The sequence below is a fragment of the Diadema setosum genome, chromosome 17, assembly GCF_964275005.1.
Source record: "Diadema setosum chromosome 17, eeDiaSeto1, whole genome shotgun sequence".
Taxonomy (NCBI): Eukaryota; Metazoa; Echinodermata; class Echinoidea; order Diadematoida; family Diadematidae; genus Diadema; species Diadema setosum.
Window position 1 is genome coordinate 3,682,532 of NC_092701.1, and position 144,179 is coordinate 3,826,710.

General features: G+C 38.0%; 2 protein-coding genes across 2 annotated transcripts; both read left to right on the forward strand.

The window, feature by feature from the left end:
- Positions 1-9,917: 9,917 nt before the first annotated feature.
- LOC140241068 (uncharacterized) lies at positions 9,918-117,470 on the forward strand. The gene is made up of 7 exons (XM_072320837.1): positions 9,918-10,240; positions 10,544-10,884; positions 12,130-12,471; positions 113,850-114,155; positions 115,455-115,796; positions 116,251-116,420; positions 117,405-117,470. The coding sequence occupies exons 1-7, from the start codon at positions 9,918-9,920 to the stop codon at positions 117,468-117,470; spliced, it is 1,890 nt and encodes a 629-aa protein (XP_072176938.1).
- LOC140241069 (uncharacterized) lies at positions 16,035-46,415 on the forward strand. The gene is made up of 3 exons (XM_072320838.1): positions 16,035-16,793; positions 28,836-28,997; positions 45,972-46,415. Exons 1-3 carry the CDS (start codon positions 16,035-16,037, stop codon positions 46,413-46,415), a joined length of 1,365 nt encoding a protein of 454 aa, XP_072176939.1.
- Positions 117,471-144,179: the final 26,709 nt, after the last annotated feature.

A 144,179-nucleotide genomic window follows, 5' to 3' on the forward strand; every position in this document is an offset into this window, starting at 1 on the left:
GTCCATTCCTCGCATTACATCGTTTGGAATTTTATGTTGTGTATAGTCCACTAAAGAATTCTATGTTTTACCTAATATGAAGGTATACGCCCCAAATATTCTATGTTTCTCATAGTTTCCGCATAATTTGAATGCCCGAATACCTTTGTAAGTTTAAAGAAATACATTGAGCATAGAGGTATAAATATCGATTGATCTGTCTAAGCAAGAGACTTAACTTTTGGGGACTTCTGGAACTTCACTTCTTAAGAGGAGCGACTTCTTGAATCTAAGGACTTTAGCGAAAGTCGTTGTGTCATGCAGTTAGAGCAATTAGACAAGTCCTGTCATAACTCATATTGATCATGTACGTTTGTCAACATGAAGTATATCTGCCAATAAAATAGCAGTTTTTGCCCGGAACATACGCTCTTCCGATTGAACTATGTTGCAGCCCTCTCATCGTGATGGTGAATGAATTGTGTGAATGTACCTGATGCACCTTATATCTTACTAATTAACTCTCTTCCACTGCGGAAAATGTGCCTTTCTATTGGGGGTATCATTCCCGCTCGGTAAACATCCTGCCACCCCCAGTAGTCAGTGCAACAACACCCATTTTCCCGCAACAGTATTCTAACAAAGGAGAGTTGATAAGTCTTGAGTCTTGAAAAATGAGGGGAAAAAAGCTAGAAGATGACGACAAAACTGTCACACAAGGACCACCGTTATAGTCCACACACTCACCTGGTCATAATCTACAGGCGGCGTAAAACACTTCCCTTCGATAAGGCCTTCATGTGATAATCCCATGCATTGATGAAGGAGGGTTAACAACACAGCAGCTCGCATGAGCCCAAGGTCACACGAGTACGCTGACGTTTCCACCTGCCCGCGATTTTTGTGTTTGTACCCAGTACCCATTGTATCGAGAGCCACGCTCATCTGAATTGTTTCTGGATCAGTGTGATCTACAAAAGTTTTCCTTTGCCTCCCGATTTAATAATGATCATCCACTACTTCAGTCCTACGTTCGTAAAGCGCGATTGAAAAGCGTGTAAATAAAGCATCTGTACTGTACGAATGGTTCTCGAATCAGCTTGTCCGTGGTTGGCGCCACTGTTTACTTCTTGGGGTCATCGCCACTGGACGCCGCAAGATCCACCCCTATTTCGATTATAACAGCAACTGCAAGTTTCACCCCGGCTATAGACCCATGACAAGAGGGAGCTGCCGACTCAATGTTGTTGTACATTCATTATTCCGATGCACTTATTTAAGTGCGTTTCTATACAGTCTACCCCAAAATGGTTGCGTGAGCCATGCCCAGTAGTTCGTTCCGGATCAATTGCTCGATATCCTTCAGTTCAATGATTTGGCCAATGAAATCCCTATGTTGGATTCACCTTTAAAGACGCCCTATTGATAGCCCTGCCTGACACTCTCCACGGTCTGTTGGACCTTTATTGGTCTCACTCTCAAGGGCCCCTTTTGAGTCTTCTTTTTCCGTCGTACCAAAATAATCAAAGTAATACGGGGGAAAAGATCATTCGCATAAACAGATTAGCACTGATTAAGGAATGTCAGCATGGTAGGAAATGATTACTTGTGGTTGCCTACGAGGAATGCCTCCTTTATATCAACCCCATCTAAGGAGGTAACTCGTGTACACATTCATTTTTTAAGACACTACATTACTATTCAAAACAAGGCAAACTTCTAACAAACACCGATTATAACGAATTATCGGGTGTCATGAAGACGTTACTGCTAATCTGGCTTTTCAAAAGTAAAAAAAAAAAAAATCAAGCTACTCTTAAACAACGAAATCGGCTGTAAGGGAATAACTCTCACAAACAACTTAATCTCATATACATGAACAACGAAGAAAGAAGAAAGATTAGTAATTTTTTGAATATGATACAGTGAGAAATAGATTTTATTAAAATCAATTTTATTAATAATAATAATAATAATAATAATAATAATAATGATAGTGGCTACTTGTATAGCGCACAGGTCCACTTTTCAGTGCTCATGGCGCTTCAAAAATGAAAAAATATCATATATTTACATGCATATGTACATATTCAAACATTTCAACAAAGAAGAAAATGGTAAACAAAAGCAAATATATACCAAATAAAGAATACAACATATATCAATTAAAAATACAATATTGATCCAATATTAATGCCATACAGCAGTTACAGTCCTCAGTATGAAAGGAACAGATACGTTTTAAGTTTGGATTTGAATGACTCTGTAGATGACAGTTCCCTTAACGGAAAAAGCACGATCACCATACCCATGTTTTACTCTGGGTGTTTGGAGTAAGAATGCATCTGATGATGAACGTAGCCTTCGTGTCGGATTGTATTTTTGAACAGAATTACTTATGTATATTGGGAAAAAAGAATGAACTGAATGATGTACTAATAACAGAATCTTGAAAATAATCCTTTTTTTCTACATGTAACCAATGTAAGGAACGGAGAACTGGTGACATGGAATCAAACTTATTAGTAAAAGTTAACAATCGGGCAGCAGAATTTTGCAACCGTTGAAGTTTTGTGACATCTTTTTTTGAAAGATTACATAACAATGAATTCGAAAAATCCAACCGAGAAGAAATCAAAGCATGAATAAGTATCTCAGCTGCAGATTTAGACAAATATTTCCTTATGAAACTTAAATTACGCAACTGATATCGAACATTCCGCTGAATATGAGTTACATGACGTCGAAATGACATTTCCTGATCAAATATGACACCTAAATTACGGGCTGTTTTCGACGGAGTAATGCAAGTGCTACCGATGTTGACATGACATGACTGATAATCAACTTTGCTTAACATTATGCTCTGATCCCAATAACAGAAACTCAGATTTATCATCAGTTAGTTTAAGGCCACTGGATGTAAGCCAAATTTTCAGGTCTTGCAAACATGCTTCGAGTTTTACAATGGCGGATGACAATGAAGACGGAGTGGGTTTAAAAGACAAATAAAGTTGTATATCATCCGCATAACAATGATAACTAATACAATGCTTGCGAAATACTTCACTAATTGGTTGCATATACAGAGAAAAAAGCAGCGGGCCTTCAACAGAACCTTGAAGTACACCAAACTTTAATCATAACAGCAGTAATAAGTATTGTGTAAAATCTGACTGGAAGTTCACAGAGAAATGCAAAGGCTTGAGACAGATATGATCCCCCTTGTAGAGTCCAATACAAACAAACATCGATTCAGAGTCGAATCCAGAATACCTAATGAAAGTAACAGATGGAATACACAAACAAGTGAAATCTATGAAACATATGCTACTGCATTAAAGAAACGAGTACAGCAGACAGAACAAAACTATAAAGAGATGGAGAGGTGCATTTGGTATAATCTACATTTATAGAATGAACTAATAGGGTGTCTTTTAAGATGATCTAGACTTGAAAACGATTTACACACCGGTAAAAAACAAAACAAAAAACAAACATACCAATCATACAAAAAAAAAGATGCTTTGCGCTGACCTATATGTTATGCTCTCAACACGTTCATATGAGCGATGTAATCCCCTACTAAACACTTACACAAAACAACATACGATGCCAGTCTTTGCAAATATGCGTCTGTTTACTATATTTCCTTTTTATAATTTTAATATAATACAATTATACGTTCACAATTTAAACTGCACATATATTACTTAAGATTGTGAAGAGTGTCATACATGAAATTGTGTTCTCATAATATGAGCACATGTGCGAATGTTAATAATATGTACGTGTTTCTTAAGTGTTCTCGTGTCAGTTTTTTTTTTGCTTCGTGCATGGCATCCGTACCTCAACTCTGCCCATTAATACTTTTCCTCTCATTCCTTTTAGAAAGTAGGGGGAATCAAATTATCCTAAACATAATATACCGGTAACAAGTCGAAGGCACGCACGCTTTTCATAAAAACATGGGAAGACAGGGCCACGTACCACCAAACCCATAAACATTATACCTCGTCATCGGTCTTTTTTTTTTTTTTAGAATTTTACACTCAACAGGGCTGGACTAAATCGTGAGTGCTCTGAAGTTCCATTTTTTTTAATGCAATATTATCATGATAGTGCAAACTAACTTAAAATGCTTTATTGAGAAATAGAGAATCAGTAAGAAATGCATTTCATGTTTCTTATACCTCATTGTGTGTGCTGTTCCAAAGTGATGCCTCACTCACGCACATAATGGATTGACATATAATTGCTAATTATGTCTATGATCAGTTAGACTGCAGTGAGTGGCCCAACTATGATCGGCAGCCGCGATCTTACAAAACTCATCTGTAGAGGGAGACAAATCGAAGAAAACTCGCACCTCATCCCCGTTGTTGTTTTTGTGGTTGTTATTGTAATTTTAATACAATCATGCAGTCATCGGTGACTTGTAGGGGATGAATTTGAAAGAGTTGGAAGGTCTTAGTTTACTGGTGGCTCCTCTGCTCTCAAGTTCGATTTCTGTATTAAGGGCCTCGTGACCAAAATCGTTTCTCTCTGACACAAGTTGAGTTAGGTGCCACGAATATAATTATATACGTCACGTCTTGGGAAAAGAGATATAACAGATGCATATTCAAAATGTACAGACTTGTTGACAAGTTTCGGAAGAGGGCGCCACCTCTTATCGTCACATGGGCGGCGGGGAGGCTCAGTAGGTAGAGTTTCTGCATGCATGCCTTTGAATCAAAAGACTGGAGTTTGGGCCCGAGTTCGAATTTATCCCAGTTTCACCGAACAATGTTGCGTGTTGTCATGCCGTCCTCTCTAGAAGTTGTTAAACAGTCAGTACCTGTGATAAATACAGGTCCCGTGTGTGGGATAGTCACAATGTATGTATTAAAAAAATATCGCTTCGTTCATTTATCGTAAAGAGCAGGGTGCATAACTCGTTAAAGAGGTCCACCCCAAGCACTCACAGGTAGACACATGAAGGACCAGCCAGAGCAGCTGAATATGGGCTATCCAGCCCTCTTATCAGATGGAAAAATGATTCCCCATCCCCCCCCCCCAAAAAAAAGAAGAAGAGAGAAATAAGCAACATAATACGGATACACGAAGTGATAGTTCTTGGAATTATATCGGTCTTCTGTTTCTATGCACTTACCACCTGTTAACACTGTGTTAAGGTATCCCTTGGCAGTTCAGTATAAACCTATTCGGTTATAAAGCACTATAAGTATTGTCGTCCGTAAGGGTTGGGGGGGGGGGGAGCTTCTAAAAAATACTGATCCAATAGGTTATTCAATGAGTCTGATTTATTGCTATGCCAGTTGATAAATCAAATACAGTTTGACATGAAAATATATTGAAACCCACCAGTCATGGCTGAAGTAAAGGTTAACAGTAAAGAAACAGCGTAGAAAAAAAGCGAGCACAGGTATACAAAACCACAACTTTTCATCATCATGCTTAGGAAGATTTCGCATTTTCTTTCTCACCAGGCTCCTGAGTTAATTTTCGTTTGATAATGTTTTATGAAACTTTGCCCATCCTTATTTTTCAAACTTATGATACCATCGTTAGACAGAACGTTAACAGGTTCATTCTGTAGAAACTGTTTTATTGTAACTGTTCAGTAAAGATAAGAAATGAAAATCTAATCGACATAACCTTTTGTATCTACGAGTACAAGTCAACATCATCATAAATTGAAGTTCGCCTGCTCCAGAAAACAAATTACATGCCCTGTGTTTGCGTGAAGCCAAATACAATTTTCAAATTTCTATTGAGAACATAGCTGTTAACAGTAGAGAACAAAGGTTCTGAAGTGCACTCTAATGAGACGTGACTGATTATGTCTCCTGAAACATTGTGCAAGTCACAAAGTACAGATTTTGGCATAATATAGCAATACATGTTATCACCAAATTTGAATTTCAAAGTCCGGTCTTTATTTATACATAACATACAACTGACAATCAAGCATTAATCATTAATCTTATAGACTTGCTGTAAACTCGTATAGCTTTCTTACAAAGTTATAAATGCAAGAACGTTAAGCATGACATATAAAAAATGAAGTAGATTTCAATAGGAATGATGATTACAATTTGTTTATTCGAAAGGGTCCTTTAATCGAAAATAAAATATAATTCGTTTTCGCAAGGTTTGTCAATCAGAATTATTACAATAATAAGGTTTGTTTTTGCGAAGGTTTGTTATTCCGATGATTCCTTAATCCGAAAATGGGGAAAAGGTTAGAGTTATGGAAATTACACAAAAAAGGCGCATACAACCAAGTCGTATTTTGTTTTCGATAACAAGCCTTCAACATAATGAAACTCACCAACATGAAATGAAATTGAACGCTTAAAAATCGAAAATGAACCATGTAAGTATAGAGTGTTGACAAAAATCATTTGAACGGAACGCCTTGTCTTGACTTCGAATGCAAACGAGATGGGAATGGGAGGGGACAGCCTATTATGATGATGATTAACTGTATAGCTAACAGGTCTACCTTTCGACGATCATGCCCATTTGATGCAGGACATTAACTGAAACAAAAACAAAAACATGGTACACAGAAACAGAGTAGCAATAAAACAACAAAAATACAAATACAAATGATTAAAGCAAGTTGAATAAATACATGTAACACATTATGTTGCAAAAATGTGACGAAAAATCTTGGGGCTGATTGTTCCAAAGTTTAGACCAATAATGAATTAAATGCTGACGACAACAGCACTGTTTGCGTTTAGGCACATGAAACACAGACCACATGCCTAACCTCGTTGATACCTGGTTGTTTAAACAATGTGAATGATTTACAAATATAACTATGGGAAACATAAGACGGCATGATAAATCAGGAAAAATGATTTTGTACGAGATTTTTGTGTTTGTGTTTGGTAGACTTTGGAACGTTTCGTTGGCGTTTTGGTATGCAAATGTATGCAAAAGCAAAGACGAAAACAAAAACAGACATAAAAAGCAAGAACAAAATCAACACACACACACACACACACACACACGCATGCACACACCATTACAAACAATTCTTTTCTTTATACTCCTGAAAGATTTTACCTCATCTCACTTGAATCATTTTTAAGATAGATTATGTATTCATTTCTTACTCACATGATAATTATGATTCAAACTATTGAAAAAACAGGCTAGAATCATAAAAGCTTTACTGTTTTCACTGATTGATTTGTTTTCCTTACCTTGATGAGTCTGTATCCCAAAGATAAAAGTATAGTAGATTGCAAGTGAGGACAAAGGACACAATATGATCATATAAAATGTCAGTAATTTTTTTTCTTTTATGAAAAACCGACATTACGTATTACACAATATCACACTGATATGGTATAACGGTACCATCTTGGCATTGAACGAATTCATAACGATGACATAAAGTTTGATGTTTATAGCGAATTGATGCTTATTATTTCATCAGGAAATGCTGTTCACTGAAATTATTGTTACGTTAATTGAGACTCTATAGAAGCTTCAATCACGTGCTAATACAAACATTTGATATCCTTTTATCCCCAAAAGGGTGTCAATTCAATATTCACTGACACAGGTGACATGGATGATGTTGTAAAGCGTCATTTAATTTCAGGTGGAACATGCATATACCAATAAGATGTACGTGTGTGAATCTGAGTTTGCATTAAATAGTGCGCGGAATTAGTGAAGGGTTTAAGTGTTATCACTTTATCGCAATAATAAAGTTATATTAGATACTTTATTACGTATTGTGTTAAACTGCACACATCATCTCCATAACGCAAGTTACATTTAGAATTGGCCTTTGGTCGAGAACAAGGTAAACAACATTGAAGCATTATCTACTTTGTCGTGCTGCGCATCACTTGAGATCATTATCAAACACTATCAATACACACGTAAACCTCATTAAAATGTGAACTATGTTTCCATCAATATCATACATATCAAGATGTTAACAGTACGTGCTATGCCACGTATTAAGTCATGTTCGAGACACAGAGACGTGAACAAACTAATAGCACACAAGCTGTAGAGCGGGTAATTTCCTTTCTTACACTATCCTTTCCGAAGGAATCCCTTTTTTCTCTGCATGGTTCCTGCATGGGATATGCTTGATTTTTCCCCCCTTTTTTGGAAATGTGAGCGTTGTGATTATTGGACAGGCTTGCAGGACGTTGGAATCAAAACTTGTACTCACTTTACGGTGTAAAATGTCTCTATTGTAGACTACGTATAATGGATAGAAGCTGGGATAGAATATACGATCTCGTTCTGCTCCTAACATTGACCGCTGCTGTGTTCTGTGATTTTGCTGGTAAGTGTTACTTCTGTGAACTTGTAATCGTGTCAGGTAAAGGTTACCTGAGGTGCATAAAAAAGAGGGAAAATAACCAAAATACGTTGGTCTGCATTCTGTATGGTACAGGAGAAGAGTAATTTGAATATTGCATGAAGTCCATTTTTATAGGGACGCATTGCGAAAATGAGCATTTGAAAAGGTGCATATCGCTTATGAGTACACACCCTTTTAGAAAGCTTCAACATGAATAGCCATATTGCATAAAATGTCATGATTTTCTACATCTTATGAACTCGGGTTTGTCTTTTAATTTGAACACTACATTTAGTATAGCATCCAACCATTCTGGGAAGCCGAAGCTCTCTCTCCCGTGTTTTAATAGCTTTTAGGGACCCATTCACTTCACTTTCGAAAAGCATAAGGCGCATCGCTTTAATTGGAATTAGTGAATTCCAAATGACGGGAACAAAACAGTGAATCTATTTTGAATCGATGTATGTTTTCCCTTTTCCTAAGGCGGCGGAATTTAGTTGTCTGACTTTGCATTTTTTTTTTTCAAACGAAATTAATTATTTCAGTAAGGACAACGTGAGGGAAGTTTCTCGGTAATACAATACATTAGGGAAGCAACATGCAAGACATCGCTGTACTGGTACTGGTATTCGTCCGCGGCGAATTTTTACCAAGAATAATAATTCATTTTCAGCGCCAGTAGCAGATGTTTTCTACAACAAAAATAACGAACAAAACAAGCACACACCCAACATCACAAAAACAGTATCAGGCGCATATACCTATATTTAAAAAGTTTTATCTTGTATATGAATTTGTGAAACAAATTGTTAAATTTATCATTCACACTCACTCATTGTGATATTTCATGAAACTATCGAAATTTGTTTTAGTAACATTAAGACTGGTTAGTGGGTAATTAGGAGACTTCTAAATGTGATTGCGGGTAATAACACCGTTTTTATAAGCCGCGTGTACTTTTCACTGGAAAAGATTTAAGATGATCAGTTGCATTTTATATTCTATACACAATATATATATATATATATATATATATATATATATATATATATATATATATATATATGTTGTGACCACCCTTGGTAAAAACAGGGGTAACTTTTAAGTCTCTTCACCCGTTTGCAGCTATCAGCTGGCTGTTGAACGTTTATATCATGACCTGTGAAAGTAGACAAGAGGAGAGAGAAAAGGTTTAAGATTAGCAGTCGATATCCTGTTCCTTATTACGGGGATGAAGCAGAATCTCCGCGTCAAGTGATTGCAATTACCTGCCATCGCCATTTCGCTCAGATTACAAGCTATTATACTGGCAACGGCAGAACTTTGGAGGAACTTACATTAATGGAGCGTTCATGTAAGACGTTGCTCATCGGTGTTCATAAATAACCCTTAAATGAAAAATTGTTCGTCATTTATGCAAATATTATACATGTAGCCTATTTATGATGTTATGAAATCTTATGATATATAATATTTTTTAATCAAATCTATCCGCTTCTCAAAGCGGCTTTATCGCACTTTGACGTCCATGTATCATGCCTTCAAAGAGTACTTTTTGTGTAATTTAGGTGTTAGCATAATATGTGTAATGACCTTGTGCTTCCTAGACACGGCCCCCTACGTTCACGGGCGGGAAGGGGAAGATATTCGACTACCATGTGAAATCCAGGATGAGCCTCTCTCTGTGGTCTGGGTTAAGGAGGACATCACAGATCAGCAAGAGTGGAAGACAAAGGCTACATTCTTCGATAGAAAGGCTCAGAGGAAGGATGACCGGTTCCACATCGACAAGAACTTTAGCCTTGTCATCACTGACTTGAAGGTGGCAGATACGGGTCTCTACCATTGTGATGTTACGCTGAGGAACTTTGAGAGTTTCTCGAATTCTACTCTCATGATGATAAGCTGTAAGCAAGCTTTTTTTTTATCATGCGACCGACGATAATGATATCGAAATGAAAAAGAAATGCAAGGTTGACGCCCTATAGTAGGTAAACGATTTACTAAAAGTGAGGAAAGACTGGCCTTTTAATAAACCATGCGACAAAGCTTTTCATATCAGATTCAGGATTGCTCATCTTTTATAAAGATATTCTTATATTCACCATTATGTGATTCTATTTGAATCTTTCATTCCGTACTTTTCCAGCATATTTGTGTATGATATACGTATTTATTCATCTGTTTATTGTCATTTATTTACGACAACACGAGTCTTCTTTACTCACATTTTAATCGTCCAGCCTCAGTGATAGGCACTGAGCCCAACGTTCGGGGATGGAAAGGGGAGGACATCCGACTGAGATGTGACATCCAGGAGGAGCCTCTCGCTGTGTTCTGGTCCAAGGAGAGTGACTCAGATCAGCAGCCGCCGACGGTCAAGGCTGCTTTCTTTGGTGGAAACTTTGAGAGCAGGGAGGAACGGTTCGACATCGACAAAAACTTCAGCCTCGTCATTACCACCTTAGAGGTTGCTGATGAGGGTCTTTATCATTGCGACGTGGTGCTGACGAATCGCGATGACTTTACGAATTCCACTTTCTTGATGGTTGATTGTAAGAAATGTATTGTTATTATAACACTCTTTGCAGAGGCGTGGATTTTTCAAAGAAAGGAGTTGAATGAAAGTTTCGAGCCAGAAATGAGAACCGTCATCCAATATAGTTGCCGATAAAATTGCAACAAAGATACCTCCCCCCCCCCCCCCCAAATCCATCTCACTCTTGCCTATCTGTACAACCATGACAATCACTTATGAGAATTCCGGTTAAACATATGAGACTTGAAATGATTTAAGTGTAAAACAATGATGCACGATTTACTGTGGTTCTCTAATCGTAATCAAAGTTGCTAAATTCGCTCTTATGGCATATTAAGATGCAAGGGAGCAGGTCAGAGAAAGAAGTAATTGGTGAGTAAATTTCATGAACCAATAATGGAACTTTCGTCTCATGCGAAGTAGGTGATGTTCTTTTTGGAAAACGCAAATGTGTTTTATGTTTACTGTCTTGTTTTTCTGTCCTCTCCACCAACGAAGGAGGGCATGAATGACTGATGCAGTCCTCAAAACAGAAACGAAATTCAGTACGCAAAAAATGATTCGAAACACATTGTTTTCTTATTCAAATTCATGAAATTCTTCCGTCGAGATGTTTTCATTGCAACTGATTGACAAATTGCCCCACATCGACGTAAATAAGCACTGAATTGATCAGTGTTTTAGTAGTAGCCATGATAAAAAATCATGGGCGTACATACTGGAGCAGGATTCGAACCTACGACCTCCTGATCACCGGACAGGCGTCATCTCCACTACTCTCGACGGAAGAATTTCATGAATTTGAATAACAAAGCAGTACCCGCTGCATGCTATAAGGATTAGAACCAACACTTGCTGTCGGGCGAAAGCTCGGTGGTCGATTTTTCATGAAATGAACTTCTTAATTCCTCTTGTAATTGTATGCCCTTTATTCTTTCACATTTCTAATCAAGATCTTAACCCCCATCTCAACGAAAACTGCACCACCCTTTTAACCTCAATACCATTCTCGCCTTTTGTAAGACTTGTAATTAAGTGCAGCAGAATATGATTATGAAGAGGAGACTGAAGGCAATTAAAGCTGGGCAGCTATGGCGATCGCTATACACTGTGCACATTGTTATATGTAAGCGTAGGTCTGTCATGCATATGCTTCATTTTTTTCTACGTTTGTTACATTTTGTATCTTCAATATTTGTTCTAGATTCCCACGTAAGATGACAAAATCATGCCGTTTTAATACTATTCATTCTTTTAAAAGCGATGGCCTCAAAACATGTTATCGAGGAATGCGTCGCTGAGAGCCAATCCAATAAAAGCCGGTGCACATACCAAACTTCCTCCAACACTCCTTCCGTTAACCTAACGTGTGTCGTCAGTGAATTCAAGCCTAACATTTCAATGTTATGGTCTAAGGAGACGGGGGAGATACTTAACTCGACAGTTGCGCACCAGACGACACTATCTGACGACACATACGAGAGGTTCGAGGCTATCACTGTGTTTGTGCATGACGGAACAGAAGAAACCTTTATATGCGTGGCTACCGGTGATCCTCTTCATGGAATTTCGACAGCTGAAGTCACCGTTCTGTCTCCATCAGGTTGGGTGAAAAGTTACCGATAGTTTGTGTTTCGTCATGAAATCATGATCATGAATATAGAGTTTGGTATTGATGAACAGTCATAGCATAAAATGACTTTAAAAGTACTCAAAATCTCTTGTAACAAACATTTGCATTATAAATTGTTTTTGGGAAGATCAATCTGATTGCATAATTTTGAGCAAACATTTGTTTAGGCCATCAATCATGGAAGTATCTTTTTTTTTTCAATATTGCAGACAAATACATAGAAATTGCTTTCACAAAGTTAGATAAAGAATGAGCTCACTCCTTTTTATAGTGATTTTTCTGAATAAAATGCCAAAATACGTATGACGGTTGGATCTGTACAATCAAGTACTTCTTTGGCAATATAAAAGACGTGAAATTTTAATGCCTTCAAATTCTAGTAATGGAAGAAAGGTGTTTCAAATAACATGTATACCTATTTCGAATTTCAGAAAAACATGGCAATATGGGTCTCGTCATTGGTCTAGCCATCGGTGTGCCTGTCGCTCTAGCCATCCTGTTTCTCCTTGTTGGAATCTTTCTGCAAAAATATCATCCTGAATACCTACCACGGAAAGGTGTGGAAATTGACAGACTTGGTAACCAATTTGACAAAATCAAAGTGAATAACACGTGATCTGCGTTAGGTTAAAGGGATGGTGTAGTATTGGTGGAGATGGAAATTGGAGTTTTAACTTTTTTTGCGAGGTACCCGCCCCCCTCCAAAAAAAAAAACCAAAAAAAAAAAACCAACAAAAAACACTAATGAAATTGATAACATAATACAGAGCACACCATTCTAAGAGGAACTGAAAGTTTATTAGAACAAGATAAGTTTTGGAATAACTGAGACGTCGAAAAACAAAGTACAACAAAGTACAACAAAGCGATCCTAATAAAAGGTTGGTCCACACTTTAGTTAGGCTTGCTCTGTTTGGGATATTCAGCCTTTTAAAAACCAGTTTTCATCAAATAAACGTTGAATCCCCCATAGAATTACATGCTTGTTCATATTTCTTTAAAGGTTTCTCATTATCTCATAAAATCTAAAAATAAATTATCTCATCTTCCTTTTGATATTGATAATCGCTCCTTTCCAGTACAAATAACGCTAGTCAATCAGTTCTGTATCATACACGTGTAGCATAATAGTAATGAAATAAATTTATAACTATAATTAGAAAACAAATTAAACAGAAATATACTGTAACTGTTCATGTTACGCTAACATTACGGTGGTGAATTTTGAAACGCTCGACAGACACTATCAAGTAAGTGACTACAACAATCGACTTGAATATTGTGATTTTGATTGAACGAAGGCATATAATTATTATCACACATATCGTCTGCCTCATCAGTGGAAGATCAAGGAAGGGGGGGGGGGGGCGTCCCCTTTGTAATTATATATAAATAAATATATATTTGTTTTTATCAAAGTGTACACCAGAGAGTTGAGCTCAAGCCGTTTTTGTTTGCTTGTCAGCGGATGAAATGGCACCTTGCTTTGCTCCCCCTCCCCCATACGGAATTTCTGGATTCCCCCCTGCCCATTCACATTGGGTTTTGATTTGTTGTTGATGCTCTCGTCGGTTTTTTTTTTGTGTGTGTGTGTGTGTGTGTGTGTGTGTGTTATTTCTCACAGGATGCAGCTGGAATTGCTGTAGGGGACAAGCCAGAACACAGCGATCAGACGTGGAAGGATTGATGATGGGTATGAGATACCTCAACACGCTTGTTCTTATTTTGTGATCTAATTTTTGGTTGAAATCAAAATCAAAAAAGAGAGAAGGGAGGAATTTGGCCTTAGAATTTCCGGTAACAACCACAATAAATTGCTATTCTTTTATTTGTTTATTCCATAATCATCTACAGAGTGTATAAAAAAAGTCAATCATTGAATGCACGAATCGACAACAATTGTACTACTTCTGCTTGTGTGTGTGTGTTTCTGTTTGTTTGATTTTTGGAAAGGGTGGTAGTGTATTCCATTTTATTCGATTCATTTTATCAAGCAAACAACATTAGATCGTCCTGAACTCAGTATACCTGGAGGAGGCCTTCTTATGCTTGAGTTCTACAGTTTATATCTAAAGGCTCTTTTCCTCCAAAGTATGGCAAATTATGTTCTGAAGCTTCTTGTGAAGCTGCATTACGATCTAGATGTATATTTCACAGTTCAAACCCACTTGAAAAGTGACAAAGTATCCCCAGTGCCACACAAAAGTGGTTACAATGAATCCTACTAATTATCACAGTCTGTAGGGACTTCATAATCTGGGAAAGAGTGGGTTGAAAATAACATTTTTTAAATATCCTCTCTGTTCTTTTGTGTCTTATAAAGTCATCAACGTTTTGTATGAAAATATCGGTATAACATATTTTCTTGGATTAAGTTTGACTTTGAAAAATGACCAGAAACTTGTCAACAACATATATATATTTTTTTTTCTAAGTGTCATAAAAAACAAAACATTCGTTTTCGTTATTTTCTTTTGATAAAAAGAATAGTGACTGTGCCTTCCAGTCAAATCAACTTTTGTGGTTTCGCAAAACGGTAACTGGTCTGAGATATTTGCAGAACATGTGATTTACAAATCAGTTACGCTTTATCAACATTTTTTTTTTTCGGTATTTCATATAAAGTCACGAAATTATTTTGTTTTTGGTCGTTATAAGTAATTGAGAGCATAGGGTGGATGAACCTTAACTAACTTACATGGTTGACTGCCTTACCTTTGTCTGTCCTTTCTGTTTGCGTTCAAGGATCAGTAAACCCGGCTATGACAAAGAAACAAGTGAAACGATGCAAAGAAGATCTGAAGGCGTATTACCGTAAGACGCGACGCAAGGTCACTGTTGATCCCCTTAACTTTATGGAACGTGTAAACTTGGATGATATCTATACCAATCTGAGTCTGATCGACTTAAGCAGTAATCAGAAAAGGACATTATCATACAAGGACCTTTTGACCAATGAGGGAAATGCAAATCTTTCAAAGCGCCTTCTAATTAAAGGCGACGGAGGTGCTGGCAAAACAACACTTTGTGCCAAGATTGCCTGGGACTGGTGCCAGGGAAAAATACTCAAGGATCTTGATATGGTGATTCTAGTTCCTCTTCGAGATGTTGTTGATGTCAACAAAAGTATTGGTAGTATTGTGGAAAGATATCTCTCTGATTCAAATGAAACAACACCAAACCTGATAGACGACTACATTTCAAAAAATCTACATAACGTTCTCCTGTTGTTTGATGGGTTTGACGAATTCAGCGGGAACCTAGAACACGGAAGCAGCAGTGACGTAATTCGCATTCTTGTATCGGAACAATATAAGTCTTGCAAAGTCATTGTGACCTCAAGGCCATGGCGTATACATGAATTCACACTGACCAAGTGTCTTGCTGATGATTACACCTTTATCAAAGTCGAAGGATTTAAGAAAGATAACTTATCGACATACATCAGGAAATACTTCTATAGTAGGAAGAAAGGAGCTGTTGCTGAAAACTTGATCAGCTTTATTGAGGAAAATGATGTCATCCGGTCAAACATGGCCCCGTTTCCAATTTACTGCGCAATGCTTTGCCTTATGTGGGAGGAACTCAGTGAAGAGAGGCGACGAGAAATGATGAAAATGCAAACTTTCTCGGAGATTTTTGGAGCAATGATTTCTTTTCTGAAAGACCACTACGCATCAAAATCGTGTGAAAGTTTGCAGAAACAGGACATATCTGAAAAAGTAAAGGAAGCTAGTAAGGCAATTCAAGACGTAAGTGAGATAGCACTAAACGGTTTATTGGACAGACATTTTTCATTTCCTGAAGAACAATTCAGAGAGTGTGGGGATGCCATGCAAACGTGCGTCATGGTCGGAGTTTTGACAACAGAAAAAAAAGTCATCGGTAGGGAGCGTCGGCAACATGCCAACACTTCATCTTTTGTTGAGTCAACTGTTTCGTTTCCACACAAATTGTTCCAGGAATATACTGCAGGGGTATATATAACAAATCTATTCTCCAAGGATCGTCCGAAGTATGACCATCTGAAGTACAAACTTCTTCCTCGATCTCAGGAGTTCCGTTACCTACTCTACTTCGCCTCAGCGTTAAAACAGGAACTTGGCCTTGATATCATTCATGGTTTGATAGAGGAAGGTAACCAGGATTTATGCATTGACGTTGCATTCGAATGTCATACTGAGGAGGCAACCAGTGCAGTGGAAAAACTATGGAAAGAATACAAATTATCGCCAAACTCGTCAGAGCATACGAACTTAGGAGTTGTGTTCATGATGCACTGGGACAAAGTGGTGAGTGATACAACTTGTTCCAATAGCGACAAATAGTTTAAGATGGTAATGCAAGGTTTTGTCTTGCTTTTTTTTTACATGTGAAAATGTTTACATTTCAAGAGGAGATAAGGAAAGAGTATGCTTTACACTCGACTAAAATCAGATCGATCCCCGGTATTCGTCAATAGTCATTCAAATTCGTTCATGTCTAACATCTCCGTTCCTTCTGTCACTCAAAGTCGTCAATGAGCAAGCATATTTGAAATAATTGCAATCAACTTCAAGAACATGGGGTTATCGGTTAGAGGGTCATGGTGAGCGGAATTTTAACTTTCTTGATGTTATGCTCATTTGGCAAGTGAAATGAAACATTCTTTTTTTCTACTACAATTTCTGGGAAATGTGAGAAATGTAAGCTCTTTTTTGGAAGTGGTGCTTCTTCTAACGGGGAGGGGTTCACCGTTATCGACCATTAATATTCTTAAAGTTCATTGAACAATAGATCTGTATGATATGTTTTTCGTCATCAGAAACAGGTTAATGGAATGCCTGTTGCTAGGTCCCTTTATGTACACTTGATATGAACTTGATTACATTAGTACAGCTTAATATTGCACAAACGCTTACGTCTTCATCGTGCCGTATTTTGTATTAATTCCATTATATTCTACAAGGTCGACACTGGCAGGCAAGGCAGTGTATACTGGCCTGACCCAGGGTGCCCCCTTCTCATGGTCATTGGTAAAGCTTGCACGTTTCCGATTTTCGGGAAAGTTGTATATTTTGGGTTCTCAGTTCTCGGGAAAAATCCCAGAAAATTTCTTGAACTAGGGGGTCTTTTACTCTCTTTTTTCCTGCAATAATTCTTAGACGGAGTAGTTTCCGAATCATTCCCAAACAATTCTGAAATAGGGTACAACAACAACAACAACAAAAAAAGAGACTAGTTTCAATAAAAAAAAAAATAAAAACTCTGAAATTAGGGCGCATATACTTTGCTGCAGGACATTTCGCAACACGTGATAGTGCACGATGCACGTCATCCTGCTTGTGTTATCCTTACGCCTATGGATACTTGCACTAAGAGACGACACGAGCGCTAGTTTGGGTGGTTGAAACCTTCCTTTTTGGTGTATGTACTGTACACAATGCACAACATGAGTTGCAAGTAATATGGGGCTCCAAAAAAAGGAGCACCCCCTTTTTTTTTTTTGAATGCCGTAAATGTCGATGTTGCGCGAACTTTGACGGGGATCCAGAATAGTGGCACGTTCAGGTCAGTAGTTTGCCAGAACCTCATTTTTTTTTATTTAAATGAAACACAGTCCTACACGTACAACGACAAGTAAGTTGAAATAAGCAACTACTGGATGACTGTAAATCACAGAAACCAGTAAACCCCAGCTCAAACCACCACACATCTCCAGAGACTCCAGTAATTAAAAAAAAAATACAAGAACATTTGCCTCTTGACTCCCAAAATTTGCTCGTTAAATTCACCTTGTTAGCAGGCATATGTGTTACCTGTAAGCCCAAGGTTTTTTTGTTTTTTTTTTTTTTGCTTATGAGGAAGACTTGTTTATGTCATTACATGCCCCCACTAATTTTGCCATTCCAACGTATACTACCATGCTCTCGTTAGCTTTACGCAGATCTGCACGGATATCACATTTAGCCCACCACTTACTTGTCAAATGTGCATGCATGCTTCCATCCGTGCGTCAACTAACACGGTAGTTCTCAAAATGAATTACAATGCATGGAAAACTGAAGTTTTGAAAAGAAGCCTAATTAGTATGAGGATTCACTTTTATGTTGGACAATTCACTGCCCGTCCCCATATATAACTCATGTTTTGGTGGGTACAGCAATAATTAACGCGTTCTTCTGTAGTTTACTGTATGTGATCAATTTATAAACTGCATACGTGGTAGGTGCGACTCACACCTCTATGACCAATGTTATTTTGAAAAAGAAATAGTAATAAAGTATAAAAAATATTTGATATTCTTTCTTTTATTTCTTTGCAGATTACTCTTTGCAGATGACTCAAATTTGTTTTTTTTTTTATTTCGCACAATAATCCTCTTAACCTTGTAAATACAATAAGCATAATAAATGCAATTAATTCAGAGTAAGAAAATGTCGCCTAGTGGATAAAAGCAAGAAAGCTATCTCTTGATCTTCAAATAACAAAATACATGCTTTTTAGCAATTCTACTGAGGCATTCTTGCTGACGTTGTTTCAGATGGTACTCCACTCGAAAATGTTTTCTATGTAAAATTTCAATTCAATTCAATTCAATTTATTCGGCACAAAATAAATCAAAAGTACATTATGTACACAGTAAAAACAAAAACAATGTGTAGAAACATACATGCACATATTTGGAAATTAATGCCGGGACCCTTTTGAAGCATCTGGTGCTTGTTGTTGGGGCCCAAAACAAAATTATACAAAATACAGTTGCTAAATAGCATATTGTGCAAAAATGAAAATGAAAAAAAAAAAATATATATATGCAAAAAAAAAATACTTATCAGCCCTATACTATGCACACACACGCACACACACACACACACACACACCACATTCTTATCACTCGCACCCATGCAGCGCACACCCAACACACTCATTCAGTAGCAATGTCAGGATCAAAGAAGTGAACAGTTGAAGACATTTGGTAGCAAGCAGTCTATTCAGACATGGATAACAGTTTCTTAAAAGTATGTTGTTTGAATAATGTTCTGAAGCGAGAAAGTGTAGTGCTGGATTTGAGATCTGGATTGATTGAATTCCATTCATTTACACCTGTAAAACGAATTGAATGGGTTCTAACTGTTAAACGGGCTAATAGCATTCTCAGGTTATATCTTTCCCGAGTAGAATAATCATGAAAACACAAATTAGATTCCAAATTTCTTGGAATTACAGTTGATAATAAGCTTTCATAGAAATTCCATATTGACGGTATATTATGTAAAAGTATTTCAGGTAATACTTGTCTGATTAATAAACTTAAATTTTATTTTCCTTTATCGTCCCTGATTACATTATATTCATCTTTAATACTTCCATATTTGAATTACGACATTCTCGCCTGGGGAAATTCATATAAAACACGTCTAGATCAATTACCTTTATTACAAAAGAAATCACACCGTATCATAAATTATGTGACCGTGCACCACAAATCGAAGAAAAAGTCGCACACATTGATTTTGTGTGGAGACTGAAAATAGGTGAAATGAGTCAACCTAACCCATCTTGACTTTTTCATATTTTCTGAAGGAGTAAGTCTTCTTCTACATCATGTTACAATTTGGGATTATAAAATGTGTGTTTTTCAGCAGTTTATCTTGAACTTGTTTGGTAGAATAGTGTGATTAGGTATGTGTCCCCTTTTAATTTCTTAAAAACCTTGAACACACTCTTCACTTTAAACTCAAATAAGTTTTGAAAGGATGATGTTACTGCTTTGAAATTTGGCATTAATTATGAACAGAAAGTGTTGATACAGCACACCTAATTTCACTTTTATTTGATAATCCCTTCATTCTTTTTTTACTCTGGTGACTAACATCCTGTTTTTTTTGTTTAATTTTACATCATGGAATCCAGCTTGCTTGCGTCCACAATGACACGTGCTGTACAAATGTTGTAGTTCTTTTTTTTTCTTTTTCCTTTCCATTTCCCTTCCCAATTATTTTGAGTTCATGTCAGTTGACATCGATTCGTTTTATTTTGTTTTGTATTGCTGCTTTGTGTATTTTCTGAGGATCCCATATCGTACAAGCTTTGGATGTTAGTGGGATCCTCTATTATCATCCCCTTCTTATAATAGTTAATTTGTATCATACGCTCTATCTATATGTAAGCAAAGACATAATTGCGGTTTTTTTATGCCTCCGCCACGAAGTGTCGCCGGAGGCATTATGTTTTCGGGTTGTCCGTCCGTCCGTCCGTCCGTCCTTCCGTCCGTCCGTCCGTCCTTCCGTCCGTCCGTCCGTCCGTCCGTAATCAATTTTGTGGACAGCGTATCTAAAAAACTGTGAGAGGTATCCTAATGAAACTTGGCATGTATATGTATGAGTGGGTGAAGTTGTGCCTATCAACTTTTGGGTGCACACGCTCGAGGTCAAAGGTCAAAAGGTCAAGGTCAAATGCTCAGAATTATACTATTTCCCCTATATCTCTGCAATGCCTGGAGGTATTTTCTTGAAACTTGGTGTATACATGAACTATCAAATAAAGATTCCCCAGAGAGAGTTTTGGGTCATGAGGTCAAAGGTCAAGGGTCAAAGGTCAAGTGAAAATGTTAAAATTTCACTTTTTTCTCCATATCTCACAGATATTTCAAGGTATCTTCATGGAACTTAGTATATATGCATGCACTGACTGGCAGTGATCAATTTAGGGGTCATGGGTCAAAGGTCATGGGTCAAAGGTCAAGGTCCACTCATCAAAATGCCATTATTTCCCTCTTATCTATGCAATGCCAGCAGGATTTTTTCTTGAAACTTAGTGTATGCATTTATTACCCAATACAGATTCTCTGGGAAGTTTCTTGTCAAAAGTCAAAGGCCAAAAGGTCAAAGGTCAAGTGAAAGTGTTAAATTTCACTTCTGCTTTAAACTTATAAAAGGGTCAAAAGTTGGGTACAAATCCCCAGATACCTGCACTCTTATTAGACAGTATAGCCATTAATCCAAATAAACCTAGTTCAAGGAAAGCGAACATTCAATGCATGTGTGACAAACCTGTCATTTTAATATTTTGCCAGTTATGTGAAACTGTCATCACACATTGTCAAGACATTGTGCTTTAGACCTATTTGGAAAACCATGCATTATGGCGGAGGCATACCAGTCGCCATAGCGACATTTCTAGTTTTTTCATCTGCTACTCATTTTCATAATGTACTTTGTTAAATCACATTCTGCAATTATTACAAATATCCTGTACATATGCATTGTATATTATTTCATTGTTTTTTTGATGGAAGTTAAAATGAATTTTAATCTTGAATCTTGAATCTTGAACGGCCAGTTTAACTGTTCCCAGTGGTTTCTCTATTATTTAGAAAAAAAATGTTTCCGAAAAAGACATATATTTTTAAATCGTTCTTTTAAATGGGCTTAGTTTCAGGTGTGATTTCGAGGTAAATATCATACTAGTCGTGCTATTCTGTAATATATAAAAAGGGTCACCACCTCATTAGATTTTTTTTTTTTCACATACAATTGCTATATTTCTGGATGTCTCCAAGGCCTTTATCACGATTAATCACGAAATCTTACTCGTAAAAGTCACAGCTATAAAGGTTTCCGTGGGAAGGCCTTGAAGTAATTCAGAAGTTCTGAAAGTCAATTGAAGGTGTTCAACGCAATAATTGAGTATATGAATATAAGAACGACCCAAGTCCAATTTTTGGCCAAATTCAGTTTGACATAGGAAATTGTCGCTTATGCATGGACTCATCTTGTGTGTAAATGATAAATCCTAATTACCCCCGGAAGTGCCTGAAATGAATGAGTTAAATCTTATATTAATGTAAGAATGAAGGACTTGGGTCATTCTTACATTCATATAATAGCGCCCTCTCTCATCCTTCTCCCATCTCTATAGCAGAATATCATGTATATGAATCAAAGATTGACCCAAGTCCATATGAATCAAAGAACGACCCAAGTCCACCACACAAAATGGCCTCTCCACAATTAATGTAAATGTTAATTGTCATAATAATATATGTTCTAATTTGTATTTACAATGTTGCCTTCCCATCACAGTTAAATAGAATATTATTGGACAAATAAAAAAAATATGAAGTTTTTTTTTAGTTTACTCGAAATGATCTTCCATGGACTTGGGTCATTCTTATATTCATATACTCAATTGATATATGTGACCGTGCACCGTCCTCAAAACGAACATAAAGTCGCACACACTGATTTTGAGTGAGGACTGACAATAAGTGAAATGGGTCAACCTAGCCGAACTTGACTTTTTCATATTTTCTGAAAGAGCGGGTCTTCTTTTACATTATGCTAAAATTTGGTATCATAAAACGGGCGGGAAAGTGTGGTTTTTTTAGCAGTTTATCTCGAACATTTTTGGTAGTATAGTGTGATTAGGTGTGTCTTTAGAATCCCTTTTTCATTTCTGAAAAACCTTGTCCACACTCTTCACTTTCAACTCTAACAACTTTTGAAAGAATAGTGATACTGCTTTGAAAGTTGGCATTAATTATGGACAGAATGTGGACATGAGGCATGCTTTATTTCATTTTAATCTAAATATCCCTTCATTGTTGTTACTCTGGTGGTTTACGTCCTGTTTTTGTCCCATTCATCGCACAGCCAGCACGGTTTGGTAAAGATTAAGCGCTTGAATAGACATTGTACTTCAGAGCCTCTTTTCTCCGTTCACACTTTTCCCTGAGTTTGTGCTTTCTTTCCAATATTTAGATAGGTTAGGAGAGTCCATTTGATTTGAGTTATACATCATTTTAAAGCTTAAAGTCTGCTCTTTCAGAATATGGTCTTAACTAAAAATTCATGTCTGGCGACTTTTTGTTTGTTTTGAGGTGCAGGGTCACATATGATCAATTAAGTATTTCTACCATTGAAATAAGACAAAAAACACAGAATGTTACATGCAATGCATAAAATTGCTCATGGAGTTTACCCCTAGAGTCTGTGTGAATTGTTTTCATTTAAATATACAATTTTTTTTTCAGAAGCAATATGTTAAAATTTGAGTTATGTAGATTTTCAACTAATTTTAAAAGTTTACAATACAGGGGATGTAAAGTGTGGAATGATCTCCAAGATGATATCAAGATTATGACGTTTTACGTTTCATTTGAAACATCAGCAGTTGTACTTTGATATCTATTTCATTGCATATCATGCTAAATATGATATACAATGAAATAGATATCAAACTACAACTGCTGATGTTATATTATAATAATAATGTAATATTACTACATCATATCAATTATCATAACGTTTCATTTTATGTTACGCGATGACTAATGACATTTGGTTTTTTTTGTCAATCTCTTGTCAACGTCTGTATTTTTCATGTGCTGATTATTTGAAGATATACTTTTCTCTTTCTTTGTGCTTTTTCTCTCTTTTTTGTTCTATTTCAATCATTGTTATATGCTGTTACTGAATCTCTGTCTTCATTCTCATTCTGTTATACTGTATACATGCACGAACTTGCAGAATAACAGCCGATGGCTGAGCAAGTTTCCTTTTTATCAACCTGTTGAAATAAAATGAAAATGAAAATGAAATGAAGTTACCTAACCGACAAGCAAAAATTTTCTAGGTGCACGTCACGAGACTGACACCCACAAGTCATACCAACCACGAGTCATACAGCTCACAAGTCATACAGCCCATGAGTTGTGTGTACACCTCACGAGTCATACAGCCCATCAGTTCGACACTAAGCCAGCAAGGCCCACGAGACTGACGCATTACGCGCCGTGTTGTATCTGTGGAACTCGTGGGCTGTTTTCACAATAGTGTCGGTCTCATGGGCTTTATTTTCCTATTGTCGAACTCATGGACTCTATGACTCGTGAGCGGTATGACTCATGGACCTATTTTTAATGTCGAACTCGTGAGCTGTATGACTCGTGGGTGTCGGTCTACTGGGATGACCCCGTTTTTTCTCTGTCGACAAGGATGCATGCCTCGAGATCGACATCCACGAGTCATACAACTCACTAGGTCATACAGCCCGCTAGTTATACAGCCCACGAGTTCAACACCTAGTATTAACATGAAGCCCACAAGTTCCACATCAAATAAAATAAGCCCACGAGTTGTAAAGCCCATGAGTTCGATCGACACTACGCTTAAAAGGCTCACGGAACCAACACTACGTAAATAAAGCTTACGAGACCGACGCAAGAAAAAAGAGGCTAAAGAGACCAACACTAGACAAAGAAGGCCAACGAGGCCGACAGGGTGAGCAGCGCCACTAATAGACCAATTAATTGTATAGCGCGTTCCATAATAATGGCGTAAGGAAGATATGAAATGGAAAAAAAAAGTTGCCAGGGTGTTACCCCCTCAGTTGCCCTAGCTCACCCCCTTGAACTGTTCAATATCTTTGATTGTGTTTGCTTGTGTGAGTGTTCATTAAAAGAATAAACACAATTTAGTACAAGTCTGCATAAGATCTTCCCGCATTAACGTAGAAAATGCACAAGCACCCTCATTTCCCACTCAACAAAACAGAAATCGACTACACCTACTTAAAAGAAATAAAATGTGGACATTCAGATCAACAACCTAGGAAAACACCCATCTTTGAAATGAAGTTCACAAGAAAATAATTCAGAAAATGGTCAATGTGCCAGTGCACGCCTGCTTTACATGGAGGGGGAGTAGTCATATAGCTGTTGAAATAGTATAAATTCACAGAAAATAATGAAATCGTCTATAACAACAAGATAGGATTTGGAAAAAGAAGATGCATCAACGAAAGCAGGTATTTTTAATGAAAAATGTACCGTTTTGAGTAGAATAATTTTACCAACAGAAGCCACAAGGTGAATTGCTGCGATATGAAGCGTTTTCATCCGTTGAATCTCACACATTGTAGTTACAGAGAAAATTGCAAATTGATCTGTAGGCGGGCGGGTATAGGCAGACGGATAACATATCTATATAAAGGCATACTTGGGCCAAACTAGTCAGATATATCAATGATTTTCATACATCTTCTGCTACGCTCTTTTTTATCCTATTTGGCGAAGACTCCAATCTTTTTTTTTTTTTTTTGTTATTCCAGGAGACCCCGACATTCTTTAACAAACTATCAAAGGAGAGGTGACGAATGGATACTGGCAAATTATCCCTCAATTTGAAAAAAAAAAAAGTTTATGCCTTTTAGTTATTCACTTGAAACGCTTCCCGGCAATATTAAATTAGATGGCATCCCTTCGGAGAGGTTTAGTCCACTGAATTCTTTGGTGATTATGTTGACAGTATATTTATCTTGAAAATATGTTAATTATTGTTGTATGATGGTATCCTCGAATATTATTATAATCTATAAGTTGAGGTTTTTCTTCCCCATTCATACTTTACTTAATTTATATCGCAGTCTTAAATTTCCTCGTCTGAACGAGATTCCTTTATAAACTATTAAAGGAGAGTTGACAAACGGAAACGAGCAAATTATTTCTCAATTTGCAATAGATTAAATTTATGTCTTTTAGTAATTTACATGAAACGCTTCCAGGCAATGTTATGTTAGATGGCACCCCCTAGAAGTAGTCCAATCCATTGAATTCTTTTGTGTCAATGTTGACAGTCAGTTATCTAGAAATGATCATGTGAATTATTGTTGTAGGATAATATCCTTCAATATTGGTATATCAATAAGTTGAAGTATTTTTTTCCCTACTCATACTTTACTCATTTTTTTTTTCACACTCATAAATTTCCTTATCTTGCTAGGGGAAATACTCATCAACATTTGATTGAAAAATCGTATTTGAAATATAAAAAAAAATAGGTTTTGAGAATTACATATCACTTCCAACCATGTGTCCACATCGGCGATTTTTTTTTTCTCGAATGGTTATATTTTGAAAGTTAAAGGTTTATATTTATATCCAAAACGACAGTTTATGTTTCAATTTAGAAATAAAACGCTTATATATTTGATGATGTGTTTTTCTTGAAAATGTCAATTATCATAATGTTTCCAAGAATTAACTCTTAATGTGCCATGGTGGAAACCCCCTGTGTGCCACGTTATTCTGAGACAGGAACGTAGTCATGCTTTGAGAAAGAATTCTATTTTTCCAATTTGTATAACTTCTACAAATTTCTGTTAAGATGGGCATAATAGTAGGCAAAGTTAAAGAGGAATGCCAAGCTTTGTTTCGATATGAATTGTATGACGACCCTATTTTCAATTTTTCTTTTAATGACCAGGTGCTACATTACTATAAAGCATGACTTTTGCACATTAAACATTGACAGAAACTTAGAATGTACGAGCAAATCTAGTTGGGAACATCGCTTGATAGTCGATCACCACATAAAATGCAAGCCGTACATGAGAGGAACAAAAGCACGAGAAACGCTTTCATTGTGCCGCGGGATTAGCAGTAATTAGCGGTTTATCGATCGGTCTTGGCGGCTTTGTTTGTTGAGCAGAATATGCGAAGTTGGCACGCCGTCGACTGAGTCGGAGGTGCGAACGTGGCACATAAAGAGTTAAGGAAATTCAATTAATTTAATTTACCTTTTATTATTCTGGTGAGTTAGCACAATCGGTAGTGCGTCTGCCTTACGATCCTAAGCACCCGGGTTCGAACCCGAGTCTGAACTTATCAATGCTGTGTGTAATCATACCGTCCCCTCCAGCAAGAGACAAAACACTCTGTCCCTCGGATAGGACATAAAATGGAGGTCCCGTGTATGAGAGAGTCACAACTCATACACGTAAAAGATCCGCTTCATACATTCATCGCAAAGAGCAGGGTGTTTAACTCTTTATGTGCCACGTTCGCACGTCCGACTCAGTCGACGGCGTGCCAACTTCGCATATTCTGCTCAACAAACAAAGCCGCCAAAACCGATCGATAAATCACTAATCACCGCTAATCCCGCGGCACAATGAAAGCATCTCTCGTGCTTTTGTTCCTCTCATTATACGGCTTGCATTCTATGTGGTAATTGACTATCAAGCGGCGTTCCCAACTAGATTTTTGTCACAGTTTTATGTGCAAAAGTCATACCTTTGCAGTAATGAAGCAACTGGTCATTCAAAAGAAAAATTCAAAATAGATTCGTCATACAATCTATCTCGAAACAAAGCTTGGCATTCCTCTTTAATTTGCCTACTAGTATGCCCCTCTTAACAGAAATTTGTAGGAGTTATACAAATTGGAAAAACATAATTGTTTCTCAGAGCATGACTACCTTCCTGTCTCAGAATAACGTGGCACACAGGGGGTTTCCACCATGGCACATAAAGAGTTAATCCTGTGAAGTGGTCCCACCTCACATCCAACTGGAACCCATAGAAAACCAGCTTAGCGTAGCTGAATATGGGCTATCCAGTCATCTTCTCTATTTTAATTTATACAGGACAAAGCTTTCTACCAAACTTGGTGATTTAAAAATCGTACCAAGCCTTGATATATTCAAGAGAATATTAAGGACAGTTTTGTTTGGTTCTTAGATAACACTTGAAGATAGGCCTACAAAGATTTCATCTCATTTGCATAATTAATTTGATGTTTATTACATAGTGTCTGGTGATAGCCCTGCTTGCACTGAGGACCACTGCTACCCATTAGTAGTCTTTCCTTCCTTCCTTCATCGTTTTCCCGTCCCTTCTTCCTCTAACCTCCCTTCTCATTTTCTTTTGTTGCTTGTCCTTTCTCCTTGTTGACAGTGAGCGTTTTGAGCCTGTGTAGTGCTTTTGCCCTCTTTTCTGCATTACAAGTTCTATTTTTGAGTGACCCATATTTTTACAAACTTGTCTTTCCCATGAGCCTCTCTTTGCTAATGACACAATCATTTGGCACATTGATTCCATATATTTTGTAATACATTGAAGTTTTTTATCTCCTTGAACTTATATCAACAAAAATGTGCCTTTGGAAGTACAATCTAATTTGAATCAAATTAAATTGAATAGATAAAATCTGCCCCCAAACAACACAAATAAATACGCACAAATTAGCAAATAGGCGTGACTGCTATGTATCGAGTGCAGCATCATTTTAAAAAAGATCGTATTCTGATGACAAAACAATGTATTTCAAACATTTTCAAAGTGACATTCATCCGTGTATTTTGCAGACCGTTCGCAAGTTAATGAAGCTATTTCTAATATTAGCTAGCGACTCTTGTGAAGTGTGAATATCGAATTTTTTTCAGTGTGTTACGTATTCCATTTAGTTATTTATTGCTTCAACTCCAAAGCAACTGCGTATCATCTTTTGCAAAAAGGTTTGGTGTATAATCAATTTTTATTTTGCAACAACTTCTATTTATTCCCATCAGCAATCACTGTCCATTCAAGATATGACCTGTGGAAGAACTACGTCGCGTGAATTGGCGGAGAGTTTCTGTTCAAGCCGTGTGTTGCAGCACCTCACGATAATCCACTCACAATTTCACATGGATTTCTTCAAAATCCTCGGCGCAAGTGGTTCAAATTGCAAGGTAAGACCTTTATGCAATAGCTTCATTTGTAAAGGTATTCTATGCAGCTCAAGTGTTATATGATATTTGTAAATAGTAATTCTAGGGTCTTGTTATTGAACAGGATTCCATAGGTGATTAAGATAACTCAAACGTGTTACTATATGAGTCCCTGCATCACAAAAGGAACAAAAAAAAAAATATCAGATATATATTTCTAGTTAAGGGCAGCTCCTTAACATGCTGAAAGAGCAGTCTCTAAGCGTTATAATGATGTATAACTCAATTCAGATTGACTCACATAACACATCTGAATATTTTGAAGAAAGCACCACTCTGTAAAGTGTGAACCGAGAAAGTAGGCTTTGCCTAGTACCTCCTTGGAAGGACAGGGTCTATTCAAGTGCGTAATCTTTTTATACCGAACAGTGGTGGCTGTGCGATGAAGGGATGAAAAAAAAAAAACAGATCGTAAACCACCGGAGCAACAACAATGGGAAGATAATCGGATTAAGCTGAAGTTGAGTACGATCTATAAACACATTCTACCCATGATGGCAACTTTCAGTACCAACTCAATACCATCATCCTTCAAAAGTCATTAGAGCTGAAAGTGAAGAGTTAGCAAAGGATTTTCAAGAAATGAAAAGGGACCTCTAAATCATAACTGATTTCAGGGTAAACTCTATAAAAAAAAGATAATGTAGACAAACCGCTGGAAATCCCTTTCCCGTTCATTCTGTGAGAAGGGCAGGGGCGTCGATTCGTTTCACGATTGGGGAAGGAGACTAGGAGTTGGAATAACTGTGCGAGGAGCGGAGCAACCAAGTGTGGGGGTGGGGGTCTGGAAGAGGAGGATCCCCCTCTCACACAAGGAAGATTTGAGACCTGAACTGGTGCACCTCTTTGGCGAATTGTTGGTTTTTTTGTTGTTGAAAAGAGTCAGAAAATAGAGATTCAGAGACAATAATTGAAAGACGAAACTGTGGTTCGTGTCCAGCGACATCCCATGTGTAGGCCTACTTATTGATGCATGGAAGTTGTCAGGTGGAAAGGAAGGGTGTGGGAGGGGGTAGCCACCTTCTCCACAAATACTATTTTGCATTTTTAGGATTAACATAAAACAATCAGATGTACACTGTTGTGAATATTTGGAAGAAAAATCACCAGAGTGTGAAGAGTCGAAATCAAAGGATAAGAACCCAGTGGGGGAAGGTAAATTGAAAGAGGATGGGGAACTTTGGAATTTATTAGAGTTAAAGTCACAGATATGGTACACAGTTTTTGATGGATTACGTCGGCATGTGTGGATGGTATAGAGGAGGAGATTCAAGAACACAAAGAATAAGACAATAATGTAATGGCTATTATTAAGGTCATCATCATAAATGATAAATATGATTTCTGAGTGCTGAAGAATAACAATTAAAGGTGGATGATGTAAGCTCAAACAGAGCCGCTGTATGTTGAAGATCCCGACAACAGTAAATCATTCCATTCCAGACAATTCAAAGCAAAGAATGGTTTGCATGGGAAACGTTAGAGATTCAATACACAGGTACGTGTATGCATCACGATCACCAATGAACTCGCTGAAATGACGAAAAAGATTAGGAATTCCTTTATAATGAAATTGCAACTTTAATCGACTATCTAATATGGGAGCCTTAGAGAAGTTGATCGGTTTGGAGGGAGACTGGAAGAGTTCATTTTGCTGTAGGGTAGTTTTCCCGCTACCACGTAAAATGGGTGCACATCACGAGACCGATACTCAAGAGTCAAACAGCCCACAAGTCATACAGCCCACTAGTTATACAGCCCACGAGTTGGGCACTAAGCAAAAATTCCCACGATTTCGACATCAAGTAAAAAAAAAAAATACCCACGAGTTGCACAGCCCATGAGTTCGACACTACGCACAAAAATGTCACGATCCGACACTACGCAAACAAATTCAGCAAGCCCGACACTACTCTTAAAAGGCTCAGGAGACCGACACTAGGCAAAGAAGGCCCAAGTCTACCTTTAGACCAAGTAATTGTGTAGGTTGTGCAGATAATGGAAAAGGAAGACATGAGAGATGGAAAAGGAGAGTTGCTAGGATATTACCCCGTCAGTTGCCCTCCCTCACCCCTGAACTATTCAGGATCTTTAATTGCATTTGCGTGTGTACTTGTGAAAAATAAACAAATTTCAGATATTAAAAGGGTGCATGAGATCCTTCTTCATTAATCTCAAAAATGTCAAAGCAGCCTTGTTTTCATTTACACAAAACATTAAACGGTATACACCTATACTTAGAAAAAAGAAATAAAAAAGGAGTGGACATTTAGATCAACCAACTAGAAAAAATATCCAGCTGTAAAATACATTGACAGGAAAATATTCCACAAAATGGTCAATGTTGCAGCACAAACTCGCTTTACATCGCATTTTGTTTGAATTCATTATGAATTTTTGGGAGGGGGCTGCAAAAAACTACACTTGTTTTGCACCAAATGTTGCACCAGATCGCTGGTTTTCAGGTCTTAAAATGCAAAAATCATCTTCGTTTGGGAAGAGAAATGCCCCTTATGTACACCCTCGTGTGGACGTGTTTTTTTTTCTTTTTGATTGTTTAGCAGACAGCGTTCATAATATTCAGTGTAAGAATTAATACAAGAAGTTTATTCAAATTTCACCATTTTATAGGTAAATAGTATAATAATGATGTACATCAAAATGTACTGCTACCTTAGTGGGACTCTTTCAAGTTGATAAAATACGCAAAAACCTGCATCAAAATGCACCATTTACATCAGCAAAATGCAAAAGTTTTCACTGTGAGAAGGAAACACCCCCTCCCACACCCTAAACCCTCGTTCGCTCCGCTTGCTTGGCTCTGTCGCGTTCATGACAGCACTGTGAGAAAATTTCTAATACAAGAAGTTTATGTCTAAATGATACCATTCTATAAGCAAATTGTTCTTCTACATCAAAAATACTGCTACCATAGACAAGGGGGACTGTCTCAAGTCGATAAAACAAGCAAAAACTTGTATCATATTGCACCATTTCCTGCTCGGTCGCGTTCATGACATCTCAGTGTAAGAATTAATACTAAGAATCTTATTCAAATGATACCATTCTATAAGCAAATTGTTTATTAACAATTTACATCCAAATGTACTGCTACCTTAAACAAGTGGGACTGCTACACAAGTCAATAAAACACGCAAAAGCCTGCATCAAATTGCAACATTTACAACATCAAATGAAAAAGAAAAAAAACCTCCCACACCCTCTCCCTCGCTCACTCCGCTCGCTCTTGCTTGGTTGCGTTCATGGTTTTCTGTGTAAATATCTAAACATGAAGTTTATTTGGACAATACTATTTCATAGGCAAATTGTTCAATAATAATCGACATCAAGATATATACCTTAAACAAGTGGGACTATTTCAAGTCGATAAAACGGGTGCTGTTCGTTATTCCGAAGGTTCGATATTCCGAAGGTTCGTTATTCCGAAGGTTCGTTAATGCGAAACAAGCAAATTCCCTATACCTAATCCGAACATTTTGGCGTTATTCTGAAGGTTCGTTATTCAGAAGATTTGTTCATCCGAAAAACGAACCTTCGGAACAAGGAATCTTCGGACTGAAGGGCCTTCGGAATAACGAACCTTCGAAATAACAAGCTGTAACCAATAAAACAAGCAAAAAACATGCATCAAATGGCACCATTTACAACATTCAAATACGAAAAGTTCTGGGAAGGGGGACAATCCCCTCCCACACCCTCCCCCTCACTTTGCTTGCTCCTTGCGCTTGGGCTCGGTCGCTTCGCTCTCTCGCATACTAACATCCCCCCCCCCAAAAAAAAAAAAAAAAAAAAATGAAATCCTAGCTACACCGGTGCCCTTTCTTTGCTTGGTCTCCCTAAAAAACACTGAACACTAAAAGTCTGGCGATTGAGAGCTTTCGTAATTCCAAGTGTATGTCCAAAAAAAAAAAAAAAATCTCGTTACATTTAGTGTCAAACGCACCCGTTTTAAAAAAAAAAACATTTCGACGTCAGTGAAATATATTCAATCGAATCAAACGCTTTCGAAAAATCGAGGAAAAATAGCGATAGTATGGGAAGCGTCTTCTAAAGTATGTGCCACTTTATCGATGAAAGCTAACAAAGCAGGATTGTGCTATGTTGTTTTCTGAAAATTGGAAAGAATATTGCAACGAATTAGAAATCTAAGAGTTCCTCTGTGGACAAGCTTTTCCAAAATTTTTGAAATTGAAGTTTAAAGAGATATCGGACGGTGATTGCTGACATATTCTTTAGCACCTTTTTTGAATATCTTTTCAGGAATTTTTCAGTTGACAAAGATTGATTTAAAGTATAAGTAATAATGATAATAATAATAATAATAATAATAATAATAATAATTGCATTTATATGGCGCTTCATACTGACGTTTCTAAGCCCTCTTTTGCTACTCATACAAAGAAAAGAAAAATACACGTGATACAGTGGTACAATAATTAATAATTGTGTGCGCCTCCAAAAAAAAAATACAACTGATTAAACAAGTGAGTTTTGAGAAGAATTTTAGATGATTCGACAGATGAGGCATTCTGAATATAAAGAGGGAGTTTATTCCAAAGATTGGGAGCAATGGAAGAGAAGGCTCGGTCACCATAACGGGTTTTTGTACGTGGGCCATGAAGTAATTGGAGAGAGGAAGATGAATGGAGGGGTATACGTAAGGGGGTATTTTTTTTCTCGAAAATCCCTGAAATTCCGTCCTCTCCTGTGCTTTTCTTTTATTCAAATTAATTTCATTTCATTTCATTTCATTTCATTTCATTTCATTTCATTTCATTTCATTTCATTTCATTTCATTTCATTTCATTTCATTTCATTTCATTTCATTTCATTTCGTTTTATTACATTTCATTTCATAACCTGTGTTTAATTTCCGAACAATTTATTTAATTCTTCTTCGAACCGTAGAAAATGGGAACAAAACACAAAGTCAGTGCATCTCTATTCCTTAGAGACGAATGAGAAGATGTCCCAGAACAAGGTATTTTTTTTTTTTGCAAGGTCAGACCTGAGGTTTACGAAAAGTCATTAAATACATCCGCCATTATGAGAATACAATTTACGCAATTCATTTCAGTATTGGATTTTCAAGCTGTGTTGATCACGTTCCACGTACTCTTTATGTCAGATTTAGATCTATCAAACTAATAGTAAAAATAAACGTGACGTAAAGGTCAGCGTATTTCGATAACGATCATTATCTACAAAATAATCTGTTTTTCTTTTGAAAAGACCTTAGAAGGGACTTCGTGATCCATGGCTGTCTTGGTATTTTGTTATAAATGTATTCAGCTCATTTTATCAAAGGTCCAAAGTATCACAAGTTTCCGTCAAAATATTCATAAAAATGTCAAAAGATGAGTTCACAATTCCTGAGTTGTAGACAGGAGACCAGTTTAAACCCATAACCCTTAAACCAAAATCCATGGTGAAGTGTTGGATTGTTTTTTTTTTTCTGGTTGAGAACTGGGGAACAAGAGTATAAATCGGGAAAAGATCAGAAAGATCAGAAACTGCAACACCAGTTGTGACGTCAAAAGATAAGTTACTCAGAATTATATTTGCGACGAGAGTAGAAGTGACATCGGAAATTCGAGTAGGTTTTCTTATAAGAAGGATAAAGAATTTTGACAAAATAGAGTTGAGAAAATCTTGACAAACTGTCTCATTATCGAAGTATTTATCAGAGAGGAGATTGTGAAGTAATCCAATGAACTCAGTAGGGTTAGAATGTAAAGGTCGATAAATTTTCGCCGGGATAATGTTACCTTTGTTTGGAGTGATAACTTCCACTAGATACTCTCTACACATTCTTAGGTGATGCTGTATTCATATAACAATTGACAATTCAACATTTGTTTGACATAACAGCCTACTCCACCACCTCTTTTACCAGCCTATTATTGGTTAGCAATTTACAACCTTTGATGATGTATTGAGAAGAAGGTGACATTTATTTAGCCAGGTTTCACTGAGGCCAATAATCATATGTTTAAATTGTAGCTCATTAAGAAATAAAAGAACTTGATCAAAACATTTGTTCAAACTTATGATATTAAAATGCGAAATAAAAAGATCGTTAGGGTTGGAATGTAATGAGACAAATTGATAATTAACATCATTTTTCAAGTGGTAGTTAGAAAAAAATGTACTGAAACATCGATTATATCAAACTGTGTGTTTAAAGATGTAATAAAATCGGTCACGTCGTCTTCTTCACAATCACAACAGGATAAGGGAGAATTCGGCGCAGCTGATTTGTAAGCACATAATTCGTTGTATATTTGAATATTTATTATCAATAAAATCACTTAACTCCTCAGATGTACAATTTGTTTAAAATGAATCATATATATATTTCAGATTTAGGTGGTGATAGAAATTCATTGAGGGTATCAAAGTCAATATCATGGAGACCTAGAAAAGTACGCTTACAAAACATAACACACTATTGCACACAAAAGAAAAAAATATACGTACATACATACATTATATAAAGTGAATTGATCAAACTGAAGAACATAAGAAAAAGAAGTAATATGCTATTTAGAAGTAAAATGATGTTTGGTTATCATATTTCAGTAATGATTATGAGGATGAGAATAGATTATAAGAATTACAATGAGAACTAATGTTATCATTTTCTTTGCACAAACCCAAAATAAAACTGAGAATGCTATGTTTATGAAAACAACAATTACACGTCAGGGGCGGCGCAGCCGTGGGGGCCGTGGCCCCACACTTTTTGTGCACCGAGGAGAGATGAGCTGAGGACCTTTTTTTTTTCTTTTTTGCTTGTTAGCTCATGAAACCCGGAAGTGGGCCCCACACTTTTGATAACACTGCGCCGGCCCTGCACGTAGGTTACAACCTTGTCAGATCTGCTTTACTGTGGAATCGTCTGCGCATTGTCTTTCCGTGTGATGTCCTGACTGCGACAATGATTCTACTAGCTTGTGACCAAGCGGAGACAACTTTGCTGTTCTGTGTTCTACTGGCAAGAAAGGCATCATGGAGAAGAGATCGATTGGAGTCGGCTAAGTCTTCACAGATGCTCGGTGCTTTGTTTGTGAGCAGGTGTTCGCCAAGTTGGTATGATGTCATCTTCACAATCATCGCTCTCGGCTTGGATGATAAGACTGGTGGTGGAGATCGTCGTTGAACGCCGTGATGCCTTCAGTTTGTGCCTCCGGTCAGACATTCGTATCAATCGTCTAATTCAACATTGGGGTCAGGAACTTTGGTTAAATGAGCGATATATAGGCCTACCCATTATGTTACATCATTGTGTTAGTGAAAGACATACCATAGCAAAAAACCGCATTTTTTTTCAGAGCGACGACATGCCATTGCCTTGGTCAAGAAACATATTTCTCCTATTTTACAAATGAGTTGGCTACAATAAATCTATACGTACCTTCTGCTTTTGTTGATTGGCATATGATGGACAGTATTTAAACTGAAAAAAAACCATAATTTTGGCAAGGGTTTAAAAACCTGTCTGGCACCATTTCATATTTGCTAGCAATATCATGTCGAAAGAGTCACAGAGAAACTTACATGGCTGACGCGATTTTCCGGGATGACGAGTTGTTTCGGAGAATTTCGAGATCAAAAGTAAAAATGTTGCATGCGCGCTAAAAAAGTTCTTTGATGCGTGCTTTGTATAACTCGGACCATAACTGCGACTGGGTGCTGTTCGTTATTCCGAAGGTTTGCTATTCCGAAGGTTCGTTATTCCAAAGGTTCGTTTATCCGAAACACATTCCCTATACCTAATGGTTCGTTAATCCCAAAATGAAAAAGGGTTCGTTGACCCGAAAATTCGTGGCATTTGTGTCATTGAACTTGTTGGTGATAGTAATTCTTTGACAAATAATCCTCAGCATACTGCAATCAAAACCTGCTATGGGACCCCCCCCCCCCCATGAGTACAGCGCTCTTTGCGGAGAACATCTTTTTTTTTTTTCTCCCACGGTTATGCAAATATTTTAACAATGTAACAACTCTATCAAAACTTCACTATCATAAACTTTACAGGCCTTGACGATCACGGAATCCATTGAAGATTTAAAATTACACTATCTGCAAGAAAAATAAAGTCCGTATGGTTTTTATCACATATACCTCCAAAAATAGTAACAGCAATCTTGTACTACATGATCCGGGAATACTTGCCGTTGTTTGTTATAATTATCGTATGTGAAAACAGTACCTGGGCCCTGTTTCATAAAGCTGTTTGTAAATGAAAAAAAAAAAAAAAAAAAAAAAACTTACGAGCGACTGGGATCAGTTCTGATGTGCTATACTTATCAGAATTTACATAATCCATTACAAGAAGTGATCATCAGTCGCTCGCTAGTCGTTCGGAACGGTACGATCAGCTTTATGAAACACCACCATGAATTATGTTTCAGGATATGAGGAAAATTATTGTTATGCCGTTGTATGTATTATATTTCATTACATCGTTTCGTTTGTTTTTTTTTTAGGGGGGGATCGGAGCTGATATGATCATAGAATAATTTCGAGCTCATCTGCTTATGAGACCGATGGGGTTCAACAAACATTTCATTAATGACAAAGTGGATTTATGATCTTGAACACTAGGATCAGGAATTTTGGTTAAATGAGCAATATTTACCTCCATTTATCTGTAACAGAATTGTAGGAATAATCTTAAGGGCATTATTGTTGTATTTATATGTACACATACTTTGTTCATAACTTCTGCTTTGTTGATTGGCATATGAAAGACAGTATTTAACTATCTAAACTTATTTAAATGTTCTGCCAATACGGCTTTTAAGTAGCGTTAATTCAAAATATGACCACGGGCCTAAGAAAAGGAACTCACAAAATTCATGAACTACGAACGGCAGAGAGTTGAAGAAAGTGATTGCTTTTTCTCATATACCGATGGCTTTAATTTCATGAATATGGCAGGCACGTTCTATTTTCTTCATTTGTATTGCACCCACATGTTTAGATAAAACTACTTTGTTATTCCTTATTTACATTATATTGTTGTTTCTGATGACATGTTTTGCTTTATTTCTCTGCGTTTCTACAGATTGAAGATCTGACGTTGCATTTTCAGAGCAGTGACAAAGATTGTAAATATCACTCCTCGATGGGAGGAGACTTGGCCCGATGGGTGTGTACATTGACAAGCCTTCGGATATTCAGTCTCACATGCGATTTCTGGCCTGAAAAGTTCTTCTCAACAGCCGCTGACTCAGCATCATCATTTCAGGTATAATCCACAAGAAGTACGTGTATGCATAATCTTTATTTCCGTGGCTATGATAAGTATTTGATTATTTTTTTTTTCTCGGCACTCTTTAAGATTTTGATCACATTATGTAAATTCAGAATATCATTTCTACGATCATTCAAAGAGACCTCAAGTAAAAACAAACAGAAAAGCAAAAATATTCGAAAGTTCATTGCTTGTTGCCAAGGCTCCCCGGCCCAATGCCGACAAGAAGAGGCGTAGGAAGAGTAATGTTACAAACAACTTACGAGCGACTTATGATCAGTTCTGATGTGCTATGCTTATCAGAATATACATTATTCAGCAGAAAAACTGATCGACAGTCGCTCGCTTGCCGTTCATAACTTTACGTACAGCTTTATGAAACACTCACAGAAATCATGTTTCAGGACATGCAAAAAAAAATATTGTTTTATGCCGATGTTTGTATTATGTTTCATTTCATCATTTTGTTTTCCTTTTTTTTTTTTTGTCGGTTGGGGGTTCGGATCTGATATGTTCATAGAACAATTTCGAGTACATCTGCCTATGTGACCGATGGGGTTCGACAAACCTCTCATTTATGCATTGTGGATTTATGATCTGGGCGCAATAAAAAAGGTTTGAACACTGGGATCATGGATTTTGGTTAAATGAGCAATATTTACCTCCATGTGTCTGTAACAGAATTGTAGGAATAATCTTACAGCATTATTGTTGTATTCATATGTACATATATTTTGTTCATAACTTCTGCCTTGTTGATTGGCATATGAAAGACAGTATTTAACTATCTAAACTTATTCAAATGTTCTGCCAATGCGGCTTTTAAGAGTAACGTTAATTCAAAATATGACCACGGGCCTAAGAAATGAACTCACAAAATTCATGAACTACGAACGGTAGAGAGTTGAAGAGAGTGATTGCTTTATCTCATATACCGATGGCTTTAATTTCATGAATATGGCAGGCGCGTTCTATTTTCTTCATTTGTATTGCACCCATATGTTTAGATAAAACTAATTTGTTATTCCTTATTTACATTATATTGTTGTTTCTGATGACATGTTTTGCTTTATTTCTCTGCGTTTCTACAGATTGAAGATCTGACGTTGCATTTTCAGAGCAGTGACAAAGATTGTGAATATCACTCCTCGATGGGAGGAGACTTGGCCCGATGGGTGTGTACATTGACAAGCCTTCGGATATTCAGTCTCACATGCGATTTCTGGCCTGAAAAGTTCTTCTCAACAGCCGCTGACTCAGCATCATCATGTCAGGTATAATTCACAAGAAGTACATGCATGCATAATCTTTATTTTCCGTGGCTATGATACGTATTTGATTAATTTTTTTCTCGGCACTCTTTAAGATTTTGATCACATTATGTAAATTCAGAATATCATTTCTACGATCATTCAAAGAGACCTCAAGTAAAAACAAACAGAAAAGCAAAAATATTCGAAAGTTCATTGCTTGTTAGAGTTGGAATAATATGGCGGAAGAGTGAAAATCGCATATATATGCAGTTTTTACGATGACAGGGTTACTTCTGTTTATACGTCATACCCATCGTCCTCCACTGACTGAACCTTGCTTTGTATGTTTTTTTTTCTAACACAAATAAAGTGTATTCTTAGATTAGTGATTGGTCATATACTTCATCAGAATGTTAACGAATAATTCACAGATGACAATAAGCAAATGATAAGCACAGAAAATAATGTGGCTACATTAATCAACGGACTACAGTGCCTCGAACGATGCAATAATTCGTCTCATTTTGTCATTGGAAAGTGTACTGACTGCCTGAAAATAAAGCACGTTCGATAGGTATTGAATTGAAACATGACTTGTGTCATTAGACTTGTTGGTGATAGTATTATTCCTTGACAAAAAATAATCCTCAGCTTACTGCAATCGAACACTGTTATGGGTCCCCCCCCCCCTCCCCATGATCACAACGCTCTTTGCGGAGAACAGCTTTGAATCCCCCGCGGTTATTCAAATATTGTTGTTTTACAATGTAACAACACTATCAAAACTTCATTATTAAGAGCTTTACAGGTGTTGACGATCACAGAGTCCTTTGAAGATTAAAGATCATAGAAGCTGCAAGAAAAAGGAAGGTCCGCTTGGGTTTTATCCCATATGCATTAAAAAAAAACAGTATTATCAATCTTGTACTACATGATCCCCCCCCCAAAAAAAAAAACTTGTTGCTGTTTGTGACTATTATCGCATGTGAAAACAATACCTTGGCTCTGTTTCATAAAGCTGTTCGTAATGTTACAAACAACTTACGAGCGACTTATGATCAGTTCTGATGTGCTATGCTTATCAGAATATACATTATTCAGCAGAAAAACTGATCGACAGTCGCTCGCTTGCCGTTCATAACTTTACGTACAGCTTTATGAAACACTCACAGAAATCATGTTTCAGGACATGCAAAAAAAATATTTTTTTTGCCGTTGTTTATATTATGTTTCATTTCATCATTTCGTTTTCCTTTTTTTTTGTTGTTGGTTGGGGGTTCGGATCTGATATGTTCATAGAACAATTTCGAGTACATCTGCCTATGTGACCGATGGGGTTCGACAAACCTGTCATTTATGAATTGTGGATTTATGATCTGGGCGCAATTAAAAAGGTTTGAACACTGAGATCATGGATTTTGGTTAAATGAGCAATATTTACCTCCATTAATGTTTAACAGAATTGTAGGAATAATCTTACAGCATTATTGTTGTATTTACATGTACACATACTTTGTTCATAACTTCTGCTTTGTTGATTGGCATATGAAAGACAGTATGTAACTATCTAAACTTATTCAAATGTTCTGCCAATGCGGCTTTTAAGTAGCGTTAATTCAAAATATGACCACGGGCCTAAGAAAAGGAACTCTCACAATTCATGAACTACGAACGGTAGAGAGTTGAAGAGAGTGATTGCTGTATCTCATATACCAGTGGCTTTAATTTCATGAATATAGGAGGCGCGTTCTATTTTCTTCATTTGTGTAGCACCCATTTGTTCAAATTAAACTACTTTGTTATTCCTTATTTTCATGCTGTTGTTGTTTCTGATGACATGTTTTGCAACAACCGATGTGTTGGCTCAGTGAGTAGAGCGGCTGCCTTCACAATCGGGAGGTCGTGGGTTCAAACCCCGGCCGCGTCATACCAAAAGACGTTAAAAGATGGGAGTTGCTGCTGCCTTGTTTGCCGTTCAACAGTTGAAAAGGTTAGAGCAACGTCGATCTGGCGCTGCTCAGTGGCTGCCGGGCCCACGATCAATTGGGCAAAATGAATTTCCATTCTTGAACAATAAAATTTGGAGTTTATATCCAAACAATTATTATTATTATTATTATTATTATTTATTTCTCTGCGCTTCTACAGATTTCCGAGCTGATGTTGCATTTTCAGAGCAGTGACAAAGATTATAAATATCACTCCTCGATGGGAGAAGACTTGGCCCGATGGGTGTGTACATTGCCAAGCCTTGAGGGATTCAGTCTGACATGCGACTTCTGGCCTGAAAAGTTTTTCGCAACACCCACTGACTCAGCATCATCATGTCAGGTATAATCAATAAAACGTATGCATGATTTATATTTCCCATGCCTATGATCCTTATTTGATTAATATTTCTTTTTCTAGTCACTCTTTAGAATTTTGATCACATTATGCAAAAGCAAAAACGTTATTTTGTACGGTCATTCAAGAGGGACCTCAAGTAAAAGCAAACAGACCAGCTAAAATATTCGATAGGAAAATGCTTGCTAGAGTTTGAATAATTGAGCGGAAGAGTGAACATCGCATATATGCAGTGTTTACGATGACAGGGCTTCACCTCATCGTCGGTTGAGAAAAATGAGGGCGTTAAGTTGCCACTAAACCCATAGTTTTCAAGACAACTTAACGCCCTTCTCATTCTCACCAGACGTCATGGTGTATTGATTTATTATACTTCATAGCCACCGTCCTCCATTGACTTAACTTTCCTTTTTATGTAGATGTGCTTGCTCGTGATATGATAATACACTGGTGTAAATGATATTTCAAAGTTTGCCGAGTACCATAATTCGTTTTAACTCTCAAGAAAAGATGAGACTGTCAAGCAGACGGAAGGGAGACAAAAGACGGGAAAAGCCTTATAACAAGCGAGAATAATCTATAGAAATGCAAAAATTAGATTTCTTACTAAATTGACTAGGTTCTGGTCATTAGCAGCCTGTTTTTTTTTTTTGTTTTGTTTTTTTACACAAATTACGTGTGTTCTTAGATTCGTGATTGGCCATATACTTCAGAATGTCACGTATTCACTGTTAACTATATAAGCCCAGAATAAAGAAAATGTGGCTACATTAATAACAGGACTGCGGTGCCTCGAAGAATTCAATGATATGTCCATTTTTGTCATTGGAAAGTGTACTGGCTGCCTGGGAATGCAGCACGTTTGATAGGTTTATATGGAATGGAATCATGACTTGTTGGTGATAGTAATTCATTGACAAATAATCCTCAGCTTACTGCAATCAAACACTGGTATGGTTCCCCCACCCCATGAGCGCAACGCTCTTTGCGTAGAACATTTTTTTAATCGCCCACGGTTATTCAAATATTTTCACAATGTAACAACACTATCAGGACTTCCCTAATATAAGCTTTACAGGCCTTTACAATCACGGAATCCTTTGAAGACTTAAAATTACATTTGCTGCAAGAAAAGGAAGATCCGCTTGGTTTTCATCCTTATGTATCCAAAAATAGTAAGAGCAATCTTTTACTGCATGATCCGGAGAAAACTTGTTGTTGTTTGTTATTACTACCGTATGTGAAAAAAAGAAATACCTGGGCCCTGTCTCATACAGCTGTCCGCAAAGTTGCGAACAACTTACGAGCGACTAGTGGTATATTCTTAGGTGCTATACTTATCAAAATTAACATAATTCAGCACAAGAACTGATCACCATTCGCTCACTGGTGGTTCGTATCTTTACGAAAAGCTTTATGAAACACAACCTGCAATCATGTTTCTGGATATGGAAAAAAAAAAGGGGGGGAAAGGGGGGAAAAAGACCGTATTGTTTTTTATGAAGTTGTCTGTATTATATATCATTTCATCATTTCGTTTTCTGTTTGTTAGAAGCTCGGATCTTATTTGCTCATAGAACAATGTTTTGAGTACATCTGCTTATGTGACCGATGGGGTTCGATAAACCTTTCATTTATGACATTGTGGATTTATGATCTGGGCGCAATTAAAAAGGTTTGAACATTGGGATCATGAAGTTTGCTTAAATGAGCAATATTTACCTCCATTAATCTTTAACAAAATTATAGGAATAACCTTACAGCATTATTGTTGTATTTATATGTACACATACTTTGCTCATACCTTCTGCTTTTGTTGATTGGCATATGGTGGACAGTATTTAACTATCTAAACTTAAGCTGTATTTGCATTCTCTGCCAATGTGGCTTTTAATTAGCACTAACTCAAATTATGACTACGAGCCAAAGAAAAGGAACTCTCACAAAATTCATGAATTACGAACGTCAGATAGTTGAAGGAAGTTTTGCTTTATCTCATGTATACCGATGGCTTTAATTTCATGAAAATTGAAAACGCGTTGTATCGTTTTCATTTGTATTGCACCCATATGCTTAAATGAAACTACTTTTTATGCTTTATTTACATGCTGTTGTTGTTTCGAATGACATATTTTGCCTTTTTTTCTCTGCGATTCCTCAGCTTAAAAATCTGACGTTGAATTTTCTGAGCACTGACAATGATTGTAAATATCACTCCTCGATGGGAGGAGACTTGGCCCGATTGGTGTGTATATTGCCAAGCCTTCGGACATTCAGTCTGATCTGCGATTTCTGGCCTGAAAAGCTTTTCTCAACAGCCGCTGATCACTCAGCATCATCATGTCAGGTATAATCAACAAAACGTATGCATGATTTATATTTCCCATGCCTATGATCCTTATTTGATTAATATTTCTTTTTCTTGTCACTCTTTAGACTTTTGATCACATTATGCAAAATCAAAATGTTATTTGTACGGTCATTCAAGAGGGACCTCAAGTAAAAGCAAACAGAACAGCTAAAATATTCGATAGGAAAATGCTTTCTAGAGTTTGAGTAATTTAGCGGAAGAGTGAACATCGCATATATGCAGTGTTTACGATGACAGGGTTTCACCTCATAGTCGGTTGAGAAAAATGAGGGCGTTAAGTTGCCACTAAACCCATAGATTTCAAGACAACTTAACGCCCTTCTCATTCTCACCAGACGTCATGGTGTATTGATTTATTATACTTCATAGCCATCGTCCTCCATTGACTTAACTTTCCTTTTGATGTAGATGTGCTTGCTCGTGATATACACTGGTGTAAATGATAATTCAAAGTTTGCCGAGTACCGTAATTCGTTTTCACTCTCAAGAAAAAAGAAGATGAGACAGTCAACCAGACGGAAGGGAGACAAAAGACGGGAAAAGCCTTATAACAAGCGAGAATAATCTATAGAAATGCGAAATTTTGATTTTTTACTAAATTGACTACGTTCTGGTCATTCGCAGCCTGTTTTTTTTTTTTTTTTTTTTTACACAAATTATGTGTGTTCTTAGATTAGTGATTGGCCATCTACTTCAGAATGTTACGTATTCACTGTTGACTATATAAGCCCAGAAAAAAAGAAGAAAATGTGGCTACTTTAATCACAGGACTGCAGTGCCTCGAAGAATTCAATGATTTTTTTTTTTCAAGTCATTTCTGTCATTGAAAAGTGTACTGACTGCCTGAGAATAAAGCACGTTCGATAGGTATAGAATTGAATCATGAATCGTGTCATTAGACTTGTTGGTTGTAGTATTTCCTTGACAAATAATCCTCAGCTTACTGCAATCAAACACTGCTATGGTTCCCCCACCCCATGAGCGCAACGCTCTTTGCGTAGAACATTTTTTAATCGCCAGCGTTTATTCAAATATTTTCACAATGTAACAACGCTACCAGGACTTCCCTGGATATCATAAGCTTTACAGGCCTTGATGATCACGGAATCCTTTAAAGACTTAAAATTACACTTGCTGCAAGAAAAAGAAGATCCGCTTGGTTTTTATCCTTATATATCCAAAAATAGTAAGAGAAAACTTTTACTGCATGATCCGGAGAAAACTTGTTGTTGTTTGTTATTACTACCGTATGTGATATAAAAAATGTCTGGGCCCTGTCTCATACAGCTGTCCGTAAAATAGCGAACAACTTACGAGCGACTAGTGGTATATTCTTATGTGCTATACTTATAAAAAATAATTAACATAATTCAGCACAAGAACTGATCACCATTCGCTCGCTGGTGGTTCGTAACTTTACGAAAAGCTTTATGAAACACCCCCTGCAATCATGTTTCTGGATATGGAAAAAAAAAAGAAAAAAAAATCGTTTTCTGTTTTATGCCCTTTTCTGTATTATACAACGTATATCATTTCATCATTTGGTTTTCTGTTTTTTAGAGGCTCAGATCTTATATGCTCATAGAACAATTTCGAGTACATCAGCATATGTGACCGATGGGGTTCGATAAACCTTTCATTTCAAGCCATGGATTACTCCACGTGTGAAATCCCTGATTCAGGGGAGACAAGTTGCCTTCCATAAGAACAAGAACGAGTGGAGAAAATTACGCAACAAAGTCCAACGGGAAATCGTTAGCGCCAAAGTGATGTTTTATCGCGATCGCGTACAGAACCTAAAACGCGAGAACCCATCTGACTGGTACAAATTTCTGAAAGTTATGACCTCCCAAGAGAAGAAAGAGACTACCATAACGGTGCCGGGCATCTCATCCTCAGACAAAGCCGGGATAGCCGATGCCGTCAACTGCCACTTTGCAAATATCGCTGGCGATATCCCCGAACTTGATCTCTCCAGTGTTCCTGCGTTTCTTCTTCCCTCACCTGTGCCGATCCCTCCCGTTCAACCCTGGGATGTTGAAAGGGAATTGAGGCGAATCAAACCTGGTAAATCCGGTGGGCCAGACGATATCCCTGCTCGGATTATTCGGACTTTTTTCCGTTGAACTAGCTGAACCATTGTGCGAAGTGCTAAACTCGTCATACGAAAGCTGCTACGTACCACACCAATGGAAGGATGCAATTGTGTGCCCAGTTCCTAAAGAACAATCACCAGCACCTGTGGACAAACTACGCCATATTTCTCTGACTAACCACTTTGCAAAAATCCTTGAGCTGTTCGTCTACAGACGCGTTATGTCAGAGTTAGCTCCTCACCTTGACCCAAAGCAATACGGAGCACGTGCTGGACATTCCACTACGCATTGCCTGGTTGACCTGATGGACTTCCTCTACAGGAACACGGAGACCGCCGGCCAAGAGATTACTGTTGTGTCAACTGATTTCAGCTGCGCATTTGATCGGGTCGACCACACAATCTTGGTGAGGAAACTCGTGGACTTACAGCTTTCCCCATCGATAATCAGATGGATCTGTGAGTTCCTCAATAAACGTAGATGTCGTGTCCGATACCAAGGAGCGTTGTCACCATGGCAACCTGTCACAGCCGGTGTCCCACAGGGTACTCGTCTGGGTCCTGCATTGTTCCTCGCTCTGATCAATGACGCGTTGTGTGGTGATCTTGACAGCAGATGGAAGTACGTGAATGATATGTCGCTCGCACGGTGCCCTGATCACTGTTGCAACCCATACAACCGCATGCAGGATGTCCTCACCTCGTTGGAAGATTGGTGTGACAACAATCGTGTGAGGCTCAACCCCAAAAAGTGCAGTGTCATGAGGCTTTCCTTCGGGAAACGAAGCCTCCCAGATTTCGATTTTACACTTTGCAACGAAGTAATGAACGAAGTCACGTCAGTGAAGCTCCTAGGCGTCATGATACAAAGTGATCTCAAGTGGGAATGCCATGTCCGTACCATGGTATCGCGGGCAAACCGTCGCATGCACATGCTCCGAATGTTGAAATCATTTCACATACCTAGTGATGATCTTGTGTCTGTGTATATTGGGTTCATTCGACCGCTTCTGGAATACGCGTGCCCAGTGTGGCACTCAGGTCTCACGGTCGCACAGGCAGGTGTACTTGAACGGGTCCAGAAGAGGGCACTGAGGACCATTCTACCGCACTGCAACTACGAGGTAGCACTGGAAACAGCCCAAATCTCCAGCCTAGAAGTGAGACGCAAGGAGTTGTCTCTGAAATTTGCGCAGAAATCGGCAAACTCTGTACACTTCCAGAAATGGTTTGTGTTGAATGCGTCCTCTCGAAAACTCAGACACACAAAGCGCTACATGGAAAAAAGATGTCGCACTAAACGCTTTGAGAATAGTGCAATTCCCTACCTCACAAGGCTGTTGAATTCTAAATTAATGTAAATTATTTTTTAATTGTTATCCCGGGTTAAGATTACTGATAAGTCTCTGTGTGGTGAATGATGACACGCCCCTCATACTCATTCCTTACAGTTTTTTCCTCTCTCTCCTTCAGCCTTTTACTTCTTTCTTGTTCATAAAATGTCATCAAGGTCATAATTTTTATATCATTACCCGATTACATAGTACAAATGAGTTCTATCATGCTATTTTCTTAATGGACAACTTTCCCGATCACGTCCCTATTGGACTTCTGAGTAAGGTTGTACATGCATCTATGGCTGTGTTCGTATATGTATACCTATTTGTGTATACACACATTCACATAATTATTCCTTTCTTTATCTCTCCTTCTCCTACTCTATCTTTGCTAGACCCCTCATTTACCCATTCTACCCTGGTCTTTCCATCTGCTTTACCATCAGGTGAAAGCCTTCATTCACCCTGTTATCATTTTGATGGGGCCACCTTCCCTTTCACGTTGTTGTATCTCTTTATCTTTGCAATTTTTAAAGTGTGCGGTCCATGATAATATGTATGTATGCATTTATTACTGTGAAAGCTAAATAGGATATAAATGTGTCATTTTTTCATTCTACATCCCCATACAAACGTCTCCATTTATGTACATGCATATGACTGTGTATGTATGTACAGTATGATTATACCTATATATGCATGTATTACATAAACGTCCAAATATTGACCCTTTTTTTTTATCCAGTTTGCCTTGTCCTTCCCATCTGCTCCGGCAGGCGAAATTTTTCACTGATGTTATTATTTTGATGGGGCTATTTTTCTGATTATGTTGCTGTTCATTACCGATTATTTTTCTATTTTTTTTTTCAATATCTACTAAAAATAGATGTGGTTTATGATATCAGTTTTACTGAGAAAGTTATGTAGAACATAAATATGTTATTTTTTAACTCCGCCCCCCCCCCCTTAGAAAGGTTCGTCGTGTGTACATGCAAATGACTGTGTATTTGTGTGTATTGTGTACACCTGTATATGTATTGTATACACATGTCTAGTTATTCCTATCTTTATCTCTCCTTCTCCCCTATTCCTCTCGTATCTCTACTCCACATCTCTTCCGTATTGATACTTACGTTGAGAATCACTCTCACAACGTTATCTTTTCCCCATATTTCTGCAAATTCTGAATGGAGAAATATGAAATTTGTATCCATACTTTTGGACAGTTAGACGAATTTTTCTGTGAATTTGATGTTGTTATTTTGATGATGTTTAAAGAAGAATGTGGGTGACGGGGCTTTGGAAGGGTCGGTTGAGAGTGCTATATGTAGGGTACATAAGTCATATGTGATAACTCAGCCATGAGAATGAAATTTTGTTATGAAATGTAAAAACAGTGATTTAATTATATTGGGGGTTGTGCAATCACATTTCGAGATACCTTTTATTTATCAGTCATGTAAACCTGATGTTTTGTGTATGATGTTGCGTAGTTTTAATGGAGTAGAGGCAAATCACTCGTCACAGTATTTTTTGTGTAATTCTGTCTGTTTTGACAAATGAGGAGTTTATTTGCAAAAGGGGCTAGATCCACTTTTAGTACTTTAGAGAAAAACTGTTTTGTTTGTGAGAATTTGTACACAAGTGTATGGGAAATCAAAATCTAATTTTGCTATAATTTATATTCAAATGCTTGTCCGGGTTTGAAATTTTCACTGTAACTAACTCAAATGAAATTCTGTGCAGTGATGCTAATAACTCAATTTTCATCAAAAATGGATCTAACCTTTTTTGCAAATGAGCTCTTCAAATGCGGAATATGTTCTTATCTTGCATAATGATCAACTTATTGATTTGTGTAATTATGATATTTTCCCAATTATTTCTATCACACGTGTAAATGCTTTATTCTGTAATTGTCTGAATGTTTGAATTTGTATGTACATATTTTATGTTACGTTACACGCAATTTAGCCCTTGGGCTACGAGATGTGATATGAAAATATAAACCTTTCAATAAAAATTACGACATTGTGGATTTATGATCTGGGCGCAATTAAAAAGGTTTGAACATTGGGATCATGAACTTTGCTTAAATGAGCCATATTTACCTCCATTAATCTTTAACAAAATTATAGGAATAATCTTACAACATTATTGTTGTATTTATATGTACACATACTTTGTTCATACCGTCTGCTTTTGTTGATTGGCATATGGTGGACAGTATTTAACTATCTAAACGTATTTGAATTATCTGCCAATGCGGCTTTTAAGTAACGTTGATTTAAAAAAAAAAGACTCTCACAAAATTTATGAACTACGAACGTCAGAGAGTTGAAGGAAGTTTTGCTTTATCTCATGTATACCGATGGCTTTAATTTCATGAAAATTGAAAACGCGTTCTATCGTTTTCATTTGTATTGCACCCATATGCTTAAATGAAACTGCTTTTCATGCTTTATTTACATGCTGTTGTTGTTTCTAATGACATATTTTGGTTTTTTTTCTCTGCGATTCCTCAGATTAAAAATCTGACGTTGCATTTTCTGAGCAGTGACAAAGATTGTAAATATCACTCCTCGATGGGAGGAGACATGGCCCGATTGGTGTGTACATTGCCACGCCTTTGGATATTCAGTCTGACATGCGATTTCTGGCCTGAAAAGTTCTTCTCAACAGCCGCTGACTCAGCATCATTATGTCAGGTATAATCAACAAGAAGTGGGCATAATTCATATTTTCCATGCCTACGATCCTTGTTTGATTCATTTTTTTTTTTTTTCTCGTCACTCTTAAGACTTTTGATCACATTATGTAAAATCTGAATATTATTTGTACGGTCCTTCAAGAGAGACCTTAAGTAAAAGCAAACAGAAAAACAAAAAATATTCGTTAGTTAAATGCTTGTTAGAATTGGAATAATGTGCGGGAAGAGTGAACATCGCATGTATGCAGTGTTTTCGATGATAGGGTTACTTCATGGTATTTTGACAATACAATGAATACACTTTATACCCATCGGCCTCCATTGACTTAATCTTTCTTTTTATGTAAACGCTCTTGCTCTTGCTGTATACACTGGTATGGATAAGATGTCAGAGTTTGCCGACTACCGTAATTCGTCTTAACCCGTTCCTTCCGCAATTCTCTGAGTGCCTTTAATGCTACCAAACGAGATTCTTTTCGCCCGTCGACAGAGAGGCACACAGGTTGGTAATCCAGCTGTGTGAAGGCAGTCAAGCGGTTCATTGTGTCCCCCTCTCCACGGTCAACTACGTGTGCCAGTGAACAATGGAAATATCGATCGGGTGCGAGGTATGAATAGAGCGTGCGCTGATGAGCTCTCAGAATCTTTTGTTCTACACAAAACCGGGTACCTGAATGAGGTGACTGGGGTCAGCGAACCCGCATTTCTAACTGATCTCGGCCTTGATTGCTATGTACATGTTCGTATGAGTTTACAGCAGAACAAGCAAAAAACTAAATCAGGAAAAGGTACATAATACTGTAAAACACGCATTTTTCAAATAGGAGGAGAACAAATCCTGATAGAATAAACTCTGATCTTTTTATCAAACCCACTTTTCTGAGCATTTTAACACAAAGAAACATGAATTTAGGCCACTGAAACAGGCACCCTTGTCTTCATTTTGGGAACCTGGTAAACCAGGTTCCCGTATATCAGTTGCTCCCACGGGAACCTGGTAAACCAGGTTCCCGTAAGGAACGGGTTAACTCTCAAGAAAAGAAGATGAAACTGTCAAAGAGAAGGAAGGGAGACGACAGACGGGGAAAGACGAATAACAAGCGACAATAATCTTGAGAGACGCACAAATTAGATTACAGACTCAATTGACTGGGTTCTGGTCACTCGTAGTCTGCTTTTTTAACACAAATTATGTGTATTCATAAATAAGTGTTTGGTCATTTACTTCATCAGAATGTTACCGAATATTCACCGTTTACAAAAAGCACAGAAAAGAATGTGGCTACATTAATCACCGGACTGCAGTGCCTCGAACGATTCAATAATTCGTCTATTTTTGTCATTGCAAAGTGTACTGACTGCCTGAGAATAAAGCACGCTCGATAGGTATTGAATTGAATCATGACTTGTGTCATTAGACTTGTTGGTCTTTGCGTAGAAAATGTTTTAATACCCCACGGTTATTCAAATATTTTGATTTGATTTTATTCATTTCTGCTTAATTCCGTCACATCAAATATGATTATGTACACGACATTTATGACAATTCATGACAAATATGACAAACAGTTTATCGACACATAGTTTTCACAATGTAACAACACTTTCAGAACTTCACTATTGAAAGCATTACAGGCCTTGACGATCACGAAATCCTTTGAGGATTTAAAATCACACGAGCTGCGAAAAAAAAGAAGGTCCGCTTAGTTTTTATCCCATATGTATCTATAAATAGTGACAGCAATTCGTACTACATGATCCCGAGAAAACTTGTTTTTGTTTGTTATTATTATCGTATGTGAAAGCAGTACCTGGGCCCTGTTTCATATAGTTGTTCGTAAAGTTACGAAAAACTTACGAGCGACTGGTGGTTTCATCTAATGTGCTATACCTATCATAATTTACATAATTCAGCACAAAAACTGATCACCAGTCGCTCGCTAGTCGTTCGTAACTTTATGAACAGTTTATGAAACACCCCCAGAAGTTATGTCTCAGGATATGTAGACAAAAACAAAACAAAACAAAACAAAACAAAACCACAAAAAACAACTTATTTTTTTTTGTCATGTCGTTGTTTATGATATATTTCATTTCATCATTTCGTTTTTTGTTGGTTGGGGGTTCGGAGCTGATATGGTCATAGAACAATTTCGAATTCATCTGCTTATGTGACCGATGGGGTTCGACAAACCTTTCATAAATGACATTGTGGATTTATGATCTTGACGCAATTAAAAGGTTTGATTATTGGGGTCATGAACTTTGGTTACATGAACAATATGTACCTCCATTATTTCTTAACAAAATTGTAGGAAAAATCTTACAGCGGTATTGTTGTATTCATATATACAAAAACTTTGTTCGTACCTTCTGCTTTTGTTGATTGGCATATGATGGAACACATTTAACGATCTAAACTTATTCACATTCTCACCCAATGCGGCTTTTAAGTAGCTTTAATTCAAAACATGACTACGAGCCTAAAAAAAGGAACTCTCACAAGATTATGAACGACGAACGGCAGAGAGTTGAAGGGAGTGATTGGTTTATCTCATATACCGATGGCTTTAATTTTAATTACGAATATGGAAGGTGCGTTCTATCTTCTTCATTTGTATTGCACCCATATGTTTAAATAAAACTACTTTGTTATTCCTTATTTACATGATATCGTTATTTCTGAGGACATGTTTTGCTTTATTTCTCTGCGTTTGTACAGATTTGCAATCTGACGTTGCATTTTCAGAGCAGTGAAAAAAATTGTAAATATCACTCCTCGATGGGAGGAGACTTGGCCCGATGGGTGTGTACATTGCCAAGCCTTCTAACATTCAGTCTGACATGCGATTTCTGGCCTGAAAAGTTCTTCTCAACAGCCGCTGACTCAGCATCATTATGTCAGGTATAATCAACAAGAAGTGTGCATAATTCATTGTATTTTCCATGCCTATGATCCTTATTTGATTCCTTTTTGTTTTTTCTCGTCACTCTTAAGACTTTTGATCACATTATGTAAAATCAGAATATTATTTGTACGGTCATTCAAGATAGACCTCAAGTAAAAGCAAACAGAAAAGCAAAAAATATTAGTTCGTTAAATGCTTCTTAGAATTGGAATAATGTGCGGGAAGAGTGAACATCGCATGTATGCAGTGTTTTCGATGACAGGGTTACTTCATGGTATTTTGACAATACCATGAATATACTTTAATCGCATCGTCCTCCATTGACTTAATCTTTCTCTTCATGTAAACGTTCTTGCTCTTGCTGTATACACTGGTATGGATGATATGTCAGAGTTTGCCGACTACCGTAATTCGTCTTAACTCTCAAGAAAAGAAGATGGAACTGTCAAAGAGAAGGAAGGGACACGTCAGAGGGGGAAAGACGAATAACAAGCGACAATAATCTTGAGAAATGAACAAATTAGGATTCCTGACTCAATTGACTGGGTTCTGGTCACTCGTAGTCTGCTTTTTTTTTACACAAATTATGTGTATTCATAAATAAGTGATTGGTCATTTACTTCATCAGAATGTTAACGAATATTCACCGTTTACAAAAAGCACAGAAAAGAATGTGGCTACATTAATCACTGGACTGCAGTGCCTCGAACGATTCAATAATTCGTCTACTTTTGTCATTGCAAAGTGTACTGACTGCCTGCGAATAAAGCACGTTCGATAGGTATTGAATTGAATCATGACTTGTGTCATTAGACTTGTTGGTGATAGTAATTCATTGACAAATAATCCTCAGCTTACTGCAGTCTAACACTGTTATGGTTCCCCTCACCCCATGGGTACAACGATCTTTGCGTAGAAAATGTGTTAATACCCCACGGTTATTCAAATATTTTGATTTGATTTGATTCATTTCTGCTTAATTCCGTTACATCAAATATGATTATGTACACGACATTTATGACAAATAGTTTATCGACACATAGTTTTCACAATGTAACAACACTATCAGAACGTCACTATTGAAAGCATTACAGGCCTTGACGATCACGAAATCCTTTGAAGATTTAAAATCACACGAGCTGCGAAAAAAAAGAAGGTCCGCTTAGTTTTTATCCCATATGTATCCAAAAATAGTGACAGCAATTCGTTCTACATGATCCCGAGAAAACTTGTTTTTGTTTGTTATTATTATCGTATATGAAAACAGTACCTGGGCCCTGTTTCATTAGAGCTGTTCGTAAAGTTACGAAAAACTTATGAGCGACTGGTGGTATCTTCTGATGTGCTATACCTATCAGAATTTACATAATTCAGCACAAGAACTGATCACCAGTCGCTCGCTAGTCGTTCGTAACTTTATGAACAGTTTATGAAACACCCCCAGAAATTGTGTCTCAGGATATGTAGACAATAAACAAAACAAAACACAACAAAACACGATTTTTTTTTGTCATGACGCTGTTTGTGTTATATTTGATTTCATCATTTCGTTTTTTGTTGGTTGGGGGTTCAGAGCTGATATGGTCATAGAACAATTTCGAGTTCATCTGCTTATGTGACCGATTGGGTTCGACAAACCTTTCATAAATGACATTGTGGATTTATGATCTTGACGCAATTAAAAGGTTTGAATATTGGGATCATGAACTTTGGTTAAATGAACAATATTTACCTCCATTATTTCTTAACAAAATTGTAGGAATAATCTTACAGCGATTGTTGTATTCATATATACACAAACTTTGTTCGTACCTGTTGATTGGCATATGATGGAACACATTTAACGATCTAAACTTATTCACATTCTCACCCAATGCGGCTTTTAAGTAGCTTTAATTCAAAACATAACTACGAGCCTAAGATAAGGAACTCTCACAAAATTTATGAACTACGAACGGCAGAGAGTTGAAGGGAGTGATTGCTTTATCTCATATACCGATGGCTTTAATTTCATGAATATGGAAGGCGCGTTCTATCTTCTTCATTTGTATTGCACCCATATGTTTAAATAAAACTACTTAGTTATTCCTAATTTACATGATATTGTTATTTCTGATGACATGTTTTGCTTTATTTCTCTGCGTTTGTACAGATTCGCAATCTGACGTTGCATTTTCAGAGCAGTGATAAAGATTGTAAATATCACTCCTCGATGGGAGGGGACTTGGCCCGATGGGTGTGTACATTGCCACGCCTTTGGACATTCACTCTGACCTGCGATTTCTGGCCTGAAAAGTTCTTCTCAACAGTCGTTGACTCAGCATCATCATGTCAGGTATAATCAACAAGAAGTATGCATAATTCATATTTTCCATGCCTATGATCCTTATTTGATTCATTTTTTTCTCTTGAGACTTTTGATCACATTATGTAAAATCAGAATATTATTTGTACGGTCATTCAAGATAGACCTCAAGTAAAAGCAAACAGAAAAGCAAAAAATATTCGTTCGTTAAATGCTTCTTAGAATTGGAATAATGTGCGGGAAGAGTGAACATCGCATGTATGCAGTGTTTACGATGACAGGGTTTTGTCATGGTTTGTTGATATATTATACTTCATACCCATCGTCTTCCACTGACATTACCTTCCTTTTTATGTTTTTTATTTTTCTTACACAAATAATGTGTATTCTTTAACCGGTGATTGATCATATACGTCATCAGAATGTTAATGAATTCACTGTTGTTGTTGTTGTTGTTGTTCATTTTCCATCTGTGAAGATGGCTGGATAGCCCATATTCAGCTACACTAAGCTGGTCTTCCATGGGGTCCAGTTGGATGTGGGGTGGGACCACTTCACCGGGTTAGACACCCTGCTCTTTGCGATGAATGAATGAAGCGGGATTTTTTACGTGCATGAGCTGTGACTCTCTCATACACGGGACCTCCATGTTATGTCCTATCCGAGGGACAGAGTGTTTTGCCTCTTGCTAGAGGGGACGGTATGTTTACACACAGCATTGCTCAGTCCAGACTCGAACCCGGGCCGCGTGATCGTGAGGCAGACGCGCTACCGACTGAGCCAACTCACCGCCCTGTTAACTACAAGCACAGAAAGGAATATAGCCACATTAATCACTGGACTGCAGTGCCTCGAACGATTTAATAATTCGTTTATTTTTGTCATTTGAAAGTGTACTGATTGCCTGAAAACAAAGCACGTTCGATAGGTATTGAATTGAATCACGACTTGTGTCATTAGACTTGTTAGTGATAGTAATTCCTTGAAAAATAATCCTCAACCTACTGCAATCAAACACTGTTGTTGACCCCTCTGAAAACCAGCCTTTTACTGACGAGATTGTTCCACCCCATGAGTAGAAAATAGAAAAAAATGAATAGAAAATTGAATTGTTATGGGTTCCCCCCAAATGAGCACAACGCTTTTTGCAGAGACCATCTAGAGTTAATACCCCACGCTTATTCAAATATTTTTACAATGTAACAACACTTTCAAAACTTCACTATTAAGAGCTTTACAGGTCTTGATGATCTCGGAATTCTTTGAAGATTTCAAATCACACGAGCTGCAAGAAAAAAAAAAGGTCCGCTTGGTTTTTTATCCCATACGCATCCAAAAACAATAACATTAATTTTGTGCTACATGATTCCTAGAAAAATTGTTGTTGTTTGTTATTATTATCGTTCGTGAAAACAATACTTGGGCCCTGTTTCATAACGCCGTTCGTAACTTTACGAATAGCTTTATGAAACAACCCCATGATTCTTGTTTTAGGATGTGGATAAAACATATTGTTTGTTATGCACTAATATATATATATATATATATATATATATATATATATGTGTGTGTGTGTGTGTGTGTGTGTGTGTGACCCGCTACAACAAAAGGATCCTGAAGTCGCTGACGGCTGAGCCGAGGAAATTGTGTTTGAAGTCAAATTATCGAAATTGGTCAAAACAATCGGATTTCTGTTTTCGGCATAATTTTGTAGTCTTATGTTTTGTGTATCATCTGCTGAAATTTCGAAGCTAATGATCAAAGGAAAGGCAAGAAATTAGCGTTTTTCAAGGCCATGATTTTCCGACTTTCAACGTAACAGAATCGTGTCCGAAGATTTGAATTTAGCGCGGGACTCGTGTCTCGCAGGTCCTGACGAAGGCCTAATGACGGGCCGAAAGCTTGACAAATAAAAGGGAGACTAAGATCGAGAGCAACGTCCCGCCTCAGTCCAATTTCTTTCAATATTGTATATATTGTATATATATATATATATATATATATATATATATATGTATGAGATATGAGAAAGGCAGGAGAAATCGGTGCGTAGCTTTGACATCGTTATTCCTCTTTGAATACTGTTCCTCCTTTTTGGAAAAGCGCAAGAGTTGAAAAATTGGTTTCCGCCGGGAATCGAACCCGGGTCTTTGGCATGGAACGCCAACGCCTTAACCGCTCGGCCACGGATATTGTATATGTATACTTATATATATATATATATATATATATACATGCCTATTCTTTTAGATCATTTCGTTTTTTGTTAGTCGAGGGTTGGGATCTGTTATGCTCATAGAACAATTTCGAATGCATCTGCTTATGTGTTCAATGGCGTTCAACAAACCTATCATTAATGACGTTGTGGATTTATGATCGGGGCGTAATTATAAAGGTTTTAAAACTTGGATCATGAACGTTGATTAAATGAACAATATTTACCTTCATTATAATCCTTCACAAAATTGAAGAAATAATCTTACCGCATTATAATTCTATTTCTACATCTCTATTCACCATTTCCAGAACGTTGCAGAATGCGTGCGCTCTTTCCAGTATTTAGATAGGTTAGGGGAGTCTATTTGAATGGGGTTATACATCCTTTTAAAGTTTAGAGTCTACTTTTTCAGAATCTGCCCTTACTGGAAATCGCTGTCTGGCGACTTTTTGTTGGTTTTGTGGTGCATGGTCATATATAGGCTTTATGTTATTGAAAAACATGTCTGTCACAGCAAACCACCTCCCTCTGTTTTCAGAGCGACGAGAATCTGCCATTGCCTCGGTCATGAAACATAAATAATATTAACACCCATGTCGCGAATGAGTTGGCTGCACTAAATCTGTACGTAGGGAGCGTATAAGACATCCCCACAGACTTTCTTCGTACCTTCTGCCTTTGTTCATTTGCATAATTATCGACAATCTTTACTTTGTGAAATTATTTCAATTTTCTACTAATACGGCATTTAGGGAGCGTTAATTTAAAATATGACGACGAACCTAAGAAAGAGGAACTCTCACAAAACTTAAGAACTACAGACCTGTACGAACGGCAGAGAGTTGAAGGGTGTGATTGCTTTATCTCATATGCCGATGGCTTTAATTTCGCGAATAAATTTGAGGCACGTTCTACTTTCTTTATTTGTATTATTCCCATATGTTTAAATAAAACTACTTTGTTATCAATTACTTAAATAATATTTGTTGTTTCTGATGACATATTTTGCTTTGCATGTCTGCATATTATGTAGTGTTGGTGATGACAGAGTTATCTTATTCTGTGGTGTGTCGATAATTCATACCCGCCGTCCTCCACAGACTCAACTGTATCTTTTATTAAGTTCTTGCTCATGCTGTATGCACTGGTATAGACGATATGTCAAAGTTTGCCGTACCGTAATTCGTCCTAACTCTCAAGAAAAGAAGATGAAACTGCCAAACAGACGGAAGGGAGACGACAAACGGGAAAGACGAATAACAAGCGACAATAATCTTTTGAAATGCCAAAAAAAAAAAAAAAAATACTGACTCAATTGACTGGGTTCTGGTTTCTCGCAGTCTGTTTTAACACAACCCAGTTTTTGTATTCCCATATCAGTGGTTGTTCATATATTCCTCTAGAAAGTTAACGAATTCACTGTTTACCTCAAGGGCAGAAAAGAATGTGTCAAAAGTAGTCACCACACTGCAGTGCCTTGAACAATCAAAACTGTTCACATAGTGTCGTAATTGCCCCACAATATCCGTTTGTTATAAGTTCTGCAATGTGGCATATATCTCTTATCCTGGCATATCATTAAATATGGCATCATGAGAAGGCCTGATTAGTTATCTTTAAAATTACACCTAACTTGCTATGGTTGGGACCGGTGTTCTTGGAATGTGCAAAAAAGCTGAGTATGGAGAAAAATCAAAAGTAGAAAGTCGCAACAATTCTGCTATTGATAATGTTTGCTTAAAAAACGCCACTGGAATAAGCAATGCTGAAATGAGAGCACTTTCAAAAACTCCCATTTCCTACACTTTATACAGATGACTGCTTGGTCAACCTTTATTCTGTCTACAGATATTACTGCAGTTTTCGATTCATGGATGAGGCCTGGAATCTAGTGATAATCTCACAATGCATTCTTTTCAAGTACATTCCTTCCCTGAAACGACAAAGCAAATGGGAATTATACTGCTTGGCATAACACGTTTGCTCTTTTTTTGCAATATTTAGCATTTGACCTTTCCTCATACTCAGTCGTACTGTGTATTCCATGTGTCACAGAATTTGCCCGATTTCCATCCTTTTATATGGAAATAAATGGAACAAAGAAATTTTCATAACCTCTGAGAACTGTTGGCAGGCTGTAACTCATACAAGACGAAACGGAGGAAACAATGTGCATTCAGTTAACTCAAATATTTAAATTGTCTATAACTGACTATTGGTTTTACAGCAAATTATAAAAAGGAAAAAACGAACATAAAATTCAGTGGCTTTCTGGCTCTTGGGACTGTATTATGTTTCACTTAAATTGTACTTATTTCACCTCGATTATGCAACTGGCTGTCACGGATGTAAGTTGTTTGAAGATGGCTTATGACGACGACGTATGACGATGACGTACGACGGTGACAATGTAAGTCGATGACGGGGCCCCGTTACGCTGGTGCTGGTATGGACTGTTGCGTGGTCGCTCTCCCGACGGACGTCTTAGCGGTGTCTCCTCAGCATCCAGGAATGAAGTCCGGTCGACAGTCTGTGCTCCCTTACTGCCTCGGAGCTGGTCGACAGTCTACGACGCCTTTATGCACCTGCCTCTTGCAGTGTCAGTGGGCCCTTGACCCTTCGGGAAACCCGGAAACCCTTCAAATATTAAAATAATCACATTAATTCAAGCCAGAGCACTGAAGCACATTCATGTTACATTCACATCCTGATTGACGTTCGAATTACCTCATTATACATATACAAATGTATCTCAGCTCATGCAACCATAAATAACAACCATTCTATATTCTATATCACATATTAACTGAAGCTTTTAACAATATTCACTCTCAATTCAGATATCCGTTACACAAACAAATTATGCCAATTAAATACATAAACACTTCAGAATTAATGCACTTACCACTATCTGTGGGTATCTCTAAATAACATTGACTGGGGTGGCGGCCCCTGTCACCGTCACCGAGTGGCCATTCTCATACAATGTGTCACGGAGACAGCACCACAGCGTGATGTCCCCTTCACGGCCTGATGTCATACTGCCGCTCCTTGCCACACATAGCACTACCGTGGCTCTACTGAGAGCGGTCTGGAATGTCTTCTATTGACATGTTAAACAGTTTGCATCAATTTAAGTACTTCAGTGCTTATTTACAAATTCTATGCAAATTGACCTCAGTGGAGAAGAGCGTCTGTCACTCTACTCGTGACAAATAACCCCCCGTTTAAGATGACAGTCGCTTTGAAACAATAACCTCATCTCTCTAATAAAAATCAAATGTCTGTAACAGGTAAGTACTTTCTCACCATTACTCTTCTAAATCAAAAACACTATACTCCTTGAAACAATCCAGTGCTTCATAACTTCACTTGTCGTGATACATGACAGACTACTGTTCCAAATATCGGCTGCTGTCCATGGAGACAGTTTATATGTGTATTCTATCGAACCAACAAACTCCACAGTATACTATACAATCTGATTTACTCAGTCTATTGGATAACAATAAACTTCATCATATCTCTTTTAACACTCTTGAATTATTATACCAGCCACTGTTCAATAATAAAACTACCTTTTTTTTTTTGCACCTCACAATACAAAATTGACGCTTTCGGCACAATTTCAACAGACTCTTCTTGTTTTCGCAAGACTCTTCTTGTTGGCCAGTATAACATTGGAGAATACTATGATACCTGTGCTAATAAAAAGAGGGCGCTGTGCAGCTAGTGACTACCAATATATTTTCTCCCAGCTGACAGATTGTTTTGCTTCTAAAATTCCTCTTTCATGGAACTCTGTTGGACCTACCAAGTGAAATGTCTTTGATTTTGATAATTGGAGAATCAAATGTGCCATGGATTGACACAGGATGGCTTTGATTTATGCCTGATTGAGACAGATGATTGCTAAAGAACATCTTCATTGTTTGTGCCTCACAGTTTACTCCAGCACCACTCAATCATTTTCTTGTAAGTACTTTTGCAACAATATGGCTGATGATTATAGCCTGACTATTTACTGATTATTTACTCACTGTATCCAGCATGTAACAATAAATCAGTGTTAAAGTGAAGTATCAGAACATATGGACCTAAGTCAAGCATGAATTTTTTTTCATCAGTTGTGTGTCATCTGGTTCTACTTACTCCTAGGAGCTGATTCACAAAGCTCGTTTCTAATGAACACAAACAAGTGTATTTCTGGAGTATCGTTCAATGCTCGCAGCATCCGACGGAAATGTGCTGATCTAGCGGCATACATTGATTGTAAACAGCCAGATATCAGCATTACTGAAACATGGCTTGACTCCACCTGTGAGAGTTCTGAACTTTCCATACCGAATGATTATGTTATTTTCCGACGGGATCGTGAGCAACCTGGCAATAGTCAGCGTTTGAGAAATGGTGGTGGTGTACTCCTGTGTCTCAAGTCATCCTTGTGCCCTCGACAGTTACCCAATTTGCAGCACCCCGAGTTGGAGAATGTTGCAGCTGAGATATGTATCAATGGCTCCAAATGGATTGTTGCAACCCTATATCGGCCTCCAAACAATCTTGCGAACTTCTGGGACCGCCTTCAAGACAGCATTGACCAGATTCAGTCTGTATCGTCGAGCTACAGGGGAATCTTACTCATGGGGGACTTCAACATTGATGTCTCCGATTGTAATGCTGATGCTAACAGATTGCAATCTATGCTGGAAGCGGTGGATTTATCGCAGCAAGTGTCTTCTTTCACACGGCCGTCAACTTTTGACACTACAAGGGGATCAATTATTGACCATCTCTACTCAAATCGTCCAGATTTACTGGCGTCCGTTTCTACTGAGCCAAATCTTGTGTGTAGTGACCACTTTGCTGTCGTCTTCAAACTGAGATCACTGAAACCTTACACATGCAAGAATAACCTACGGGAATTTCTCTTGTTTAAGGCAGCTGACTTTGACCATTTCAACCGTCTCCTTGAGCTAGCTCCTTGGCATCTCTTTTTTGATGCCAGTGACATCAATGCCAGCTGGGAAGGTTTCCTTGACATTTTTCATGCTGCATCACGTGACGCGATTCCCCGTAAACTTAGTAAATCAAAGTCGAAACCCTGGATAACGAAGGAAATAAAGAAGCTGATCACAAAAAAAAAAAACACACAATTTATTCAAGCGTGCAAAGTCTTCAAATGATTCACATGATTGGGAAAAGTTCAAGATTGTCCTCAACGAAACAAAGAATGCGATCAACGCGAGCTACTGGATGTATGTAAATACCCTCTTTGCCCTTCCAGACAACAGGAAGCGTTTCTTCGCATACGTCAGATCTAGGAAGAAAAGTGGATCTCCTCCAATTCTACTGGTAGATGGGGTAGTCATCAATAAGCCTAGTGACATAGCTAACAGCTTTGGAGAATTTTTTGAGTCAATCTACCCTCCTCCATGTGTGTTGCCAGAAGGTCCGAGTGCATGTAATCATCCACTACCTCAACTTTGCTCCATTTCAATATCATCTCAGGAAGTTCACAGGGTTATCTTGCAGTTGCAGGATAAGAAAAGCCCTGGTCCCGATTTAATCTCCCCTACCCTTCTCAAAAAATCAGTGGGTGTGATATCTCCTATCCTGCAACGTCTGTTCAGTATGTCTCTCTGTCAACAGTCTGCACCAGAAGGATGGAAATCGGCAAACATTGTCCCAGTGTTCAAAGCTGGTGATAGGTCAGTTGTTTCAAATTATCGCCCAGTCGCGTTAACTTCTATTGTCGTCAAGCTGATGGAGTCTTTGATTTCAAATGCAATCTCTGACCACATGGAATCAAATTGTCTCCTTACTCCATTCCAACATGGTTTTGTTCATCAGAAGTCATGTGTTACCCAGCTGATGACTCTGACCCACTCCTGGCTCCAGGACCTTGACAAGCGGAGACCTCCTTCCATCGACGCGATATTTGTCGATTTCGCGAAGGCGTTTGATCGTATGCCTCATGATGTCCTCCTGCAAAAGCTATCGCTGTATAACATTTCAGGTGATACATTTGGTTCTGGATCCGTTCATTTCTATCTGATAGATTACAAGGTGTCCAATATAAAGGACAATACTCAGAGTGGTCGACGCCTACCTCAGGTATACCGCAAGGGAGCGTCCTGGGGCCTTGCCTGTTTAACTTATTCATCAATGACCTACCTGAGGCTGTTACATCGAGATGTGTGCTATTTGCAGATGACACTGTTATTTCTCGACCAATCTATGACCTCACAGATCAACAGGCTCTCCAAGATGATGCTTTCACAGGCTGGTGTGACAGAAACAAAATGAGCCTGAATACCTCTAAAACTAAAGTCATGAGAATATCCTGGAAAAGACATCCGGGCCATGCACAGTACTACCTAAATGATACGCAACTAGAGGAGGTATCCGAAATTAAATACTTGGGTGTCATCATGAACAATCGTATGTCCTGGGATAACCATGTTGGGTACGTGATATCTAGAGCGAATCGTTTACTTGGTTTGATAACCAGCCTAGCCTCAGGTCTTTCATCAGTGGCTGTGTTCACCTTGTACAAAAGTTTGGTCCTCCCAATTCTTGAATATGGCCTTCCCGTTTGGACACCGCACAAAGTGGGCTCTATCAACAGACTTGAGTCGATACAGCGTAGAGCAACGCGTCTTGCCTTGAAGCAAAGGCGAGGTCAAATGCCATACGAGCAACGTCTTCAAAGGCTGAACTGGAAGTCTCTCAAGTCTAGAAGGACCTACTTTACCCTGGTTTTCATTACTAAGTGTCTGTTCAAGCATATTCAGTGTCCTGTTGTGAACTCGCTTGTGATGGTGAACCCACGTCATTTGGATGACCTGAGGTTCAGGCATCTCCTTGCACGTAAAGATGGTCTGCATTTCTGTGCAATACACGAGTTCCCCAGGCTGTGGGATACTCTACCTTCTGACCTCAGAAACTCAGTCCTTACTGTATCTCTTTCAACATGGTGCAGTCACTTAAATTCCCATCTTGCCGAGGCACCTTAAGTGTCGGATTTGGTATGTCACTGATTTCATGTGGAGTACATGTAGTTTTATAGCGACATTCATTATATTTTATCTTGGGCATGAATTTCATTCACCGTTAAATGTATTCATGTATATGTATGATAATGATGTATTCATGTCCACGTGTATGTTCAATCAATGTACCTATAATCAATTTTGTGGATAGTTTTTTTTTTCTAAGAGTTGAGGTATTTTAATTGAAAGAATGAAATATGAATGAGTGAAAGAATATGTGTTTGTTAATTCTTGGATGTATAATCTGTATAGGGTGGCGTACATAAGTATGCATACCTCATGGCATTAATCTGATTAAAATGTTTATAATTGTTACATTTTTTTATGAAATTTTATAATTGTTTTTTTTCTTTTACTGCGAAGATCAGACAATATAGAATTGTATTCATGCCTAAGATTTGCCAGTTACGAGCTGTTTTCCCCTTAATTTTTGATAACACTGTTTTCAACAAAAGCAGTAATACATTTTTTTTTTTGTTGAGACAGTCAATTTGTTGTTGTTGTTGTTTTTTTACCTTCCCCTTTCTGTCTGAGAAACGTCATTCCTTCCCAGCCCAGGAGGCTGTAACAAATCTTTTACCTCTGCTTTTTCTGTTTGGTATCTGTGTAAATTCTTTAATGATTTTACCTGTTTGTCATAGTTTAAACCCTCTTTTTCTTTTTTTTTAGAAACAGCTGCATTTTCCCCAGGTTTTTTGTCATTTAGTCAATCCAGCAGATTGACAATAATTATAATTGTATAATTATAATTATATGTTAATACATGTTATGTATATGCACATTGATTATTTTTCTGTGTGTTTTTTGGGGTGTTTCGTGGGGAAAATGGGTTGAATTTAGAAATTGGGATTGGATAGGGATTGAGGTATACTGCTGGTTTCCTTGTTCAGTTTTGTTGGCTTGGTTACCACGCGCCTAAACTTTTTATTAATGTTTGTAGAATGTTTTTTTTTTTGCTTTGTTTTGTTTTTGTTTTGTTTTGTGCCAATGATTGCATAAAGGGGGTCTCCGCGATTTTCATCTTTATTGGAGGGTTGAGCAGCATTGGAGACGCACACAGCATGTTATGGTTTTTGGTCAGTCGTGGGATTGGGATCGATTTCGCTTCTTTGTGAAGCAGGCCACAGATCTCCTCTCAAGTCTTATTCATTGTTCAATTTTCAATTTTACTGACATTGTATTTTAAAGTGCCATTTTGTGTTTTTGAATAATTTTTGGGTTCTTTGAAGGGTTTTTTTCGGGGGTGTTTTTTTGGGGGGTTGGGGGGTTTTATGGGGGGATGGGTTTTTATTTTTTCTTCTTCTTTTTTTTTTCAAATATGAATTTTGGATTAGGGGTGTTTTGTGGGTTGAGAGAATTCTAACTGGTATTGTGGTGTTTTACTGGTTAAATTAATAAATGATTTGGAAATATGGTGAATGTAATGAATTGTGTGTGGGGGAGACACATATCCAGGTTTTGGGTGATTTTTTTTTTAATGAATAGATATTTTGTGAGGTAATAATTATGATGGGGACGGGTGGTTGATTTTTTTTTTGTGACTGGATTTTTAATTGGGGAGTGAGTGAGGGGAGGGTTGGGAAAGTAAAGGGATCTGTTTTATAATTATATCACCCTTTTATTGGTGTGATCATGAGTTTGTAAATTGTGATTTGATATTGTCGGAAAATATATAAGGATTTTTACATAGTTTGTATTTTTATGCAAGAGATTTTAAACGGTATAGTTATGAATATTTTATTATGATAATCAGTGGCACATAAATCTGTAACACTGGATGCGCCTGGAAGGGATATAGGTTAGGGCGGTCCGCGGACTACAGTTATTTAGTTAACTTTGCCCAATGCCTGGCAGCCCTTCAGGTGCATCCAGTGTTTAGGTATTTTTGTGTTATTGTATTGATTGATTATTTTGAGTTTTGTAATTGATTGTGAATTGTGTGTTTTCTGCCGAATAAAATAATAATAATAATAATAATAATAATCGCATATTATGTGCATTAGCTGTTGCTACAAAATAAAATGTAATGTGCAAAACCTTCTTATGCACGGTATTACCGGGATGTCTGATTCAGAGCAGTCAAATAATTTAAGAGATGTATATGAGTCAATTGCGTATCTTACCTCATACTCAGCATACATAATGTGTGTACTACTGTAGCTTTCCAATATACCTCCTAGCATACAATGTATATAACGATAAATTCATTGCAAAATTACATTCTGATTAACCCACATATAATAGAGATAACATAGGCTGTTTACTCCTCTACTTCTACTCAGTAGGGCATCTGCTGAGGTAATCAGCCCCAACATTCTCTGAGCCCTTGATTACCTGTACACGATACTGATATGCCTGCAGTGCAAGCGCCCAGAGCATGACTCTTGGATTTTGCATTCGCGCGTATGTTAGATGAGCAAGCGGGTAGTGGTCAGTTTGCAGCTGGAATGCTCGGCCATACAAAAAGTAAGAGAACTTTCTGACCGCCCACGCAAGAGCTAGACACTCGCGCTCAGCGATTGGGTACACGCGCTCAGCGATTGGGTACACGCGCTCGCGTTTTAGCAGTTTTCGAGAAGCGTTTGGAGAAGAAGTTTTCGATGACCTGCTCGATGATGTCGGTCCGTCCCGGGACATCGTTCAAGACGTCCGAGAACTCCAGCAGGAGAGTCTTTACCTCCCTCATCTTCTCCTCATCTAGCTCGTCGTTGCACTTCACGTCATGCACGTTTTCCGACGCTTCGATGGAGGGAAGTGAGATGGGCACCGATCCGTCATCATCGACTTAGTCGTCCACGACGCTGACGTAGTTCGCCTCCAGTTGTCCCTGGTTTTCGTTCTCGAGGTCGTCGACTTTCTCGTCTTCTCTCCCAATGTACCGTTTCAGGAGATTGGCGTGGTAGGTCCTTTCCTTACCGTTCACTAGCAATCGGTAATTGTCTCTGGCAATTCGCTGCACGACCTGGAATGGACCTCGCCATTGCATTTGCAGTTTATTCCTCGTCGTTGGTAACAGGAGTAGCACTTTGTCGCCGCACTCGAAGCGTCTCTCCTTCGTCTTCACGTCAAAGTGTTTCTTGTACTTCCTTGATGCTTTGGACAGCTCCTCTTTGGCGAGTGCACAGGTCTGTTCGAGTCGGTTTTGGAGATCGATGACGTACTGGTACGTAGTCTTCGTTTCCTCCTCAGGGATCTCCTTAGTCTACAGCTCTTTCAGTACTGTCATGGGTTCTCTCACCACTCTGCCATACATGAGCTCAAAAGGAGAAAAGCCAAGGCTTTCGTGACGCACCTCTCGATATGCGAAGAGAAGAGCTGGCAGGAAGCGGTCCCAATCGCTAGGTCGCTCCTGGCACATCCTCCTTAGCATCTGTTTCAACGTGCCGTTGAATCTCTCGCAGGCGCCGTTCGCCATCGGGTGGTATGGTGTGGTGTGAAATTGCTTCACTCCCAGGAGTTGAGCTGCCTCTTTCATCACACCTGAAACGAATTGAGTGCCGTTATCAGAGAGTATCTCATTAGGAATGCCTAACCTCGAGAATACTTCAACTAACGCCTCTGCTACGCGTTCTGCTTCGATTCGTGGTAATGCTACCGCCTCTGGGTATCTAGTAGCAAGATCGATTATCGTCAAGATATATCGATTCCTCTCTCAGTGATCAGTTCCAGTGGTCCGATCAAATTAATCGACCGCCACCCTACGGAAACATGTATCAATCAAAGGGGGGATGGTCAGGGGTACTTTCCCTATCTTACTCTTTGGCGTAGTGCGTTGACATGAATCGCATGATGCACAGTAGCGCTTGACATCGGCTTGAATCCCTGGCCAATAGAAGTGGGCAAGAATCCGGTCAGCCGTCTTCTTCGTCTGTAGGTGACCTGCTAGAGGGGAGTCGTGAGCTAGTCGGAGTACTTCACTGCGATACGGCTGGGGCACCACGAGCTGCGTGAATATCTTTCCTCTCTCGACGTAGGGAGACCTGTATTCACGGAAGAGAAGATTGTCACGACAAAAATATCTGACCTCGCTTCCTTTCCCTACAGCCTTAGCCTCACCTATCTCCGCCAACTTTCGAAGTTTCTCCAACGTGGATTCTCGTGCCTGCTCTCTGATCATCTCCTCCCTAGTTGCAGTGATTGTCGGCTGGTCTGCTGAGCCTAGTCTCTTCCACGGCGGTTCCTTCGATTTCCTCATGCCTCTTGTCTCTACTGCTGCACTTTCGTTGGTTGTAGGTAGGGGTTTGGTAACTGCTTCACCTTCTCGTCAGCGTGGGGACGATCACGGCTGTCGGAGGTCGTTGTGATGCCGTTCTGCGTTGTCCCTTTCGAAGACTCTGCTTCCGCGGACTCTGCCTCTGAACCGGAGGTCGTCATCTCGTCAGCTGACGGCTTCTCCCTAGCATCCTCTCCGCTCCGTCCGATGTCCTCTTCGCCAGGCTGCCTAGCACCACTAATATTACCTATAATTAGATCGTAGATAGGATTCGTCATACATAAAGCATGTGTTGTTCCAACAAAGTATGGTGAATCGATTTCAACTCTTGCTAGTGGCACTTTTCTCACAGTACCATCTATGAGCACACAAGTTTGAATCTCACCAGTCAGCTGTGATTCCTCTATCAGTTGACGTTTCACCACTACGGTGTTGCAACCGGTGTCTCTCAGCACCTTAACTCTTTTACCATTCAACATACCTTCACATGTCGGCATGTATGTGCCTACGTTACACCCACCACTAAGAAGGGGTAACTCGTGACCACACATCAGTTTGACAGAAGGTGTGCCACAAATATTCCCTCTCTCGTGAGCATCATGAGTAGGGCGTATGGCAAGCTATATTGCTTTTTAAAAAGATTTTCTGATATCACGAATTCCCTTTCGTGATATCAAAAATTCGAATTTCTGATATCACAAATTCAATTTTTGATATCACAAATACCCATTGGTTTATCACGTAAAACCAATTTTTGATATCACGAAATCGAATTAGTGATATCACAAATTCAATTCGTGATATCACGAATTCAATTCGAGATATCACGAATTCACATTCTTGATATCAAGAAATACATTTTGTGATATCACTAATTCCAATTTGTGATATCATTAATTTACATGGAATTTCAGCACATATCTTTCGCAAAGAAATGATTTGATTTCGAGCATTAGTTTTGCGCTGAAATTCAACCGTAAATTCTAGCGTTTGTTGAGCGCAGAAATACACAGGGAATTCGAGCTTTAGTTCAGTGCAGAAAACCAACGGGAAATTGAGCGTTAGTTGAGCGCAGAAATACATACGGAATTCGAGCATTCGTTTTGCGCTGAAATTCAGCTGTGAATTCGAACGTTAGTTGAGAGCAGAAATACACAAGGAATTCGAGCATTAGTTTTGCGCTGAAATTCAACTGTGAATTCGAGCGTTAGTTGAGCGCAGAAATACACAGGGAATTTGAGCATTAGATTTGCGCTGAAATTCAGTTGTGAATTCGAGCGTTAGTTCAGTGCAGAAATACACAGGGAATTCGAGCATTAGTTTTGCGCTGAAATTCAACTGTGAATTCGAGCGTTAGTTGAGCGCAGAAATACACAGGGAATTCGAGCATTAGTTTTGCGCTGAAATCCAACTGTGAATTCGAGCGTTAGTTGAGCGCAGAAATACACTGAGAATTTGAGCTTTAGTTTTGCGCTGAAATTCAACAATGAATTCGAGCGTTAGTTGAGCGCAGAAATACACTGTGAATTCGAGCATTAGTTTAGCGCAGATATTCCTATGGAATTTCAGGTGTTATCTTTACATAGTACAGGCTGTATATAACGATAGTTACAAAAAAAAAAACCTAAATGAAGAGTTTTGGCAACTCGTCTTCATTTAAAGTGATTAGGAATTGGTTTTAAAAGAATCGATGAAAATAAATCGTTTAGCAACATATCTAAAATGTCATTATTTATATGTTGTCAATTACTTCAAAGTCATTATTATATTCTCTTTTTTTTCCCTCCATTTCTTGCCACTGATTTGGCAGAGACTGGTTGACTTACAACTTTTGTTTGCGTTTCTCTTTACTCTGTCATGTGAAAGATACTCTCTCCCGACCTCCCCCTGTTACTTAATAAGAGAGATTTCTCATTGCGCAGATTAACAAAATTGAAGTCCTTCGTACCACTGCTTTTTTCCTACTACAAATTCTAACTGTTTGTTTGCCATGCATACTGCTGCATAAACTCCTCATAAGATCTGGATATCTTCACTCTTCTTGATCTGGTCTGAAGACTTTTGGGCTTGTGCGTTCCAGTTTTGTTCTCCCCGGTTTTGGTTCTTGAATAAACTTGCCTATATGATTACACTTTAAATCATTTGACAAAATCATAAACATACTGGGGCAGGCAAACTGTACACCCAACACAATTGGTCTTAATGGATACACCCCTTTGTTCTGGAGGACTGATTTTGAGGAGTGAGAAAATGTCTTTAGGAGAAACACGTTGCTTTATGTGACCACCAGCCGACACCAGTGGTGGACATTAAATTGGCAAGTTTACGACTCCCTCTCGCATCCCGCATGACTCACAGTCTCTCTCTCTCTCTCTCTCTCTCTCTTATTCTCCGCTGCTGACATACACAGACCAGAGGGTTGATTGCCCTCGGTCGGTCCTCCGCAATACAAACACATAGTATATGCTTTTATAACACATACACATACCAGTATACCACCACACATAATATCGATTTGGTGGAAGAGTCTACTGTAAAGGGGATTACCACATGAAAAATGTATCATAATTAACAATAATGTAGTAATAGATGACAATTTGAGGACCAAAACGATGAATTAAATGTAAGCCCTAAGTGAACATAGTATCATTGAATTCATGATAACATGTTGCAAAACAATTGATTTGTATCAATAATACATCGAATATACCTTGACAATCATTTACGGAATGATGGATGTGTAAATCTCTCATATATAGTTATTGGTATTTTGAACATTGCTCTAAAAAAAGTTAGCAGTAGTATACCTTCCATCTGAATATCAGCTCAAAAGTAATGTTCCAATTCCCTGCGTATTTCTGCGCTAAAAGAACACAACAAACAAAACCGCTCGAATTCACAGTTGAATTCCAGGGCAAAACTAACGCTCGAATTCCCTTTGTATTTCTGCGCTAAACTATGAAATGCTCGAATTCACAGCGATTTTCTGCACTAAACTGACGCTCGAACTCCCTGTGTATTTCAGCGCTCAACTAACGCTCGAATTCACTTTGTATTTCTGCGCTAAACTAATGCTCGAATTCACAGCGATTTTCTGCACTGAACTAACGCTCGAAATCCCTGTGTATTTCTGCGCTCAACTAACGCTCGAATTCACAGTTGAATTTCAGCGCAAAACTAATGTTCGAATTCACTTTGTATTTCTGCGCTCAACTAACGCTCGAATTCACAGGGATTTACTGCACTGAACTAACGCTCGAAATCCCTGTGTATTTCTGCGCTCAACTAACGCTCGAATTCACAGTCGATTTTCAGCGCAAAACTAACGCTCGAATTCACTTCGTATTTCTGCGCTCAACTAACGCTCGAATTCACAGTCGATTTTCAGCGCAAAACTAACGCTCGAATTCACTTCGTATTTCTGCGCTCAACTAACGCTCGAATTCACAGGGATTTACTGCACTGAACTAACGCTCGAATTCCCTGTGTATTTCTGCGCTCAATTAACGCTCGAATTCACAGTTGATTTTCAGCGCAAAACTAACGCTCGAATTCACTTTGTATTTCTGCGCTCAACTAACGCTCGAATTCACAGGGATTTACTGCACTGAACTAACGCTCGAATTCCCCGTAAATTTCTGCGCTCAACTAACGCTCGAATTCACAGTTGAATTTCAGCGCAAAACTAACGCTCGAATTCCCTGTGAATTACTGATATCACAAATTCGATTTTGTGATATCAATAATTCAATTCGTGATATCACAAAATGGAATTTGTGATATCAGAAATTCGCATTTGTGATATCACAAATAAGAATTCTTGATATCACAAATTGAAATTAGTGATAAATTCGAATTAGTGACAAATTCGAATTTGTGATATCAAAAAATCATTTTGTGATATCACGAATTACCATTGGTTTTTCACGTGAAACCTATTTTTGATATCAAAAATTCGAATTTCTGATATCACAAATTCATTTAGTGATATCTCAAATTGAATTGTAGGTATCAGAAATTCGAATTTCTGATATCACAAATTGAATTTGTGATATCAAAAATGGATTTTGTGATATCACAAATTCGATATCTTGATATCACAAATTAAGTTCATGTGCTACACTTACGGGAATTTGTGATATCACAAATTTAATTCTTGATATCACAAATTGAATTCTTGATATCAAAAATTTGATTTTTTGATATCACAAAATGGAATTTGTGATATCAGAAATTAACTTTAAATGTAAAAACGGCTTGCCATAAGGGCATACCCCCCCCGCCCCCCCAATCCAAAAAGTGGGGGGGCAAAACGCATTTTTGCCCCCCCCCCCAAAAAAGCCCCCCCCCCCCAAAAAAAAAAATAATAATAATGATGATAATAATAATAATAATAAAAATGAATGAATAAACAAAGAAAATAAAATAAATGTGTATATATATGAATAAAAGGGAAAAATATGGCTACAAACGGCAGCTTTTGGACTGTAAAATGTCAAAATGTTAAAGCTCGCTCGCTTCGCTCGCTCGCATCCAGCAGTTGAGCCCGGTGCGCCTCCCCCTTAATTTCTAAAGCGAAAAACATAGCTACGACGGCAGTTGTTGGACTCTAGAATGTCAAAATTTTCAAGCTCGCTCGCTTCGCTCGCTCGCATTGAATCGTCATGCCATTCTCCTAATGTTGCTGACAGTAATGCCAGTAGTTGCGCCCGATGCCCCCACCTCTTAATTTCCAAAGCGAAAGATAAATATAGCTACAAACGGGAGTTTGAGGACTGTAAAATGTCAAAATTTTCAAGCTCGCTCGCTTCGCTCGCTCGTATTGAATCGTTATGCCATTCTCCTAACGTTGCTGCCAGTAATTGCCAGCAGTTGCGCCCGATGCCCTCCCCCCTTAATTTCCAAACGAAAGATATAGCTACAAACGGGAGTTTTGGGACTGTAAAATGTCAAAATTCTCAAGCTCGCTCGCTTCGTTCGCTCGCATTGAATCGTTATGCCATTCTCCTAATGTTGCTGCCAGTAATTGCCAGCAGTTGCGCCCGATGCATCGCCCCATTAATTTCCAAAGCGAAATATATAGCTACAATTAAAACTCCAGTTTTGGAACTGTAGAATATCAAAATTTTCAAGCTCGCTCGCTTCGCTCGCTCGCATTTTATTGTTATGCCATTCAATTTATGTTGCTGACAGTATATAATTTGTCGATCGTTTCACACCGTCATTCCATAATCCATGTAAGGAAAACTTACAATGTTCCTCAATGACAGCGTTGTTGAATGTATCACATTCCGTAATGTATTGTAGTCCCATTACTGCTCACGCACAAGCATACAGACCGTCAAAATTACTTTATGGTTCCCCCCATGTTTCGACCTGTCACCCACCGTACGCCACTTTACACACACACACACGCACACACACACACACACAAACACACACACACATATATATATATATATATATATAAGTATAATACATGTGTGTGTGTGTGCGCGCGCGCATGTGTGTGTGTATGTGTACATTGTGTAACATATGGTCTAATCTTGAGCCCCCTCCAATGTTTGCCCCCCCCCCCCAATCCAAAACTGCTTCCGGCGCGCCTGCTGTACGTACTTCTCTAATTCCATTGTGATGTTTTATACACACAACGTAAGGTTACAGAAATCACGTCTCCAATTCTTGTATGAATAAACCTTGCCAAGTTCTCTCTCCCGGACGAGCCCCCAATTGTCACAGAATTTGCCCGATTTCCATCCCTTTATATGCGTGGAAATAAATGGAACAAAGAAATGTTCATAACCTCTGAGAACTATTGGCAGGCTGTAACTCATACAAGACGAAACGGAGGAAACAATGTGCATTCAGTTAACTCAAATATTTTAATTGTGTATAACTGACTATTGGTTTTACAGCAAATTATAAAAAGGAAAAAACGAACATAAAATTCAGTGGCTTTCTGGCTCTTTGGACTGTATTATGTTTCACTTTAATTGGACTTATTTCACCTCGATAATGCAACTGGCTGTCACGGATGTTAGTTGTTTGACGATGGCTTATGACGACGACGTATGACGATGACGTACGACGGTCACAATGTAAGTCGATGACGGGGCCCCGTTACGCTGGTGCTGGTATGGACTGTCGCGTGGTCTGTCGTAGCAACTCTTCGCGATTGCCGTTCGCGTGGTCGCTCTCCCGACGGACGTCTTAGCGGTGTCTCCTCAGCATCCAGGAATGAAGTCCGGTCGACAGTCTATGCTCCCTTACTGCCTTGGAGCTGGTAGACAGTCTACGACGCCTTTATGCACCTGCCTCTTGCAGTGTCAGTGGGCCCTTGACCCTTCGGGAAACCCGGAAACCCTTCAAATATTAAAATAATCACATTACTTCAAGCCAGAGCACTGAAGAACATTCATGTTACATTCACATCCTGATTGACGTTCGAATTACCTCATTATACATATACAAATGTATCTCAGCTCATGCAACCATAAATAACAACCATTCTATATTCTATATCACATATTAACTGAAGCTTTTAACAATATTCACTCTCAATTCAGATATCCGTTACACAAACAAATTATGCCAATCAAATACATAAACACTTCAGAATTAATGCACTTACCACTATCTGTGGGTATCTCTAAATAACATTGACTGGGGTGGCGGCCCCTGTCACCGTCACCGAGTGGCCATTCTCATACAATGTGTCACGGAGACAGCACCACAGCGTGATGTCCCCTTCACGGCCTGATGTCATACTGCCGCTCCTTGCCACACATAGCAATACCGTGGCTCTACTGAGAGCGGTCTGGAATGTCTTCTATTGACATGTTAAACAGTTTGCATCAATTTACGTACTTAAGTGCTTATTTACAAATTCTATGCAAATTGACCTCGGTGGAGAAGAGCGTCTGTCACTCTACTCGTGACACCATGAATGCATAATGTAAACAAGTGAGTTGGCGTTGTAAAGAAAATAATCAGGCTTTCTTTAATACGATGTCAAATTTGAATAAAATGATGTAGTTGTAAGAGAAACATGATCTATCAAATTAGAAATACAAGACTTTTTGAGGAATTTGGTAATTTGTTGAGGAAGACATATTGTAGAAACTCACACCTGAACTTCACCCCTCTAAATGATTATATTTCTTTCATTTAAAATGCCTTGTCCGCATTATATTTTTCAAAGAGTTATTGCAAATCTACTTGCAATTTCAAACTGTTTCAATTTTTCGAAGGATAAACTCCCAAGATCTGGTATGAAACATTCGTCTTTCAACATATATAAATTTATGCATTCATAAGTAATGACATAACAAACATAGCAGTTTCAGTGAGTGCTTCCTTGCCAAAATCGGAAAACGGATTCCGATCTGATTTCATGCAGAGATGCCATTAGTAGGAAACAACACTGCTGGCACGCATCGACCGAGCTAAAATGTGTAGGCCTATAAACTCTCCGTGCGACATCGCACATGAAAGATTTTACTTTGAGGATTATCGTTTGGCAAATTTATCCATTTTTAGTGTGATATGCTCCAATTTCTATAGTAGCTTTAGGGAATTACAGTTTTCGAAGGTACCACCATGCCTGTTTCATAATATGTTAAACCACGAACAAGGAAGACAAATTTAGACAAATTGTCACCCCGTCACAAATTGTCACCTCCTGAAACAGGCGTCAAATTGTGCATGGGCCTAACGGCACAGATTGTCGCCCAAGCATAAATAGTTTTCTGGTGACAATTTGTGCTCAGGGCTGACGGTACAAATTGTCGCCCGCTCTCGAAGCACATTTTTTTGGGGTAATCACTTTTGATATAGTCATTGAAATTCCGACGCAAAACTTGAGTAAACACGGCTACATCCATGAAAACAAGCCGTGTTCAAAGTCACGGCGAGGTTTTAAGGATGGGTGTATGTGCCACTGCGACTACATCCTGAGGCAGGATTCTTACGCCACATTTTGGTAAACTTCACATTTTGGTAAAAGAAATTTGTTACCAAAATGTGAACTGAACATCCATGGATTGGCTTGAGAGTTGATTCGGTCAAGGAATTAATGTGATACGTTCCTGCAGAAAAGGTAGACAATACACTTTTTATTCAAATTCATGATTTTCTTCCGTCGAGATGTTTTCATTGCAACTGATTGACAAATTGCCCTACATCGACGTAAATAAGCACTGAATTGATCAGTGTTTTAGTAGTAGCCATGGTAAAAAATCATGGGCGTACATACTCGAGCAGGATTCGAACCTACGACCTCCTGATCACCGGACAGGCGTCATCTCCACTAGACCACCGAGCTTTCGCCTGAAAGCAAGTGTTGGTTCTAATCCTTATAGCATGCAGCGGGTACTGCTTTGTTATTCAAATTCATGATTATCTTCCGTCGAGATGTTTTCATTGCAACTGATTGACAAATTGCCCTAGATCGACGTAAATAAGCACTGAATTGATCAGTGTTTTAGTAGTAGCCATGGTAAAAAATCATGGGCGTACATACTAGAGCAGGATTCGAACCTACGACCTCCTGATCACCGGACAGGCGTCATCTCCACTAGACCACCGAGCTTTCGCCCGAAAGCTAGTGTTGGTTCTAATCCTTATAGCATGCCGCGGGTACTGCTTTGTTATTCAAATTCATGATTTTCTTCCGTCGAGATGACGCCTGTCCGGTGATCAGGAGGTCGTAGGTTCGAATCCTGCTCGAGTATGTACGCCCATGATTTTTTTACCATGGCTACTACTAAAACACTGATCAATTCAGTGCTTATTTACGTCGATGTAGGGCAATTTGTCAATCAGTTGCAATAAAACATCTCGACGGAAGAAAGTCATGAATTTGAATTTGGTAAATTTGCCAAAATGTGCAGTTACCGAAATGTGCCGTAACATGTCACGACACATTTTTGTAACTGCACATTTACCAAAATGTGCCGTAACAAGGACGTTACTCACAGCGACATTCATTTCAGCTGCTAGTTGCGCGCCGTGGTATGGGGACGCTTACGCACAGCTGATAGCATCAACACTACGTTCACAGCCTGGTTCACAGCATCCCCTGAATGGAAGTGCGCTGTGTTTTTGAAAGCTTAGAGACTTGTGCATGAAACACTTTTTTTTTCCGGATTAATTCGTAAAAGCGGTAAGCCAACAATTATTTAGGAATAGATTAGGCCAAGATCTCCCACTAGAGCTAATTCAATAGCAATCAATGCTCTTTTCAGGGTGTTTTTAGCTGAAAATTTTTGGACCGCCGTGATACGTAGTGAATCATAGAATTGTAGTGCTCGTGGTGTATTGTTTCGATTGCTAGATACCTTTTTTTTTATTATACCGCAATGATTTTATTCGCTGAATGAATTGAAATCCTCCATAATGTTAAAAAGACTTGAGAACCTATGAAGTGCAGCCAGTTCATGCTTCTTTTTAGGGTTTCTCTTATTTCAAATGTATTGTTCAAATCTATCATTGCTAAAAATATGGAGTGGCCATGACTAATTCCATATCTGTTTGTGAAAAAACATTTTCCATTAGACTGGAAAATTTCGCGAACTCAATTATGAATAAACACTAAACAAAAACCATTACAGTTGAAGGAAAGAAAGATATCACTCACAGGGGTGAAGGTTCAGATGGGAGTTTCTTCACTTTGTCTCCCTTTACAAATTGAATTCGTTATGATCGCAACTGCTGATCTGTAAATTAACAAACATGTTAAAAAAAAAAGAGCCAGTGGGACTCGAACCTGTCATCTACTGCTTTCCGGGCAGCGACACTACCACCAGGCTGTCCCTAGTTGCTTGCAGTGACACGATGAACATGGAACAAATACCCAAGCTCCGAAATTCCGACATTGTTATTGTAACATGGTAACAATGTCGGAAGTTGCGATCTTAACAAATTTAATTTGTAGAGGGAGACAAAGTGAAGAGACTCGCATCCAAAAAGTAAGTTCCCCCTATACAAACCTCTGTCATTTATAAATCAGGAAACTTTCAGGAAATCTGAATACAGGATCATGTAGCTGTATTTCTCGGCTACCTTTCATGTGAAATTAAGTGGATATCACCTGTTCACACTTGAGTGAGCAAGACTTAAAGTCAAAATGGTCACATTTTGAAGTTAACAAGCTCAATTTTGCAACTGTGATTTAGTGATGTTGGAAAAAATTTCAATTTTCCAAGATTGAAAGGCATGCAACGTATAATTTATATGCTTCTTATCGTACCATGCGACTTGTGCACAAAATTTCATGGTTGAGTGAACACGGGGTGAAAATTACCAAAATTGCAGATTTGACATGTTTCTCGTGATAATATCTTTTAATTGAGATTGAATTCGTGTAATGAACAGTTTTTATGCAGAATTCACATAATTTCACGGTTGAATGAGCAGATTAAAAACAAAGAAAAATTAAATTTAAATTCTGCAGCAGAAAATCCGATAACTTTGCGCACTGTCATCAACTGAAATGAAAGGTAGCCGAGAATTACAGCTACGTGATCCTGTACTCAGATTTCCTGAAAGGTTCCTGATTCATACATTACGAAGGTTTGTTTTTAGGGGGAACTTTCTTTTTGTTTAGTGTTTACATCGTTCAAAGATTTTTGAACTATTGCTACTCAGAAATAGGGAAATGCTTTAAATATTGCAAAAGCAATTTACACTCCGCAAAAAAGAAAATAAACACTTGTTCAAGTTTATATTTTTTATAGAATGTTTGGCTAATTTTTTTTTTTGAATCATACACCATATAAAAGGAAATTTAATTGCCTAACAATGTGGTAAGTCAATATAAAGGAAAGCTTCATATATGAGTGAACAGCTTTGGGTTTTTTTTTTCTCCAAGGCACAAAAATTATTTAAAAAAATGCAAAAATCAACAAGTTTTCAGTCAGGCATACATGATCGTTCATGTAACATTTACAACAAAAGACAAATCAAAAACAGGAAAAAAACATGACTTCAGTTGCAAGAACTAAAGATCAATGAACTAGGTCACTTTCCATCTGCTATGGCTTCTGACCATTTGAGCAATGAGAATTAAGGGTTTCTGGAACGAGCTGGGGCTTTCTATAGCTCAATCGGTAGATCAACGGGCTAGAAATCCATAGGTCTCGGGTTGGAATCCCAATTTTTCTACGCTCATTTTTTCCACTAAGATATTATATGTATTTCTGCTCAGTTTTTTTTTTTTTTTTTGCTGCTTCCGTGATCAATATCTTTATTAAATAAAAAAAAACACATACTGCAAAACTTTATCGCAACAGGGATTCGCATATGCAATGTATTCATCGTTATTTTTTTTTTCATTTTAGCACATTCATATGACGTACGTTAACATTCATCTTAACAAAATCGATTAGCTATGGATAATGCAAGAGAGCAGTTAACCTTATTCTCTAAACATCATACAATAAGTCACTTGTAAAGGAGCGAACAAAATGTATTGATGTAACCAGGAGCCCTTTCAGTGAAGAAAATGATTATAGAGAAATGGCAATTATGATTATTAGAGAATACGTGTTAAATTGTATTTATCAGTGAGAGTGACAGGGGAAATTAATTGATAGGACGCCTAGAATATAGGAAGGGGGTTTTAATTGGAGAAATGACATTGCTCACAGAAGAAAAATTATACTCATCACAAAGAAAGCGAGACCATCAGCAGAATGAGAACACTACTTTGTTTATTTTATCAAGAGAACGGGGCACTACGAGGGAGAAAAGGGACAATTTTTAGATATAATGTTACTAGCGTAATCATCTTTATCTGATTAGGCGGGTCTTTGCATGAGGAGAAAATGGGATTTTATTTTACAAGTTCACAGTTGCGCTGAAGGATTTGTGGATATCTTTATATACTAGATTCGTTACCCCAAAATGTAACGAAAGTATGTTTCTTGTGAAAGGTTAACATTTGGGATGCACGTTTCGCACGACCCATGTTATACGATTTTTTTTTTCATGTCAAGTTGTTTTGACGAATTGAACATTTATTTTTTGTGTGTTTTGGTATGTTTTTCTTTTTTTTACGTGAGATTCGACGTGGACAAGGCGGGAGGACGTCGTTACAGAAATTATTTTGGTTGGCGTCTGTAAAAAATTTACGCATGTCGCGAAGTATTCTTGATTTGGACCTTCTGCCCTAAATTTGACGGACTGCAATAATGCTGGGAATTGCAGGTGCCGAATTCATTGAAACGCCGAGAAGGATTGAGTTGACTTCTGATTTATCATTCAGATGATTCTTTACTCTTTATTATAAGTACCTTACATGCAAATAGACGGCCAGTTGAATTTATATAGTACAATTACAATATACGTTTTTTTCCATTTATTTTCATATTTCTCACATATATCACAATATAAAATAAATTGATACGAAATCTATACAGAACATAATTCAAAATAGAACTTCACCGGAATGTTCAAAAGTTTGTCTTGGTATACACAAGGTCTGTATACATGCGAGTTAAACTGAGATCATAATGCGAAAAATATGATGGGGCCTGCGTAAAAGCAAGCTTGTATAGAGCCGCAGGTCCCGTGGTAAAATCAGATTAGGGGAAGCATAAGCACAGATATTTTTAGACCATACTATAATTGGGGGATCCGATTAAAACGAACAAGATCAAATCAAATGTTGCTATATAAAATACAGAATAAAACACTGAAAGGTCACATGTTGCAACTATAACCTACTACAAGTAAGGACATTGAGAGAACAACGACTGAGATTGTAAGGATTTAAGTGGGTGTGGAGGTATAGATGATGACGTAACAATTGGCATAAATACATAAATGGAAGGTGGGCTAAAAGAATTTTGTCGGGAATATAAAATATACACACAAGGACAATGGAGCTCAGGTGTCAAATTCCAGCGGGGTCCTAAACCATGCAGGCCTTGTGACCATGGTAACAGACAGCTGCCACGCGCAAGAATTCCAACAATCGAGTGTAACAATAAAAGCTTAGAGAGCGCAACAGGCAGACTGATCGAAGAATAATAATGTACATGGTTAGGATCCCGTCGGACTACTACTAGAAGATAAGTAAGATAGACAAGGGAGGAAATACTGAGCAACAAGTACTATGCAATATGCATGCCGTAGCTGCTCAAAAGATATTGTTTTAATTTTCGTTTGAATGAGGTGAAAGTGGTGCAGCTTGTAAGTTCCGTAGGGAGTTCATTCCAGTACTTAGGTCCAGTGAACATGATAGTTTTTTTTTTTCGCAAAAATTGTTCGGGTACGTGGAAGGTGATACGCATAACGTTGGCGGGTTGGATAATCATGAACTGTATAGTTTCTTGTGAACGTTTTGGAAAATGCATCTGGTAATTGGCCAGTTGAAATTTGAAACATAAACAGGCAAACGTTGTAAGAAAATAACTCAGGAATTTTCAAAATTTTATTGCTCATAAAAACTTCATTCGTATGCGATAAATATCCAGCGTGGTTTACAATTCTAATAGCGCGTTTTTGCACAATGAATAACAAATCGATAAGATTTTTAGAAACATTACCCCACGCCAGAATCCCATAATTAAGATAGGGAGATATCAAAGTTGAATATATACTCTGTAGAATATTACATGGAAAATAATAACTAAGTTTGTTTAGAACCTCTGTATTTCTAGCAATAATTCTACTTACATAACCAACATGGGTTCTCCAAGATAAATCACTATCAATGTAAAGACCCAAAAATTTTGTACTGTTGACCTGTGACAAATGAATGTTGTTGATCTTGACAGAAATAGGTAGTACAGGTGGGGAATTACTAAACAAAATATAATGAGTTTTTTCAAGGTTTAAGGAAAGTTTGTTTGCAAAAATCCAAGATTGAACAGAAACAAGTTCTTCATTTATTATGTTTATAAGTTCATCAGGATTTGGATGAGAAAAGAACAAATTTGTATCGTTTGCAAAACAAACGAAGGAAAGGATCTTAGATGAGTTCTGAATATCGTTGATATACAAAATAAAAAGAAGTGGACCTAACAGGGAACCCTGAGGAACCCCGCAAGAAATTAACTTAGGTTGGGAATCGTGACCGTGGATACTTACAAATTGTTTTCTATTTGTCAGATAATCAGAAAACCATTCTAGCGCCTTACCCCGAATTCCGTAATGATTTAATTTATAAAGTAAAATATCATGATCTATTGTATCAAACGCCTTTGAAAAATCAAGAAAAACACCAACAGTATGAGATACATCATCTATAGCGTATACGTAGGATGATACTGGGGAAAATGTAATGTGGCAAAAATAATATTGACTCCACAACCACTGCATATTAAGTTACTAATTTCTCTGTTTTGTCCTTTAAACAAACATCAATGTCTGCTGTCTTTCCTCTTTTTGGTTCTTTTTCCTCTTTCAATTTAAAACAAATATTGAGCAATCGTTGAATTGTACAATGAAAAGAAACCAAAAACAGGAGAATAAGAACTTCCATACACCCGGCACTAGACTGTTATATCATTGATATCATTACCTCTTATATGTATTTCTTTTATACAAGTATTTTAGATTATTTGATATTGATTCTTAAAAGATTCACATCCTCAGACATCTACGTGTTTGTTGTTATTTTTTTTCCTTTTGCAGATCCGCGAGCTTAAAATGCTGTCACACCAAAGTTGGGAATCAATGCCAGCAGCATCAGCAAACCTGGCTGAATTTCTTTGTCGTCTGCCTGTTCTCAAACGTGCCGATCTCAACTTCCAGAACCTACCTGACATATTTTTCGCGACTATGGAATCACATGACACACGCAATAAAGCAAGTATTAGACATAGTATATTGTGTTTATCAATGAATAATGTACGTACTGAGTAACCTTTTAGCAAAACATTAACATTAAACATTACACAAGATTAATTTTTGTATTTTCCGATATCCGTCTGTTCAGGTCGATGCAATTTGATAGTAGTTCCATGTTATTGTCTAAAATAGTAGTGGAGCTGGTGTACTTCACTACGTCGAACAAGTTTATGCCGGAATTTTCATTACAACAAAAGACAAATTCAGGTCCCCAAATCATAATCTATGATCTCTTCATTATATACTTTACAGCTGAGCTATAACGAAACTTTTATAAAACGCTGGGAAATCCCGAGAATTTCGTTACAACGATAATATTGAACCATGTTAAATCTTACAAACCTTGACATCATGATCACATGGAGTTGGCTTCCTGTCATTCGTCCATAATCCATTGAAGCCTGTGTTAACTAGGAGAATATGTTTCATATATATATAGGTATTTTTACCGATTTATTTATTTTATTTCAGTAAATTTGATTTATCATTTCTTATTAGCATGAACGCAAAGTGTAATTGCTAAACTGTGTTGCTTAGTTGTTGATTTTTTTCAACAAAAATCATTAAGAGCAAAATAAAAATTGGTTTGAATTGCTACGGGAAACTTAAAAGATCTATTGTGTTTTTGTTCATTATGCTACAGGTAGAGGGCATAGCTATCGGCGGAATACCGTTAAGAGAGTTGCTCGCTGACTATCAAGGAAGGAAGGCACACAGGTAAATGTCGTTCGTTGGTGCTTTGATGTTTTCTCATCAATTGTGAAATGTAGTCTTAATCAGACTGAATTATGTCTATTAATGTTTTTACATTATTGAGAAGATTGTATTTCGTTCGTCGTGTATCATATCCTGAAGATTAGATAGATATTTTACTGGGACAGCCAGTTAGAAATAATAGGAGGGTAAAAAATTAAACCCTCGGTTGTAAACAATGCACGTACTATAATTGAATAAACTAAACACCGTGAACAAATTTCACGCATTTTCGATGACATATTTTTCCATTCAACAGATTATTAGAACGGGAGAGAAATTGTAATGTCTCATATATTTGGATGACGGTATGACTATGATTGTAATACGGTCTAAAGCGCATTTGAGGCAGACGCTGCTATCTACTTTTCTCTTTGATCACGCTTTTGGCCTGTCATTTCCTTTATCATGATCTACAAGGAAAAGACATTACAACATTTATCTATAAAGGGGCATAATGTGCCATAATATAACAAGGAAAAGTAGAAATTACGCGGTGCGTAATATATGTCCCCGCCGGAAGTAGCATTTAGTAGCAAAATGTACAATATAGGTAAAAAGATCAAGGTCAAAAGTCAAAGAAGTCAAAGGTCAAAATTCTGTGTAGAAGTTTTTAAGCCCTCACCTAGTGCCATCACATAAAGCAAACGGAATCGAAATCGGGTTAGAAATGGCGAAGGAGTAGCATTTTGTAGCCAATCAAGGTCAAAGGTCAAAGAGGTCAAAGGTCAAAATTCTGTGTAGAAGTTTTGAAGCCCTCACCTAGTGCCATCACATAAAGCAAACGGAATCAAAAAATCGGGTTAGAAATGGCGAAGGAGTAGCATTTTGAAGCAAAATGTACAATATAGGTCAAAGGTAAAGGTCAAAGGTCACAACTGAAATTCTGTGTAGAAGTTTTGAAGCCCTCACCTAGTGCCATCACATAAAGCAAACGGAATCGAAATCTGGTTAGAAATGGCGAAGGAGTAGCATTTTGTAGCCAATGTACAATATAGGTCAAAAATCAAGGTCAAAGGTCAAAGAAGTCAATGGTCAAAATTCTGTGTAGAAGTTTTTAAGCCCTCACCTAGTGCCATCACATAAAGCAAACGGAATCGAAATCGGGTTAGAAATGGCGAAGGAGTAGCATTTTGTAGCCAATCAAGGTCAAAGGTCAAAGAGGTCAAAGGTCAAAATTCTGTGTAGAAGTTTTGAAGCCCTCACCTAGTGCCATCACATAAAGCAAACGGAATCAAAAAATCGGGTTAGAAATGGCGAAGGAGTAGCATTTTGAAGCAAAATGTACAATATAGGTCAAAGGTCACAACTGAAATTCTGTGTAGAAGTTTTGAAGCCCTCACCTAGTGCCATCACATAAAGCAAACGGAATCGAAATCTGGTTAGAAATGGCGAAGGAGTAGCATTTTGTAGCCAATGTACAATATAGGTCAAAAATCAAGGTCAAAGGTCAAAGAAGTCAAAGGTCAAAATTCTGTGTAGAAGTTTTGAAGCCCTCACCTAGTGCCATCACATAAAGCAAACGGAATAAAAAAATCGGGTTAGAAATGGCGAAGGAGTAGCATTTTGAAGCAAAATGTACAATATAGGTCAAAGGTAAAGGTCAAAGGTCACAACTGAAATTCTGTGTAGAAGTTTCAAAGCTCCCATGTAGTGCTATCATATAAAGCAAACAGAATCAAAATCGGGTTAGAAATGGCGAAGGAGTAGCATTTTGAAGCAAAATGTACAATATAGGTCAAAGGTCAAGGTCAAAGGTCACAACTGAAATTCTGTGTAGAAGTTTCAAAGCTCCAATGTAGTGCTATCATATAAAGCAAACAGAATCAAAATTGGCTCATAAATGACAGAGAAGTAGCAAATTGAACATTTTGATCACACACGGACGCACAGACTGACGGACGGACGGACAGACGGAGAGACGGACGGACACATAGAAACACACACGTACGGAGCCCGTTTCATAGTCCCCTGCTCGAACTCGTTCGGCGGGGACAATAAGTACACTGTCATACAGTGCCATATGATAATTGTGATGAAATAAAAACATAAATCTTCTGAAATACACTGTATTACCTTTGCAGAAATTAATCAATTACCTCAACATAAAAATGCAATCTAAATGATCATCTCATCGACAGAAACGTGTTGGGTATGGTTCAAAACTAGAAAATAGGTTCAGTTCGTGTACCATACCTTCAAAATATACTAATCATCGTTTGCAGTTCTTTAAACATGATGGCTTGATACCCTGCACCACAAAAGCATGATTTGTTAGACAGATTCCGTAAGAGCAGACTCTAAGCTTTTAATGATACAGTGTATCGTATATTACTTAATTCATACGGACTCTCCTAACCTATCTAAATTTTGGGGAAAAAAAGCACACACCATGGAAAAGTGTGAACTGAGAAAAACAAGCAAAAGGCTCCTAAGTAGGCCTATACGGTCTATTCCAGAGCTTAATCTTTACCAAGCCGTGCTGTCTGTGCGATGAATGGGACAAAACAGAGGATGTAAACCATCGTAGCAACAACAATGGAGGAATTTCAGATTAAGCTGGAACTGAGCATGCTTTGTTATAACATTCTGTCCATAGTAAATGTAAACTCAATATTGAGGTGGTTGAACTATTTCACCTCTTTTGAGTCATCAGGAGAAAATCCAAGGATGTGACTTTTTGTTGGTTTTCTGATGCACGTCATATATATTTTATATATATAATTTAACAGTCTCGGCTTGTACCTTTTTACGCTATTCCGTTTATCAAAGTTGTTTTATTTCCCCTTTCTCTAATTGACCACCGTCACTTAGAAAAATTGTCAGTTTCGTTATAATACATTATTTGGAAGAATCAAATGTAATGTAGTCATCCACGTTTTTATCCAAATGTACGGGACTTTAGAATTAAGAATGTTTTTCTCCAAACAAAAAATCAAACATTTTTGACAAAAAATCAAACAAAAATCACAACCAACAGGATAATCTTTAATGATATCCAAAACCAAAGAATGACACTATTACTTTTTGACATCGACCGCCGACATTTGACGTGTTTGTCCATGGGTTTAAGATGTTTAAATGGACGAGAAGTATTTTCTTCGCGCACACCTTTGTACCAAAATTAAAATGACCGGTTATACCATACCAGGGGAGAAGAGAGAAAACTGAAGTGCTGGTTCATCCTAATTCTTCCAGGATTGATAACTCTGATTACGATCTCTTGTCGTGAATATATCAAAATCCACACCTTAACCATGTTCTGGGGGAGGGGATATTTCATGAAGCGTTATTTTCCGACCAATTTGTCGGACATATTTGCCCTCAGCCAGTCTAATGCAAGTATATTAGTAGCTTGTAACCGTTTGTCATAAAAATATCCTACCAAAAGGCTTTATGAAATGCCCCCCCCCCCCCTTGGTTTTCGGTCATCAAAAACTGCCCTTAACACTCACCGTCGTGTCTCGTATTTTAAAGGAGTGCGAAAGAGATGAGAAAACAAAGATCCTCGGAATATCTTCATTATTCGGGTATATGTTTCATGCAAAAAACTGTCATTCTTTAACAGCAAGTCATCCTTTGTGGCGATCAATTATAAACCCTTTTTGAAGACATAGTACGCTCTTGCTTCACACTATTATACACTACAATGCATATCACTTATATACGGAGTATAGAGGAGTGCTTTCTGTTAAAATTCACAGTTATGGTGAATTCCACAACGTGTTTCAATATTTTGATGTTAAGGATACAATAATATAATGAATAATAATATATAACGGTTAACTTCCCAAACCAACTATAAATTTCTGTAATGGGGCTGAATTTCGTTGTTGCACGTAATTGTGTAGGTTTGAATTAGAGTGACGTTGTGTGCTACTGTTACAGAAAATATTGGAAATGATAATGGTTGTTATCAGTGACCGTGTATTTAATCTTCACGTTTCGTTCAAGTCGTTTCAGGTATTTAATACATACACGTAACTACAGTACTTGTGACTTTCCAGCTCAAAACCCACAATTGTATAGTATATGTGACCCTACACCACAAAACAAACAAAAAGTGGCCATACATGAAATTTTAGTTAAGAGCATATTCTGAAAGAGCAGACTTTTAGCTTTAAAATGAGGTATAACTCAAATCAAATGGACTCTCCTAACCTATCTAAATGTTGGAAAGAAGGTACACACTGTAGAAAAGTGTGGACTGAGAAAAGAGGCTCTGAAGTACAGTGTCTATTCAAGCGCTTAATCTTTACCAAGCCGTGCTGGGTGTGCAATGAATGGGACAAAAAAAAGGATGTAAACCACCGGAGTAACAACAATGAAGGGATTATCAGATTGAATTGAAATTGATCATGCCTTATTACCCTATTTTGTTCTTAATCAATGCCAACTTTCAAAGCAGTAGCGCCATCCCTTCAAAAGTTATAGGACTTAAAAGTGAAGAGTGTGTACAAGGTTTTTAAGAAATGAAAACGGGACTCTAAAGGCACACTCAATCACACTATTCTGCCAAATAATGCTCCAGAAACACGGCTAGAAAGCACCTTTTCCTGCCTGTTTTATGATCCCACATTTTAGCATAATGTAGAAGAAGACTTGTCCTTTCAGAAAATATGAAAAAGTCAACATCGGATCGGTTGACCCATTTCACTTATTTTAAATCCTCACACAAAATCAGTGTGTGCGACCTTTTGTTCGTGTTAAAGGTGCACGGTCACATAGGGTATATATGTATATATATATATATATATATATATATATATATGTATATATATATATATATATATATATATTATGTTTATGTGACCCTGCACCTCAAAACAAACAAAAAGTCGCCAGACATGGATTTTTAGTTAAGACCTTATTCTGAAAGAGCGACTTTAAGCTTTAAAATGATGTATAATTCAAATTAAATGGACTCTCCTAACCTATCTAAATATTGGAAAGAAATCACAAACTCAGGAAAAGTGTGAACTGAGAAAAGAGGCTCTGAAGTACAGTGTCTATTTAAGCGCTTAATCTTTACCAAATCGTGCTGGCTGTGCGATGAATGGGACAAAAAACAGGAAGTAAACCACCAGAGTAACAACAATGAAGGGATTATCAGATTATATGGAAATTAAGCATGCCTCATTAACACATTCTGTCCATAATTAATGCCAACTTTCAAAGCAGTAGCACTATCCTTTCAAAAGTTATTAGAGTTGAAAGTGAGGAGTGTGGACAAAGTTTTTCAGAAATAAAAAAAGGGATTCTTAAGACACACCTAATCACACTATTCTACCACAAATGTTCAAGATAAACTGCTGAAAAATAAACTTTTCTGCCCGTTTTGTGATACCAAATTTTAGCATAATGTAAAAGAAGACCCGCTCTTTCAGAAAATATGAAAAAGTCAAGTTCGGCTAGGTTGCCCCATTTCACTTATTTTCAGTCCTCACGCAAAATCAGTGTGTGCGACTCTATGTTCGTTTTGAGGTGCACGGTCACATATGTACATATACATGTATATAAGTGTACAGTATATTCATGTATGTACATGCACATATATATATATATATTATTTATTTATTTACTTATGTATTTATATGCTATGGTGGAAACCCTGTGTGCCACATTTTTCTGAGACACAAATGTTGTCTTGCTTTGAGAAAACATTCTGTATTTCAAATATGTGTTATTTTTATTTATATCTGTTAAGTTGGACATAACTAGTGTAAAGTTGAAGAAAAGATGCCAAGCTTTTCTTTGATGTAAATTGTATAACAAATCTGTGATCCTTGTTCTTTCAAATGATTATAGTAGCTAAATTATTGTAAAGGTGTGACTTTTGCACACAAAACAGTGATAGAAAAAAATGTGCTTCAAATTCATGAAATCCTTCCGTCGAGATGTTTTCATTGCAACTGATTGACAAATTGCCCTACATCGACGTAAATAAGCACTGAGTTGATCAGTGTTTTAGTAGTAGCCATGATAAAAAATCATGGGCGTACATACTCGAGCAGGATTCGAACCTACGACCTCCTGATCACCGGACAGGCGTCATCTCCACTAGATCACCTAGCTTTCGCCCGATAGCAAGCGTTGGTTCTAATCCTTATAGCATGCAGCGGGTACTGCTTTGTTATTCAAATTCATGAAATCCTTCCGTCGAGATGTTTTCATTGCAACTGATTGACAAATTGCCCTACATCGACGTAAATAAGCACTGAGTTGATCAGTGTTTTAGTAGTAGCCATGATAAAAAAAAAAAAAACACTGATCAACTCAGTGCTTATTTACGTCGATGTAGGGCAATTTGTCAATCAGTTGCAATGAAAACATCTCGACGGAAGGATTTCATGAATTTGAATAACAAAGCAGTACCCGCTGCATGCTATAAGGATTAGAACCAACGCTTGCTGTCGGGCGAAAGCTAGGTGGTCTAGTGGAGATGACGCCTGTCCGGTGATCAGGAGGTCGTAGGTTCGAATCCTGCTCGAGTATGTACGCCCATGATTTTTTATCATGGCTACTACTAAAACACTGATCAACTCAGTGCTTATTTACGTCGATGTAGGGCAATTTGTCAATCAGCTGCAAAAAAAAAAAAAATGTGCTTGTTAGTCAATCACGAAATCAAATCAAAAGCTATATGTGAGAGGAACAAATTCGCGAGAAACATATTCATTTTACGGCAGCAGTTCGCGATTTATCGATCGGTTTCGGCGGGTTTCTGCGTTTCAGCGGAATATGCGAAGTTCGCACGCCGTCGCCTGAGTCGGATGTGCGAATGTGGCACATAAAGAGAAATAATAACTTGTAAAATAAGATAATCGAAACCTATCAAAAAGTAATTGAAATGAGATGACAGTTAGATGTAGAACCATTGGAAATAGATAATTAAAACTTAAGGTTTGATTCACTAAGTCATGTGCAAAAGAATCCTTGAAAAGGCATTTCATTTCTAAGTGAAAGTAGCTCCTGATAGAAGAAAAAAAAATCAGATGGGCCGTATGAAAGCCTATAAACATTTCTACAGTGAAATACATTTTTTCCTTCAAATACACGATATGTGCGATACGCAGATACACAATATATCAAGCATAACATTAAGAGAGAGGTCTTCTTTTATATCGACAATAACAACCTGTTTCTTACAAGATCATGATCATGATGTTTTTAGTGGTATTGTTCACCATTCTTATCATTGCTTCTCACTCTCAAACAGAGACGCAGCAAAAGCAGCTACTAAGAGTATCAGGAAAGACACGTAACAGACAATGGTATTTGGCGTGGCAGTTTACCAGCTTCTCACTAACTTGGAAAGAGCAAAGATGGAAATGTTCGCAGAAGTAGTTTCTCACCAGGACCAGCTATAGGGAGGTATTAAGAGGACATGCGCCATGGATATTCATGACAGAGACAAGCAAGAGAACGAAATCAGGTCAGGAGACCTGGAACGTCACAAACATTATGCGGACACTGATAAACCAGGACCGACGAATGAAAAAAGCGAAACAAGAACAAGATAAAATGAATTGGAAAGTTGTAAGGGAGAAGAAGGAAGGAGACGTTGGAGAGCGAGATCACAAAGGCACGGGAAGAGAGACATTGAACCAGGAATATACCTGAAAATGCACACACAAAAAAAGAACTTCACATTTTTTTTTCTCTCATTTTCTTCTGCAATAATTAATGAGCGCACTGCTCATTGACGTTTGTATATGAAGTGGTGCCTCATAATAATAATATTGATTACACGTATAACGATTGTTATCTATACTGTTAAGATTTGTAAACATGTTATGAATATCAATATCACTGATGTTGTCTTGTTTTTGACTATCGGTAATACTTTTTACCAGTAAGATATAAATGTTCTGAAATGAAAATGCAGTCGAACATGAACGATATTGTCATTACTGAGCCCTTTTTGGATAGTCTTCCACCGAAACTCTAAAGAATTTCTTCCATGAGTAGAGGATGTGAACATTTTTCCCTTCAAAACAATTCATACACTCTATCATTATTCCTGGCTCATCTTTCTCCTTTGAATGTAAAGCATTCAACACTTTTTATAATTATAGTTGGGATGTACAACGCTTACTGCAATATTACTCTCAGCTTTGGACCATTATGTGGACAAACATCTGACACACCTCGCAAAAACTGAATCTAATCAACAATTTGATTCTTGATATGCAGAGAGAAACTCTCAATATTACACAAGTAAGCATAACTCACGCTGTTACAGAAAGGGTGGTCTATCCTTCTGCTGTGAATTTGTCTTCAAACAGACTTTGCACATGTATTCAATTCGGATAATAGTCAGCATAATATGCTGATATGATATCATGTACATACGATAATTCCTGGGTATTATTTGTCATTTAGCCCAGTCAATGTTATGCGGTGTCTGTATGGTAGAGTTTTTTTTTCGTTCAATTTTATCGTTATATAAGATACGAAGGGATGATCGGAAATTTCCACATGTAAAGGCAACTCGCTTTTTCTGTGTATACTAAAACGGATACGTTTAACGGATTCAGCGTTATGAATGTAGATGCGATATCAAATTGTTCATGTCACTCTGCTTTTATTGCCTTAACATGTATACAAATGTGAATCTCAAGAAATCAGAGTAATAAATGTGTTTAAATCTGATATAGCATTGACTCGTAAGAAAGCAGCATGCGAAAAATATCAAAAATGTGTGATAAAGTAAAACACGACAACGAGGACGGTTTTATTTTGCTACAACACGCATTTCAGACACTTGCCCGGGTATACTCGGGACTCGGCCTCAACGGGTAAAGGTACAAAAAAAGACAAGTTATTTATGTTGTATTTTATAGCATACTGAAAAATATGTGTCATTATTGTAGCTCATTAGTTATTTTGATATCGAGGAATGTTTGAATGTATCTAAGTGGTTTTATATTGTAAATTTCATTTCATTTCTTTTCCATACTTCCATACTTGCTATAAGAGCCATGCTATAAGTAAATGAAAGTATGTGTGTTGGTGCGTCTTCGCCTTTTTATCTCATATTTTAAAAGAACATTGTAGTCAAGTATTATACTTCCCTGTACGTACGCTATCTATTGCAAAGATGTAGTCATATTAAAGTGAAAGACAGGTGTGCACTTACAATTGTAACTCTCCTTTGCTCTCTTTTACTTTGCACAAATCGTAGTCCTTGCCGCCACCACAATCCATTTTCCCTTTTCTTTACTGGCGAAACAGGCCTACATGTTGTTTCCCTTGTACTTCATTTTTACTGACAGACGGACATGACAGAAGATACTTAGACAGATAGGCCTAAGTCTAGATTTTGTTCGTGTAAAAGATTTTCATGAAAGCAAACAGGCAGTATACGTGCACGTGCCATGCAAAGCACTTTATTCTTATCTAGTCCTCTTTGCTAGTTTTTTTTTTCTTTATTTCGCAGATTACGATATACTTGATGCCTCGGGTATTTATTTTGTCATGGATTATTATTTCGTTTCTTGTCTAATGTTTTTGATGTTATTCGGAAGCCCCACGATTATAATGAGGTACCGCTTTTGATCAGGTGAATCTGGCCGTCTCGATTGTCAGTACATGCTACCCTCTAGCACTTGCCTTGTGAAGTAATCCGTTTAAGATGAGTTTGATTACAACGATCCGTGCTTATAGAGCGAAGTTGCTTAGAATTAATTGTAAGAAAGCTAACATTACTTCTTTTCCTTCATATCTAACGAGGAGATATTCCGGATCGGAGTGGGATTGTGGATCAACTACACACTAACTGCACACTAAAAATGTAACCTACAAAGTCAAGAATTCTTTGTGCTGAGGTCATACATTTATTTTGACCTATACTCATTTGATACATGATTCCCAAGGGTCATATAGCATCATTGATATCTATCTGAAAATGTTTTTTTTTTTTGTTACTAAAGAAAGAAAAAAAGTAGAAGACTTTGTAGTAAAGCCGTGGAGAGATGCGTTCCTCACGAGTGCTTTTCATTTCATGCTTGTGTATCTCAATTATGTTCAATTCTTGTTGCGTATTATATGCATTATCTTGGGCAAAGTTGTTAATGACAAAAATACTCATTGTAAATAGGCAACATTACTTTTTTTTGAATGCATTTACACAACAATGAACCGTTTATAACCAGGTTATCTTGGTATATGATTTTGTTCTTCATGTTGAAATGTATTTTCGTTTGAATAGTGTACACTGTGTCACGGATCGGTAGAAAAAAAAACCTCTTTATTTGAATCAAATTTTGGACTTTGCATGGGGATGTGATGCAAAGGAGGTGAACTGATTTAATTATATTATATAAAGCTGATTTGTTACGGGATAGCCACTTATTAAAAAAAATTATACTGTGTGTTCTGTTATCTTTTTTTTTTTTACAGTGCAACATTTTAGTAAATGCAAAGTGGCATCATTATGACAATGCTTTACTGATGTTTATTTTCCAATAAATTTAGTATCATTGTATTAAGAATGTGTTGGCATTTGTGCAACCGTTAAATGTAGGTACGTGTCTATGTCAACAGTGGTTAAACAAGGTTCCATTTCATCTTTTTACTTCCTTATTGAATGTAATAAATTGATACAAGAAACTGGCTCAACTTTGAGGTTGCATTTGATGCGAGGCGAATTGTGTCTGCTTGCGCATGGTGGTAAGTATATTACGTTGGATACTAACCAAACGTGTCCCTTCTTTCAATTCAACTTGTAAAATATTGTAGGACCTACGTGGTATAGTGTAACTATAAATTAGTATCTGCTTGCGTTGATGTGTAGCCATTGTCCCCGAAGTCAACCATGGTTAAGATTCTTATCTCCTAATAAGCTTGATGTCTATGTTATTTAACTTGATTTCAATAAAGATTCCCATAGAATCAATTGGTCACAAAGGCTAACATGCAATGTACATGAAAACTATATGGAGACAATTCGCTTCATATATAAAAGTATGGGAAAATGTAGAAATATAACGACCGCGACAATTGTGATTTTATGTTTCCGCATTAAATTAAGGTAGACGACATCTGTATTTATGACAGCATTTGGTGTTATGATTCTTATGACGTTGTAGAGCAGTATGTGTCAATGTGTATTAGCAATAAAGTGTGATTCTCTTTGGCTTGATTTAACTTTATACAATGAACTGTAAATTTCATTTTTTTTCTCCTTGTTTGATGACTGTTCGTGCATTCCGATATTAATGCGCCAAATAAGTTATCGTGGCCGACAAGTTTTCCTACGAAAGGTTTAGGAAAATAATATTCACAACATAATTGTTTTCCAGTTTGCAATGTATGTAAACAATACATCATGGGTTTAAACAGCATTGTTTTACCTTGAATGCTTATGATTTTTTGTTTCATTATTTTTCTTTCACTTCACTTTTTGTTACTACGTCCTAGATGGAAATAACAAACATACTTTGTGTGTTGTTGGCCTTTTTTTCCCTCCATCATATATTCGAGGTAACCTCCATGTTTGGTTAAATGTAAAACTTTATATGAGCGCCCTTCCCTCCAAGGTTAGTTGAAACTTGTTGAAACCCTGGGTACAGAGTTCTTCAGGTTTTTGTAGCGTTAAGTTGGGACGACGGACGAAAGACGGACGGATAAACGTCGCAGGTGGTCCCTAACTCTCCCTTCACGTCCGTTGGAAAGAAAAAAACACAAACAAACAGACGCAAACGCATGCATGCACATATACATGCATGCATGCGCACATACATGCATGCATGCGCACATACATCATGTATACATATATACGCATCGATTATACACGCGCATACAGAGAGAGAGAGGAGAGAGAGAGAGAAAGAAAGAGAGAACCCCGCCATCAACACAAAGACTCAACCAAACATCACACCATACCACAGGCCATGTGAATCCCTTCACATACACACCACACATCCACCCTCACAGAAAGACCACTGCACATGGCATACAACACCATACACACTGCACACATGCAATCAAAACACAGACAAACAAACCACCATACATGCACACAATGGTAATGACAACTTTTTACGATTTTTAGGTGATCCGAGTACCTCTCGGATCACCTTCTGTATCTGTACGGATTCTTTCTTCTTCTTCTTCTTTATTTCTTTATTTCTCCCCAAAAGTTGTGCAGAGGTTAGCTCAGAAAGTACTCTGCCTATCAATTTCAAAATTATACCATGTATGCATCATGTCCTAAAGACAACAAATCTAATGTATCATTGTGATCAGTTGACCGTGACGTCACTATGACGTCATTATATGAAAACACATTCTCAATCATATCTAATTAATGGAACGGAATTTTTCAATGAAATTTGCGTCACATATATTTCAAGTTATGCGCATTCTACTCAAATTTTCAAAATTCATATTTTCTCTAAAAACGTGCGCGTACGCGCGCGTTGAAATATTTGCATACTCCAATCGAGCTCAAAATTTTTTTGCACACGTTTCAGACCATTTAAAGCATTTTTTGAAAAATTGAAAAAATTGGACGGACGCGTACGCGCGCGCGCATATGCGCACGCACAGCTCATATGTCATAGAAATTTCCCGTTTTTTCACACTTATCGGATGCCTGAAATGTCAAGGAGTATTTCTGCCAAGTTTCAAGTCAATCCGATTCAATATGACGTCATACGGGCCCGTCAAAGTTGAAATTCCGCGCGCGCGTCAATGGCGATATACAGTGCAACTATGCCAAAAAACCGCCAATTTTAAATCCGATTTTACTCGTCAGGATGGACGATGACCCCCCATTTTCTTTACATATTTTGAAAGCTGATGAGTTGTACATGTCATTTTATGGGTTGGCGATGCTGGCAAAATGATTAAAAGATATCAAATTTCTTAATAAAGTAAAAAAAGTAAATTTTCAAAATGACGTCATCAAATTTCAAGTTTGTTTGAGCGTATCTCACTAATCCTTTGCCAATTGTCACCCAGATTTCAGTATGTTGTAGCTTATTAAATGATCTTTCATTAATGTTGAACAATATTTTGATCGTATGACGTCATCCCCTCGTAAAAATGGATTGAAAGTAATCTTGTCAAATTTGACCAGTTTACGTGTTATGTCTATGGGAGTGCAGTTTTTCTGGAAATGAAAATTGACATGACTATCTTTATCGAGCACTAGCTCACTTATGCTTCGGTGAATTTCTCCCAAATTTTAATATGTTGTAGCTAAGACTTTGGGCTATCGAGAATGTGCCCTCCATTTTTTCATACGACGTCGGCATCACGTCGAAAAACTTGGCTAAAATTTGCACTTGGCTTCGATGCAGCGTCATTTTGCTTAATACACAGGGCCTATGGAGGACGAAATAGGTCAGTGCATAGCGTATAAGACTCGTAATCCTAAGGTCCCCGGTTCGAGGCTCACCCCTGCCAATATTTTTTTTCACTTTTTTTTTAAAACACTTTTTTCTTCTTTTTCTTTAGTTAGTCTTATTCTCCCTTCCTTACTTTATCTTTTTCTGATTTTTTTTTTATGCTTCTTAAAATTTCTATAAAATAACTTCATTTTTTCTTTATTTTTTCTTTCTTAAGTCTACTTTCTGTGCAATAGATCAACAACAGCAGTGGCTATCAACCCCATATTTTGCACATGTTTAGTTCGTGTCAAGTACATTATTTCATAAAATAACAACTACTTGATCAGACACAATCTTGGGTATGTAAATTAGGGTCAAAGGTCATAAATGTTTCATCCTGTATCTTCGTGAATACATGTCCTATCTTTCCCATATTTTGCACACGTATAGACGATGTCACAAGAATTATTTCACAAAATAACCACTTTTTCCTCAGATGCCATCTTGGGAGTGTAAATGTGGGTCAAAGGTCATATGTGCTTGTTGCTGTATTTTCATTATAGTGTATACAGATTTGGTAGCAAAGATGGCAGATATGACTCCCTTTTCTAAATGAGAATCCAAACATCACACGGCCAATGTCTCTGAACACAGATGAAACCTGCATGGTCATGCCTATTTCGATCAGGACTCGAATCCATGATAAAACAAAAAAAAATCGGATCACCTTAATTTGTCAGTGATGACAAATTACAATCTCTAGTTTTTTTTGAAGTTTCCCATATTAACCAAATATACATACTCAACACATATCATACTCCAAACACACACCCACAGCTGTGCGCACATACATACTCACCTACACACCATACCCAACACAATACAATACACACACACGCACTTCACATTTACCAGTTAAAGTCCAACCCCACCCCAAGCATACCAATTAAGAAACACCCATCCCATGCACCTGACAATTCGTAGTACATCTTTATAGTAGTATTATCTTCTGCAGCTTGAAGATAACGACCGACGGCAGTTTGTGCAGCTACCATAATTTAGCTTATTTCACAAACTGTCGCCATTGAGGTCAGAAATTGGAAACTGCACAAGCAGCACAATTTTTCGCCAGGCAACAAATTGTGCAGAGAACAAATTGTGCAGAGGTAACAATCTGTGCCGTCCCTCCCTGCACAAATTGTCACCCTGTGCCGCGTAGGGACACCTTGTGCAGCAACACATGTCTATGTCTTCACGATTTTGAGTCCCCAAGGTACCTCTGGAAACCAATGAGTATTACATTCAGTTTACTGGCTGTATAGCGGAGCAAGTTGAGTTCGTAATTGTAGGACGGAAGAGTCTCCCTCCACATTTTGAAATGAGGAGGATGCGTGGGATACCCACTTCGTCCTTATTGTTTAGACAAATGACTTATCATATCAGCAACCTTTTGAATCTCAGGGAAATAATTAACCGCTCCAAGCATAACGACGATTCCTCGTGGCATATTACACCATAGGAGGATGACATAGCTTTCGATATTCACTGGGACGCTACGTTATACACAGCATTGCACAATGAAATAAACTTTCCGACACTGATTCCCGCCACGCACACATCACGCTACTTGATGAACATGACAAACAGGGCATGCATATTACATACAACATTATTTGGTATACCAGTGGCATTTCAACGTCTGCTGAATATGAAATATCTGATGCAGTCTCCCGTGAAATAACAATGTGAACGTTATTATATACGCCACTTTGTGTGGGTTGCAACATAACGGAACAGTGACAAAAGGGCGAATGGGTGCGTCTGCACTGTTTGAAACAGTGCACTCCCCTTGCCTTTTTTTCTTCTACATACGAATCCCTTCTGTCTTTATAAGCTACATTGCCTGGGTGTTCTCGACGATTGCACTTTGCTGAAAAACTGCGATTGCAATGATGATTTGACAAGCCTGTCGGTCAACACGATCAAAACGAACATTGACTCTACTCTAACTGCAAAGTGTCAGCCGTAGACTAATTATGATGGAGAGAAGATATGCCCTCGTTCTGCTACTAACATTGACTACTTCTGTGTTTTCTGGCACTGCTGCAGAAGGTAAGTGTAACTTCAAATCTATGAAACTCAATAAATTTGTTGATCTTTGTCGGGACTCAATCCGTAAAATGATGTCACTGAAAGGTATGTTTAAAACGAAAGCCAACCTGAATATCTTGGAAATAGTATGAATGAGCATGATATGATACTATGTTGCATTTGTAGTATGAAATTTAATAAATTCAGGACTTCTTTGGATAGGGTGCTTGACTTGCGAAAAAAAAAACCCACTCATTACATAAAATCGATGTCATTTTCGTTGTCATACACTTTTAAAATAGTTGCCCCCCCCCCCCAAACAAAAGCCCAATTTTTAACCAACACTAGGCACCATGCTGTCCACACAAATATTAGTTAAAATCTGCCCAACTGATGTTGGGTAATGAGTTTGCTATGTGGTTGGGAAAATAAAATTGCCCATCAGCTGTTGACCAATCAGACTTTATCCAACTTTGCAATTTCCCAACCGTTGGTTATGTTTGGAGTTGGGTAATTATTTGCCAACCAATTTTACCCAATAGATATTGCCCTACTTCCATTCGTCCAACTGTTTAGAAAGTTGCATCAAAAAAATTGTGTTGAATTTACTTGATGTATGGGTGTTTACCAGAACATGTGAATGTCAAGACATTGTTCATATTATTATCTAACCTATAATAAACCTATACAGCTAGTCGTATATACCCACAAGTGAAACAGGCTTTGGCTACATCCCAGACATATTTATTACCAGGGATATTTCATTTACATATATACGGTCATTTAGTTGTAATGCTTTAAGTCATGGTTACCATGTAGATAACACTTTTAATATAAAGATATGAAAATACCTCATCAAAGGTACAAGTTAAAATTGTGAATATCACAGCAATAATATTCAATAAATATTTATAATACATTTCAGACTTTTCAGAGTTTATTGACATCATAAAAAACATTAAATTTAACAATATTTTATTTTTTTCACGAAAAGAATATTTGAATAACTTATGAATATTCATGAGCAAAATCAAAACAAAGCAAAACAAAACACAGCAGAAACCAATAGAAACCAACTGGTATCATGCAGGGAGGTGAGCCACCTCCCTGCTGGTATCAACTGGCATCAAAATTTCAATGTTTTAATCACTGGGAATGAAGTGGTTAGCAAGTCCAGTCAGGTATATGGGTCTCAAAGTGTATCATCTACCTATTTGCCCACAAACCGACACACACACGCACGTACACACACACACACACACACACACACACACACACACCCAAACACACACAAAACACAAACTAGCAATATTGTGTAGGAGTATCCTGTAGTTTGTTCGCACAGACAGATACTTCCACAGTGTTTATTTTTTTTAACCCCTCTGGTGTTGACGGAATAAAGGGAAACGTAGAAAATTATGTCAATAGGGCCTATACGTCCACAATGTAGTTCTTGTTTTTTTTAGGTGATCCGAGTATCCTCTCGGATCACCTATTGTATCTGTACGGATTCTTTCTTTCTTTCTTTCTTTCTTTCTTTCTTTCTTTATTTCTGGACAAAAGTTGTGCAGAGGTTAGCTCAGAAAGTGCATTGCCTATCAATGTCAAACTTATACCATATATGTATCATGTCGCAAAGACGACAGCGCAAGTAAAATCATAGTGATCAGTCAACCGTGACGTCACTATGACGTCATTATATGAAAACACATTTTCATTCATATCTCATTAATGGAATGGAATTTTTCAATCAAATTTACGTCACATATAGTTCAAGTCAAGCGCATTATACTCAAATTCTCAAAATTCATATTTATCTTAAAAACGTGCGCGTACGCGCGCGTTGAAATATTTGTATGCTCCAATCGAGCTCAAAATTTTTTTGCACACGTTTCAGACAATTTCGAGCAATTTTTGAAAAATTGAAAAATTAGGACGGACGTGTGCGCGCGCGCGCATATACGCACGCACAGCTCATATGCAATATAATTTTCCCGTTTTTTTACATTCATCGGATGTCTAAAATGTCAAGGAATGTTTCCACCAAGTTTCAAGTCAATCCGACTCAATATGACGCCATACGGGCCCGTCAAAGTTGAAATTCCGCGCGCGCGTCAATGGCGATATACAGTGCAACAATGCCAAAAAACTGCCAATTTTAAATCGGATTTTACTCGTCAGGATGGACGGTGACCCCCCATTTTCTTTACATATTCTGAAAGCTGATGAGTTGTACATGTCATTTCATGGGTTGGCAATGCTGGAAAAATGATTAAAATATATCAAATTTCTTAATAAAGTTAAAAAAGTAAATTTTCAAAATGACGTCATCAAATTTCAAGTTCATTCAAGCATATCTCACTTATTCTTTAGTTGATTTTCGTCCAAATTTCAATATACTGTAGCTTATTAAATGGTCTTTCAGATATATAATAACAACAATTTGATTGGATGACGGCATCACCTCGTAAAAAGGGATTAAAAGTAACATTGTTAAATTTGACCAGTTTACGTGTTATCTCTATGGGAGTGCAGTTTTTCTGGAAATGAAAACTGACATGACTATCTTTATCGAGCACTAGCTCACTTATGCTTCAGTGAATTTCTCCCATATTTTAGTATGTTGTAGCTGAGACTTTGGGCTATCGTGGGTGTGCCCTTTGTTTTTTCATACGGAGTCGGCATCATGCCCAAAAACTTGGTTGAAATTAAAGCTTATCTTCCATGTATTTTCATATTCCTTTCTTTCTGCAACTTTCTTTGCAATAACTCAAGAAAAACTAGAGATTGTAATTTGTCATCACTGACAAATTAAGGTGATCCGATTTTTTTTTAAATCAATGATTCGAGTCCTGATACTGCAAAGTCTCAGCTACAACATATTAAAATCTGAGAGAAATTCACCAAAGCATAAGTAAGATAGTGCTCGCTAAAGAGAGTCATGTCAATTTTCACATCTAAAAAATTCCCTCCCATAGAGATAACACGTCATAGCGAAGATAGAAAAAGAAGTAAATATGACCTTTGACCCCACTTTGCACAGACAAGATGGCATCTGAGCAAAAAGTAGTTATTTTATGAAATGATCCATGTAACATGGTCTTTGCGTGTGCAAAATATGGGAAAGATAGGACAGGTATTCACCAAGATACAAGATGAAACATTTATGACCTTTGACCCTAATTTACATACCCAAAATGTTGTCCGATCTAGTAGTTGTTATTTTATGAAATAATTTACGTGACATGAACTAAACATGTGCAAAACATGGGGGTGAACGGGCGTGTTTTTCTTGAGTTATTGCAAAGAAAGTTGCAGAAAAAAAGAAATATCTCAATACATAGAAGATAAGCTTTAATTCAACCAAGTTTTTTATCGTGTTCCCGACATTGTATGAAAAAATCATGGGCAACTTAACGATAGCGCAAAGTCTCAGCTACAACATATTAAAATCTGGGAGAAATTCACTTAGGGGTAAGTGAGCTAGTGCTCGATAAAGACAATCATGTCAATTTTCACATTTAAAAAAATTCCCTCCCATAGAGATAACACGTCATGACGAAGGTACAAAAAGAAGTACATATGACCTTTGACCTCAATTTGCACAGACAAGATGGCATCTGAGTAAAAAGTAGTTATTTTATGAAATGATTCTTGTAACATGGTCTTTGCGTGTGCAAAATATGGGAAAGATAGGACATGTATTCACTAAGATACCGGATGAAACACTTATGACCTTTGACCCTAATTTACATACCCAAGATGGTGTCTGATCAAGAAGTTGTTATTTTATGAAATAATTTACGTGACATGAACTACACATGTGCAAAATATGGAAGTGATAGAGGCCGTTTTTCTTGAGTTATTGCAAAGAAAGTTGCAGAAAGAAAGAAATATCTCAATACATTGAAGATAAGCCTGAATTTCAACCAAAATTTTTGACGTGATCCCGACATCGTATGAAAAAACTAAGGGCACACTTGCGGTAGCGCAAAGCCTCAGCTACAACATATTAAAATCTGGGCGAAATTTACCGAAGGGTAAGTGAGCTAGTGCTCGATAAAGACCGTCAGGTCAGTTTTCATTTCCAGAAAAACTGCACTCCCATAGAGATAACACGTAAACTGGTCAAATTTGACAAGATTAATTTCAATCCATTTTTACGAGGTAATACCGTTATCCAATCAAAATGTTGTAATTTTATGTTTGAAAGAAAATTAAATAAGCTACAACATACTTAAATCTGAGTGAAAATTGACAAAGGACTAGTGAGATATGCTTGAATGAACTTGAAATTTGATGACGTCATTTTGAAAATTTACTTTTTTTACTTTATTAAGGAATTTGATGTCTTTTAATCATTTTGTCAGCATTGCCACCCCATGAAATGACATGTACAACTCATCAGCTTTCACAATATGTAAAGAAAATGGGGGGTCACCGTCCATCCTGACGAGTAAAATCCGATTTAAAATTGACGGTTTTTTGGCATAGTTGCACTGTATATCGCCATTGACGCGCGCGCGGAATTTCAACTTTGACGGGCCCGTATGACGTCATATTGAGTCGGATTGACTTGAAACTTGGTAGAAATTTTCCTTGACATTTCAGACATCCGATTCATGTGAAAAAACGGGAAATTTCTATTGCATATGAGCTGTGCGTGCGTATATGCGCGCGCGCGTACGCGTCCGTCCGATTTTTTCAATTTTTCAAAAAATGCTCCAAATGGTCTGAAACGTGTGCAAAAAAAATTTTAGCTCGATTTGAGCATACACATATTTCAACGCGCGCGTACGCGCGCGTTTTGAGATAAAAATGAATTTTGAGAATATGAGTAGAATTCGCATGACTTGAAATATATGTGACGTAAATTTCATTGAAATATTCCATTCCATTAATGAGATATGCATGAAAATGTGTTTTCATATAATGACGTCATAGTGACGTCACGGTCGACTGATCACTATGATTTTACTTGCGCTGTCTTCTTTGCGACATGATACATATATGGTATAAGTTTGACATTGAGAGGCAATGCACTTTCTGAGCTAACCTCTGCACAACTTTTGTCCAGAAATAAACAATCAGTACAGATACAGAAGGTGATCCGAAGGATATTCGGATCACCTAACAAGCTCTATCAGCCCAATATTTTGCACATGTTTTAGTTTATGTCAAGTACATTATTTCATAAAATAACAACTACTTGATCGGGCACCTTCTTGGGTATGTAAATTAGGGTCAAAGGTCAAAAATGTTTTATCCTGTATCTTGGTGAATACATGTCTTATCTTTCCCATATTTTGCATACGTAAAGACCATGTTACAAGAATCATTTCACAAAATAACCACTTTTTGCTCAGACGCCATCTTGTCTGTGCAAAGTAGGGTCAAAAGTCATATGTACTTCTTTCTTTATCTTCATTATGACGTGTTATCTCTATGGGAGGGAATTTTTCTAGATGTGAAAATTGACATGATTGTCTTTATCGACGACTAGCTCAATTACCCTTCTGTGAATTTCTTCCAGATTTTAGTATGTTGTAGCCAATGTAATACTCTGTAAGTTTTGTTAATCAAAGTTTTAATCGGATGATGTCTTCACCACGTGAAAATGGATATAATGTAACCTTGTCAAATTTAACCAGTTTACGTGTTATCTCTATGGGAGGGAATTTTTCTGGAAATGAAAATTGACATGACGGTCTTTATCGAGCACTACCTCACTTACTCTTCTGTAAATTTCTCCCAGATTTTAGTATGTTGTAGCTGAGACTTTGGGCTATCATCAGTGATTCTCCATTTTTTTCATACGACGCCGAGATCACGTCAAAAAACTTGGTTGACATCAAACTTATCTTCGATGTATTGAGATATTTCTTTCTCTCTGCAACTTTCTTTGCAATAACTCAAGAAAAACAGCCCCTATCATCCCCATATTTTGCACATGTTTAGTTTATGTCACGTACATTATTTCATAAAATAACAACTACTTGATCAGACACCATCTTGGGTATGTAAATTAGGGTCAAAGGTCATAAATGTTTTAACCTGTATCTTGGTGAATACATGTCCTATCTTTCCCATATTTTGCACACGCAAAGGCCATGTTACAAGAATCATTTCACAAAATAACCACTTTTTGCTCAGATGCCATCTTGGCTGTGCAAAGTTGGGTCAATGGTCAAATATACTTCATTCTGTATCTTCGTTATAGTGTTTACCGAATTTGGTAACAAAGATAGCAGACCTGACTCTCTTTTCTAAATGAGAATCTAAATATCACACGTCCAATGTCTCTAAACACAGATGAAACCTATATGGTCATGCCTATTGCGATCAGGACTCGAATCATTGATTAAAAAAAAATTGGATCACCTAATTTGTCAGTCTTGACAAATTCCAAGTCTAGTTTAATATATACATTATTATAATGTATAATGTCAATACCGTGCCTGTGTGTTGTCCCCAGTCCTCCCCCCCCCCCCATTCCTAAAACCGAGAACCCCCTACAGTAATTCTTGGCACACCCTACAAAATCGTAAGGTTCGGCCATCGTCCCATACGTAGGCCTATACCACACACACACTCACACACACACACACACACACACACACACACACACACACCGTCACATACATAGACACGTACACGCGGCGTACACGCACAATTTTTTTTTACTTGTCCATGAAAATTTACCAACTTAGAAAGGAACGTAACAAAATTACCCAAATAACGGAAAGAAATACCTAGGCTTAATGTGCAAAATAATGTTGGTAAATTATATAGGGCGAATTTCTGCCCAAGCGTCAATTGCCCAACAAAAAATTCCCGACACGCAAAGGGAATGCGTCACTTACACAACGGCAGGGCAAAAAGTACCCAACTCTCCATTACCAATTCTGTTGGTAAATATTCGCCCAATATTGAAGTTAGCATAATTGCCCGATGTTGGTTTAATCACGTAAAAGCTCAATTGGGTGATAAATGCCCAGAATGATGATTTTTTTTTTTTTGGCCAACCAACAATTACCCAACTAAATTCACCCAACATTTTAAGAGTGTAGGGATAGCCTAACAATCCGGGTGCTAACAGATGAGACAAGTGCGAATGAACCTTAATGTGTAGATGCAGCGTGTATAATGATGAAGTTAGTATCAATTTGATCCCCACTCACCTCATTGAAAACTTTTTTGAGAGTGTTTCAATTTTATCAACAGTTTAGATAGCAATTTTACAAGAGGATGGGGTTGCAGAAAACAGTGAAACATGTCATTGAATTGTTGTCGTGAAATGTGTCGGTTACAGGGTTTGTATGTGAATTAAGAGAGTCAGCAAAATGATTACACAGTATTAGAGTGTAAGGCACTGCCCCAGAAAAAGACCATCGTACTATTCAAACCATTTGAGACCACATGCGTGTAATGCTATACAAATGATGCACAGGATAGAGTGCGTTAGTGTAGGCGTATAGTGCACTCTCGGGTATTTACAATGTAGTGCAACATACACTCGGCTTCGCCTCGTGCATGTTTCACAATTGTAAATACCCTCGAGTGAGCTACACCTCCACTAACGCCACGAAATAATCCTGTGCATCATTTGTTTTATAAAATGGGTCGAAAAAATCGAAAACTAACAGCATTTTTCAGCGTTTTTCACGTACCTTTGTGGGTCAAGACGTCCGAAGATGTTCGTCCCAAACATTTACGCACGTCGCGCTCGGAAATCCCGCACATACAGTATAAGTATGATGGGGGGTTGGGTTTCTGGACACTCAAGTTCCCGCATGAAAACTTTACCTTAAAGACTTGATATAGACTCCTCATATAGGCCTACTAGACAACATACTCTGAAAACGGCGTGAGAATTAACCTGCTAAATCGGTGAATTTGCCCTTCAAAGTGACTCCATGTACGCGTCCGGTCCCACAACGCTTGGTCTACTGTACTGTACAAAGTGTACGTAAGTAGAGTACTGTAGTATACGTACGCCACACAATGTTACTACAGTATGCACAAGGGAAGAAAGGCCGGCCGGCCGGCAGCCCGAACTAGAAGTTGTTTACAGGATTGACAGCGCGTATGCGCATGCATGCAATTCAAAGGAGTCGCCGCGCGCACAGACGATCGGCAATAGGATTTAACACGCAGTGCAATGGGACTAGAATAAAGGAAGCACACGTCACTCATTTCAGCGCTTCCTATTGGCTACATTCTTGAACCGATTTTATAAAACATTATATGCTTTTTTTTTTTTACTTTTTTTTATACAATGGTCATCGCATAATTATGTGGCCACAAGAATGAAACACGCGTCATATACTTTAAGAATAATGTCTATTATTGATCTTAACTGAACATAACTTACACTTTTCTATAGAATGTCTTTCGGAAATAATTATGGACAAATGTATGTTGCGATCATTTTTAAGAAATGTGCATTGAAATGTATTCTGTAAATCATAATAACTGTGATTGACATATGACATTATCGACTAAATCTTGGTTTGGATTTTTTTAATGAGCTTATCAAAGTCATCTGAAAGAAAATATCCCCCCCTCCAAAAAAAATATATATATGGATCGCCCGTATGATTGCTATGCTTGTTTCTAAAAACTAAAAAGCGTCGTTGACGGTATTGAGATCAACATAAATCAACTTGCATTTGCGCTGCACAAGGTCCTTTACGGTGTGCATGCCTTTGTGAGACATCATTCAGAAATCGACGTGCGTTTATACACGCAGGCACCGACGGCATGTGCACCCTGTATTCAACCATTGTGACACTGTGTGCCATTATACCTAGCACTTTAGACGACACTGAAGCGGCTAGAAGTATAATGGATGCAGCCGCGTACGACATGGAAAAATCCATCGGGAACTTTGACCCTGGATGGCTTTATGCCAAAAGAAAAAAGTCTTAATAATATGTGGAACAATAATGGGATACATTATAATAGAAGAATGCAGGAAATCTCTACTCACAAACGAAAATGCTATGGCAAATCGCATGATAATAAACTTGATTTGGAAGATTCTAGAAAAATCATTGGGCCTTAGAAATTTGTGGCAAGTACGCCTAACATAAGTAGGTATCGGAGTGAGTTGTAGTCAGTAGATGTCAGTAGTGTGTGTGTGTGTGTGGGGGGGGGGGTGTTTCCTCTAAAATTAAAAACACGGTCTGGTTACATTGTTTTGGGTAGATGCTCAAAGATTAACTCCTGCTTTCTTATGTTTTTGTATCTTGTTACTTTAATTAAGACCCGGTAACGTGGGGATATTATGAAGTGGTAAGACTGGTCCGGCTCTGATAATCTAACGTAGGTCAATAAGGTCATATTCATCCAGGGTAGCCTCGTTAGTATTGTCATTGCTCTGCCAGAGGACCCTGCCATTCTTATTCCCCTATTGTTGTCAGATAAACATTTATACACCTGTGTCGAGAGGGATAGTGTGGATAAAAAAGCATGTCTAAAAGGAAGTAAGCACTGAGCGGGATTCGAAATCGGGTCCTCCGATCGAAAGTCGGGAGCCTTATCCACTATGCCACAGCGCATCCACTATTTTAGAGAATCTCCGTATTAGAAAGTGTTGTTTACATTTTTGATAACTTATGTCTATGTTAAGTATACAGACACAGCCGAAGAATCTCGATTTGAGTCAATAGTTTTTGAAAAAGCATACGCATTCATACACATGTTATTCGCTGACATGTAGATGGCACGCGTTATTCTTGAGAAGAGGAAGTGTCTGGGGTATAAATTGTTTGGGCCCACCCTCAAAGGATTGTCTGTCAGACTGGCGTAGCGTATCATTGCGTGGGCATGATATAACGTCAAAACTCAGACTTCGCTTCTTTTTTTTCAGCCGCGTACTTAAGATTTCGTTGGCGGAGGCATAAAAAAGTTTCTTTTGAGCACCATTAAATGGTTCTCAACACTGTCACAATAGCGACACCTTTTTTGGAGTCCTTGAGAACCTTTTTAAATGGTGCCTGTCAGCACCTTTTAACATTGGTGCCCATTAGGACCTTTTCCAATGAAACGGTTCTCATGAACACCTTTTGAAAAGAGTCAAAAAGGTGCCCATGGGCACCTTTCAAATGGTACCCACAAGCACCACTTCATTGGGAAAAAGGTTCTAATGGGCACCTTTTGCAAAAGGTGCCGACAAGCACCATTTAAAAAAAGGTTCTCACGAGCACCAAAAAGGGTGTCGCTATAGTGACAGTGCTGAGAACCATTTAATAGTGCTGAAAAGAACCTTTTTTTTTTCTAAGAGTGTACAATAAACTTTCATTCGTGTTGTTTTAGGGTTACCTGGCCCCGCTGATTGATATCACTAATTGCGTGTTCAAATTGAACGACAAACCGAGTAGAAAATCATGATGTTTCAAAGCGTATGGCTATTCATGTTTAATGTTTCGTTCTAGGGTGTGCACTCGTAAATGATTCAAATGCTTCAAGTGCTTCCCTATGAAAATGGACTTCATGCAATATTCAAAATGCTCTCCTTATGTTTCATAGATACAAGCTAGCGTATTCCTGTCAATTTCAAATGTTCCCTTATTTGTTTTTTTTTTAATACAGTTTGTTTGTTTCTGTAAGTCATCATAATGATAATCTACCGATGACACAACTAAAAAAGTTGTCTTGTTCAACAACGATATTATTGTTGCTGTTATTCTTGCTCTTTCTTGATTGTTGAGTATTTCTGGAATTAAATCCATCATCATGTCAAGAGATAAATGCATTAATGAAATTCTAGCAGGTTCACCGACGTTTAGTTGATGTTCCACGTCCGACCATTCTGGGAGACCGAAGATGGTTTCAAGCTAGGATTAATATACGTTCAGTCAGGTTTAGAGGGCGTGTTTCGAAACATTAATCTAATACTGAGAAATAAAAAAAAATGTAAAAAGAATATTAGAACTATATGGATTTTCACTTTAAAAAAAGAAACAATCCTGAACAGCAGATTCTCTCCTTTTCTGCGCGGTGTTGTATGGGATACTGTAGTAGCTTTTCGGACCCACTCATATCGCGCCCAATGCACATGCCAGATATCATGCGTATGATACCTCAGTGTGAGCTTTTTGCATTGTATATTGTGATCATTTCCCTATCTCCGGTAGAGCTTGACTCTCTGAGCCGCCCATCCACACACAGCAGTGAGCTAACCCTGCTGGAAAGAAACCAGGGACCCACAATATAAGAAACACAGTGTAAACACAGTGGGGTATCTCTTCATACTGTTACATTCGGGCGTTTTAATAGTGTGAACACAATGTGAGTCATCGATTCACAAGGTGAAACAAAGCATTAGGAACACTCCGTGAAAACCACACCACAGTGTGAAATCATCTTCACACTGTTAAATTCGAGCGTTTTTACATAGTCGACTAAAGGAACACACTGTGAACATTCTGTGAAAACACTTTGGGGCACTCTTGCTTCTCACTCCCTTTTCCATAAAACTGAGCAGCAGTAATCTATTCAAAAGTTGCGTAACAAAATCACTTGTAGTGGTAGGTTTGCAAACGTTGTGATGAAAAGATTTGACAATATTTTCGGCAAAGTTGAAGGAAACGCTTCATGTGCAGGTAAATATCCCTCACACTATATCAGACTCAACCAGTTATAATCAACAGGGAAGTGAGCGGGTCCAAGTTGACCCATTTTTTTTTTTTTTCGGTTGGAGTCGATAGCTAAACAAACGGGGTTTGCCTTTACAAACCAGCGATATCCACATTGCTCGCAGCCTATGACTGAGAGCATAAACTCTCCCTTATCTCATTTCTTGCAATGCATGTACAATTGAAACTAAAATGAAGCGCATTTCACACGTTACACATAGCATAATAATGACTTAGCCTGATACGTCATCGTAACGAAGTGGTAAGAAAGAAGGTAAAGGGGGAAAAAGGAAAGGAGAATTATGAACTTGGGGTGAAAGTCATGGGTTTGTCATAAATGCCTTAACAAATACCCAAGGCTTGCACTTCGGGATCACTTGATTTAATTGGAAGGAGTTGATTAATACAGGAAGGAAAATAGCCACAGGTGTTAAATCAAAAGTGTATAGTAAACTGAACCTGATAATCAGCGAGGAGAAAAGGTTTCCATTTTTACGTCCTTTATTGTCCATGTAGAATACTGGCTTGAAGTGAATTCCAAATAACGGGACCAAAATGGTGAATCGATATTGAATGGATGTCTGGGTCAATTTTCTAATTATGGTGGAATTTGTCTGTCGGGTCGTATAACTATGTACATTTTCGTTCAAACAACGCATTTAAGGCAAGTGGGAAGCTAGTGGGGAAATACCTATGTATTTGTGAAGGAAGCACCATGCATGACGTCGCAATATTCGTCGGCTGCGAGAATCCACTAAGAAAATGTTAGGGCTTTAAAAAAAAAACATAACCCCCCCCCCCCCACAAACAACAACAACAACAACAACAACAAACAAACAAAACAAAAACATACACACACACACACACACACACAGTCACACACCATCACAAAAACAACTTCAAGAAAACATGAAATAGAGGGCTAGATTTATCATCCACACTCACACATAACGGTATTTCCTTGATGTAGTACATTAGGGTGTACTATAATTACTTGAATGAGCAGGGTATTTGCGGCACACTGTATTTGAAGTCTGCAATAGCCAACCTTAGCACACAAGGAGTTGAGATCATCAGTGTTTTTTTTTTTCATGCTTACATTATAACAAACTATTTAAAGTTGTTCTAATAACAGGCATTCGAGTAAAGACTGGCAAGCGAGTCAACGGGAGACCTCTCATTTAATTGAGACTATCTCAAATAGCACCATTTCCATAAGCCCTGTGAACTTTTAATAAGAAGAGTGGTAAGATAATCAATAGTATTTATATTCCATGCCCGAATCTGTAACATTTCGAAACTTCTATAAATATTTTGCGTCCTAACATATACATCGAGTGTTTTCTTCGATATCACGCCTTTTCAGGACACACACACAAACACACACGTGCACATCAACAACAACACATTTCAGTCGGAACATTATGTTTATAACCATGAGGATACAACGATTTCATTTCCTGATATTTGGCTTGATACCAGCTTGGCACAAATACCTGCAGACACATTTTTTTTTTTTTTTTAGCATTACATCATTCCTGAACTGGTTATTCTGATAGAAGCTCTTGAATTATAATTTGTGTTGTGATCATCCTCGGTAAGAACAGGGTAAGTTTTTATTCCTTTCACGCATTGGTCGTATTTTTTTTTACACTTCTAGCATAATGATTTACGAATATAGACGAGAGAAGACTAAATATGTATGGGAGTTAAGTATAACGTTTTCAGATAAGTACTAGACGTAGTGTTTAACAGAATTTTGGCGTCCAGTCATTACAGTTATCTGCCATTGCCATTCTTCGCTCAGATGCCACTTCGGTCAGATTACAAGAATAATGCTGTATTCACGGCTTCTCTGAAAAACAGCCTTACTTAATATCTGATCGAGGGCATCTTATCCGTGATTATGTAATATACAAACACACAAACAAACAAACAAACAAACAAATGACTGGAAGAACTTCCGAAGAGCATACATTATTCATTCATTTTAACGGTGACACGCGTTCTTTACTCACTTTTCAATCGTCTAGCCTCAGCGGTAGGCACTGCCCCCAACGTTCGGGGATGGAAAGGGGAGGACATCCGACTGAGATGTGACATCCAGGAGGAGCCTCTCACTGTGTTCTGGTCCAAGGAGAGTGAATCAGATCAGGAGCCGCCGACGATCAAGGCTGCTTTCTTTGGTGGAAACTTTGAGAGCAGGGGGGAACGGTTCGACATAGACAAAAACTTCAGCCTCGTCATTACCACCTTGGAGGTTGCTGATGAGGGTCTTTATCATTGTGACGTGGTGCTAACGAATCGCGATGACTTTACGAATTCTACTTTCTTGACGGTTGATTGTGAGATATGTGTTGTTTTTATCACACTCTTTGCAGAGGCGTGGATTTTTCAAGGGAAGGAGTTGAATGAAAATTTCAAGCCAGAAATGAGAACCGTCATACAATACTTGCCGATAAAATTTCAACAAAGATACCCACGCCCCCCCCCCCCCCCCCCCACCAATCCATCTCACTCTTGCCTATCTGAACAACCATGACAATAACTTTCGGTTATTCGAGTATTTCGGTTAGACATAATATGGGTAATGAAATGATTGAAGTGTAAAACAACGATGCACAATTTACTGCAGTTCTCTATTCGTAATTAAGGTGGCTAAATTCGCTCTTACGGTATATTAATATGCAAAGGAGCAGGTCAGAGAAATAAGTGATCGGTGAGTTAATTTCATGAACCAATAATGGAACTTTCGTCTCATGCGGAGTAGGTGATGTTCTTTTTGGAAAACGCAAATGTGTTTTATGTTTACTGTCTTGTTTTTCTGTCCTCTCCACGAACGAAGGAGGGCATGAATGACTGATGTAGTCCTCAAAACAGAAACGAAATTCAATACGCCAAAAAAATGATACGAAACACAATATTGTCTTGCCTGTAATGCAATCCATTCTACACCATAGTGACGACTGCAAAACACACGATAATATGTTACATTGAAGAGAACAATCTCACACCATGTGTAGGTAAAGAAGAAAAGAGATACACGATTTTGTCAAATTGATGTCCAGTAAAGAATAGACAGTGGTTAAAAGGATGCTATAGTTCTTGCGTAGAACATTATTCAGTTTTTGACTTTTGGGAGATAATGATAAAGAGGATACACTTAAAAGAAATTGAAACTTTATTTGTGACACGCCTTTTGTGAGGACGACTTTATTTTAGTCTGTTCTCGGCTCAGCCATTTACAGAACGATGTTTCATCAAATGAACTTTTTAATTCCTCTTATAAGTGTATGCCCTTTATTCTTTCACATTTCTAACCAAGATCTTAATCCCCATCTCAACGAAAACTACACCACCCTTTAACTTCAATTCCATTCTCGCCTTTTGTAAGACTTGTGAAAGTGCAGCAGAGTATGATTATGATGAGGAGACTGAAGGCAATCTAAGCTTGGCAACTATTGCGATCGCTATACATTGTGCGTGCACATTGTTATGTGTAAGCGGAGGTCTGTCATGTATGTATATATTTATGCTTTATTTCATTCTATATTTGTTACATTTTGTGTCTTCAATGTCTGTTCTAGATTCCCTCGTAAGGTAACAAAATCATATCGTTTTAATACTATTCATTCTTTTCAAAGCAATGGCGTCAAAACATGTTATTGAGGAATGCGTCAATGAGAGGCAATCCAATAGAAGCCGGTGCGCATTCCAAACTTCCTCCAACAATCCTTCCATTAACCTAACGTGTGTCGTCAGTGAATTCAAGCCTAACATATCAATGTCATGGTCCAAGGAGACAGGGGTGATACTTAACTCGACAGTTTCGCAACAGACGACACTATCTGACGACACATACGAGAGGTTCGAGGCAATTACTGTGTTTGTGCATGACGGAACAGAAGAAACCTTTATATGCGTGGCTACCGGTGATCCTCTTAATGGAATCTCGACAGCTGAAGTCACCGTCCTGTCTCTATCAGGTTTGGTGAAAACTTACCAATATTTTGTGTTTCGTCATGAAATCATGATCATGAATATAGAGTTTGGTACTGATGAACAGTCATGGCATAAAATGACTATAAAAGCACTCAAAATATCTCTTGTAACAAACATTCTTATTAGAAATTGTTGTGGGGAAGATCAATCTGATTACATAATTTTGAGCAAACATTTGTTGAGTCACTCAATCATGGAAGGATCTTTTTCAATATTGCAGACTAATACATGGGAAATACTTTCAAAGTGAGATAAAGAGTGAGCCCACTCCTTTTATATAGTGATTTTTCTGAATAAAATGCCAAAATACGTATGACGGTTGGATCCATACAATCGAATACTTCTTTGGCAATACAAAAGATGTGAAATTTTGCCTTCAAATTCTAGTCATGGAAGAAAGGTGTTTCAAATAACAAGTATACTTATTTCGAATTTCAGAAAAACACGGTAATTCGGCTCTCGTCCTCGGTCTAGCAATTGGTGTTCCTGTTGCCCTAGCCATCCTATTTCTCCTTGGTGGAATCTTTCTGCAAAGATATCATCCTGAATACCTACCGCGGAAAGGTGTGGAAATTGACAGACCTGCTAACCAATTTAATAAAATCGAAGTGAATAACACTTGATTTGCCTTAGGTTAAAGGGGTGGTGTAGTATTAGTGGAGATGGGAATTGGACTTTAAACTTTACCAAGAAACCACTAATGCTCACCATTCTAAAAGGAATTCAAAGTTGATTAGATAAAGATAAGTTTTAAAATAACTGATACGTCCAAATACAAAGGACAACAAAGTAAAAAAACAAACGATCCCAATAAACATTTGGTCTAATCTTTCAATAGGATTGTTCTGTTTTGGATATTTAGCCATTAGAAACCAGTTTTCATCAAATAAACGTTGAATCCTTTCTAGAATCACATGCTTGTTCATATTTCATTACAAGTTTCTCATTATCTCATAAAGGATTTTACAAACCTGAAGTTAAGTCTCAACCAAACCTTTACGATGCCGTCAAGACCCATTGAAAAAGTGGGTTGTAGTCACTGTATCATCTCCCTTTCGTTACTGATATTCGCCCCTTTTCAGTACAAATAACGCTAGTCAGTCAGTTTTGTATCAACATCTGTACCATCATAGTATATCCACATCATGAAATAAATTTAACTATAAATAAAAAAAAAAACATAAAATTTAGCATAAAATAGAATGCAACTGTTAATGTTACTTTTTATTACGGTGGTGAATTTTGAGGCGCTCGACAGATACTATCACGTATGTGACTACGGGAGACAACAATGGACTCATATATTATGGCTTTGATTGAAAGAATGCAGATGATTAATATCCTCACACATATTGTCTGCCCTGTCACGTCCCCTTTGATATGTTAATTAAATATATAATTTTCTTTATTAAAAGTGTACACCAGAGAATAGCGCTAAAGCCCATTTTGTTAGGTTTTCAGCAAATGACGTGGCACCTTGCTTTGCGCCCCCCCCCCCCACTCCGAATTCCTGGATCCGCCCCTACCCATACACACTGGGGTTTGATTTCTGTTGATGCTCTCGTCGTTGTTTGTGTTGTTGTGACCCACAGGATGTAGCTGGAATTCCTGCTGGGGACAAGCCAGAACACATCCATCTGACGGGGAAGGATTGGTGATGGGTATGAGATACTCTAAGTTTTTGGATAAAAACAAAATAAAAAAGGGGGACATTGGCTCTGGAATTTCAGGTAACAAACACAGCAAATTGTTATTCGTTAAGAAGCTCATTCATAATCATCTCTAGATTGCAATATGTAAAAACGAAAAATAAATTACAATCGTTAAGCACAGAAGTCGAGAAGAAGTGTATTAGTTCTGTCTGTGTGTGTGTTTTTTTGTGTGCTGCTGCTGCTTTTTTTTTTAAGGTAGAAGTGTATTCCGTTATACTCAATTCTTTTTTACTAGCAAACAATATGGAAGCATTCTTAATTTAGTATACTTGGTTAATCCATCGTATGATATATTCCGAAGTTTCTTGCAAAGCTGTATCACGAGTTAGATGTATGTGGTGTTTCAAAAAACATTTTCCTCTTTTAATCATTAATAGTTCAAAAATTATTCATCCGATAAAACTGTTATTCATATGAGTAATAGCTGAATAGTTTACAATTTTGATGGACGTAATTTAAATGTCACAGCATAAATCAATTTCATTAAATCTAAGATTTATTTTGAAGAAAAGTTTCAGATTTTGGTCAAATTTTAACCCACTCTACAAAAACTGAACTTTGCACAGGAACCAATGATGTGTATATGAGTATGTGCTGACAATGGTCCTGAACAATGGACATGTCTGAACAACCTATTGACTAGGCGTCAGTCTCACACTCCAAACAAGGCGCATGAATGCTTAACCAATAATTCACGAGGCTTGCCCTGGGCGCTGCTAGTCTGAATTCATGTACGGCAAAGGTTAAAATGCATATGCACATGGAAAAAGTAAGCACGTGTTGCCATTTACTTGCAAACACCACATTTCATTCCAGCTGGTATTCTTAACGTATCACTGGATTTGGGATATAAATAAGCATAGATGATCTAAAATTCTTCAATTGAATACAATTGTGTTCTTATAGTCTGACAAATTTGTTGCATTTTCGAAAAAAAAAAGAGATCACTTTTGATGAAGAGTTCAGCAGCATTTTCTTTGGCGCGATTTCTTTATTTAAGGCTCCACATACACAATTGTATACTCTAATCAATTTTCTTTGCTTCCTGTCACCATGTTTACGACAGAACATAAGACATTCATTATAATTTCGTTTTTCAAAAGTAGGGAGGGAACTGTCGCGACTCAACGACGGTATCGGCAGGCGTTTGACTTTGCACAGATACTGGCAGAGGCTGAATAAAGACTAGTTGTGATAGTGGAATTTCTCATGAATAAATACTAAAGCATTAAAATCCTGGCCATTGTTCAGGACCACTCTCAATCACACCCATTGACATCTGTGCAAAGTGAAAGTTTTGTACAGAAGACTGAAAACAACAAAATCTGGAATATAACTTAACTTAATCATGGATTTTATGAATTTAACTGATATATTTTTGTTTTCATATTTAAACTACCTTAAACAAAATTATGCCCTATTCAGCTTTCAGTCATATCAATAACAGTGTTATCTGATATCAGATATATAGTTTTCGAATTATTTAGAATCAAAATTGGAAACTGTTTCTTGAAACACCTAGTATATTTTTACAGATCAAACCACCTTGATAATTAACAAAGTATCCCTAAAGTCACACAAAAAGTTGTTACCATCAATATTATCTATTATTGAAGTCTGTAACGAGGACTTTCGAATCTTCGGAAAGAGGGGGTTGATAATGATAGGTTTTTCCCCTTTCTGTTTTTTCGTGTCATGCTAAGTCATTGACATCTTATATGAAAATATCGGTATAATACATTTGCTTGGGTCAAGCTTGACGTTGAAAACGACCAGAAGCTTGCAAATAACGCATATTATATTTTCTCAGTGTCATCAAATAGAAAATACTAAATATATATATTTTTTTTTTTAATGAAAAGAATATTTTGACCTTGCCTTCCATTCTACTCAGCTTTTCTTTCCGACATCTCTCTGAATTCGCGATAATATATGTGAAATCAAATGTTGTAACATTATGGGTTTTCGCGAAGCGGTAACTGGCTCAATTCAAATATTTGCAGAGCATTTGATATTCAATGACGCTTTAACAGCATTTATTTTGTATTTTATACAAAATCATGAAATGGTCTTCTTGTCAGTATAAGTAATGAGAGCATATAGTGGATGAAAGTACTCTCTTTGAAATGACGTACTTTTGTCTGTCCTTTTCTTTTGCATTCAAGGATCACATTCACATTCGGCGTTAACAAAGAAACAAGTAAAACAATGCAGACGGGAGCTGAAGGCGTATTACCGTAAGACGCGACGCAAGGTTACCGTTGATCCACTCAATTTTATGGAACGTGTAAACCTGGATGATATTTATACCAATTTGAGTCTGATCGACCTAAGTAGCAATCAGAAAACACCATTATCGTACGAGGACCTTTTGACCAACAAGGACAATACAAACCTTTCAAAGCGCCTTCTAATAAAGGGAGACGGAGGTGTTGGCAAGACAACGCTTTGTGCTAAAATTGCCTGGGACTGGTGCCAGGGAAGAATTCTCCAGGATTTGGATATGGTGATTCTAGTTCCTCTTCGAGATGTTATTAATGTCAACAAAAGTATTGGTAGTATTGTGGAAAGATATCTCTTTGATTCAAATGAAGCAACACCAGACCTTATAGACGACTACATTTCAGAAAATCTACATAACGTTCTTCTTTTGTTTGATGGGTTTGACGAATTCAAGGGGAACCTAGAAAACGGAAGCAGCAATGACGTCATTCGCATTCTTCTATCGGAAAAATATGAGTCATGCAAGGTAATTGTGACCTCAAGGCCATGGAGGACAGATGAGTTCACACTTACCAAGAGTCTTGCTGACGCTTACACCTTTATTATCGTCGAAGGATTTAAAAAGGAGAACTTATCAACATATATTAGGAGGTACTTCTCAATTAGAAAGAAGGACGCTCTTGCTGAAAGTTTGATCGGCTTTATCGAGGAAAGTGATGTCATCCGGTCGAACATGGCACCGTTTCCAATTTACTGCGCAATGCTTTGCCTCATGTGGGAGGAACTCGAAAAAGACAAGCGAAAAAAAATAATGAAAATGCAAACCTTCTCGGAGATTTTTGGAGCAATGATCTCTTTTCTGAAAGAACACTACGCATCAAAATCGGGTGAACATTTGAAAAAGCCGGACATGGTTGAAAAGGTAAGGGAAGCTGAAAGGGCGATTCAAGACATAAGTGAGATAGCATTCAACGGTTTATTGGACAGAGTTTTTTCATTTCCCGAAGAACAATTCACAGAGTGTGAGAATGCCCTAAAAACATGTTTAATGGTCGGAGTTTTAACAATAGAAGAAAAAGTCATCGGTAGGGAGCGTCGTCAAAATATCAACACTTCATCTTTTGTTGAGTCAAAGGTGTCGTTTCCACACAAATTGTTCCAGGAATATACTGCAGGGGTATACATCAAGAATCTATTCTCCAATGATCGTCCAAAGTATGAACATTTGAAGTACAAACTTCTTCGTCGATCTCAGGAGTTCTGTAACCTACTTTACTTCGCCTCAGCGTTAGAAAACAAACTTGGCCTTGATATCATTCACGGCTTGATAGAGAAAGGTAACCAGGATATATGCATTGACGTTGCGTTTGAATGTCATACTAAGGAGGTGACCAAAGCAGTGGGAGAACGATGGCAAGAATACACTGTATCACCTAACTCGTCAGAGCATACAAACTTAGGAGTTGCGTTCATGGTGCACTGTGACGAAGTGGTGAGTGATACAACTTGATTCCAATAGCCACAAATAGTTTTAAAAGGGTAATGTAATTCTGATTGTGTCTGCATGTCTTTTACTGTTGATTAGGTGCACATCGTCAACTCTTCATTGGTGTTTTCTAATGAAGAAACTGAAAATTTCACTTAATTATCGAGTTGTAGATCATTTCGTCAAGATACTAATAATTTTCCCTCATTGTGCAGTCGTAAGGCTAAGAGAAATGTGGTTGTATACAAAGATGTCATCCAATGTGTTGTTTTCATTGCTATCGCGTATAAGATTTATAAGGAGGATTAAAAAAAAAGATTGGCAAGAGTTTTTTTGCTTTTTTTTTACGTGTGAAAACATCTACATTTCAAGAGGAGATAAGGAAAGAGTATGCTTTACACTCGACTAAAATCAGATCGATCCCGGTGTTCGTCAGTAGTCATTCAAATTTGTCCATGCCTAACATTTTCGTTCCTTCTGTCACTCAAAGTCGTCAATGACCAAGCATATGTGAAATAATTCCACTCAACTTCAAGAATATGGGGTTATCAGTTTGAGGGTCATGGTGAGCGGAATTTGGACCTATTCAGGTCAGTACTTAGCCCTCTTGATGTTATGCTCACACATTTGGCGAGTGAAATGAAACATTTTTTGTTTTTGTTTTTTTGCTACTAAAATTTCTGGGAAATGTGGGAAATGTAAGCTCTGTTTTGAAAGTGGTGCTCCTGCTAACGGGGAGGGGTTCACCGTTATCAACCATCAATATTCTTAAAGTTCATTGTACAATAGATCTGTATAATGTTTTTCGTCATCAGAAACAGGTTAATGGAATGCCTGTTATTGGGTCTCTTTACGTACAGTATAATATATACATTTCATTACATTAGTTACAGCGTAATATTGCATAAACGCTTACGTTTTGTATTAATTCCATTACATTCTACAAAGTCGACACTGGCAGGCAAGACAGTGTACTGACATGACCCAGGTCGCCCCCTACTCAAGTGGTCATTGGTACGGCGTGCAAGTTCCCAATTGTCGGGAAAGTTGTATATTTTGGGTTCTCAGTTCTCAGCAAAAATCCCAGAAAATTCTTGAAATAAGGGGTATTTTACCTTTTTTCCCCGCAGTAATTCTATAACGAGTAGTTTCCGAATCATTCCCAAACAATCCTGAAATAGGGTACAACGAAAAAGAGATTAGTTTCAAATCTCAAAAAAAAAAAATCAAAAATCTGAAATTAGGGCGCATACTTTGCTGCAGGACATTTCACCATATGTGATAGTGCACATTGCACGTCATCCTGCTTGTGTTATTCGTACGCCTATAGATACTTGTACTAAAGGGCTTTTTACACTTGTAAAATTTTGCTTAGCCCCGGACCAACGGTGGGGCTAAGGGGGGGGGGGGGGGGCCTTATCCCCACCGTTGGTACGGGACTATCCTTAGCCCACTTTCTGTTTACACTCGTTTTTGCCAAAGTGGGCTAGCCCCACCGATAGTACGGTACCCGGGGGTACTATCTGGCCCTGCAAAATAGCAGGGGTTAGCACCGCAATTGCGGTGCCAAGCAAGTGAGTGTAAACAGAACGAAAAAAAAAAAATCCTGGGCTAAGCGACGGAGACGAAGTCCGACCCTCAATGACCAATCAGAAACGAGGTAATCAAGTGCTGCCGGTGCGTGCGTGTACGTGTACAGTACACAGCGTAATTATGAATATTCATGTGATTTGGAAAGTCCGGGGCTAAGAAATACGAGTGTAAAAGGTCAGTTTTCTCCTTAGCCCCGGACAAGAGATAGTACAGGACTAATTGGCGAGTGTAAAAAGCTGAAAAAAATTGGTACGGGACTAATGATAGTCCTGGGTCAGAGAAAGTCCGGGGTTAAGAAACACAAGTGTAAAAAGCCCTTATGAGAAAACACAAGCGCTAGTTTGGCTAGTTAAAACATTCCTTTTCGGTGTATGTACTGTACATAATGCACAACACAAGTTGCAAGTAATATGGGGTTCCACAAAAGAGGAGCATCCCCCTTTTAGTATGCCGTAAATGTCGATGTTGCACGAACTTTGACGGGGATCCAGAATCGTGGCACATTCAGGTCCGTAGTTTGCCAGAGACTCTCTTTTTTATTCAAATGAAACACAGTCCCACACGTACAACGGCAAGTAAGTTGAAACAAGCAACTACTGGAAGAACGTAACTCACAGAAACCATGCCCACCAAACATTTCCAGAGAATCCATCCTCCCGTAATTAGAAAAAAAAAATACAAGAACATTTGCCTCTAGACTCCCAAATTTTGCTCGAAAAATTCACCTTGTTAGCAGGCATATGTGTTACCTCTAAGCCCAAGTTTTTTTTTTTCTTTATGTCATTACTTTTTTATGTCATTACACGCCCCTACTAATTTTGCCATTCCAATCGTATACTACCATGCTCTCGTTAGCTTGACTCTTATCTGCACGGATATCACATTTAGCCCATCACTTACTTGTCAAATGTGCATGCATGCTTCCATCCGTGCGTCAATTAACACGGTAGTTCTCACAATGAATAACAATGCATGGAAAACTGAAGTTTTGAAAAGAAGCCTAGTCAGAGGATTCATTTTTATGTTGGACAAATCACTGCCCGTCCCCATGTATAGCTCATGTTTTGGTTGGTACAGCAATGATTAACGCGTTCTACTGTAGTTTACTGTATGTGGTCAATTTATAAACTACATACGTAGTAGGTGCGACTCACACCTCTATGACCAATGTTATTTTGAAAAAAATAGCAATAGAATATAAAGAATATATAATATTATTACTTTTACTCTTTCTGCAGATTACTCTTTGCAGATGACTCAAATTTGTTTTTGTTTTATTTCGCACAATAATCCCTGTAAATACAATAAGCATAATAAATACAATTAATTTAGAGTAAGAAAATGTCGCCTAGTGGATAAAAGCAAGAAAGGTATCTCTTGATCTTCAAATAACAAAATACATGCTTTTTAGCAATTCTACTGAGGCATTCTTGCTGACGTTGTTTCAGATGGTACTCCACTCGAAAATGTTTTCCATGTAAAATTTCTTGGAATAACAGTTGATAATAAGCTTTCATGGAAATTCCATATTGACGGTATACTATGTAAAATTATTTCAAGTAATATTTGTCTGATTAATAAACTTAAATTTTGTTTTCCTTTATCGTCCCTGCTTACATTATATTCATCTTTAATACTTCCATATTTGAATTACGACATTCTCGCCTGGGGAAATTCATATAAAACACGTTTAGATCAATTACCTTTATTACAAAAGAAATTACACCGTATCATAATGTGACCGTGCACCACAAATCGAAGAAAAAGTCGCACACATTGATTTTGTGTGGAGACTCAAAAATAGGTGAAATGGGTCAACCTAACCCATCTTGACTTTTTCATATTTTCTGAAGGAGTAAGTCTTCTTTACATCATGTTACAATTTGGCATTATAAAATGTGTGTTTTTTAGCAGTTTATCTTGAACTTTTTTGGTAGAATAGTGTGATTAGATATGTGTCCCCTTTTAATTTCTTAAAAACCTTGAACACACTCTTCACTTTAAACTCAAATAACTTTTGAAAGCATGATGTTGCTGCTTTGAAAGTTGGCATCAATTATGAACAGAATGTGTTGATACGGCACTCCCAATTTCACTTTTATCTGATAATCTCTTCATTTTTTTACTCTGGTGATTAACATCCTGTTTTTTTGTTTTTGTTTAATTGCACATCATGGAATCCAGCTTGCTTGCGTCCACAATGACACGTGCTGTCTTTTTCCTTTCTATTTCCCTTCCCAATTATTTTGAGTTCATGTCAGTTGACATCGGTTCGTTTAATTTTGTTTTGTATTGCTGTCTTGTGTATTTTCTGAGGATCCCATATCGTACAAGCTTTGGATCTTAGTGGGATCCTCTATTATCATCCCCTTCCTTAATAGTTAATTTGTATTATACGCTCTATGTATAAGTAAACAAAGACATAATTGCGTTTTTTTTTTAATCTGCTATTCATTTTCATAATGTACTTTGTTAAATCACATTCTGCAATTATTACAAATATCCTGTACATATGCATTGTATATTATTTCATTTTTTTTTGATGGAAGTGAAAATAGATTTGAATCTTGAATCTTGAATCTTGAACGGTCGATTTCACTGTTCCCAGTGGTTTCTCTATTATTTAGAAAAAAAAAAATGTTTCCGAAAAAGATATATATTTTTAAATCGTTCTTTTGAATGGGCTGAGTTTTAGTTTTGATTACGAGGTAAATATCATATTAGCCACGCTTTTCTGTAATCTATAAAAAAAAAGCTCACCACCTCATTATATTCGTGTTTTTTTTTTCATATACATTTGGTATATTCCTGGATGTTTCCAAGGCCTTTTTCACGATTAATCACGAAATGTTGCAGCATTAAAGGTTTCCGTTGGAAGGACTTTAAGTTATTCAGAAGTTCTGAAAGTCAGTTGAAGGTATTCAACACAATTAATATTTTTATGATTAATTAAGTATTTCTACTATTGAAAAAGACAAAAACACAGAATGTTACATGCAATGCATAACATTGCTCATGGGGTTTTATCCTAAAGTCTGTGTGAGTTGTTTTCATTTAAATATACAAATTATTTTTTTTTCGGATGCAATATATTCAAATTTGAGTTATGTAGATTTTCAACTAATTCTAAAACGTACGAGTTTACAATACAAGGGATGTAAAGTGTTGAATGATCTCCCATATGATATCAAGATTATGACGCTTTACGTTTCATATGAAACATCAGCAGTTGTAGTTTGAAATCCATTTCATTGTATACATCATAGATCATATCAATCATCATAACGTTTCATTTTATGTTACGCGATGACTAATATTGACATTTATTTTATGTCAATATTTGTCAATGTCTGTATTTTTTTCATGTGCTGTTATACCGATGTAGATATAATTTTCTCTTTCTTTGTGATTTTTTTTCTTTTTTGTTCTTATTTCAATCATTGTTATATGCTGTTACTGAATCTCTGTTCTCATTCTGTTATACTGTATACATGCACGGACTTGCAGGATAACAGCCGATGGCTGAGCAAGTTTCCTTTTTATTACCGTGCTGAAATAAGATGAAAATGAAAATGAAATAAAGTTACCTAACCGACAAGCAACAATTTTTGTGGGTGCACGTCACGAGACTGACACCCAAGAGTACAGCTGTGAGTACAGCTCACAGGTCATACAGCCCATGAGTTATACAGCTCACGAGCCATACAGCCCATCAGTTCGACACTAAGCCAACAAGGCCCACGAGACCGACACATTACGCGCCGTATTTATCTGTCAAACTCGTGGGCTGTTTTCACTTAGTGTCGGTCTCATGGGCTATATTTGCCTATTGTCGAACTCATGGACTGTATAATGACTCGTGAGCGGTATGACTCATGAACCTGTTTTAATGTCGAACTCGTGGGCTGTATGACTCGTGGGTGTCGGTCTACTGGGATGAACCCATTTTTATCTGTCGACAAGGATGCACGCCATGAGATCGTCACCCACGAGTCACACAACTCACTAAGTCACACAGCCCACTAGTTGTACAGCCCACGAGTACAACACTTAGTCATGAAGCCCACAAGTTCGACATCAAGTAAAATAAGCCCACGAGTTGTACAGCGCATGAGTTCGACACAACGCACAAAAGGCTCACGAGACCGATACTAAGCCAACAAGCCCACGAGACCGACACTAACGCTTAAAAGGCTCACGGAACCGACACTACGTAAATAAAGCTCACGAGACCGACGCAAGGCAAACGAGGCTAACGAGACCAACACAAAGAAGGCCAACGAGACCGACAGGATGAACGGCGCCACCAATAGACTAATTAATTGTATAGCGTGTCCATATAATGGCGTAAGGAAGATATGATATGGAAAAGGAAAGTTGCTATGGTGTTACCCCCTCAGTTGCCCTCCCTCACCCCATTAAACTGTTCAAGATCTTTAATTGTGTTTACTTGTAATGTGTGAGTGTTCGTGAAAAAATAAATAAAATTTAGTAAAATTTGCATACGATATTTCCGCATTAACTTCGAAAATGCCCAAACACCCTCATTCCCCATTCAGCAAAACACAAATCGGTATACACCTACTTAAAATAAATAAAATGTGGACGTTCAGATCAACAACCTAGAAAAACACCAATCTGTGAAATGAAGTTTACAAGAAAATAAATCAGAAAAGTAAATGGTCAATGTCCCTGTGCACGCCTGCTTTACATGATATGGAGGGGGATTGTTATCTGCAAAGGTGTTGAAATAGTATAAATTCAGAGAAAATAATGACATTGTCTGTAACAAGATAGGATTCGGAAAAAGAAGATGCATCAGTGAAAACAGGTATTTTTAATGAAAAATGTACCGTTTTGAGGAGAATAATCTTACCAACACAAGCTACAAGGTGAATTGCTGCGATATAAAACGTTTTTATCAGTTGAATCTCACACATTATAGTTACAGAGAACAGTGCAAATTGAACAGTAGGCGGGCGGGTATAAGCAGATGGATAAGATATCTAAAAAGGCGTACTTTGGCCTAACTAGTTAGATATATCAATGATTTTCATTTGTCTTCTGCTACGCTCTTTTTTATCCTATTTGGCGAAGACTCCAATCTTTCTTTTCTTTTTTCCAGGAGACCCCAACATTCTTTTACAAACGATCAAAGGAGAGTTGACAAAAGGATACTGGCAAATTATCCCTCAATTTGAAGAAAAAAAGATCATAATAAATTTATGCCTTTGAGTTACTCACTTGAAACGCTTCCAGGCAATGTTATGTTAGATGGCACCCCCTGGGAGAGGTTTAGTCCACTGAATTCTTTGGTGTTTATGTTGACAGTATATTTATCTTGAAAATATCATGTTTATTATTGTTGTATGATGGTATCCTCGAATGTTAGTATAATCTGTAAGTTGAGGGTTTTCTTTTCATTTCACACATGCATGTTCACATGCATGTTTTTGTTGTTGTTGTTTGTTTTTGTTTTTTCATTTCCAATCAAACACAGGTAATACACTTTGACACGATTAGATATATTGGAACATAATAATACATATTGGTTCTTAAAAGAACTTCATGAAAATGAAAATTGAGGCCGAGGGGCTGCTAAAAAGCGAACTTGTAGATTGCAGTCCCCTCACTTACGTTACATTACTAGAATACATTAATTATATATGACTTTATAACACAATACATTCCCATTTCCCATTCATACTTTACTTAATTTATATTGCAGTCTTAAATTTCCTCATCTGAACGAAATTCTTTTACAAACTATCAAAGAAAAGTTGACAAACGGAAACGAGCAAATGATTTCTCAATTTGCAAAAGATTAAGTTTATGCCTTTTAATAATTCACTGGACACGCTTCCAGGCAATGTTATGTTAGATGGCACCCCTTAGGAGTGGTTTTATCCATTGAATATTTTGTTGTTTATGTTGACAGTAAATTATCTTGAAAATATCATGTTAATTATTGTTGTAGGATCACATCCTGCAATATGGGTATATCAATAAGTTGAAGTATTTTTTCTCCATTCACACTTTACTTATCTTTACCACACTCTTAAGTTTCCTTATCTTGCTTGGGTAAATACTCATCAGCATTTGATTGAAAAATCGCACTTGTTACAAAAATTCGGTTTTGAGAATCAACATACCACTTACATCCATGTGGACTCATTAGCGAATTGTTCTCGAATGGTTATGTTTTAAAACTTAAAGATTTATACTTATGTCAATTACGACAATTTCATTTTAGAAAAAACAAAACTTAAGTAATATATGATGATGTGTTTTTCTTGAAAATGCCAATTATCATAATGTTTCCATCAATTAAGGAAATTTAATTAATTTAATTTACCTTCTATTATTCTGGTAAGTTGGCACAGTCGGTAGTGCGTCTGCCTTACGATCCTAAGTACCCGGGTTCGAACCCGAGTCTGGACCTAGCAATGCTGTGTAATAATACGTCTACTCTAGCAAGAGACAAACACTCTGTCCCTCGGATAGGACATAAAAATGGAGGTCCTGTGTATGAGAGAGACACAACTCATACACGTAAAAGATCCCGCTTCATTCATTCATCGCAAAGAGCAGGGTGTTTAACCCGGTGAAGTGGTCCCACCTCACATTCAACTGGACCCCGTAGAAGACCAGCTTAGCGTTGCTGAATATTGGCTGTCCAGCCATCTTCTCAGTTTTGATTTACACAGGACAAAGCTTTTGTGCCCAACTTGGTGATTTAAAAACCGTAAAAAGTCTTGCTGTATTCAAGAGAAAATCAAGGACAGTTTTGTTTGGTTTTTAGATAACACTTGAAGGAAGCCTACACATTTTTAATCTCATTTGCATAATTCTTTTTATGTTTATTACAATACGATACAATACAATACAATACTGGCAATAGCACTACTTGCATTGAGGACCACTGCTACCCATAAGTAGTCCTTCTTTTCTTCCATCCTTCATCGTTTTCCCGTCCTTTCTTACTCTAACCTCCCTTCCCATTTTCTCTTGTTGTTTGTCCTTTCTCCTTGTTAACAGTGAGCGCTTTGAGCCTGTGTAGTGTTTTTGCCCTTTTTTCTGCATCACAAGTTCTATCTTTGAGTGACCCATGCTTTTATAAACTTGTCTTTCACGTGGGCCTCTCTTTTCTAATGACACAATCATTTGGAACATTAGGTCCATATATATTTTTGTGATACAGTGAACGTTTTTTCCCTTGAACTTATATCAACAAAAATGTGCCGTAGGAAGTACAATCTAATTTGAATAGAGTTGAATTGAATAGATAAAATCTGACCAAAAACAACACAAATGAATACGCAAAATTTTGCAAATAGGCGTGACTGCTATGTATCAAGTGCAGCATCATTGAAAAAAAAAATAATTTTCGTATCATGATGACAATATTTCAAACACTTTCAAAATGACGTTCATTCGTTATATTCTGCATACCGTTCGCAAGTTAATGAAGCTGTTTCTAATATCAACTAGCAACTCTTGTGAAGTGTGAATATCGTAATTTACTGAGTGTTACGTCTTCCATTTAATTATTCATTGTTTCAACTCCAAAGCAACTCGTATGTCATCTTTTGTAAAAATGTTTGCTTTATAACCAATTTTCATTTTGCAACAATTTCTATTCGTTCCCATCAGCGATCACTGTCCATTCAAGATATGACCTCTGGAAGCACTATGTCGCATGAATTGGCGGAGAGTATCTGTTCTAGCCGTGTGTTGAAGAAACTCACGATATTCCACTCACAATTCCACATGGATTTCTTCAAAATCCTCGGCGCAAGTGATTCAAATTGCACGGTAAGACCTTTATGCAATATCTTCATTTGTAAAGGTATTCTTTGCAGCTCAAGTTCAATTGTTATATGATGTTATTTTGTAAATAGTAATTCTAGGGTCTTGTTTTAGAACATGATCCCATAAGTGAATAAGATAACTCAAACTTGTTGCTATATGAGCCCCTGCATTGCAAAAGCAAAAAGAAAAAAGAATGTCCAAAATAGATTTTTAGTTAAGGGCAGCTCCTAAACATGCTGAAAGAGCAGGCTGTAAGTTTTAAAATGATATATAACTCAATTCAGATTGACTCACCTAACACATCTGAATACATTGTATTTTGGAGAAAGCACACACTCTGTAAAGTGTGAACCGAGAAACAGGCTTTGAAGGACAGGGTCTATTCAAGCGCTTAATCTTTTAATGCCGAACAGTGGTGGCTGTGCGATGAAGGGATGACAAGAAAAAAAAAACAGATCGTAAACCACCGGAGCAACAACAATGGGGAGATTATCGGATTAAGCTGAAGTTGAGCATGTATATTAACACATTCTACCCATGATGCCTACTTTCAGTACCAACTCAATACCATCATCCTTTAAAAGTCATTAGAGGTGAAAGTGAAGAGTGTGCAAAGGATTTTAAATCACACCTGATTTCAGGGTATACTCTACAAAAAAAAAAAAAATAATGTAGAAAAACCTCTGGAAATCACCTTTCCCGTTCATTCTGTGAGAAGGGCAGGGGCGTCGATCCGTTTCACGATTGGGGAGGGAGACTTGGAGTTGGAATAACTGTGCGAAGGAGCGGAGCAACCAAGTGTGGGGGTGGGGGTCTGGAAGAGGAGGATCCCCCTCTCACACAAGGAAGATTTTGAAAATTTGAGACCTGATCTGTTGCACCTCTTTGGCGAATTGTTGGGGTTTTTTCTATTAAAAAGAGTCACAAAATAGATAATCACAGACAATTGAAAGACGAAACTGTGGTTCGTGTCCGGCGTGAGCGTCATCCAATGTGTAGGCCTACTTATTGGTGCAAGGAAGTTTTCAGGTGGAAAGGGAGGGTGTGGGAGGGGGAAGCCACCTTCTCCACAAATACTATTTTGCATTTTTAGGATTAACATAAAACAATCAGATGTACACTATTGTGAATATTCGGGGAAAAATCCCCAGACGGTGAAGAGTCGAAATCAATGGATAAGAACCCAATGGGGGTAAATTGAAAAAGTAGGGAGCTTTGGAATTTATTAGAGTTAAAGTCACAGATATGGTGCACAGTTTTTGATGGATTTCGTCGGTATGTGTGGATAATTTTGAAGAGGAGATGCAAGAAAACAAGGAATAAGACAATAAGGAAATAGCTATTTTTTAGGTCATTATCATCAATGATAAATATAATTTCCGAGTGCTGAAGAATAACAATTATGAAGGTGAATGATGTGAGCTCATATCGATATGGAGCCGCTGCATGTTGAAGATCCCGACAACAGTAAATCATTCCATTCCAGACAATTCAAAGCAAAGAATGGTTTGCATGGGAAACGTAAGAGATTCAATACGCAGGTACGTGCATGCATCACGATCACCAATGAACTCGCTGAAGTGACGAAAAAGATTAGGAATTCCTTTATAATGAAATTGCAACTTTACTCGATTATCTGGTGTGGAAGCTTTAGAGAAGTTGATTGGTTTGGAGGGAGACTGCAAGAGTTCATTTTGCTATAGGGTAGTTTTCCCGCTACCACGTAAAATGGGTGCACATCACGAGACCGATACCCAAGAGCCATGCAGCCCACAAGTCATACAGCCCACTAGTTATACAGCCACGAGTTGGTCACTAAACAAAAATGCCCACGATTTTGACATCAAGTAAAAAAAAAAAAAAATGTCCACGAGTTACACAGCTCATGAGTTCGACACTACGCACAAAAGTGTCACGAGTCCGACACTACGCAAACAAATTCAACAAGCCCGACACTACTCCTAAAAGGCTCACGAGACCGACACTTGGCAAAGAAGGCCCAAGTCCACCTTTAGACCAATTAATTGTATAGGTTGTCCAGATATTGGAAAAAGGAAGACATGAGAGATGGAAAAGGAGAGTTGCTAGAGTATTACCCCGTTAGTTGCCCTCTCTCACCCCTGAACTATTCAAGATCTTTAATTGTATTTGCGTGTGTATTTATGAAAAATAAACAAAATTCAGATAAAGTGTGCATGATATAATTCTTTATCAATCTCAAAAATGTCAAAGCAGCCTCGTTTTCCTTCACGCAAAACATCTAACGGTATACACCGATACTTAGAAACAGAAATAAAAAAGGAGTGGACATTTAGATCAACCAACTAGAAAAATATCCGGCTGTAAAATGCACTGACAGGAAAATATTCCACAAAATGGTCAATGTTGCAGTACAAACCCGCTTTACATCGCATTTTGTTTAAATTAATTATGAATTTTTGGGAGGGGGCTTCAAAAAACTACAGTTGTTTTGGACCAGGGGGACAATTCCCTCCCATCCCATCGAAAGGGAGACAACAGACGGGAAAAGATGAAGAACAAGAGACAGTAATTTTTAGAAATGAAAAAAAAAAAATTAATTACTGAAGGCCGTGTAACACCTTTCCGGGCAAGCTACGCGGGCTTGTGGCGAGGTGGTAGTTTCCAGCAGGTGGAAGATTTTCAGCGGGCGAACAAGAATGTTTGCAATTTTCATTCATGCCTTGTCATACCGTATCTGGGGAAGTTTTGCGGCTTGACTTCCGGGGAAACATTACTCCCCGGAGCTCTCCGCAGTTGGTCCGCACCCAGTCCGCACCTGACAGTATCTAGCGCGTATCTCGCCTGTAGTTGCCCGGAAGTGCTCACGCAAGTCCGATTTAACCGCAACCAAGTTTCGAGCATGACCAAAACTTTTTCCGGGTGAGTCGCGGGAATACCCGTTGAGGTCCACGCAGATCGCCAGTAGGAGGCTCTTAGCGGCAGCACTTCCCAGGCAACTCCAACGCAGGTACTTCGCAGTCCCGTATGCAGCCAAGATAATACAATTATGTGGGATTTCAGCCATTCCATCAGAGGAATTCCTTCACTGAGTTGTCAGCCCCCACGCGACTGGTACAAAGGTCAGACAGTATACTCACAAGTATAATTTAAATAGAACGCGTCCAGGAAGTAAGACACACGCGCTGACTCGCCCAAATCCTTCTCCGCCCTCAGGAATGTCCGGTATGCTAGAAAATCCCTACACGTCACAAGCCCGAGTAGCTTGCCCGGAAAGGTGTGACAGGGCCTAAACACGGTTACGGATAAAAAAAAATATGCGTGCGCACCTCCGGGCGACTACGGTTGAGATACGTGCTAGGCACTGTCATGTGCGGATCACCTACGGGGACCTCCGGGTAGTCAACATTGTTCTTTGCAAAAGGTGTGACACGGCCTTGACTCAAATAACTTGTTTCTGGACACTCGCATGTGTGATCTTTTTAACACAAATGACAAATGCATTCTAAGATTAGAGATTGGTCATAATATGTACTTTAACAGAAGGTTAACGACTTCACTGTTAACTATAAACACAGAAAAGAATGTGGCTACATTAATCACCAGACTGCAGTGCCTCAAACGAGACAATAATTCGTCTATTTTTGGAAAGTGCACTGATTGCCTGAAAATAAAGCACGTTAGATAGGTATCGGATTGAATCATGACTGGCGGCATTAGCAACGGCGTAAATCCGTACTGAGAAGTGGGGGAGGGGGAGGGTGGCTGCCCCCCCCCCCCCGCACACACACACACACACACACACACAAACACTTCACAGGGATCGAATGTTTGCATCCCCCACTCTTTCGCCTGAAATATGAAGTGGGAGGGAAGTGGCAGCAAAAAATATGAAGAATTCTTGTTCTTTGCATTTCGATGTTGTAAATGGTGCAATTTGATGCATGTTTTTGCATGTTTTATTGACTTTAAACAGTCCTACTTATTGAAGGTGCCAGTAATTTTTGATGTAGATAATTATTTAACACCTTGCCTAAAATTGTTTCATCAAAATAAACTTATTGCATTAATTCTTACACTGACTGTCATGAACGCGACCGGGCCTGAGCGAGATTTGCGATCTGACGTTGCATTTTCAGAGCAGTGACAACGATTGCAAATATCACTCATAGATGGGAGGAGACTTGGCCCGATGGGTGTGTACATTGCAATGGCTTTTGATATTTAGTCTGACATGCGATTTCTGGCCTGAAAATGATTTCTTCTCAACAGTCGCTGACTCAGCATCATTATGTCGGGTAAAATTAACAAGAAGTATGCATAGTATAAGTTTAATACCTACGATCCTCACTTTATTTACATGTATTTATTTTTTTTTTTTTTGGCTCGTCACTCTTCAGACTTTTGATCACATTATGTACAATCCAAATATCATTTTTACGGTGTCATGCACCAACAGAAGACCTGTCATGCACAAAATCTGTCATGCACCGACATAACATTCTTGCATCAGCACCGAATAAATCAGCTGTTCAACGCCATGTTTGCCAACTCCAACTCTCATGTCCCGAATGGACACTTTTATTCCACCCCACCCAGTTTTACCAAGGCACATCACGGTTCTCCGTCACACCTCCCCCCAACAAGAGGAAAGTTATGAATGTAACTTTTCGACTATAAACACCTTCGTTGTACGGCTTACTTTTAGAACAATATATAAAAACTTGACAAGCCCCCTACAAAACATATAGATAAAATAATCACGCAATGTGTCTACAGTAATATACATGTGAAGCTGTGATCAACGGGTGCACGTACGGGTGCACATAATCCGGAAAGATTACACCAAATGTAATCAATTATTTCTCCAGTAGTATCAATATTTTGACTGAGACTGTGCTTTCTGGTAGTCTCGACTGTAATTATATTCTCACATACTTGACCAATACACTTACATATCTTCGGCATGTATAGTATGATATATATATATATATATATATATGAAGAGTTTGTTTCTTTTGAAGGTGAGGTTTGTATGTGTCATGTTATAATCTGTCAAATATTCTTAACAAAATATTTTCATTTGTTTACTTTTTTTTCCACAATATGTGTCATTTGTGTACCGAGCAGTTCTTGAAACACCATCACACATCTCTGTACAGATGTTATGAAATAGCAAAAGGTGCATCAGGCTTTTGAAATACTTAACAAATTTCTAATTCTCTGTGAAATAATTCCTGCATGGATGAGATACAGTAATTGTGTCAGTCTTAAGATAGGCAGAAGTCAAGTACATTACTTAAGTAGTATGAGGAACTTTTTCCACATATTTGCTAGTTTGTTTGGTGTTGTTTTTTTTTTTCTTTTAAAGCATATTTGTCCTAAAAGCAACTACAAAGGGCAGGAAAACAATTCCATTAAACAGGACCTTTGGTATTGTCACAGAAAACATACATTATATTGCTGGTATGATACTTGGGAGAGGATAAGCTTTACACTTCTCCACTTCACTTCACTTCACATTTATAACGTCGAGTACTTGAATTAACTTATCTTTGTTTGTATACGAGTGACTTTTTTTTTTGTTCTGCAATTTGAAAGCACCATATACACATCTATACAACTGCAAATACAAGAAGAGTATCAACTCAGGTTAATTAATGACCTCTGACAATTTACAGCATGTCCTACGAAAACACACACACACACACACACAAAAAAAAAAAGAACACATTATTTTATAATGTGAAGGATAATAAGAATCCCAAGGGGAAGAGAGCTAGGATACCACACCCACATAGTTTCACAAGCATGAATGAACAAAATTCCTCAACCATGATCTAAAATACATAACATTGGGAATCAATAAAAATTTACACTTTTTTAGAAGCAGAGCCATAAATTCATTAAACTATATACAATGCAGGCCTAAAGCTGAGGTTTGAATTTCTCCTATAACCTGCATATGACAATAATATGTTGTTAGCATTTGTCATTTTGTTCACCAAATTTGGCAACAGTCTTTAAAACACCACCACGACGTACATGTACATACAAACATTTTGTATTTCTGCAAAAACAATATAGACTGGTGACAAGAGGTGCATCAGTGACTTGAAATAAATCACATAATCTTCAATTCTCTACACAATACGTAATTCCTGCGTGGGTATGAATGCAATAAGTTTTACCAGTCTAGGTGCAAACTTTAAAAGTGTGCAGAAATCGACCACACAATGACTGGAGAAGTATAAAGACCATTTTCCGTTTGTGCTTTTAAAGTTTAAAACTATGAATGACTCCACTTCTCAGATTGGCATCTGGTCTGATCTCATTACGTCTACCCCCCCCCCCCCACAGTTGATTCAAAGTTGTTAAATGCAAATTATAGTGAAACATTATTACTGGTACATTGTAAGTTGCAAATACTGTATTGGGATCATAACAAAACATATGTGACCCTCCATCACACAAACCAACAAAAAGTCGCCAGACATGAATTTTTGGTTGACGGCAGATTCTGAAAGAGCAGCTATTAAATACACTATAAGTCAATGCAAACGGACTTACCTACCCTATCTACATATTTCTAAAAGGTTGTCTCTGGCAGCATCAGCATTTTCTCTTTAACTCGGCTCATTCTTGGCTAGCGTAGGTTTCTGTTCAACGCTGTCAACGGGCTATCCGGGCTAAAATTGTCATTCTGATCGATGTATTCTTTTGGGCACCCAGCTCATTCTTGACTAGCCCAGGGTTCTGTCTGATGCTGTCAACGGGCTATCACGGGCTGTCATTCTGATCGATGTATTGTCTTAGCCACACATCTCATTCTCGACTAGCCCAGGGTTCTGGCTGATGCTGTGGATGGGCTATCCCGGGCTCTCATTCTGATCGATGAATTCTTGTGGCCGCCCAGCTCATTCTTGGCTAGTGTTAAGCCTATCTGGCCGATGTTGTCAACGGTCTGTCACGGGCTGTCTCTCTGATCAATGTACGGTGAGTCTACCTTGTTCCCTAACCGCACCAGCGACCCAAACACGTCCGTACTGGTTATCGTCCCGGCCGGAGTTACTTGTTCCATGGTTTCTGTGCATGTTGGCGTGTCCACTTCCCTGACATATGAATTGAAAGATACAATACACCTACACCGCGTTAATAAAACAAAGTCATTGCTATAATTCGATAAACAGAACACAGCATTACATGACGCGACTCCTATACTTAGAACAAGCCTGAAAACATACTGAAAAAATTTTGACCTAGGCCTACTGGGCTGTAGACACACCTCTATTGGCTGTAACGTTAACACTAACAACAGCTATAAACTTATAGAACAAGTTTCCTTATTGCATGTACCGGTATAGGCCTTACCCCGGGGCGCTCCTTGTACACAGTTATATCTTTGTGTTCGGGCTGTGTGTCGGAGTTAGTAGACTCTACTTTTAATAGGCATAAACGTTACACGCAGGCCTAAGTACCAGGTAACTTAGCCCAGCCTAGTCGCTGTACAAACGTGACAGCCATGCTCTGCATGGCGTCTGTTCGGGCTAGCCCAGTATAATTGCTATGCCAAATTTCTAATTGTAACGCTAAAGTGTTAACGTTAGGCCTAACATTGTTAGATCTGCATCAACTGTACCTGGTAAACATTACACAAGATAGCAGCTTCGATAAAATTAGATCTAACCGTTAAAGGTTAATCACTGACTGAAAACGAAAACTGAGTGATGAATCTAACTTGATTTTGTACCAACGAATGTCATCTAAAAATGAGATGAAACCACATTAAAACTAAAAATCTTACCTTTCTCCAAATTGTGATGACTGCCGTGGCGAAAATGGAATTGACAGTGACACGTTTCCAGTCCACTTTGACAAAATTAATGTCTGACGTTACCAGGTGCCGTTCGTTATGGGTGTGATGCATAGACCAAGAACGTTTCTACTGTGTGTATTATATGTGTGTCTACTAGCCGTCTGCTGCTGCATGCATGGTATTGCATTGGCACTCTGCCCGCTGTGGTGGGAGGTTTGCATAGGCAGGCGCTAGGCAGGCAGCATAGCACAGCTAGGCTGGCAGCATAGCACAGCTAGGCTACATAGCCGCGGCGCGTTTGAAGTTTGAAGTTTATTTGAACAATTTCTAACGACCCCTTTCGGAGTATGAGAAATGAACAATGTCTTTGTAACAGTAAAATACAACCAACATGATGTTAACAACATATATACATAGTATTACATTTATGAACAAGTATGATAATCATAAAGTACATTGAAAACACGATGCAAAGGGATGCCTGACACAAAAAGGACATCAAGGTACCCATGTACTCCCATATATGTGTATATACTTTAGCATACATAAAACATGTATTCATATAATTATGCATGTACACACATACAATAAAATTTCCAGGTCCAGAAGACCTCGCTGTAACAAGCTACCACTGTAGTTCTGTAGTGTACCATATTTTTAAACAGTCGTGTAAAAAGAAAAGGTTGTGAGTCCTAGGGTTGTAGTAATTAGGCTATAGATCTGTTACTAGCTTTCAAAATTCAGCTAATCATTTGACAGCTACAAAGATATACCATTTTCTAAATACATGGATAAAGTATTTGGGCATATATACAGTATGGTAAGTGGAAAATGAAATCATGAATGAAATCATGAAAAATGAAAATAAAAATGAAAATGAAAAATGAAATCATGAATCATGCCGCGGCGGTTACATACACAAGATTCCCATGTGGTGGTGCAACAGTGCTGCAGTACTAGTATGTGTGCGTTTACGCGTACGCATATCTGATCGAGCGCTAAAATTGGATGGTGGCAGCTGTCAGTTGGCACGCAGCCAAGAGAAGTCGTTAGTCTACGATAAAAACAATATGTACTTTTTATTATCACAGCAGTAGAAACAAATATAATATTTTTGTACCAATACCACATTTTTGGTGATTCTTACATCTGGCATTCGAATATACAGCAAGGGGAAAAATGAAAGTGGACCGAAAGATATTGTTTGACCTGCAGAAGTACCACAAACAACACTCGGGGACTGGGTCGCATACTAGCAAATGGTGACGAACGGAACCATTTCGATTGGAAACCATTTATAGGTGCTCATCGGAACCATTTTGCGAGAACCATCTGATGAGAACCATTTTGGAGCCGACGAGAACCATTTGAGAACCTTTTTTTTTTTCTTAGAGTGTAGTACTTTCTCATACTTCCTAGTATCACTCACATAATATGCTGTTTTGTTTAATACAAACATGATTGACAGGAATACAATTTCTTCCTTCACAGATCCTTGGGAAAGGAAGAAAACTAAACGAGAATACATAAACACATGTATACGTTGTCATATACACAAAAAAAAATGAACATCAGTTTCTTGTCTGTTTTGAGTCTTGTTTGAAATGTTCTGCTTGATATAGGTTTCACTGTAGATTTGAGATTGTTATCGTTCGGCAACATTATCAGCGCGTGCACAGTTTCAAACTCGCGACAAAGCGTCTGCTAATGTGTTGTCCTTTCCTGCTATGTGCACAATTCTCAGTGGGTACGGCTGGAGAATCAAACTCCAACGGAAGAGACGCTGATTTTTGTGCTTGAAGCGTTCTAAGAATGTCAATGGGTTATGGTCAGTGTACACCACGATGTCTCTTCCACCGTCCAAATACGCTTCGAAATGTTGCACGGCTAGAACGACACTGAGACATTCCTTCTCCACAGTTGAATACTTTTGCTGATGGCGATTCATTTTTTTTTTTTTTTAGAAGAAACACACTGGTTTGCTGTGTCCGTTGCCGTCGTCCTGAAGTAGCACGGCTCCTACTCCTCGGTCACTAGCATCCGTAGCCAGCTGGAAGCTCCTCTCGAAGTTTGGTGCGATGAGCACGGGATCGTTCATGAGGACGACTTTCAGCTTCTGGAACGCATTATGGCAGCTCGCCGACCACTGGAACGTTGTACCCTTTGTCAACAGGTCCGTCAAGGGCACTACCAAGTGACTGAAATTGGGAACGAATCTCCGGTAGAATCCGCACATTCCCAAAAAGCGCTGAAGCTCCCGTTTGGATGCCGGCACTGGGAAGTCCACGATGGCTCGGACCTTGGCATCTCGTGGTGCGACGCTTCCTCGGCCTACCTTGTGACCTAGGTAAGTCACACAAGCTTTCCCAAACTCGCATTTGGCCAGATTCACCACGAGTCCTGCATGTGACAACCTCCGGAACAGCTCTCGAAGATGAGCAACATGCTCTTCCCACGTATTGCTGAAACCAACACATCGTCTATAGACAACACAGTTATCATGACTAGCAATAACTCGATTCATCATCCGTTGAAATGCGGCGGGGGAGTTTTTCATCCCGAAGGGCATGACACGACACTGGTATAACCCGGAGGGCGCGACAAACGCCGAGATCTCTCTTGCATCCTTGTCTAATGGCACCTGCCAATACCCTTTCATAAAATCCAATTTGCTGACATGCTCAGCACTTCCTACCCGATCAATACATTCCTCAATCAAAGGAATCAGTCTTGGTTATGGTATTGACCTTCCTGTAATCTATACAAAACCTGGACGTTCCGTCAGACTTTGGGACTAGCACTACTGGGGAACTCCAGTTTGAGTTACTGGGCTCGATGATTCTATCTGCAAGCATGAAATCTATCTCCCTATACAGCTGTTCTCTCTTAGCAGGATGAATCCGATATGGATGCTGCTTTATGGGTGCACTGTCACCAACATCTACTGTATAAACAGTGTCTTTCGCACAGCCCAATTTATCACCGCAAACCTCCGGAAATTCCTGGAAAATGCCGACAACATCTTGCCTCTCCGAATCAGACAAATGCCTGAGCAGTAACTCTAGATTTTCTAGTGCCTTTGAGTTCTCTACTCGCGGAATCATTCCTGACTTGAAACTCACACTCTGAGAATCTGGAGCATCAGGTTCAAACTCTTCTGCACTTTTCTCAGCACTGTGTAGGACACTCTCACTCACAACTGCACCTATGTCTTCTACACGTTCATGGTATTTCTTCAACATATTAACGTGACACACTCTCTTGGTTTTTCTACGGTCAGGCATGCTCACCACATAATTCTCCTTCCAAAGCTTCCTCTCTACTACATACGGACCACTGAATTTAGCCTTCAATGCATCTCCTGGCAATGGAAGTAGTACCAACACTTTGTCTCCCACCTCAAACAGACGACTCTTTGCCTTTCGGTCAAATATTTCCTTCATTGTCTGTTGCGAAGACTTCAAGTGTTCTCTCGCCACTTCATTCGCTCTCACAAGACGCTCTCTGAACGTGGAGATATAGTCTAAGGCATTGGAATCTTTCTCTTCCTCATCAGACAACAGCTGCTCCTTCACAACTTTCAGGGGCCCTCTTGGCTCATGCCCAAACACCAACTCAAAGGGGGAGAATCCAGTGGATTCATTGGGCACTTCACGAGCAGCAAAGAGAAGAAAAGGGATACCTTTATCCCAGTCCCTGGGATTATCCTGACAGTAGACCTTCAACATCGTCTTAAGCGTCTGATGGTACCTTTCTAAGGCCCCCTGTGATTGCGGGTGATATGCAGACGACTTGATCTGTTGAATACCAAGCTGGTACATCAACTCCTGAAAGACACGAGACATGAAATTGCTACCTTGATGCGACTGGATTTCTTTTGGTAGCCCGTATCGAGTAAAAAAGTCAACAAGGCATCCAAAACTGACTTAGCAGTTATGCTCCTCAACGGAAATGCTTCTGCGTATCTCGTGGAAACATCCATCACAGTCAATAAATACTGACATCCCGACTTGGACTTCGGCAATGGACCAACGCAATCTACCATCACACGGCTAAATGGCTCCTCAAAAGCCGGAATAGGAATCAACGGCGCAGGTCTAATGGCATGTTGTGGTTTTCCTACCACTTGACATTCATGACACGTTCGACAAAATTCAGACACATCCGTTCTCATCTTGGGCCAGAAGAAGTGAGTTCTGATTCTACACAAAGTCTTCTTGACACCCATGTGTCCGCCCATTGGAATTTCATGTGCAAGACGTAGAATTTCCTTTCGATACGGCGGAGGAACAACTGTCTGGTCGACAATCGTTCAGTCCTCATCTGCGGGACGATATGGAGGACGCCATTTCCTCATCAAAACACCAGACTTTACATAGAAACATTCTGGCACTCCCTTCGCCCCATCTACAGTCAATGCATCCTCTCTCAACTTCAACAATTCTTCATCTTCCATCTGTGCTTTGATTAAAGCCGGCTGACTGAACACACCTTCTTCCCAACTTTGTTCGCTTTCACCTTCACTAGTCACCTTTCCAAAGAATGTGTCATCAAGAGAAATTTCACTTTCAGACTCCTTTTTCTCACTCTCTGCGTCACTTGCTTGAAATCTGGTGATAGCACATGTTGGAAATACTTCTGGGAATCCATCGACCATTTTTTCCGTTTCCTGCTCGTACACTGGGACTTCAGAAACACTCGATCACTCGACCTCCTGCAAGGACATTACCGAGCAAAAAGGAAACTCCGTCCATGGGGGGAAATGGAACAATTCCCACAATCACTTCCCCTGAAATCAGGTCACTATTCAAATTCACCCGGAATAGAGGGACCGCCTGCGTTCCTCTATTGACATCATGTATCAATACTTTTCCACCCATGGTACATTCTATGGGCATACTCTTCACATCTCCTACCATGAGGGACTGTGTAGCTCCAGTATCACGAAGGATGACAACCGGTACTCTAAATTCAGCAATGCTAACTGTACCCTTGGAAATGAAGTCCATGTACTCTTCATCCACACGACCACTTGAACACGTATCTGTCGTTTTTGAAACACTGCTTTTCACAACATTTGGATGACGCTGTTCATCACTTACACTTGATTTAACAAAACCATTGGTGGCTGTCTGGTACTGTTTCTCTTTTGTTTCAGTATCTGAACTGTTCTGTGTACGTGTGTCTGCATGGACTAAACCATGTGTTGCTTTTTGTTTTTGTTTTTCTTTTGCTTCATTCTGTTCCAGCAATCGCCTACATTCAGACTTAATGTGACCTGTTTTTCCCCACAGAAAAAGCATCTCACTTCTTTGTATTGAGGCCGTGGCGATTTCGGGCGCTCTTTCTGTGATTCAGTCTTTACTTTATCCCTGCGTTCACTATGACTACTGTGCCACTTTGAGTGTCAGGATTCCTGAACTGATCAAACTTCCTCTTTCCCGCAGGACTTTTTGTTTTCATCTTATGTGTCAACTCATACTGGTCAGCGGTGACTGCTGCTCTCTTTACATCATGTACTCTTCGATCTTCCAAATATGTTCTCAGATCTGGAGGTGTCGATTTCTTGAACTCCTCCATCAGCACTATCTCTCTCAAGTTGTCATAAGTGAGATCTACTTTCATTGATCGAACCCATCGATCAAACAGAATTGCTTTTTCTCTCTGAAACTCTACGTAGGTCTGTCCCGAACCTCTCCTATATCCTCGAAACTTTTGCCTGTATGCTTCTGGGACTAACGGATAG

Excerpts from the sequence above, each read along its gene's own strand:
- LOC140241068 (XM_072320837.1), top strand. The coding sequence starts at position 9,918 with ATGACCTTGTGCTTCCTAGACACGGCCCCCTACGTTCACGGGCGGGAA. Across the intron at positions 12,472-113,849 it reads CACCGTTCTGTCTCCATCAG|CGGTAGGCACTGCCCCCAAC; the intron begins GTTGGGTGAAAA and ends GTCTAGCCTCAG. Across the intron at positions 115,797-116,250 it reads CACCGTCCTGTCTCTATCAG|AAAAACACGGTAATTCGGCT; the intron begins GTTTGGTGAAAA and ends TTCGAATTTCAG.
- LOC140241069 (XM_072320838.1), top strand. The coding sequence starts at position 16,035 with ATGGCCCCGTTTCCAATTTACTGCGCAATGCTTTGCCTTATGTGGGAG. Across the intron at positions 16,794-28,835 it reads TGATGCACTGGGACAAAGTG|CAATCACTGTCCATTCAAGA; the intron begins GTGAGTGATACA and ends TATTCCCATCAG. Across the intron at positions 28,998-45,971 it reads CAAGTGGTTCAAATTGCAAG|GGGAGACAAGTTGCCTTCCA; the intron begins GTAAGACCTTTA and ends TCCCTGATTCAG.